This window comes from Lycium ferocissimum, chromosome 3 (genome assembly GCF_029784015.1).
Source record: "Lycium ferocissimum isolate CSIRO_LF1 chromosome 3, AGI_CSIRO_Lferr_CH_V1, whole genome shotgun sequence".
Taxonomy (NCBI): domain Eukaryota; kingdom Viridiplantae; phylum Streptophyta; class Magnoliopsida; order Solanales; family Solanaceae; genus Lycium; species Lycium ferocissimum.
Window position 1 is genome coordinate 23,193,410 of NC_081344.1, and position 135,983 is coordinate 23,329,392.

At 35.9% G+C, this 135,983-nt stretch overlaps 5 protein-coding genes, 1 long non-coding RNA gene and 1 other non-coding gene across 12 annotated transcripts; 5 read left to right on the forward strand and 2 right to left on the reverse strand.

Annotated features, from left to right (window-relative positions):
* The first annotated feature begins 17,803 nt into the window (after window positions 1-17,803).
* LOC132050058 (polyadenylate-binding protein 2-like) lies at window positions 17,804-24,166 on the forward strand. 2 transcript variants are annotated; one of them, XM_059441093.1, is made up of 6 exons: window positions 17,804-17,960; window positions 18,761-18,863; window positions 20,250-20,320; window positions 23,282-23,473; window positions 23,591-23,721; window positions 23,846-24,166. In XM_059441093.1, exons 1-6 carry the CDS (start codon window positions 17,919-17,921, stop codon window positions 23,892-23,894), a joined length of 588 nt encoding a protein of 195 aa, XP_059297076.1. In that variant the 5' UTR covers window positions 17,804-17,918; the 3' UTR covers window positions 23,895-24,166. The 2 variants fall into 2 exon arrangements, with proteins under 2 accessions (XP_059297076.1, XP_059297075.1); XM_059441092.1 differs by having other exon boundaries at window positions 17,809-17,966.
* Window positions 24,167-40,201: 16,035 nt separating this feature from the next.
* On the forward strand, window positions 40,202-40,286 carry TRNAM-CAU (transfer RNA methionine (anticodon CAU)). The gene is given in 2 exon segments: window positions 40,202-40,239; window positions 40,251-40,286. It is a non-coding gene; the product is annotated as a tRNA-Met (tRNA).
* A 16,318-nt stretch (window positions 40,287-56,604) lies between these two features.
* On the forward strand, window positions 56,605-69,296 carry LOC132050059 (potassium transporter 7-like). The gene is made up of 10 exons (XM_059441094.1): window positions 56,605-57,141; window positions 61,575-61,803; window positions 61,902-62,150; window positions 62,280-62,330; window positions 62,969-63,229; window positions 65,306-65,358; window positions 65,506-65,620; window positions 65,804-66,058; window positions 67,295-67,817; window positions 68,290-69,296. Exons 1-10 carry the CDS (start codon window positions 56,881-56,883, stop codon window positions 68,825-68,827), a joined length of 2,535 nt encoding a protein of 844 aa, XP_059297077.1. The 5' UTR covers window positions 56,605-56,880; the 3' UTR covers window positions 68,828-69,296.
* A 2,016-nt stretch (window positions 69,297-71,312) lies between these two features.
* Window positions 71,313-78,257, forward strand: LOC132050060 (probable protein phosphatase 2C 10). Of its 2 annotated transcripts, none has more exons than XM_059441095.1 (6): window positions 71,313-71,556; window positions 71,635-71,756; window positions 73,261-73,491; window positions 74,068-74,344; window positions 77,565-77,719; window positions 77,815-78,257. In XM_059441095.1, exons 2-6 carry the CDS (start codon window positions 71,718-71,720, stop codon window positions 77,953-77,955), a joined length of 843 nt encoding a protein of 280 aa, XP_059297078.1. In that variant the 5' UTR covers window positions 71,313-71,556; window positions 71,635-71,717; the 3' UTR covers window positions 77,956-78,257. The 2 variants fall into 2 exon arrangements, with proteins under 2 accessions (XP_059297078.1, XP_059297079.1); XM_059441096.1 differs by having other exon boundaries at window positions 71,313-71,548.
* Window positions 78,258-88,051: 9,794 nt separating this feature from the next.
* On the forward strand, window positions 88,052-101,996 carry LOC132050061 (outer envelope protein 64, mitochondrial). Its single transcript, XM_059441097.1, has 13 exons — window positions 88,052-88,370; window positions 90,125-90,277; window positions 90,972-91,096; window positions 91,765-91,890; window positions 95,524-95,706; window positions 95,842-95,986; window positions 97,120-97,288; window positions 98,221-98,355; window positions 98,475-98,675; window positions 99,638-99,762; window positions 99,917-99,968; window positions 100,628-100,697; window positions 101,371-101,996. Exons 1-13 carry the CDS (start codon window positions 88,132-88,134, stop codon window positions 101,451-101,453), a joined length of 1,806 nt encoding a protein of 601 aa, XP_059297080.1. The 5' UTR covers window positions 88,052-88,131; the 3' UTR covers window positions 101,454-101,996.
* A 3,206-nt stretch (window positions 101,997-105,202) lies between these two features.
* On the reverse strand, window positions 105,203-106,151 carry LOC132051047 (uncharacterized). Its single transcript, XR_009413549.1, has 2 exons — window positions 105,745-106,151; window positions 105,203-105,379 (listed from the first exon to the last, which is right to left on the reverse strand). It is a non-coding gene; the product is annotated as an uncharacterized LOC132051047 (long non-coding RNA).
* Window positions 106,152-108,868: 2,717 nt separating this feature from the next.
* On the reverse strand, window positions 108,869-120,106 carry LOC132050062 (3-hydroxyisobutyryl-CoA hydrolase-like protein 1, mitochondrial). Of its 4 annotated transcripts, XM_059441098.1 has the most exons (13): window positions 119,987-120,106; window positions 119,471-119,539; window positions 119,325-119,388; window positions 116,119-116,198; window positions 114,605-114,688; window positions 113,386-113,470; window positions 111,660-111,745; window positions 111,430-111,551; window positions 110,623-110,683; window positions 110,103-110,201; window positions 109,903-110,004; window positions 109,778-109,819; window positions 108,869-109,457 (listed from the first exon to the last, which is right to left on the reverse strand). In XM_059441098.1, exons 3-13 carry the CDS (start codon window positions 119,335-119,337, stop codon window positions 109,338-109,340), a joined length of 894 nt encoding a protein of 297 aa, XP_059297081.1. In that variant the 5' UTR covers window positions 119,338-119,388; window positions 119,471-119,539; window positions 119,987-120,106; the 3' UTR covers window positions 108,869-109,337. The 4 variants fall into 4 exon arrangements, with proteins under 4 accessions (XP_059297081.1, XP_059297082.1, XP_059297083.1 ...); XM_059441099.1 differs by lacking the exon at window positions 119,325-119,388; XM_059441100.1 differs by lacking the exon at window positions 116,119-116,198.
* Between the last annotated feature and the right edge of the window lie 15,877 nt (window positions 120,107-135,983).

Here is a 135,983-nt window from a genome sequence, read left to right on the forward strand (position 1 = left end):
TATCCAGAACTTTATGAAAAGTTGCTGGATCATGAACTTTTCATAAAGCATGAAGAAGCAAAGAAGCCACTATCAACACCAATTACTGCTGTTGTTGCACAGAAAACGAACACACAACCTCGCTAAGGAAACAACTCTAACAGGCGTCCAAGTGCAAATTCTCCCAACACCAACCAACCATGGCATGCCCAACCATGGCGCACTGGAAAATACAACCAACAGCAGCGCTATGACAACACTTTAAAGTGCCAGTTGTGTGACGGTCCTGGTCATTCTGCCAAAGTCTGCAGATCTCAATCACACAATTACCTACAAGCCCAGGCAAACTATGCTGCTCGCTTTTCAACTCAATAAGCTCCTTGGATCGTTGACAGTGGAGCCACTCATCATATGGCCTCAAATGCTATAAACTTTACTGATGTGCACGACTACCACGGTCTAGAGGAGATAGCAATGGGAAATGGTAACACCATCCCAATATCTCATACCGGTAACACTAATATAAATGCATCAAATCAGCAATTTAAGCTTCTCAATACCTTATGTTCTCATGCTATAAAAAATAATCTTATTTCTGTTTCCAAATTTTGCCGAGATAACCATGCCTCCATTGAATTTTTTCCTTTTTATTATTTTGTGAAGGATCTGACTACAGAGGCGCCTCTGCTTCGCGGGCAGAATAGAGATGGGCTATATGAGTGGCCGTCGGGCAGTGCACATCATTCACCTCAATGCAATGTTGTTGTTCCTCTAGACCTGTGGCATCGGCGTTTAGGACATCCTAATAGTCGTATTCTAAACATGATTTTGCATCAGTTTTCTATTCCAGTTTCACATTCTAGAACCACTTCCGTTTGTAATTCGTGTTATTCTAATAAAATGCACAGGTTACCTTTTTCTGAAAATTCATTACAAAGTCAATGACCATTGCAAATTATTTATAGTGATTTATGGGGACCCTCTCCTATTTTGTCAATTGATAACAAGAGATATTATGCCTTATTTGTTGACCAGTACTCGAAATACATGTGGTTGTTCACTTTAAAATCAAAAAAAGAAGTCCCGGATGTCTTTCAAGCTTTACATCCCTTACTTGAGCGACGGTTTCAAACAAAAATTTTGTCTCTCTACACTGACGGTGGTGGTGAGTTTCAAGGTTTATCCTCGTATCTCAAAACCCATGGCATTGAACACTTAGTGACACCACCATACACACCCCAAAGAGTGGCATTAGTTGACCGCCGACATAGGCATGTGATTGAGACTGCCAAAACCTTGTTGCACCAGGCCTCCTTGCCCTCACTTTTTTGGAGTTTTGCTTGTCACCAAGCAGTCTACCTTATAAACCGTCTTACCACTCCAAATTTACAAAATAAATGTCCCTATGAAACTTTATTTCAAGAGGATCCACAGTATGAATCCCTTAGAGTATTTGGTTGTTTATGTTACCCCTGGCTCAAACCATATGGCACAAATAAATTAGAGCCACGTTCCAGTCCCTGTGTATATTTAGGATTTTCTAATAAATTTTACTGCCACCAATGTTTTGATCCCGTCAAAAATAAAATGTATTTATCAAGGGATGTTCGGTTTTTGGAAGACACCTATCCTTTTCAGAATATTTTTTCCAATCTAAAAATCAAACAAAGCGATAATATTGCTTGGGAAATTTGTTCTGATGTTCAACCTGTAAATAATAAACCGTCCAGTTCCGATTCTTTTCATCAACTCCCAGATGCTTTGCTCGTGCACTCTCCATTGCCCAACTCAACGTCTAACACATCAGAAGGCGTCTCCGTTACATCAAGTAATTCTCAAAATTTATCTTCTCCTCAACTGCACCAACACACGGTAACACTCAGCCCCCACCGTCATCCAGACCACTAATCACCTATCAACACAGAAATCGACAACAACCAAGCACCTCATCGATGCCACTTCCTTCTGCTATGCCGCCCCCCAGCCTACCTTCTCACTCACCCAACGATAACCCTTCCCAGCCCACACTTGCTTCGACTCCATTTGTTCCTTCACCTACGGAAACCACTTCAACTCATCCTATGGTCACACGCTCCAAAACAAATAGCCTCAAACCTAAACAGTTTAGTGTTAGTGTCTAACTCTCCTCGTCCTTTGTTCCACGTACATACAAACAAGCGTATTCGCACCCTCACTAGAGAGAGGCCATGCAAGCTAAATATGATGCTCTTGTTAAGAATCGGACATGGGATTTGGTTCCAATTGCTCCTTCGATGAATGTGGTTGAGTGCAAGTGGTTGTTTCGTATTAAACATAAACCTGACGGTTCTATTGACAGGTATAAAGCTCGGCTTGTTGCAAAGGGATTTACCCAGTGTCCAGGCTTAGACTACCATTCCACCTTCAGCCCGGTAGTCAAACCAGTAGCTATTCGGTTGGTGCTTACAATTGCGACACAAAACAATTGGCCAATCCATCAGATTGATGTCAATAATGCCTTCTTACAAGGACGTCTTGAGGAAGAAGTTTACATGAGGCAACCACCAGGATTTGAAGATCGAAGTCTCTCCACCCATGTCTGTAAGTTGAACAAAGTGATCTATGGCTTGAAACAAGCACCCCGAGCTTGGTACACTGAGCTAAAAAATTATTTGCTAATTGTTGGGTTTGTCAAGTCTCAATCTGATTCCTCTTTATTTTTGTTTCATAACTTTGGGTTTACTGTTTATATTCTTATCTATGTGGATGATATAATCATCACTGGAAATCAGATTCTCGGGGTTCGTCATATAATAGATGGTCTTGCCAATCGTTTCTCCTTAAAAGACCTAGGACAGCTCCAATATTTTTTAGGAATTGAGGTTATCTCTTCTACTGATGATCTTGTTTTGTCCCAGCAAAAGTATATTATGGATCTTTTAGATGAGGTTGGCACAGGGCAAGAAAGTCCATTCCCACACCTATGACTTCAACTACCATTTTGGCAGCTTCGGTGAATGATCCTCCTGCTAATGGTACTCTTTATCGGCGGGTAATTGGAAAGTTGCACTACTTATCCTTTACACGTCCTGATATTGCCTTCACAGTTAGCAAGCTTTGTCAATTTATGCATAATCCACGTCAATCTCATTGGAAAGTAGTCAAGCGATTACTTCACTATCTTCGTCACACCTGTCAATATGGAATACGGATTGCCAAAGCTCCAGATTCTCGTCTGGTTGTTTATTCTGACTCGGATTGGGCTGGTGATCCCGATGATCGCACTTCTACCTCTGGCTATATTATTAGCCTAGGAAACACACCAATTTCCTGGTCCTCAAAGAAACAACGCTCAATATCTCGTTCCTCTACAGAAGACGAGTATAGAGCTGTGGCTGCTGCTATTTGCGTGCAAACGAACTGGCTCACAAATCTTCTTCGTGAACTTCGTCTTTCACTTAAGGGAATTCCGCAAGTTTTCTGCAACAACATAAGTACCACTTACATTTGTGCCAATCCGGTTTTCCATAGCAGGATGAAGCATGTAGCCATTGATTTCCACTTTGTTCGTGAACAAGTCCAGAACAAGAATATTGAAGTTCACCACCTTCACTCAGCTGATCAAGTGGCCGACATACTCACACAAACCACTTCCCAAAGCCTCTTTGTCCGTAATTTTCAAGTTGGGTGTTGTTGACACCACCAACTTGCGGAAGCGTAATAAAGGATAATATCTGATTCACGGTTTTAAATTATAGATTTAGTAGTTCCTACCAGTTAGGACTCTCTGTTAGACTTAGTAGTTCCTACCAGTTAGGACTCTCTGTTGTAACTTACTCCGGATATTTAGTTTATACTTAGATAAGTCTTATCCTTCTCTTAGTTTATATCCTTGCTGTAGAAGTTGTATAGGATCTATATATACTCAGTCTACAATCAATAAAATTCATCGCTCTTTTTATTCTACTGCCAATTTTACACTTCATAACCTTGACCTCCTCTGGTTTTTATTTCTTCCACTCTTTTTGTGCTGACCCAAAATTCTGGATAGAAGTCTATCAACAAGCTCATTGCATTCCTACATGCAGCATCCGTGTTATGATGCCAAAACCCACGAAGATCCCAAGGCAAAACTTATATATTTCCCATCAATTTCACTCATCATGTTCGTATCGGGTCACAGTAATTGTGATAATCCGCCGCTTTAAAAGTCGTTATGCTTTCTTTAACGAAAATCACATGACTTCGTGTCTTCAAATGAATCAACCGAGAACGTTCCGTTGGTTACCTTAATCCTATCGTAAAGCCGATTAAAAAAGGTTCAAGAAATAAAGGGATGGAGACTGCAAGCCTCGCTCCCATTCTCGCCACTTAATTGGTTAATCGAAAGATTCAAGGCTCCAAGCTGGAACCTGTACCTCCAAGGGCCTCTCGTATTCTTCCGTCAACGCATTACGCGGATAAGTCGAGAAGGTAAAGCTTTATCAGATCTCCTAACACTCTGCATCTCTTTCGAAAGTTGTTAAAGAGAAATTCATGCATGTAAAAGCTTCAAAAATATTCACAATCTCCATCACCCGACCTTTAAGAGTTAAAGTCACTCTATTTCAACAGTACATGCCATAGCCGTTGAATTCAACTTGCAACTACTGGGGCCGTGGATCTTGATTACTACTATTCATCATGCCTTCCCGTACCGAGAAGATCGTGGTAGCAAGCCCCCCGAAATTATTGTAAGCAATATCTACAATTTGAAGCCTCGACCATGTTTGATTAGCTATATGACACTGGACATCTCCATAGAACTTGTTCGACCTTAGGACTAGGACGTGCAAACTGGATAATTTTTTCAACATGCAAGGGAATGTATCTCTAATCTTGTTGCTTCTAATGTCCAAAACCTCTAGAAATGCGCATCTTTCCAGGGATCTTGGAAACTTTCCTTCTAAGGTATTGCTGCTGAGGTCTAGAGTTCTCAAACTCAGTCGACGAAAAATGTATCGGTTAATAATGCCACTTAGTCGTTTTCCTAGATTCAACACTAAGACAGTCGTTGAAATAGTTAGATACGGAGGTAGTTCGTTGTTTATGGCATTGTTTGACATATCAAGAAATTAAAGTCGATCCGATCATGTATGGAAATATATTGATCCCATAAATTTATTATTGGCAAATCAAAAGAAAGAGAAGTAGGTAGAATGGCACATCGCTTTTCATCCCAGTGGTAAGTCACCTCACCCTTCAATAATCAGATATGTAATAAAGGTTTCGCAGACTCTCAGGAAATTGCAAGAAAGATCTGTGATAACTGTCCCAATACCCAAATCCAAAGTACTTCTCCCCGTAGTATCATGAACTGCATGTATTCTGAAGCATCCACAACACCAGTTTTTAAGATCCCACAATCAAAATATGCCAACCTCAATTCGCTCAATCGGGGAAAGAAATACTGAACACACCCCCAGTACTAATTCTCAAATTGTTGTAAGAAAGGTCTAGGGTGGTTAGCATAGGAAGTCCCTTCATCACTTCAAGATTAATGGTTCCACTAGTAATTCAGCTGGAAAAAAAGTAGTACCTAAAGTTTTTCGAGTTCAAAGATAGACCTGGGACTAGTCCTATTTAAAGATGGTTACTGCTTAAATAAAGTTTATGCAAAAAAGAGGAGGATGCATTAGCAAATTCATAGACTTCTCCACTAAAGTTGATTATTTCCTAAGTCAAGTACCCCACGACGGAACTAAAAACAACTATTTCAGAAGGGCTCCAGACCGTAGAATTGTCTTCCAAGTTCGTATACCCGCGTCCGAAAGGCCTCCAAGTTGAGTAGAATAAATGGACCTATTAGGTTGTTATGAGAAAGGTCAATGTAATAGAACTTCTTCGCCTTGTGTAACAGTGGGATTGAGCCAGTAAAGCTATTGGATGAAAATTCTAGATACGATAACTCGGTTAGATTTTCTCAATGTCGATAATAAAATCACCAAATCATATGAACTTAAGTGTTGAATCTCGTTAAGGTTGTGAGGTTAGCAATTGAATCGTAAAGGAATCGATGAAATTGCAGCCCAAGACTAACTCCTTAACGAACCACTTCTTCCGTTTAAAAATCGGTAAAATCGCGAAATGGTAAGCTACTGTCATATAAATCAAGCCCTGCAGTTGGTATCCAAAAGATTTTACTAGGGAAACTCACCTCTCAAGTCGACTTTCATCGAGGACTCAAAGTTGTCAATTTTGTAAAATTTGCTAGAAATTCAGGAACTATAGTGGACAAGTTGTTGCCATCAAGAAGAATGACTGAAAGGAAACGAAGATTTAAGAGGACGGGATCAAAAGGGCCTGAAATTCCGCAATATGTAATGCTTAACACTCTCAACCGAGGAAGAGATGAAGATAAAGTTGAGCACCACTCAATCCCCTTCAATGAAATGTTCACACCATCAAGATGAAGTTCTCTAATATTTGCTAGGTTCTCGACCAGTGTCTTCAGATCTGTGATCTCAAGCTTTAACATGGTTCTAGAAAGATCAAGAAACATTAATTTTGTCAAATCTTGACTATTCCATTGGAATCTGCCCATCAAAACTAGCATATGATAAATTCAGGTACGTTAAGTTTGTAAGCTTATAAACTTCTGTTGGTATTTGAACAGAGTTTAAATAATTATAAGCCAACTTTAGCTTCTCAAGATACTGAAGATCAAATCGACTGGTTGGATTCTTAAGTCCACTGGAAATTGTTTCGTTGTCAAGTTCCAAAACAAGGACATGACCTTCCTGATCACAACTACACCTGGCCACTGGCAACAGTCGGTGTTTTGATCCCATCTGACCGCCTTTGGTTGACATAGAAGAATTGAATGTAAGGCCTCTCTTGAGTTTAAGCAACAAGGCCTTTTGATCGCCCAAACAATGGCCATACACTGGAGAAGTATTAGAACTAATCAGAAACACCACCAGCACGGTGATGAAAGAAAGCTGTAGCAAGAGTGATATTTTCATAGTGAGGATTGTTATAAAATGCAGTTATGAAATTGAATGATGTGTCACATTTATAGAAATAATATTCGCCGGCACTCGCAGAGAAATATGAAGCAAAGACAAGCAGGAATGAGCAACTAAAGTCAATAACTTTTGATTTTTGAAAGATTAAGATAGCATCACCATTTTGTCTAATGAGGTCTTACTTTAGAAGTTTTAAAGTACAAACGAAGTTGATGTTTCGCTTCTTTTCTTTATGCATGGGATGGAGGAGGCCGGCTATTCTTTTGTTTCTCTTCTTTAGTCTTTACTCTCCAACTATACAAATTCTAAATTGGTTTATTTTCTCTCTGTTGTTTTCTGTTGACTTGGGTTGTGCATATGCAAGTCAACCTGATGACTTCACATAATTTTCTGTGTCTTTATTTATGTGACTTCAGCTTGTTATTGACAATGACATATTTAGAACTTGTTACCAGAGGATATGTTAAATCTGATTTTCTGTCACTAAGCGAAAAGTAAGTGCAAGATACACCATTCCCTTTGATAGGATCTTCCATGATTTGATCCATTAAATAATCTGTTTTAATATTTCCATTCCTTTAGCTGTTATCATACCTTTTTGTCTCCCAAATTCTCAATCATTATTCAATGCAAAGGTTAGCGAGAACTTAAAGATGAGGATGTGAAAAATGATTTGATCAATTACATTACCTGAATTTAGCAGGTAGACATCTCCACAAAATGGTGAATATGTGGAGAGAAAAAACAGACCACAAATAGAAACTGCTTTGAGTATCATACATTTGCCTTAGACGAGGTGAAGAATACAACTTAGAAAAAAAAAAGGCATTTGAGTTTTTTCAGTCTTATATTATACTCATATTTAACCAACCCTTCTTTAAACCTGCATATTTAGTCGTGAGTACGCTATCGAAAGGATATACTTGTTCTGTAGATGATAGAATGAACCTAATAACTGTGTATATATTATGTCTCATGGGAATCAATATGTAGAATTTCATACAGTCCAATTCGCATATACATCAGTTTCAGCTAGCAAGAAACTGTGAAATTCAACATTTACCAATCATTGCCTAATCAACTTTGAAATGAATCTCCTGGTTAATAACATTAGGTAAAATCATTCGCCAATACAAAAAGATCCACTAAAGATCTACCCATAAAGGTAACAACTTAAACTAGGCTCGGCCTTTTTTATGCAGATGCCCAGCTAATCTATATATCTATTATAGTGAAGCTAAGCATTGACAATTAAGTGATGTGACACCCTCTAAGGCCAACAGTATTTATCTTTTTTCTCATTTTTTTTTGGGTTTTTTTGGGCTTTTGACCTTATTTTTCTGATTAAAAATGTAATATATACATGGGATTAGAATAATAGTAAATGAGATTACTGAAGAGTCATAGCAATTAGCAATAAATTTTCTTTTGGAGTGCAAGGATATCAAGTGATCTATCAATTACTATTGAACTTGCTTTTTTTTTTTTTTTCTTTTCCTCATCATGAACTTCTGAGTTCTGACTTCTTATATTTTATGGTGTTTTACTGCAGATCATGGCTACTCAAAGGTATACAAAAACAACATTATAGGTCCACTGAAGAAAGATATGATCAGGTATTCTGTCTTAAATTGGCTTCCTACAAAAACTTAACCATTTTCTCCAATTATTGACCATTTCATTCCTCATTGTAGAACAATTAGTGATCAGCATGGGTTAATCAAGACTTGTTTGCATATTTTTTTGGTTCATTGTCCAACTGAAATCTATATTGAACTCTATCGATGCTTAATGTTGAATACTCAAGGCACTTAATACTACTGCTTCTGATTGCTTTTACTAGCACTTTACGTCTTTTTTTCATTTCTTTGAATCCTATGTTCTTTTTGTTCCAACAAGCGTTGGAGCTAAATAATATTGTCATATTTACATCATCCTTTTAGAAGATGGCAGTGGCCATTCTCCGGTACAAGTGGCAATGATTTGAAAAAAGAAAAAAAAACAACGTTCGTTACAGATCGAACCGGGTCACCGTACATGAGCGGGAATACTTACCACTATACTACAACGACTTGTTGGTATTGGTGGCATTATTTCTATATAAAGTTTCACAAACGTCCCTTCGAAAAGTGCAAGTGTAAGCTAACATATAAAATAGTGTTTTAGCTTTGAATCTTTTACCTAATGTCTTTCTGAGAGATGAAGCATCTTACATTGTTTCTACCACAATCATGTCGGGGCAAATCTCAGCTAATAAAATCACTCATCAGAATGTGCTATTTGTGCCTTCCAAAATTATTTCTCACTCAATTTCTTATTAAATGTTGTTACTATTTTTGAATTTCTTCTATTTGTTCAGTGAGTCATAGAAATTACACTCCACTAATATACTCTATGTATTGCCTAACTAGAAAATAGCGATGACCTTTTCTGACAGTAGGAAATTGTGATGACTAAACATAAACTCATATACTAATATAAAGTTGACCCCACCCCGAAATACTTACACTTGTTACATACTTGCGGGGACCTGTTTCATGAACTCCTGATCACAAACCTGCATCATATCTACATCGAAAGAAAAGGAAAGGAAGATGTCTTGGCGTGCTATGGAAAACAATTAGCTCTTGTCCGACCAACCCCGTGGAAATGTGACTAGTGCCATCACACCCATACTGAGCCCGATTAACCATAATCGGCGTACGGACGTTGGACATATGCAAAAGTCGGTATCGGACCATAGGTATAATTTCGAGATCTTATACGTACAAAGAAGTGAACCGTCCCGAAATATGTCACAAATACATATATACATATCGTCTCGACAAACGCAAATGGTATCACGTATAAACGTGAGAGGCTATCAAAATACGGGCGTCCAAAACACAAATCACCACGATGACCCGGGCGGAAATGCTGACTACCCATACCCACACATGTATGTCTACGGACCTACAGAGTAATGACAAAATCATATGACGGGACGGGCCCCGCCGTGCCGTGAATAAACATACGCACGTATACGATAACGAGAATACGGATTTCAAAGTATAGGCCTCGGAACAAGGAGAGCGCTCCAAGACAAATTTAACAAAGAATCTTAAGTCGGTGGATCACCAAATAAGTATACGGCCTACCGCGCGGCCGGAAACTACGGCCGAAGAAGCGGGGTCAAGAGATGCGAATACGTATAGCAAGCATGGAATATAGTAAACGAGGATCATAATCAAAAGAGAGTCTGATAATATAAAAATGCTTACTCATAAAAACTCTGCGTCATTATGGGTCTTAGATATAGGTCGCTCGCCCGTCGTTGCGGCGCCATAACACAAAGATCACACCAAAAGGTTTTCATATCTCCGTAACTTCGACATATCCCCATAACACATGTCAAGACACCATAACGCCATAACACGGGATAACGCCAAATATAAAAGAACCCTAAGCCTCTAGCGAGGAGCTCGGTGAACCGTAACACAGCATCACACCGGAAAATAACACGGTGCGCACGATACATAACCGACCGGGACTCGGTGAAAGAGGTAACAACCATATGCACGGCAGTCGTGACAACTATACGCATTTAAAACATTTTCAAAGACTCGATAGAATAATCAAAGTGAACCATCATTTTAAAACCAAGTCGATAGTCAAATCAAGTTTCTTCCGAGTGTCGTCGAAATGTATCAAATAGGACATTAGGACTCATAGATACGCATCAACCATATGAAATAGCTTATGGAAACTAGGGGCATAATCGTCATTACAAACTCGATAGTAGAAGTAAGTGATCGACGCTCGCAGAGTTAAGACAATAGTCACACCGAATCCCGCCCCCAAGGTCGTTAGCATTACACAAAGGAAAGTCTCAGGGCCCACGGACGAGTATCAAACCGATCCGGGTCCATCTACGTAAGTTGGAGACCTTATTCCTTATAGAATCTCCCACGAACGTTTCGAAGCTATCCAAGCTCATCTATGAAAGTTACGGTCGTTCGTAGTTACAGAATCTTTTAAAAAACAACATTCTTTATACAACATTGGTAGTCCAATCATACGAAGACTTAAGAACCATAATTTGTCCATGTTAAAATTGCCAACATTAAGGAGTGAATAAGGATCGTAGTCAAGCGGATCTGATTTACGAATGTAGTTACCCGAGACTCATGTCATAGCCTATTTATAATTAGGACATGCCAAAAGAAAGAAAGGTTAGCTTTACATACCTTGTCCGCTTCCTAAGCTAATCCAAATTTAAGTCTTGGCTTCCCAAATCTACAACAACATCATTAGATACCAAACATTAGCCATAGGCACTCCTAATTCCATTCTAGGCTAGCACTTTATCTACAAATTTGGGCAGCATTTCCCCGTAAATTCAACAACCCCAGAATTCAACTCGGCCAAATCTTCAACAACAATCCCAACAACCATACCAACAACATCAACAATCAATTCATAATGCATTCTAACGTCAATAACTCTTTTCTACATAATTCGACAACATTCCATTTATATTCAAATTAACTACATATGATCAAGCCAACACCAATGCTTATACATTCAAATACTAATCCGAAACCTTCCAAACAATATTCATGAACACTTTAAACAATTCACACAAGCAATCCAACCAATGGGCAACATCACCCGAAACCTCTCAAATTCCATAAGAACAACGACAACACATTTCTTTTTTTTTCCAAATTCATATACTACACCAACAATCTACATGTTACCAACTTCATTTTCATAATTACAATAGACTGCATTAAAATCGCATTAACATCCAAATCAGCCCACATGGTTACCATTTCAACTTGGATCATTAAACATTCATTTTCATCATATAATCCACAACAATCATCAACTAAAACACTAAATAAAATTAGTTCATCTTGTCCCACCTTGACCCGTTACGGCCACACACATCATCCATATTTTCATGAACTTCATTCATTTCTACACACTACAACAACACACAAGCATGCTCACTACAATTAATTCATCATTCCTACACACCACTACATACACACGGCCAACACCTCAACATGCATGATTTCATGGATTTCATGGATTTCATCCATTTCCACACACCACAACACATATAAACCATCCACCACATATGAAAAGAGGATTAAAACTTACCTTCTTCACTTAATTCTTCAACATGGCTTGGGTTGAGAATTGCAAGAATAAATGGTTTGCTTTAACTCTAACAATTACTCCATGTTGTTTAAGACCTTCCAATGAGTGGAAAACCTAGAAGAAATAAATTTTTTGATGAAGATTTGTGATCTTCATTTTTCCTCCACCTTGGCCGAACGGCCCTTCTAGTTTTTCCTCCAAGTTTCTGAAATGTCAGGAGATGAAAATGATGAAGATGACTTAAGTTGTCATCTTTTAAGTCGACATAAAATTTGCACATGTGCCCTATGGCCCACACCTCTTGGCCGGCCACCTAGGCCCCCTCAAGAATTAATTTTTGTCATTTCTAGTCCCTACAATCAGAAAGTGATCACACGCACCCTTCATGCGCTTTGACTAGTCAAATTTGGCCAACCAAGGGTGGGACCCACACCACCTCCCACGGCCAACATGGCCATTTTCTTAAAAAAATTAATAACTTTCCATAATTCACTTTTAACCCCAAATTTTCCTTAATATTCTATTCCAATAAAATCACACGCAACCTATACCTTAAAATAAAATCGAAGGTCAAAAATCTCAACCTCACATCCCGGAGTAGTCTTGTCCTTCACTTTTCATGGTTAGCTTGAAATGTCCCGACGTACAAAAACGGGATATAACACTTACAATAAAGAAAATTCATGTAAAAGAGTTCATGAATTTTGGAATGATGTTATGGAAAATAACTGCTTTCTTTGGCTCTTTCACATGAATTATGGGATGATGTTTTTAGTACTAACAGTAATTGCATATCCCTAATTTACTTAAATAAGGTTCACAAATTAAAAGAAAACTTTAATCTTTAATGGAAGATCACTAGTTCCAAAAGATGGATTTGATACCACGTGTTAGGATTTTCATGATTAATACTCCTTCCGTCTCAAAATAAGTGTTGCTTTGACAATTTAAGACAAAAATGTATTTTTGGTATTCTTCTTAATAGTGTTCAATTCTCAAGAAATATCTAATAAAAAAAAGGGTAACTTAGTAAACTATATCTTATATTTATTATTTTTCTTAATGGCCGTGAAATGAGCTAAATTAACACTTATTTTGGGACGGAGGGAGTAATAAACTATAAAATGTAAATAATCTAACATGAAATCCTATCAATTATTCAAGATCATGAAACTGTATGATTTTCATATAAAACGCGTAAACACTAATACTAATTTTGATCAAGAAAACGTACCCGAATACATAGTGGTTCTCTTGACTTCTCAAGTAAAAGTGTTTTGATTTTGCTTCACTCCCCATTTTCTTTACTCTTTTGTTCAGAATAGAATAGATGAAAATACACTATTCTTCATTTAAGAAAGGCAGAGAGAGGAACAGTTTACTCATTAATACACTTTCCATCAAAGTGGGTAGCAAAGAGTTATAACTAAGATTAACTTCTGCTTCTTTATCCAATTAGAAATTAGCTTTTATTTTTAATAATTTATTAAACCAAATATGCCACATGGGCCATAACTTACCCCCCCCCCCCCCCCCAAAAAAAAAAACACACACACACACACAAAAGAGTGAATTATCAAAATCACTATTAGAACTGCTTCGTGAATCATACATTTGCTAGATATGAAGTGAAGAATACAAAAGTTAAGGCAATCAAATCTATTTAGTCATATCTTAAACTCATATTTAACCGGCCAACACTTCTTTAAATTTGTATGTGTATTCAATCATCAGTATGCAACTAAAAGGATAATACTTTTCTACTATTATAGAAGCATGGGTTTGAGAATCAGCTTCGTCGATCAAGGGTAGTATTGTAATTTCACAGCCAACATTAAAACATTTCCTTTGATTCTTTCATGGGCCCCAGTTCTCATTCAATCTCTTTCATTTGTATCTTCAATATATTTTGCTATGCTCATTTACATATGTACGGTACTACAAATGATGTCATTTCAAATAGCATGTAATAATTATCAGCTAACCACATGTCACTTTTTACACTTTTACTTTTCACTCTTTTCTTTATGCTCACATAATTTCACTTCTTCATTTCATCTATAAACTCTTTAATACTTCTATAGTCAATGGCATGAATATACACTTTTTATATTTAGTTGGGTATTTTATATACTCTTTTGGTTCAATTTATATGACACTTTTTTTTTAGTTAATTAAAAAAATTGGCATCTTTCTATATTTCGTAACAATTTAACTTCAAACGTTCCATTTCATCCTTAATGAAATGATTTACAACCACATAAATTTTTATAACTTATTCTAGATCACAAATTTTAAAAGGGAAAAGGGTTCAAAACACACTCAAACTATGGCCAAAGTTGCCATAACACACTGACGACTTTGCAGGAGGTCTGTTCCCCCCTGTACTTATTTTTTGTGTATTTTGTACGCTTTTATATGGTGACGTGTACAAGCGATTGTATCTACTCTCTTTGAGCGCGTAAGATTCCATATAAAAGTGTAAATAATACATAAAAAATAAGTCCAGGGGGGTCATAGGACCCCCGCAAAGTTCAGGTGTGTTATGGAAACTTTGGCAAAATCTGGTCAGCAAATTACTGTTCATCTTCTTCATAGAGAACTGAACTGAAATTTGATCCTAATGCACTTTAAATCTCAACCAAACATCACCAAATTTCATATTCGAATTCCTCTCGACGTTTCGGTTCTTTTGATATATCACCCACTCGAAATGAAGCTCATTTGCGGCAACCGAAAATTCGAGTTCGAAGCTTCAAGCTTTGTTCATGGCGTCTATGGAGTCGTTCGGTTCTTCTTCACGTTCCGTACGTCTTCTAAGCTTCGAGTTCGAACTTCAAACAATCGGCAACCAAGAATTTTATTCATCAAATCCGGAATTTGAAGACCCGGATCCGAAAGCTTCAAGTTGAAACTCGACGTCCCTAATGGAGTTTTTGTTTACATCGGTTCTACTATCTTAATCCACTATGATTAATCATGTTTTCAATGTCGACAATGTCACAAATCCTATATAATATCGAAAAAGACCCGTTTGATTTGGTCGTTACAATGGAGTTTTTTTGGGTTTGAAATTTTGGAAAAAATACCCAATTGAAGAATAATTAAATCTTTTAAACTCAACACAAAGGAAAGCAAAAAGGCACAAATTCTTGAACGGCCCACAAACTCAACACAAAAGGCACGAAGCAAAAGGCACGATAATTGAAAGAAAAATTAGCTCTAATAACTTGAAAAAAATTTGGTCACTATAAGTGCACTTATAACGACCGGATTTATCTCCCTTCGTTAAAAAGTGGTCGCTAAATATCAAATTTCGTAGTGGAGCGCGTGCATACACTCAAATGAGTTTGGGTGACTTTGTCCATTTGAAAGCATAGATAATACACAAAAAATAAGTCAGGGGGTCATAGGACCCCCGCAAAGTTTAGGTGTGTTATGGCAACTTTGGCCATAGTTTAAGTGTGTTTTGAACACTTTTCCCATTTTAAAAGTATTTCTTTATTTTTTAAAACTCCGTGTCCAGTCAAACACTACCATATAAATTGTGACGAAGGAAGTAATATATTGTGGCATATTTTCTTAAATATTCAAAAAAGCTTTATCATTTTAGTAATTAATTTCACTGGCTTTATTAACTAAATCGAACGTTCATATGTGCCTCTTTTATGAAATATTTTGATTATACAATTAAGAAGAAACTAATCTTACTTATAAAATACACACAATAGTAAAACAAAACATCAAAATATAATGCAATAACAAACGTTTGGGAATAAATTAATTTTGACGGAGGATGAAATTCAAATAAATGATGGAGGATGAAATTATTCAACTTTTTTTGACTTATAAAAACGTTCTTGAAGTACTTTCCAGAAGAGCTTAATCAAAAGTATTAACAAATAAGAAAACGTTAAAATGCGTTTCTTCTCATTGTTGTTGTCTGTTAATAGCAAATGATGTTATTAAAAAAGTTCAAGTCCAGCATTGTAATAATTTCATTCCATTCACAAAAAATATTAGAAAGTTGGAGAAAAATAATTTTTATTTTTATTCCCAAATTCTTTCAAAAAAATATATACTATATGAAACAATATTTTTCTTAATAAATAGAACTCTTTATCTCAAATCTATGTTTATTTGGGGAAAATATTCCTTAAATCTTTGATACCCAATAAACACCGAATATATTAGGATAGATATTATCAAAGTTGACTTCAAAGTATCAAACTTTAATTTCTTAGTAGTCTATGTTTTCCGAAATAGTATTTACTTTAACATTAACTAAAAAAAGTTATGGAAAGAATATCAATTTGCATACAAAATTTCTACTATATAGAAGAATCCAGAAGTAGCTCATGTGCAACATGTCTACTTCTTGGCAATTAATTTATTTTTAAGGGTATTTTCTACTTTTAGCATTTAGTGATTTTTTAAAATTGTTTTAAATTTAATTGTTATCAAATATAAAAATATATTATTATTTTTAAATAGATTAATCAAATTAAAACAAACAGTGTAACAAGGATTACGTTAATAAGCAAAAACAATGAATAGTTGGCACGGGCCAATTGCATCTAGTAATCTGTAGATGATATCTACTATATTAGAAGAGTGAGTTGGATCATCGTCCATCCACTCTTCTAATATAGTAAAAATAAAATAAAAAAATTTAAGGTGGGGCCCACTCTTCTACAATAGTAGAATTAAAAAAAAAAAATTAAGGTGGGATCCACGTGAATAATTAGGAGACAATTGAAAAAAAAAAGGACATTTAAATAATGATAATAAGTTCAGAAAATGGTAAAAGTACGCTTACAGAAAATTTAAAGAAGAGAAATTCATGAAAAAAGAAATAACAATTTAAATTGAACACAAAAACCGCTAAAGAAGTCATAAAACCAAAAGATTTAACACATACGTCTCACACAAATAATGAGGAATAACATCGAGAAGATGAAATATAAACGGTCAAGAAACGTATACACATATTTTCTTAAAATGATGAAGTTGGTCTATACTTAAAAATTTAAGACTACAACATATGCTAACACATGAAAGCGCTTTTCAGTGTTGTTGAGTAGAAATAGATGATGACATGAAACTCCATAGGAGAAGGTGTATTTCAAATCTTTTAATTGGAGAACCAAACTAGAAAAGTCATAAATAGGAGAAGCGGACTAAGTAAAATAATTTATTGATATTTTCAATTAATTGAATTATAATACTTTCTATAATAAAAATTCCATAATTATATTACTAAAAGGTACTCTCTCTATCCTAATTTATGTGACATAGTTTGACAGGGCACAAAGTTTAAAAAAGAAAGGAAAGATCTTTGAAACTTGTGGTTTAAAACAAGTCATAGATATTTGTGTGAATTTAAATCATTTTATTAAAAGTAACAGGAGAAGTTTTAAGTTAAATGATTTCTAAACATAAAAATATACTATCATTCCTTTTAAGATATACTAAAAAGAAAAGTGTGGTACTATTTTTTGTCAAAGACGGGCTTTCATATAGCATATGTGTTTGTTCCATTCGCCACTTTGCCGCATTATTTGTTTGTAAAGTACACATACTATATTATTATCTTAACTAATTATCTACGAAGGGTCTAATATGTACATCTTAAACTTGCATTAGGTACTTAATCCAAAAAAACCTTAGTTGGGGGTATCTAAATGAAAAATGATAACAACTTTAGGGGGTTGTAACGTATTTGGGCAAATAACAACAAACAAATTTCCAGTATACTCATTACGTAGCTGTGTTTTGGGTATTTTTTCTTTTTAGTGAGCAGCGATGGAGGACGACGTTGAGATGGCTCCGCCTGAAAACGGCGCCGTTGTGGTTCTTCTCTTTTTTTTATTTCTTCTTTTTTTTTCTTTTAATTAAATTGTTCAAGTTTATCTGTTTTTTTTTCCTTGTTTTATGAAACCCTAATTCATGATATTCACATTTATATGAATTGGGAAAATTACGCTCTAGGTTTACTGGGAAAGAAATATTTACCCGGTTTAGCCCAATTTTTCCTTAATTACCCCATTTCGCCCAGTGTTTCCTTAAAACACATTGTTTACCCTAAGTGTATAATGTTTGTATAATGTTGTATACCATGTGTATAAGCACTGTTGTGAAATTATGCAAATGTAAACTGAGAATATGGCTATAGGTGTAATATATTATGTTGGGTTGCAAAATAATATTTACCCGGTTTAGCCCAGTTTTTTTTTTTTTTTCTTAATTACCTGGTTTGGCACAGTTTTTCCTTGAACACATTGTATACCGTGTGTATAAGCACTGTTGCGAAAAAAAAGTTGGTCATGCGAATGTAAACTGAAAATATGGCTATGCAGGTGTAATATATTGTGTTGGGTTGTATATTTTTGTGAAAATGTCTCCCGGGAAAGAATATTTACCCAGTTTAGCCCAGTTTTTCCTTAAAATACATTGTTTACCCTAAGGGTATAATGTTTGAATAATGTTTGTGTAATTTTGTATACCGTGTGTATAAGCATTGTTGCGGAAAAAAAGCTGTTTATGTGAATCTAAACTGAAAATATGGCTATATAGGTGTAATATATTATGTTTTGTTGTATATTTTTGTAAAAATCCCTAATAATAATAATAATGTGTGTAAGCAGGAATTGGATGATATGAAGAAGAGGTTGAAAGATATGGAAGACGAAGCGGTTGCTTTACGTGAAATGCAGGCTAAGGTCGAGAAAGAAATGGGTTCCATTCAAGGTTGAGTAGTTTCCTTAAATTTGACTTGTTACGGAAATGTTTATTTCTTGATTCATAAAATAGATTACATGTGAGTATTTTCAGTTTTCCAGTAGAGAATTGTAAAATGGTTTTATGATTGTATGTACTACGTCTGTCCCACTTTATGTGGCACCGTTTGAAATTTGTGTTCTAAAATAAACTTTAGACATTTGTGTGGCTATAAGTCATTTCATTTAGGTTAAAAGGGGAATTTTAAGTTCAACTTGTTTCTAATTATTGAAAGGTGACATTCTTTTTGGGATAGACTAAAAAGGAAGGGTGCCACATAAATTGGGACGGCGGGAGTATGTATTTGTCGAGGTAGCTAATTTGATCTTATGACATGGTTCGTATTACCTTAGATCCTATTGGAAGGTGAGTAGAACATAAGTGAAAAGTACTGGAATGGGGTGTCCATTAAGGTCTCCCTCTGTGTGTGTGTGTGCAAACATTGGAATTATTACTGAAAAACTTTTTTGTATTCATAACATAGATGCGCCATGCGACTATTTTCATTCTTCAAGTAGACAATTCTTTATGTGTGTATGATGATTTTGGTTCATAAGTACTGGAAGAGGTAGCTAAATCGATCTTATTGCCTACTTCTTATTACCTTATGTCCTGTTGAGATTTATAATAAGTCAGGTGAAAAGTAATTTTAAAGCCTTTTTTTGACATAAAATGACGAGTTAGCTGTCTATGGCACTCAAAACTTTTGCATAAAGAGTGAATTACAAAATATAGCCTCTATCTAGCCCGACCAGCTCGTCACACAAAAGGCTTTTCAAAATGAGTCACAGTGTAGCAAAGAGTTGAGTAGTTATAAATTAAGTTGGTATGTCCTACTAGGGCCATAAGTCGCCAACTAGCTATTTTATATGTAAAGAATAAGAAGGTTCATCCTTAGGTTAGATGTGCTGATATAGGTGGTGTTCAGTTATCTTGTTTTTTTATTCTGTTTGCTGCATCAGGAAGGTTGTATACTAATAATATCCTTGGTTGGTGCAACGATATGACATCTGCTTCTCTCTCAAAAATATGTTGACCCTTATAACTTTGAATTGAACGTCTATAATAGCTACTCTTCCTTTACAGATTGAAGTTTTAACCTGCATTTTCAAAAAAAGATAGATCCTTTCTTTTTTCTTTTTCGTTAATATGTGGCTTACTGGCTTATAGTCTTCCAGAGTTAATTTGATTTGGATGGTCATGGGGATGTGCAGTGATTAGTTTCTAAATTCTTTTTACATTTGCTCGTAGTTGTGGGATGCTTATTTCTAGGGATGAAGAAAGCATAAAATACTCATGACCTCTGTTGCTCCATTTATTGCATTTTATTTATTTGTTCACCTCAATTGAAAGCAGACCCTGCTGCTGCTGCTGAAAACCAGGCAAACAAGGAAGAAGTGGATTCTCGGTCTATCTTTGTTGGAAATGTGAGACTTCTGCCTTCCTAAAAATAATGATTCTTTCATTAAGTATCATCTTATTAGCCTTTTCCACATAGGTGAGCTGTATTTATGTCTGCTTTTTGTGTTTTTCCCTGAAGCACAAAATTCAAATGCAAATGACAAATTATACTTTGGAGTTTATCCTCTAGCTTATTGACATCTTTGTGAACCTGTGTACAAGATTTGTTTCTCCCTTTTCCTTTCCTTTTCCCTTAATACGGATGCTTATCCAACTATATTTTATCTCGCCTAAATTAAGTGGTGTATGGAACCCTAGGAGAGCAGTTACGCAAAACTGGGTCCATTGCTCTCCCTTGTAATGATATCTTCATAGTTGGAAAAATGCCCTTTTTATACTACTTACCATTTAAAAAATAAGCCCTTTCAATCAATCTTCCAAAATTTGCCCATGTATTTTGTTTGCATAAGCTATTTACCTTTCTTGACTAATATTGCTTTGATCTGTGTAATTATGTATAGTTTATGCCTACTGAAGAATTTGAAGGGTATATTGGAGGTAAAAGATATCAAAAGTAGAATCACAAAAAGGAACAGTGTGAACATCTGATTTTTGATGCCTATGGGGATGCGTGAACCTCTATAGTCTTTAAGTATTTAGCATTGAAATGAAGCACCTACATTGACTCAATGATATCACAAGGAGCAGAATTCAAGAGGAAAATAGCTCACAGTTGAGGAGGCTCTTTAAATCTAAGGAATGCAAGACCTAAGTATAGAAAAGAAATGTGAATAGAAACAAGAGAAAAGGAGCGTGATAACATTTTGTTATAATGGAGAAATCCCCGAGGGCCAATGGTGCATGGTTCGGAACTCGGGGGGGGGGGGGGTGGTAATGGACCCGTCCCCGTCTATCCGTTCCGCTTAAATACCAGGCTTTTGTCCGGGGTTGATTCGAGCTCATGACATGCCCTAGCCCACTCATTACAAGCTACACTCTTACCCCTAGACCAAAGCCTTGGGGCATTAACTTGTTTTTAGGCAGACTTCTTTTCTCGTCTTTCCATATTGGTGAACTGATGTTTCTATTGGTATCACTAACTACCTTAACAAAAATAAAACTAATTTAGAGATCAGGAATTGGATGAACTGACATGTAAAGGTTAGAAGGACAGAAATTGGTTGATGTGTGGGAAAGTATTGCTGTAGGTGTATTTTGGTTTAGTTTGTAAAGATTGCAGTCGGCTATTGCGTTTTGAATAAACTATGTTCTTATTAAAAGGATGGTTGTGAAAAAAAATGAAACAACAAGAATGTTGAAATGTGTGACCATTTCATCTAAATGTATAAACTGTTAGGAGTGCACTTTTATACACAGTCAAACCTCACTATAATGGCAGCGTTTGTCCGAAAATTTCATGGCTGCTATAGTGAGGTGCTGTTATGTATGTATATTGGCATTTGATGTTGATATCTCATTTAGCTGTTATAAGCACAAATACTCAAACAATTAGTATTTTTTTTTTTTTTTTGTACTTTTTATGTTATAAACGAAAACAATATACTTGTTTATTTTAAAATCTCAATTGATTTTCATACCTCTTTAATTAAAAATTGAAAAGACTAATACATTACTAATAAATTCATAACTAGTTGTACCATACTGATAAAGAATATAAAATCTAAGGAACATATGCATTTAAAATTAATTGAGCATTTAATATTTCAAGTTTGACGTAAGAATTCTACAATTGTAGATTGTTTCATAAATTCGAGTCTCTTAGTGATAATATAATGCTTGAATTGAAGAAGGATTTTGTCTTAACTTTCAGCAAAGGGAATTCAAATAGCTTTCCCTCGAAGGATGTCTAAGAGCTTTAAAGTTGACTCTTCTATCTCACCCCAAGTAGGAGTAGGTTGAGGCTCTTCATGACATTAATGATGATTACCATAAATATTTTAATATTTTATTTTTATACATAATATATTTCTTACAAATATTATTACACAATATTTGAGTATGGCGGTTATAGAGGTAATTTTACAAAGAGTGTACCGCTATAATGAATGACACTGCTATTATAGGTAGAATGTTGTTATAGAGAAAGTAAAATATAACATGAAAAATCAGTTCCGGAGAAAATCAGGCCATTATAGTGAAATGTTGTTATAACGAATGACAATTATAGAGAGGTTTGACTGTACTTAATTATGTCTTCTACACGCCTCTTCAAATGCGAGTCTGATTCATGGGCCAAACATGTGGTAATTCTTTTTGATAATGGATGGCGGTGACAGTCGAACCCAGGACTTCTGCCTGCTCTGACACCATGTTGAAGTGCATGAACATAGTGTCTGAGCCATTTCTAACATGCTTTTGCAGATCATCTTTTTAGTTTTTAGAATGGTTCATTACAGTGTTATCTGACATGCTATAATTCAGCAGAATTTCAAAACATGCCTCCCAGCCAACGAATGAATGAAGACATCAACCCCACCAATAGCCATAACTAGGGGATCCTGGATGGTTTCCAATATTGTTATGCTGCTGATTAATATTATTGGGGGAAAGTATTGTAGACACCTCAACTATTTTACCGGGTAGTTACATCCTTCCACAGTCCCACTAGTATAGGATGGGAAGACATTACCAACCTTTTTGCTTACACTGAGATCCAGACCTTGGTTTCCATGGTCTGCATCCAACTTCATCAATTCCCATGTCCCTCTCTTGGAGGTGATAGTTGTTATCTGACTCATATTCAACAGCTTAAGTTAATGTCTGGTCAGGGATGCACATGTAATTATGTTGAAACTGCTCTTTGTAATATGGTTGCTATTTTCGTTGGTTTTATTTACTAAGCATGTCAGCCAGGTAGTTATTCCATTTGGATTTTTAACTGCTATCTTGACGTTTGGTCCAGTCTGAGACTATCTCTTGTGTGTTTATTTGGGGCAAACAGTTTGAGAGGCTAAACTGTTTTATAGGTGGATTATTCATGCACTCCGGAGGAAGTGCAGCAGCATTTTCAGGCATGTGGGACGGTAAATAGAGTTACAATCCGAACTAACAAGTTTGGGCAACCTAAAGGATATGCTTACGTTGAGTTTCTTGAAGTGGAAGCTGTCCAAGAAGCTCTTCTTCTGAATGAATCTGAACTTCACGGCCGCCAACTTAAGGTCAACCAGTTAGTCCCCTAAATCCAATTTGTTTACATGGTCGATACATCTGAACATAAATCTCTTTCATTTCTGTCTTCCTACCCTTTCTCATCTGTGATTACAATTGTTGTGTAGGTATCAGCAAAGAGGACTAATATTCCTGGTATGAAGCCGCACCGTGCTAGGCGTCCCAACCCGTATATGGGATTTCGAGGCCGAACACCATTCATGCCTGCTCCTTATTTTTTCCCTCCTTATGGATACGGGTAACGCTATTTGCTGTATACCATTTATAAACTATCATTACTTATAAAAAGATCTGCGTTTGCTACCCTCACTTTTCTGTTTTCAATTAAATTTGTGACATGACTTCATTAACTTATGCTGCAGAAAGGTTCCAAGGGCTAGGGCGCCGATGCGTTACAGCCCCTACTTCTGAGTCTCTGTTTTTCCCTAGACGTACATACCTCTGGATGGTGGGACATTTCATTAAAAGCAGTAGCTTCTTATCCCCTGTATGGCTAATTGTCTTTACAAATCTTATATATGCCGAAATCGGGTTTTCAAGTGAGCTTTGTGGCAAATGTTGTGATCATGAATCCTTTTGGTATTGTGTCTTTAGAGTTCTTGAAAACATATCCGTGTTTGGAATTTCTAATGTCATGTTGCGTTCCACTGTGGAAAAGAAGAAAGAAAGAAACGTTTGGGCCATTATTGCATGGTTGTTTAGAGCTTCTATTGGATTTTGTGTTGTGTAGGTTTTTGGTTGCAACCAAACGGGAGAAGGGAGGCTCTTTTTCTTTTCCCCTCCAAAAGGGAGGGTGTCTGATGAAGGATAGTACACTTGGTTTAATGGAGGTTAAGTGTGTTTGATTTGATATTATGACGGCAAATTAAAATTTTCAATAATTGAGTAAACTAAACTGAAAAAAGAAAGGAAACTACCAGCAAGTTCTTTTTCTTTTAAATTTGTGTGTTCTAATTGAATTTCAACTTATCTGTGCGGTTTATCCAGAATTATTCTAATATCACTGCTGGTTAATGCTGAGAGCCTAAGTTGGTACAAGTTGATGATACAATTGAAATGTAATTGCTGGTCCATTACCTATCGGGATTTGAGATTAGGAACTACGAGTATTTCAGTGATGAAAATTGCATTAGAAAAATATAATTGGTAGAATGGTGGTATTACGTCTGTATTGTTGTTCACGTTCTTATCATGAGCCATTTGCTTTACTGATACTGAACGAATAAATCACACCCCAACACTCGGGGTACTATGCAAAATACAGGTGTTTAACCCTAATAAGAGAAGATGAAGCGGTACTCTTAAAGGTGACTTATCGTAAATTAGACTTTCAGACTAACATATGAATTAAAACGTGAATGTGTATAGGTAATGAAAGAGAATAAAGGGCACCTTTTCTCCGTTTGATTACATGATTAGATCATTGTTGTCTGACATAAACAATAAATCATAGAAATAAAGTAACTTTTTTTATTTCCTCCACCATTGACAGACAACAAAAAATAAAAAAAGAAGGCACACATTACTCAGTTTAGCCCCGACAATCGAATAAGCTGAAGATTGATTCCTGTTTCTGTTTTTCCCTTTCTATTTGCTCAGCTATCCATCAAAATCCTAGGCGTAATGATTTGATGGTAACTAAAATGTGCTTGAATCATAAAGGAAAAATAATGATTTAATAGAAGTGGTCCACCTTAAAAAATAAAACGGAAAAAGGTAATTAATTCTTATCGAATCCTTTGCGGGAATAGTTTATCCATACCTTCGTTATATCTTATAAGTAATTATACCCTTACCGTTATACTATAGGGCTAATTATATCCTTATCTTAAACTGCCTGTCACTTGGCATCATTCTAGACGCCCAACCCATTTTCCCTCCCCCAAATAATTTTGGGTCTTTGACATATATATACATCTTAAGGAGAAATATTTACGAAACGTGACGATAGTTTTATATTTACAAAACATAACATTACAAATCCTATACAAAACATGCTTTATATTTAAAAAAAAAAAAATTAAATTAAATTATTTTTTATTTTTTAAAAATCATTTTTTAAAAAAATATTTTTTTTAAAATTATTTTTTATTTTTTTTAAAAATTAATATTTTTTTTTTTTTTGCTCAAAAACTTATGTATGAAAGTTGTATGAAATGTGTATATCTCGCTTTCGAAACTTAAAAAGTTTGCTCAAAAATTTAGTGTATGAAAAATGTATGAAATGTGTATATCTCGTTCAAGGCTTAAAAAAATCCGTTCAAAATTGTGTGTATGAAAACAATATGAAATTTGTATCTTGCTCATGTCTTAAAATTTCGCTCACATTTTCATGTATAAAGTTCATGTTAGATTTACCGTAAAATTAATACAACTACAACAACATTGTATATAACTTTGATACAACATTCAAGACTTAAAATAATCGCTCAAATTTTTGTGTATGAAATGTGTATATCTTGCTCAAGGCTTAAAAAGTTAACAAATTTTATGTATGAAGAACGTATGAAATGTGTATATCTTGATCAAGGCTTAAACATTATGCTTAAAATTTTATGCATGAGAATGGTATGAAATGTGTATATCTTCCTCAAGACTTAGAATTTCATTCACATTGTTTGTATATAAATTTCATATTAGGTTTACGGAAAATTAATATTCTGGCAACATTGTAACAATTTTTTCATACAATATTCAAGGCTTAAAGTTTTTTTCGCTCAAAATTTTGTATATGAAAATTATATTAAAAAATTTTGCTTACACATACACATTTCATACAACTTTCATACATAGAAATATGAGGTAATTTTTTAAGCCATTGAGCAAAAAAAAAAAAAAATTAATATTTAAAAAATATATATAAAAATTATTATTTTTTAAAATAAAATTTTTTTTTTTTAAAAATTTTTTTTTTTTTATAAAAAATATATATATTTTCTGGAAAAAAAAATAAAAAAACGAAAAATATATGAAAATCCGTCATGTTTTGTAATATATCGTTATGTTTTGTAAATAAGGAAAACTATCGTTACGTTTCGTAAATATTTCTCCTTAACATGTATATATACGTAGTTTTCCCAATAATTTTTTACCCACTAATTTAACTCAACCCGACCCGGATATAATTTTTTCGCCCAAAATTATGCGGACCCAACCCATTTTCTTTTCTCTTTGCACCTTGCCATCATTACCTTGACCCATGACACATGGCGAAAAAATCACAAATAACGAGAAGACATCAAAAATAGTTTCTTACACTTAACCATCTACCCGGAAGATTAATCGTCTCCACAAGTCTATAAATAGAGAACAAAACACCAGCTCCTTGAAGTAGGAAAAGAGGAATGAACAAAACGGGACTCGGGATGAGCCTAGCACTTGGTGGCGTCCCCTGTAATCAAAATGTGTTAGTAGCAAATGTGATGACAAAATGACAAAAATGGTCTCTTATGTACAACATAAGGGACCATTATATGTCTATTTTTCGATTTTGGATAGATAATCATAATCCTCCTACACGCCACCATTGTTTAAATGACTCCGTTTTTCGATCTTCTTCATTTTTCGGTCACCAAATCCGCGTCTAATCTACCTATAAAATAGATTTTATCATTTTTTTATTATGTGTAATATTAAACTCATCAAGCTATTTTCAAAGAAACAAAAAAACAAAAAAGAGAATGACATGGAGGAGTTGGGGTGAGGGATCGGAGATGGTGGACATGGAGGAGTTGGGTATGAAGGAAGAAGAAGAGAGTAAGAAAGAGAAAAGCAAAATGGGTTGGGTCCGCATAATTTTGGGTGAAAAAATTATATCCGGGTCGGGTTGGGTTAAGTTGGTGAGTAAAAAATTATTGGGGGGGGGGGGGGGATGGGTTGGGCTTCTAGGATCTTTGCCACGTGGTAGGCAGTTTAAGATAAGGGTATAATTGGCCCTATAGTATAACGATAAGGGTATAATTGGCCCTATAATATAACGAAGGGTATGGATGAACTATTTCTCAAAGTTCAGGGGTAATTTTGGCCCTTTTCCAAAAATAAAATGATTGATGTGGCTGGGGTCGTGAATAATCTTGAGCGTCAAGATTCACTTGTAAATTGTAATTAGTGTATTCAAGTACCCCATTTGTCCTAATTTATGTGGTTGTGTTTGAATGAACACGATTTGAGAAGAAAAAAAGACTTTAGAAAATTGTTGCCTAAAACAACCTAGATATTTGTTTGACTATAAATTAATTCTCTCATTAAAAGTAAAATGCGAAGTTCAAAGTTAATGATCTCTAAATAAGGAAGTAAGACGTTCTTTTTGAGACACAGTGAAAGCTACTCGACTGTAATGGTTGGAGAGGACCTACAACGAGTTGCCGTTGCTTCACAATAAGACCAATTGGCATAGGCCATGGACAGAGAGGATGAAAGAAAGACATAGGAATTTCCCCCTGAAGCTAAAGGGGCCAGCCAAGACTGATTAGCGAGAGTTGTCGCATATCCGCTCGAATTCTCACTCTTGATTAGCTATGAACACAGGGTGAAGAATCACTAAGACCAATCATTCCATAGTCTCTCCTATATCCTTCTGGAAAGTAGGTGCCACATAAAGGAGTACATTTTATAAGATTTTATAATGTGAAAACTATTTATATTAAGGAAGGATTAATAACTTGAATAAAAGAGAGACTAACGTATTAACATCGATCAAGTTACATCAAGTGTATAATAGCCTGTTTGGCCAAGCTTATTTTTGTCCAAAAGTATTCATTTTTTTAATAAGTGTTTATTAGAAAAATAAAAATAAAAATGAGATGTTGGCCAAGCTTTTGGGAGAAAATAAGTGTTTCTGGGGAGTAGCAGAAACAGTTTTTCATAAGCTAAAAAAAATAGCTTCCGCCCAAAAACACTTTTTTGAAAAGCACTTTTGAGAAAAATACACTTAGAAGCACTTTTTAAAAGCTTGGCCAAACACAAATTCTTTGCTCAAAAGTGGCTTTTAAATTAATTGGCCAAAAATAAACTGCTTTTCACCAAAAGTACTTTTTTAATAAGCACTTTTGAAAAAAACACATTTCAAAATAAGCTGATTTTAGAAGTTTGGCCAAACATCTTTGTAAGAATACATTACTTTACCGGTGACAACTTATTTTCCCAATACCCCAACAAGAAGAAAAAACCATAACCCTCTTGGCCTCATGCACGAAAACATGTAAATAGAAAGGATGGACTAAATTCATTCAAAACACTTTATGATCTCCTTTTGTTTGTTTGAATAAAAATACGGACAAAACTAAAATTATAGCGCATCAATATTGTACTTGATAGACTATGTAATAGTACACGTAAATATTGTAAATATTCTCTTCCTTATGTATTGTAATCAGGTCCTATAATTTAGCCTAGTATCATTCTGATAGGAGATACCTACTTTGTATATAATGACTTTCATACATCAATACAGGGCCAAACCCATCGCCAGCCTCTTGTGGTCGACGACTTCTTTCACTTGAACACCTCAAGTGACCTTTGTTCCATTTAGACACTTCAGGTGGACAACCAGTGTTTCATTTAGGCTCTTTTTGCACAATTTCAGAATTAACTGAAGTCGTGTTGCCAAGCGCCTCTTACGTGGAAAAATAAACAAATTCGTATGGGACACGTGGAAATTTTATTTTTTTTACAAAAAAAAAAAAAAAAAACTTTTATTTATTTTTCTTGAGAATTTCTATCCACCCCCCGCCCCGGCTCTTGTTGCCTTCTTCACGATTCCTTCTCCCCCCCCCCTCTGTTCCTCGTCTTCTTCTTCCACGGATCCACACCCCCCCCCCCCGCTCTTCCTGCGTCTTAACCGCAGATCCTTGACATTGCAATTTTTTTTTCTTCTTGTTTATCTCTCTTTCTCGACACTTCCTCCATCCCCCGTCCACCACGCGCATTGCCACCGCAACACCGCCACTAAATCGACCTTCTACTCATATTTTTTAACGACAAAGTTAAATCGATACCTGAAATTATGTATCGCAAAAAAAAAAAAAAGTAAAGAAAGGATATGGGTTTTTCAAAACTTAAACTCCATCTCAACCTCCTCTTTTCAAGAACTCAAATTTAAGTTTAGCAACTATGGCTGAACACAAAAGCATTAGTATTAATTCAAAAAGTCATAACAAGGTTGAGCAGTGACACCATCGACAATGTTAAGGCCAAAATTGATGGGTCATGATTTTGTCTTTGTTGTTTTTCATGAATTGGGGTTTTTGCGTTTTGTATATGTTTTCTTTGTGTTTTTATCGATCGAGAAGCAAATTTTCTGTTTGTGTATATAATGTGTGAGTGGAGATTGATACGTACGTCGGCTCGACATGTGTTGGTGATTCGTGTTTTGAATTATGTTCTTTTGGGATTTATATTACTGCAAATAGTTGAACAGCTCATAATCTAGTGAAGGAAATTGATGGCGTTGTAGTGGCAAGGTGGTGGTTATGGTATTTCTTAACAATTTAATAAGGTCCACCAACTTTTAGTTCCATATTTTTAAGAAATTTGGAGAAGGAGAAGTTTGGGGAAGAGGGCTGCCATTTTTCAGAAATTTGAAGAAGGAGAAGTGTGGGGAAGAGGGTGTGTGGGACCCCCATAACTAAATAAAGAAAAGAACCAAAAAGAAAATAGTTAAAAACTAAGAAAAATATGTTCCCAGACGTCAAAATAGCATTTTCACGCGCCTATTCAACGTGAAACTCACCCAAATTGCCATGTCAGCGAAAAGAGCCTAAATATAGGCTCTTTTGGTTGTCCACCTGAAGTGTCTAAATGGAACAAAGGTCACTTGAGGTGTTCAAGTGAAAGAAGTCGTCGACCACAAGAGGCTGGCGATGGGTTTGGCCTCAATATAGAACACGGATTGATTTCCTACATGGTATCAGACTAGGTTTCTCCCCAAGCCCTAGCATCAAACCACAGCCGTCCGCCTCTCTCTCAACCTTAGCCGTAGCGCCACCCCCTTCCTCCTCCTCTTCTCTCTTCAATGGTGACAACAAAAATTTCCATTTAAGCACACAACGAGTCACGAATGTGAAAATCTTTAATCCCAATCACTACTGAACATGAAAACCGGCCATTATCACGAATGGCGACACTATTCAAAGTTCTAGCCCGCGTCCCTCCGTACTTGAACACATCATACCACGAGTAACTGCCCCGAACTCACCGCGTACAACGCAACAAAGGCGACAACATACCCCTTGCGGGAAACGGCTAGATGCGGTGGTCCTTCAATGGATATACGCCACCGTCTCCCGTAAGTATTCTTACCTCTTATTCTCGTGGCGGATGATGTTGCGAGAGAAGGCTTGGAATCGAGTTGCTCAACTTTTCCAAGATAACAAGCACTCAAGACGGCGTACCTTGGCTTGAATTCACCACCGCCACAAAAATGGCCGACTTCGGCTCGGCTATCGCTTTATTATAATGAGCTCGAGTCTCTCGCGGATCGCTTGCCAACGTGGGGTCGCCGGTGTCCGACCAACGTACGGTCTTCGCCCCTCGCCGGAACTGCGGAGACATATGCACACTTTGTCACCACCGTCCCGACGAAGGATGTGTTGCCCTCTTTCTGCGAAGTGTGCTCCGGACTCAGCTCGAAGACACGGCGGCCAAGGAACGTGCCCGCGATTCTAATCCCCGCGGCTACCGCTTGTTGATAATGATACTCACTCCCCGCCACCTGGCGGCAACAATAATTCAACTAACCGTCGTGATAATAATCGTGGCAGGAATTCTAACAGGAACAAGGGAAAGGGTAACAATAACAACAACAACCGCGGGAAACTCGGCCGCGGCGGCGGCGGACAGACCAGCAACGGCCAGTGGCTGACGGGACAGCCACCGGCAGGGGGCTACTAGCGCTGCACAGCCGCCCCGGCGGTGGCCGATGCCCGCCCCGTATCCGACGAGACAGTGGCAGCAGCGTCCCACCACAGCGCGGCCCGGCAGCGGCATTCTTGGTGCGGGTCCACGACCTCAGCGGGCCTATTCCATCGTGTTCGACCAGTGCCTGGGTACAACTCCGACGGACGTGGGCGGCCATTGCACACTGTCCATGCATCGGCCGGATGATAATTGAGTACGTGGACACGGAGCGACTTCCGCATGACTGCCTCGGCTCGGTACTCTCACGTCTTATTTTAATTTTGAGCAATAATTACCGGAATCATTGTTGGTAATGGTATATTATTCAATTCGAGGCTATGGTCATACATCCCTTCACTAATCCTCGATTACGTCTCCGAAATGTCTTGCGTGCTCAAAACTCATCAAAAACCTTATTTCCATACGTAAATTCACTAAGGACAATAATGTTTCTGTTGAGTTTGATCTCTTGGGTTTTAAACGTGAAGGATTTACCGATGGGGAGCCACTAATGAGATGTGAAAGCAAGGGAATTGTATCTATCAATGCCACAGAATGGGCCACTCCTATCCACCTTCGTTGCCGCGTCACCCTACTTGTGGCATTCCCGGCCTCGGCCATTCGGGAAATCTTTATTCTTAGTTCTCTTCGTAGTAATGCCTTAATTGAATGTAATAGGGCCCGAACTTTTTTTTGCACCCTCTTGTCCTTTGGGGAAACATGTTAAATTGCCATTTTATGATTCATTGTCATTTACTACTATGCGTTTGACATCATTCATAGTGATTTATGGACGTCTCTTTGTTTCAAGTTCTAATGGGCACTTGCATTATTATGTTTTCTTTCTTGATGATTATAGTAATTTTCTTTGGACTTTTCCAATCTCTAACAAGTCCCAAGTCTATTCCACTTTTCTATCTTTTAAGGCATTAATACGGACTCGGTCGAAAGAGATATTAAAAATATTCAATGTGATAATGGGCGGGGAGTTCGCCGATGGGCATTTTCAATCTTTTGCGCCTCGAATGGTTTAAATTTCGAGATTTTCTTGCCCCTTGTACCTCTCCTCGAAAACGGCAAAGCGAAGAAAAATTAAATCCATTAACAACATAGTGCGCACTCTTCTTGTCCCTCCTCGTCCCCACTTTTTTTTGGCATCATCTTTCTCCAAATAGCCCGTACCTCGCTTAATGTACTTCCACCAAAGTCCTTGGGTATAAATCACCGACGCAAGTTCTCTATCAACGAACCCCCTCCTATTCTCATCTCCGGGTTTTTGGGTGTCTATGCTATCTACTTTTCCCATCTACAACTATTCATAAGTTACAAACAAGATTCGCCGTGTGTATTTTTGGGCTATCGTTGAATCATAGAGGATATAAATGTTATGATTTATCCACCAACAAAATCATCATCTCACGGCATGTCATCTTTGAAGAAACTCAATTTCCCTTCTCCAAATTGCACTCCCCAACCCCAACTTTTTATGATTTTTTGGACCATGGGATTTCTCCATATACCCTGCATTTTCTGTCACAGCCTACTCCATCCGTCGTTTCCTCGGTCCAGCTCCTCCCCTCCACTGCCCAGCAGCCCCTCCCCCCCCGCGCACCGCAGCCCGCGCCCGAGCCCGCTTCCTCCCGCCCCTCCCCCGTGAGCGCCCGGCCGCCCCTCCGCCCCCCTGGGGCGGTCCCCAACCGCGGTCGGTCGCGCCCCGGCCACCCCTCGGCTGCCCCACCGTGGCGCCGGCCCGCCCGCATGGTCACTAGAAGCCAACATGGGATTTTTAAGCCCGAACAAACCGTTCAACTTAAATACTTTCGATACTCTCTCCATCTCGCCTATCCCACGAAATCTGTCGATTGCTCTAAATGACCACGATTGGGAAATTTGCCCATGGTTGATGAATATAATGCTCTAATTAATAATAAGACGTGGGAGTTGGTTCCACGTCACGATGTGAATCTTATTCGTTCTATGTGGATTTTCGTCAAAAAAGAAATACGATGGTTCTTTTGAGAAGCCTGGCCCCGTCTTGTGCGCGTGATGGCGGGTCTCGACGAGGGTTGGAGTTGGTAACGATGAGACTTTCGGTCCGGTTGTCAAACCGACTACTATTATGTTGTCTTGAGCATTGCACTTGCACACTCTTGGCCCGTTCATCGGTTGGACGTCAAGAATGCTTTCTACACGGTAATCTTAATGGGGCTTGTTTATATCGTCGGCCTATTGGGTTTAAGGATCAAAAGCATCCCCGCGTCATGTGTCTCTTGAAGAAATCGTTGTACGGACTTAAGCAAGCTCCGTGCATGGTTCCAACTTTGCGGAGACTATGTCTCCACTATTGGTTTTTCACGCCGTACGATCACTCTCTCTTTATTTATTGTCGAGGTTCTGACATTGCTTACATTCTGCTATATGTTGATGATATTATTCTCACAGCTTCCTCGAGATGCTCTCAGAAAATCCATCATGTCTCTGCTTAGTCTTGAATTTGCTATGAAGGATTTGGGCCCTACTAAGCTATTTTACGGGTATCGACATGTGCCGGACTTCCACGTAGCATGTTTCTCTCTCAGAAAAATTGTACGGCGACGGTATTATAGAGCGTGCGGGCATGATTGCACGCAAGCCAAGTCGGTTTCCGGTCGACACTAAAGCCAAACTTGGTGCCACGGCCGGGCCTCCTTGCGATGATCCGCGATATCGTAAGTTGGCCGGCGTTGCGATACACTTCCATTCGCGAACCCGGACATCTCCTATGCGGTTCAACAAGTATGCCTTCACATGCATGATCCTAAGGTTGCACGGATGCGTGCTCTTCGCGTAGTCGATACATTCAGTGCTTGTGAGTTTGGTCTCCATCTGTACAAATCCTCCCATTGCCTCTCTTGTCTCTTATACGGATGTAGATTGGGGTGGTTGTCCGGACACTCGCCGATCCCGCGTCGGTTTTGTGTCTTCCTTGGCGATAACTCTCTCTCATGGTCATCCGAACGGCGACCTACTATGTCTAAGTCGAGTGCGGGGAGCCGAATACCGTGGCGTCGCTAATGTCGTCTACGAGTCTGTTGGCTTCGCAACCTTCCTTTGGAGCTCCCGTTGTCCCATCCCGGACGGTACATTGGTTTATTGTGATAATGTTAGTGCCATATACCTATCGAGGTAATCCGATTCGGCACCAACGCACTAAACATATTGAGATGGACATACATTTCGTACGTGAAAAAGTTGCCCGTGGAGAAGTTCATGTTCTTCACGTCCCGTCCCGTTACCAGATCGCAGATATCTTCACTAAAAGTCTTCCGCGCATGCTCTTTGATGATTTCAGGGACAGTCTAAGCGTACGACAACCTCCCGCTTCGACTGCGGGGGTGTGATAGACTATGTAATAGTACACGTAAATATTGTAAATATTCTATTTCCTTATGTATTGTAATCGGGTCCTATAATTTAGCCTAGTATCATTACGATAGGAGATACCTACTTTGTATATAATGACTTTCATACATCAATACAGAACACGGATTGATTTCCTACAGTACTCTACAAAACAAAAACTTGCATCTTCACTTATATACTATAGCACTAATTTCACAGTTTTCCATATTTTGTTCTTCAAACGAGTGTCGTGCATGTAGATGTCTTCGGATCCCACATTCACCCCATGTGCATTATAGCTCACACCGGTGCTCTTATATCCACAATAACTTGACCCTGATAACCCGGGTACACACCCTACTTGGATACCCCTGTGCAATCAAATCGAGACCAAGTCTTTCCAAGAGTTGACTCGTGACTTCCACACCTGCTCAAGCAAAACCCCTCGATGTAAACATCCTTAGCCGTTAATATCAATTTTACTGACCTGTACATATGACTTCACTCATGAAGCGATATTTTTCTGTCACATTGCTTTAAGCAAATAAATAGTCCCTCTGTTTCAATTTGTTTGAACCTATTTCCTTTTTAGTCCGTGTCAAAATGAATGACCTCTTTCCTAATTTGGAAATAAATTCACTTTATGAATGATTTACAGCCACACAAATTTTCAAGGCTTATTTTGAACCACAAGTTTTAAAAGTCTTCCCTCTTTCTTAAATGTCGTGCCCAGTCAAATGAGTTCATATAAATTGAAATAGAGGGAGTATTACTTTTCTATTATATATAAGTCAATAAGGGGTGTTCCAACAATGCACTACAAAGTTGTACAAATAGCATTGCAAATCTTACTATAACATTGAACCTAACTCGTTGATAATTAGACACGTGTAACACGTGTCCTTCTACATATATAGCTGACTACCTATGCCTTACTCCTCCCTTTCAGTTGTTTTCCTTGCTTCTTTTAGTTAGTGTTTCTCTCTCTCTCTGGTTTTCTTCTTTTTCTATTTTTCATTCTCCTCTTTCTCTCCCTTTTTGGTTTGTTTTCTAGTACTTCTCTGCATTAGTGAAGTACCACACAGTTAATTTCTTTTACTTTTCATTTTAACCCATATCCAATTAAATTGAGTTTCTAAAATTGATCTCCCGTCTCACAAATGGACTAAGCGATTAAAAGTTCTCAAAACGCAAATAAGATTTGTTGGAGTTCAAGGGGAACAACATGAGAGGACTGCAATGAAGTTGCTTGATAGTGTTGTATAAATGTTTGTAAAAAAGTTGTATGAATGTTTGTGATTACTTTTGCATTTCGTGGATGGTCATGATACTTCGTTAAATAAGGTGTCAATGTTGTTTTTAATTCTCCTCTTTCTCTCTAACATTATGGAATGGCATTGGATCAGTTTATCATTGCTTCTAGTTACTTACGATACCCGTTTAACGAAATTCCCCAGTGAAAGGTAGAGTCTCTTATTAATTACTTACCAAAAAAATAGGCATATATCATGTAGAGACATAGGCGTCAAGAGCGGTCCGTTATGAAAATATTACGGCTATGCTAAAGAAGTTAATTTGTTATTGTACCATCGTTGGTTATTTGTGTTTCCTGGAGTTATTTCATTGATGTTTCCTTTGAAATGGTATATCATTTGAGAGACTTAACTTCTTTGTCTTTGTTTGTTTATCTTTATAGTTAGTTATATTTGATTAACCCTCGTTCTATTTAATTTTATTGTAGTACAAAAAATGGCAACTCAAACAACTGTGCATTCTGCTGAAACTGTTGCACTTGCTTTTGTGGATCAATATTATCGCATTTTACATGAGCTTATCGAGCAATCACATAGGTGTTACAAGGATTCAAGTGTCCTCAGTTGACCTCAGCCAGATGATTAAATAAAATCTGTGACAACTGTTGAAGTAAGTAGTATGACAAAAATATATTAATGTAATTTACATGTTTCTCATAATTTACTTGCACTTCTGGCATATTTTGCATTTACATGTTTAAGCTTTATGATAAACACTGAGTTAGCCTTTTGGATCTTATAGTATTTCTATGTCTACATGCTTCTAACAAATTGGTAATCAAGATGATCTGTGTGCAACTAGGAAACTTAAGTGTTGTTATTTATTTTCTTAAATTGTCACGTATTTTATGTGTTTCATCATCTAGTTGAGATCAACTTAAGACACTTGAATCCTTATAACACTTATGTGACTGGTTGATAAGCTCATGTAAAATGCGATAATATTAATTTACAAAAGCAAGTGCAACTGTTTCAGCAGGGTGCTCAGTTGTTTGATTTGCCATTTTGCACTATAAAAAATTAAATAGAAAGAGGGTTAATCATATATAATTAACTATAAAGACTAAAAAAAAGAAAAAACTATGATGGAAAGTCAAGCCTCTGCCTCTCAAATGATATACCATTTCGAACGAAATACATCAATCAATAACTCCAGGAAACACAAATACCCAAAAATGGTACTATAACAAATTAACTTCTTTAGCATAGCCGTAATATTTTTAAAACAGACCGACTCTTGATGCCTATCTCTCCACATGATATATATCTTTTTTTGGATAAGTAATAAGAGACTCTACATGAAGTACACCTTTCATTGGGCAATTTCGTCAAACAAATCTTGTAAGTAAATAGTAGCAGTGATAAACCGATCCAATGTCATTCCATAATGTTAGAAAGAAAGAGAATTAAAAACAACATTGACACATTATTTAACGAAGTATCATGAGCATCCATGAAATGCAGAAGTAAGAATTTTTTTTGCTCGTTCAAAAAGTGAAAAGTTCATTCCTTACCTTGCATTATGAGTCTCCCACAACTTAATCAAGCAGCTTCATTAGGTCCTCTCATGTTATTCCCTTTGAACTCCAAAAAACCTTATGTGGATTTGGAGACTTTAAATCGCTTAGTCCATCTGTGAAACGTGAGATCAATTGAATTCTTAAAAACCCAATTTGGATATAGGTTAAAATAAAAAATAAAGTAAAAGAAATTAACTTTGTGCAGTACTTCACTAATGTAGAGAAGTACTAGAAAACAAACCAAAAAGGGAGAGAAAGAGGAAAATTAAAAATAGAAAAAGAAGAAAACCAGAGAGAGAGAGAGAGAGAGAGAGAGAGAAAACTAAATAAAAATAGAGAATACACTCAAATCCGGTCAGATCTGAGAAATACAAGAAATAAAATACAGCGACAAAGGTCACCAATGTTACGCCCTGAAATACAGTGACCACTCAGCTGGAGAAGCCGCCTGTCTAGTTGATGCCGGAGACGGTGGTGAAGGTGATGACGACGGCCAGATCTGGAACTGGAAATCATCGAAAAATTGATACAATTCATCACACGATCGCCAAAGAATACACTCAGATCTGAGAAAGAACACTCAAATCTGCTGAGGAGGAAGAGGCGTAGCCGGAAACGACCATTATCGCCGGGAAAGGAAGGTGAGAAGCAAAATGAACATACACTCAGATCTGCCCAGGAGAAAAATGGGTAGCCGGAAATAGCCATTATTGCCGAGAAAGGAAGGTGAGGAGAGAAATGGAAATACACTTAGATCTGTTGAGGAGGAAGAGGCGTAGCCGTACACGACCATTATAGCTGGAAAAGGAAGGTGAGGAGCGAAACAACCATTATCGCCGGAAAGGAACGTGAGGCGAAAAATGGAAATACACTCAGATCTGTCGAGGAGGAAGAGGCGTAGCCGTACACGGCCATTATCGCTGGGAAAGGAAGGTGAGAAGCGAAACAACCATTATCGCCAGGAAAGGAAGGTGAGGAGCAATTTCAGTAGGAATGGATAAAAGGAGAGTAATTTGTGGGAAGAGTTGTTGTGAATAGAGAAATGTTTAGATATAGGCTCTCATTTTGCTACGAAATACAAAGTATAGTTATGATAGGTAATTAATTTAAAGTATAGATGTACATAGTAAATGCCTAGTAGATGTTAGTTATACCATATAAATTTTTCATATATAAAGGATATGTAAAACTCTCATCATCTCTCATTTATTATTTGTAGCATAAGCATTTTGGTACTTTGAGCAAATTTAGCTTAGCTGTCAAAAATCTTCTTTTAAAATGTAATTTTAATCTCTCAAATGCATATCGACACCTTATGATTTTGGACTTTGTAATTTTTTGTTAAATTTATTCATGAACTCTATTTTGTGTTGTTTAGGTTTTTCAAGATATTATTATTATTCTAATAAATTTGCATATGCTATGGACCAACAATTGAAGATATATTTTATCTCTGATCCCAACGAGTTGAAGTTATTATTATATTTGCTTCTAACAATCAGAAGATACTTCAGAATAACAGGTTGAAGATTTTATTATCATGATTCTAACAAATTAAGGTTAAATATGTTTAGTCAAATAGTACAAGGATTAAAATTAAAATTAGTCAATAATATAAGGATAAAAATTACAATTATCTATTTTTTAAACTTCGGAATTAAGACCTCATTTGTTTTCATTAAGATTAAGACGTCTGAATCTGAATGCACATCTGAATGATTAAGATGTTGTCTCTAGATCTGAACACTGAATGGTTAAGACTGTTTGTTTTTCAACATCTGAATGTGCATAATGTATTTATTTAAACATAATAAATATACAATTCAAATAAAAAATAGCTAAATATTCGAAAATAAATACAAATTTAATAAAATAAAAATATTATTTGATAAAAAAAATGAAACATTTATGTTTGCTAGTAATGTTCGAGATGTTTATAGTGGTGGTGGGTTAGGTTTTTGGGGGTGGGATGGATGGTGGTGGGAGGGTTATGGGGGTGGTGGTGGGGTAGGTGGTGGTGGTGCAGTGGGTCTGGGGGTAGGGATGGTGGTGGTGGTGGTCGGGAGGTGGTGGTTGCGGGTAAGGTAGGTGGGTGGTGGGTAGGTGAGGTTGGGGTGGTGTTGGTGGTGGTGGTAAGTGGGGGGTAAGGTTGGGGCTGGGTAGTGAAGGGTTTGGGTGGTGGTGAGATGGGTAGGGCGGGGGTGGATTTTTAGCGTGGGTGGGTAGTGGTTGGGGTGATGTGTTGGGGGGTTTGGGGTGGGTGGTGGGAAGAGGGGGATGGGGGAGGGGTGGAGCTGGTGGTAAAAATTATCCATACAAAATACCTCTTAATGATATTAAGACTTTGTTCAAGATCTTAATGATTAAGACGTATTCAGACCAAATAAGTGCTTAGATCTTAATGTAAACAAATGCACTTAATGGCATAAGGTCTGAGCCATTCAGATTTAGACTTCTATTAAGTGCAAACAAATGAGGCCTAATTAGATATTATCACATAGAATGAAATCGACATAATAATAGGTCCAGGAAATATGAAAAAACACCATCCGTCTCTTTCTGTGTCCTTAACAGTTAAAATCATATTTGTCTTGACCACATAGCATCCGGGGTGGTGGCGCAGTTGGCTAGCGCGTAGGTCTCATAGCTTCTGAGTTATCCTGAGGTCGAGAGTTCGAGCCTCTCTCACCCCATTCCTTTTTGCTGCTTTTTAAAATTTCACAATTCATCCCCCATTTTTCCCTTAATACACTTTTTCAAAAAAAATGATAAATAGTATGCCCAAATTACTTCCTTAAGTATCATATCAGTTGTTGTCGTCTTTTTGGTCAAAAGAGAATATTTTAATCTCCGTCAGATTTTTATCAAGAAAGTGTAATTTTGTTTTTATCCATAGCCACCAATTTCGTCAAAGCTGCACCAAACAAGAAAAATAGATTAAAAAAAAAAAAACATAAATTGCACCTCAAAAATTTACACCAAACTCTAGAAATAAATCAAAATAGACATAAACTACAAAATTATACCTCAGAATGTGAGTTTTCATTAATATTTTCTATTTTCACTATTTCGGTTAATTTGAACAATCCAGAGTTTGATGCATATTTCTTGGAGACAAAAATGCTCAATTTTGATAAACTTAAAAGACAAACTGCTCAGGTGAGACCTAAGGGATTATTTTTATCATTTTCTCCTCTTTCAAGCACACACCAAAAATGAATTACAAAGTACGATTTAAACTACAGAATGTAGTAATGAACTCGATCTCTCCAAACAATAGAATTTGTTACGTTTTGGCATTTTCTTGGAAGTATATATATATATATATATATATATATATATATAAAATAAAGTTAGGCATAGACAAGGTAATGTGGCAACTCTCTATGGCCACCATTCCTATTTATTTTTTTCCTCATTTTTTTTGGATTTTCACTCATTCTTTTCATAGATTATTATTTTTACAAAATCAAAATCCATATTAATTAAGGGAAACAATCAGTTACATCCTAAAAGTAAATGTTAAAAGCTACAACTGTTACTGAAATGTTAATTGCAGAAGACTATCAATATCTCTGCCTTAAGGCCTAACTTTGCTATAAGCCTCTGCCTTGCGATCTATTTTTTTTTTTTTTTTTACTGAGGTGGGGTTCGAACCCAGAATCTCAGGGTATTAAGCGAAGGGCAAAAATTAAAGACCACCAATTTGAGGGGAAAAAATTAAAGACCAGTGCCTTTGACGGGCAATCCACATTAAAAAAATGAAGTTTGAGATGTGTTGGAAATAGTTATTGGGTCGGGTCCACCCATAAGGGGTGCTAATTAGCCAGTTAGTCCATTTGTTTGTCCTCCTCCTAAACCCTACCTCTAATGTATAAATACACCATTATGGGTGTTGGAAAATAGATGATTTTCCACATAAATACAACGGCTAGGGTTTACTAAGAAATAATCTATGCATCATATGTTAGAGGGATATCTAGGTTGTGGACAAAGAGAGTTCATCCGCTTTGTGTGGATTCTAACAATTGGTGAAAAGAGTCGTGGTTTCTGCAAATCCTCTTTCGCTATGGAGAATCCATAAGTCTCTTAACTAGTATTTGGCGATTCAACTACTACAAGATGAAAAGAGGGTGCAAATGCATTTAAAAACTATAAAAAAAAAATTATAAAAAAAAAAAAAAAAAAAAAACTAAAAGTTCAAGATTTAAAGGATAAATCTAAACCTTGACACTATTCATAATTTAATTTCCAAAATGTTTCTGAAGCAAAAACTCATCATTTTAAAATTATTACATTTTTTATTATTTTTTCAAGGTTCATCCTTATGATGGAGGAGTTAGGCATGACTCCAACCTGTATATTTATCAAAAATTATAATTATACGGAAGAACATGTCAACCTTAGCCTCCAATACATTGTGAAAGTTGAATATAGCCAACTTAATGTATTAGGCCCCGTTTGTCCATAGATACAAAAAAAAATTCACTTTTTTTTTGGAATTTTGGAGTTGGAGTTGTGTTTGGCCATAGTTTTTGAAATTGTAGTTTTTGGTGAAATGTAGTTGTAAAAAAGTGAAAAAAGTGAATATTTTTTGAAAAATAAGTCTTTTGAGTTTTTGGTATTCCGAAATACAACTTCAAGTTGTATTCGAAATTTTCATGGCCAAACACTGATTCCGGAAAAAAGTGAATAATTTTTATGGCCAAATGGCACCTAAAAATGTATGCAAAAAAATCCAGCTTTGTACAGGGATGTTAGTGCAGTAGTTAGAGAATGTAAAATCATCATGAGATGTTATGTATAAATTTGCAAACAACAGCCAAAAGTGGTTATCTACCATCATTGATAACATATTTGTTTTTCTTCGATTTGAATTTGAAGTTTGGGATTCCATTAGCTTCTAACTACATTGAGGCTCTAACCTTAGCAGAAAGAGAAACAACCTCTCTAAAGATAGATAAAATCTTTGATTCTTCTCCTAAGTTTGCAAGGATATCGGTTGTGTTATTACCCTCTCTGAATATGAGAGAATATGAAGTTGTCATTCTTGATAAGATACAAAATCTGCTAAATAATATGTTGCATTTGCCATGGAGGTTTCTTAATTAATTCTCTTGATCAAATTAAGGACAATCATTGTCCCAGCCTCATTGGTGAAACCATTGTTAAGACTCTGATGGACTCCGTTCAATATAGACTTAGCTCCTGCTATGTTACTGCTTCCCTCACCATAATATTATACATAGGCAATGATCAAGTGATCATTGTGATCTCTGATATCGCCTTCACCTCTTGAGGAATTTCCTTTCCTACAACCATCAACATTAAACTTAACCCATCCAGTATCAGGTTTCTGCCAAGTCCTTTGGTTGTGAATGGATTGCAGGCATGAGGTTTCCACGGTACTATACAACTCATGCCAAGCAATAGATAAATGGAGATCAAGAAATCGAAGACTGATAATCAAGTATATAAATTTGATTTCCTGTTGAATAATAAAGCAGGATGACATTTTAAATTATCAAACCTGGCTTAACATCTATTTTTCTAGACATGCCAACAGATGGCTATAGGTAAATATTGGAGAACAGACCTGTAGACATTACTTTTGCCTTTAATTAATCATCAAGGAAGTGTATCGATCTTTCAACGTGCTAGCCTTTGTAGAAAGATCTAGCTCTGATACCACTTATTAAGATCATGCTACTACCTACGCACTCAAAAAATCAGGTTCTTTGAGCAACTACGCAAGAAGTAAATTGCAAAAATTAAATCAACACAAGTATTTTAGCGTGAAAAAGCTCCTTGCTCAAAATTTTCCCAAAATTTTCACCCTTATAATACCTAAGGAATTGTTTCATACAGTCCCGCCTCTAGCCTCTTAACGCTCAACAGTTCCAAACTACTAGCTTGGCTTCAATGACTCTACCCAGTTAAGGAAGTTCCTTACAATTCAATAATACCTATTACACAATTCTAACAAAGGTAACAACTAGAACATAACTATTACAATAGCAAGAACTTAATGATAAATCTTGATAAGCTCAAATTTTTCGTCGATGTGTAATGGCTCTCTAAAGACTTGGGTGTTGACTCCCCTCGCTCTTGATGTCTCACATTGAATTGTGATTGTTGTTGTGGTTAAGCTCCAAAGCTTGTTTGTCTTTGTATTTATATAGAATTAATTATCACCTTGTCTTGTTCGAATCCAACCAAATATTGGTTTCACAATTGTACCCGAAACCAATCCTTGATTGGCTTGGATCTCCTTCTTTCTTTGTATGTGGATCGGCTTCTTAGTTTTCTACTTTAATGCTAATTTCATGTATTGAGTTTATGGTAATTTTTTCATAACTTGAATCCAACCTTTCATCGAATAGGAATGAGTCAATATTTCAATTCTCCCAGTTGACATGAAGTTGCTTTTTGACAGTCTCCAACGTACTCGATAAGGACTAGTTCCTCTCACGTTGTGACTACTTCACTGAATCCTTTGGAGATCTGTTTGGACTTCTGGTTCTTCAATCACGTCCTTATGTCTCCTTGTGCTTGATTGTCTTCTGGATACATTGTTTGTCAAATCATCAAAACTTTATTTTAAGCTCATCAATATCATTGAGTCAGCACTACTCAACAACATGCTTTCCCAAACACCAATCGATACAGAGACATGCCAATAGGAGTTGTATATGCAGTTTGATATGCCCACAATGCATCAGCTAACTTCCTCGCCTAGTCGGTCCAACACTGTAAATTCTTCAGAAACAAATAAAATAATGCACTGTCCAAATCTATTTTTTAATTCAAAACTCCCATGAGCACCTCGGTTTCCAATCTGAACATTACCAACAAGTCACAAATATCATATAAACCTATGAGAAGTCCCAAAATAGAAAACTGGGAGTAAATACTTATAGTGAGGGGTTGGGATGCTACATTTCATTCTACATATCTTGTCAAACTGTTCATAAGTACTCTTTGGATTGGAATGACTTTGTGCTTGTTTAATTATTCACGATATCCCATCAGATTGGCATGGCTTTGTTTTATATTCAATTTACTAATCTTGTTAAATTATTCACAAATTATATCGGATTAACATGATTTGTGCTAACTTCGTTCTACATATCCTGTTTAATTATTCACAAAGTCATACCGCATTGGCATAATTTTATCTTTGTTCATCCTATGTTGTTCAATTGTTTACTAATTCTTCCATATTGCCATGACTTTATGCTTGTCCAATTGATTATAGAAAGCATGATGGATGGAATTATGACAATCCGTCCCGCATGACTTTGTGTTATATTTATTCTACTTTCTTGTTATGTTACTAACACATTATGATAGATTGGCATGATATTCCTTTTTATTATTTCAAAGCCATAAAAGGAAAAATTGAATTTCAAATCTGGGGGCATTGTGGGCTCAAGAGAATTTTGAATTAAAAAATAGATTTGGATGGTGCATATTTTATTTGTTTCTGATGAATTTGCAATACTGGACCGACTAGTCGAGGAAGTTAGCTGATGCATTTCAAAGCCATAAAAGGAAAAAATGTATTTCAAAAATGGGGGCACTAATAATAGGACTTCATGTTATATTCAACCTACTTAACTTGTTATTATACTAGTCTTAGAGTACGCGCTTTGCGCATGACCCAAGCGTGTACCTCATTTGACATCAAACACTACAAAAAAAAAAAAAAAAAAATTAAACTTAGCTTCGAACTTCATTGTTAATCCATAGCTAAATTGCTTGTATACATGAGAGATAAAAAACTGAAACTGAAAGTGAGTTTTTTTGGTTAATAAATACATCAAAAAACACTACTCCTATAAAGAAGAGATAAGAAAAAACGACATGGAAGATTAATATTATGAGCATGAGGATATATATATATATATATATATATATATATATATATATATATATATATATATATATTTTAAATCACAAATACCGTGTTAATTAGAATTCTATTTCTATTAAAGAAGATCCAAATTTAAAGAAATTATTGTACAGTCAAACCCCTCTATAATAAAGATCGTTGGGTTCGAATTTTTTTTAGGCCGTTATAGAGAATGGTTGTTATACACCTATAAAAGCATTGAAATTTAAATAATATTTCACTGTTATAGGCAAAAAAGATGCATAAAATCTAATTTTCATTTTTAATTGCCAAATTCTAAGCTTAATCACACTTTGTATAATAAAGAAAAATCATTTAATGATGAATATATATATATATATAAAATGATCTCTTTACTATTACACTTTGTAATAGTGTATTAAATGATCAAATATTTTGTCAAAATCTCTTTACTTATTATTGGTAATCATAGATATTCTATTTTTTTAAAGATGGTTAATTATTATATTACCAAAAAAAGAAGGTAGTTGTTATATGGGGGGTAATTTTACAAAGAGTGTACTGTTATAAAGTTGGTTGTTGCTGTTATAGGTGAAATGATGTTATAGAGAAGTAAAATATAACATAAAAAATTGATTTCGAAAAAAGTTGGCTGTTATAGAGAGGTGTTGTTATATGCAGGTGCCGTTATAGAGAGGTCTGATTGTATATTCAAAATCGTACATAAGGTAAAGTTCTAAATATTTCAATTTTTTAATATAAAATTTGGAAGAACTATCTTTGAGATGGAAGCCTTATGATCTTACCGTACTCAATTTAAATACAAATGGGATTTGGTCCATCTCTAGCTAATATACATACATTCTACGTGGTCACAATTCTAAAGTTCTAAATATTAGTATATAATTAATATAAGGTAAATCTTATTTTTTTATTAATTTAATCGTAATTAATTTTAATATTCTAACTATTAGTACTTTCTACCAAGTCATATCAGAAAACATTTAATAACTAAATTTTAGTTGACTTCAAAGTCCTAAATATTAGCGAAATAATTGAATGAATATTTTACCTTTTTTAAAAACTAAAGTAAAAAATTAAAACAAATAATTAAGAAAATATTAAGTTAAGTGTAAACCTCTCACTTTTAATGGTAGTAACAATAACAATAGATAGAAACTTCACCTATTAATTATTAATTACGAGTGTCCTATACAAAAAAAAAGAAAAAGAAAAAAAAAAGTTAAATAGTCGGCAAATATAAGTAAGAGAAAATATAGTACTCCTATTTGTCCAACAATATCTATTTTTAAAGTCCTAAATATTTAAACTGCTGAGTGTGTAACTTAATGAATATGACAATAATGCATATCAATTTCACCAATCAAAATAGATAACTGAAGAGCTAAGATATTAAGACATTGAAGAGGCTGGGAGTTACGCTAATTAGTGCGCTTTGTGCCTTTTGCAGTTGAGGTGAAGGGTTAAACTCACATCAATGACGTGTGGCATATCCTTCCCATTTTTCTAACTACATTATTCATGGGTTTCTACTGCTCGTAATTTTCTTTTTCACTTCCTTTATGGCATATGGCTTGGTAATGTTGTGATTCTTCAACTTGAGCCTTCAGAACCAAAAGCATAATGAATAATGATTTATGTAAGTCTATTATCACCATCTTTGTAAGTCCGAGAATAAGTTTCCCAACATTCAAAAAAAATATTCATATAAGGAGCAATTCTATTCGGTTTAAAGTCTGAATATTAGAATTTCCTATATAAATAGGATAAGAAAAAATTTAATAACCAAAATTTTAGTTGATCACAAAATTCTAAATATTAGGAAAACTAAATAAATTACAACCCTGTCTGATATGAAATCTATTGCTAAAAGATAAAAAAGGCCAACCATTCGCTAAGAAAGTGATGGAATAAATGAGATCTCTTTATCCTTAACCAGAAGTCAAGTTCGAGCACTGAAAAATAATTTTTGCTACTACATAACAATAAATAGAAATAATCTTTAATAGACAATTCATGATGAAAGGAAGTTAAATTACCGTAGAAGAATGATATTTTGTGCGTGATGCAAGACTGTATAGAATTTATCTGTAAATATAACTGAAAAGGAATAAAAAAGAATAATAAAAAACTGCTCGAATCACCTATCGCCGATCCAAAAAGAAAAAATAAACTATTGATTCTATTTACTTTTGTCTCCATTATTTATGGCTGCAAAATAAAACAAATAGAATCAGAATTGAAAAACAAAATGGTGACAATTTAACAGAAAATAAATACCAAGAGAAATTTATTTGCAATGAAAGAAGCAATACGTGAGACAAACATATGAAATCGACAGGTACCATAAATCTTAATAAACCCACATAAAAACGAAGTAAAACAAAATTACATATTAAAGCGTCAAAGATTAGTAATACAATATAGACATATATGATTAACGCAAAGAAAAAAAAAAGTAATCGTGTAAAAACAAACAAGAGACTTCATAGTCAAATGACCTAGACACAGTTGTAGGAGTACAACTCAAATTTTGACTCAGTTGCTGTATACGTGAGACAAACATATGAAATCTAACAGGTACCACAGATCCTAATATTAGCGGCTAACTCATGTTATGTTCACAATAAGGGTTTTTATAGATGCCTTCTTCTAACCTAAGTAGGTTTTTATTTAGATTTAAAAATTAAATTTTTAATTAATTTTAAACTTTTAAATATTAAGAAAATAGTAAATGACTATTTAGTCTATTGTAGAGTCTTTTAATGAATGGCAAAAAATTCAATCAACATTTCTAAGGCTCTTCGTGCTTTTAATATAGTGTTAATCTCTAGGTTCGTGCATTGCACGAATATATCTTGCATCAAATACTATGAAATGCGTACTTAAAATAATAAGCATTCAGCTTATATATATTTTAAAAATAATTATCAAGTACTCCAATTTTATCCAACCTTTTCTCCGTGGATAGATACATAAAATTAATTATTCTTAAGATAAAATACATAAAAAAAAAAAACTAATGACCTCTAGAAAGACTTGTGTTCTTTGAGTGCGACAACGGGCGTTAAAGCCTATTATTAAAAAATTTAAATAGCATCATATCAAAACAGATAAATAATATTACTAACAAAACCCAACTTTTTTTTGGGATTGTTTTGGCGATATATCTTAGAAATAGATTAGATACCAGATAAGAAGCAAATTAGTTTTTAAAATAAAAATAAAAATACCTGTATCAATAGTTTTTTATTTACAAAGATATCATTTATTAATTTCATTATGGAAATCAACCCTTAAAATGATGGCCCTTATCTTCTTCACCGTTGCTTTTTCTCCTTTACCTCTCCAGGTCTAATTGTTTTTCAAATTTCACCAAATCTCAAATAAAAAACTAAACATTTTAATTAAACAAATTTGGAAAGTTTAATCAAAGCCTCTAATGATAAACACTTTTTTGATTTTAGAATTGAATTTGTGTACTTATTAATTATTATTGTATAAAGATTTATAGTCTACCAAAAACAATTCGGACAAAAATTAAAAAAATAAACCAAATCAGATCTAACCTTCATCTACAAAAGCTAATTAATGTTGTTGAAAGTAATAACAGTACCAGAGATTTTTTTAACTTAAAGAAACGAGGGTCCTTGGTAGCTAGCTATTTTATTATTTTCTTTGAATTAATCTCATTGTTAAATAATAATAGTAGGAGTTTCCCTAAACTATAATACTGACAATACTATGCATAAATATTGTATGAGTCCCGGTAGAAAATAACTTTAGTTGGATCATATGAATCCTAACAGGTATGTAATACGAATTCTGAATTTTACAATTTTATCCAACATGGAGTTGCCTCCTTAAAAAAAGTATTTTAGTTAAAGGATATTAAAGTCGTTCAATATTTGAAGGATATTTTGGTCAACCAACATTTATATTCATGCTTTTAAAATAATATAAATACATAGATTCATGCCACCAATTGCGATTCTTTATAATAAAATGAATTTTATTTATAGAATATGAGTTGCAATTTTTAGGTGTTAGGTAGGGGAAAGTGGTTTCAACTTTAATTCTTAATAGATCCCGTATGTTAAAAGATCTCAAATATTTACCAGTTAGTTTCATGTCTTTCAAGGCATCTATTTTTTGCTCTGTAATGCTATTTTTAAAATTCATTGCTCCCTTAATTATAGTATTGAAGGTAAATTGTTGAGTAAATTATTGTTTGAATATTTGTATAACTTCTTCTATTTTTTTTTCTTTCTCAACTATTTTAAACTGAAGTTATATATGTTAATCTATTGAGTTCTAATTGACAAAGACTGAAGACTGCTTAATCACTAAACATATGTTTCAGTATAAAATAACCATCACAACTCTTGCGAATTGAGATTTTTGAGAAGATATATGGTCGAGAACAGTGTTTTAAAAGGCGTTTTCGGGGCGAGCCCTAGGGCGGGGCGTACCAAAAATGCCCCGGGGCGATGGGTCGGGGCGAAAGTCCCCAAAGGCGTACGCCCAGCAATTCGGGGCGTACGCCGGCGTTTGGGGCGAGTTTTTTTTGTTGGGGCGTGTTGGGGCGTAAGCCCAGAAAACTTCTTCAAACAAAAACGAAATTTGTTAAATAAGTCCTTAATATAATGCCCAAATTCTCAAAAGTCAACATGTAATTACTCAAATGTTTTAAAAAGGAACTGAAGCATTAAATTTAAAAGTCAAGACCTTTTTTTATTGTTAGAATGCCTAATATATGTTCTTTTCCAATTATTTATCTTATCTTTTGCTATCTCAAAAAAATAACGAGCGATCCTTGTACTTGTAAGTAGCGTATAATAGATTGTTCTAATTAGTTTTTTTGTGAGGGTGGAGCATATATATATATATGCTCCACCCAAAAAAAAAAACTAATTAGAACAATCTATTATATATATATATATATATATATATATATCACTTATTTATAATTTTCTTCAAATTTTTACGTTATTTCACCTATTTAAAAGTATTTATTATAATTATATCATTTTATAAAATACTAAAAATTAAAACCCCATGGGGCTTACGCCCCGTGCCTCGGGGCTTACGCCTCACTGAGGCAGGCGTAAAACGCCCCGCCTTACGCCCTCGCCTTTTAAAACATTGGTCGAGAAAGATGAGGGATAAAATTGAAAACTTTGAAAGTTAATATCGATATGTACTCACCTATTTTGATGGATAGTGACTGGAGAAGAAAACAAAAAAGATGAGAGATAAAAACAAAAATTTGAAGATTCAAATTAATGTGCACTAAAGTTTTTTAGCGGGATATTAATCTTTGATAGTTCCAAGTGCATCCGTGTTTTGATGATTGTCAAACTATTTCAGAACGAGATATAGACCTGGTCTGTGATCTGCTCTCTGTAGTTCCAAGTGCATCCGTATTTTGATGATTGTCAAACTATTTCAGAACCAGATAGAGACCTGGTCTGTGATCTACTCTCTGTGCACTTTGCACGGTAAGCAGAGACAGCTGTAAAGTCGAGCTACTCACTGCACAAATACAGCAGTTGAGCTAGCCCATGCTTTAGGTCAAAATGAATAAGTGGTCTCTATCCATCCCACATGCTCCCACTATATATACAACATGATGACAACATATTGAGTAGACTTGAAAACCTAATCTAAAAGCGTGCAAAGCTGCCGACACAAGTTTTCAAGATCTCTCAAGAACAAAGTCACCTACAAGTTGAAGAACCTGATCCAGATACAAGATTTAGTCTATGTTCTTTAGGTTGTTGTAAATCTTTGTTCTTTTGTGCTTAAACTGTAAACCTACTCTTCCGGGAAAAGAAGCTGTTTGTAGGTGTCCAAAATTCTCAAGGTTGCTTCCACAAGCTCTTGAGTGGTACACTAGGCTAGAGTTAGCTTAGTTGTATTAGTGTGTGGCTAGAGTTAGTTACTGTGGTGAATTCTCAAAGGGTGCCTTTGAGTGGTACACTAGGCTGGGGTAAGTCTAGGTGTATTAATGTGCTTGGCTGGGGGTAGTCAAGGGTGAGGGTTGCATAAGCGTTATTGTAAAGATGAGGGATTATGGGAGTTAATTCCTAGCTTACGATAGAGTTGTAACTTGAGTTGCTCGGATAGTGAAGTTGAAAATCCTACTGGGGTAGGTCGTGGTTTTTAATTCCTTGAGAAAGGAGTTTTCCACAGTAAAATCTTGTGTTGACTCTCTTACTGCACTGCATAAGGAAACGAAAGTACACAACCAGGTCCCTCCATACACTATTTAGTGGACGCACGATCTGTATCAATCTTGAAACAAGATCTCACGTTTAAAGGAAGTAATCGTAGGACTTTAATATATTGTGAAAAAAAACTTATAATATCAGCTGAGAGGTTTAAAAATCATAGATATATCACAAAAAGTATACTTTAAAATTTGTCTAATCTGTAAATTTCTCGAATACAAAAAGTATACCTTAAAATCATGCGAGTTACAATTGGATGTGTTGGGATTGATAGAAGAAGAATTTTAAAACACCATGCACCGAGTTTTTTCATCTTTTTTTATTACTATTGAAATAAGCTTTTAAAACTATAATAATCATAACAAGAAATATTTTAAAAAAAATAAAAAAAAAATCGTACAATTCATATTGATAAATAATTGTTTTTTCTTAGTAGTAAATAAGCATAAAGCAAATATTCCAAGAGGTTAGTGTTATGAAAGAAAAACTGAATAATATTCTCTTAAATTATCCCATTATTAAAAAGAGAATAGTGAGTAAAGATATTAAGTCAAGTGATAAGCTCTTAATAAAAAGCGAGGTAACGATTTTTGACAATATTAATAGGCAATGCAGTAAAATTAAGTGAGGTTTGTTTTTGAATTGTAATTAAAAGATAATGTTTCAAAACTAAGTATGATTTGCTTGGAAATTTGAATTGAACAATTATATAAAATTCGAATTAAAAGATAAAATTATGTTCCCATGTCTTAACAGATTAAACATATAAATATAGAGGTCAACTAATTAGCAATTTTTTTTTTATTATCATAAACTTTTTTAAATATGTCAAAGGGATATGATAAGAATAATTTTTTCATATAATAACATCGAAAGTAATTGCAATCGTGATATGATATCAAGTGTCATCTTAAATCTTTAAAAAATTTAGTATAATTTTTTTTTTTAAGTATACATCATTGATGACGTTAAATTTAGTAGATTCATAGTTATATATGTTATTTCACAAATTTATTGATTTGAAATATGTCAATGTGATATGGATTTTTTTTATTATATCAAACAAATAAGTTAATATTTCTTTGCTATTAATTTCCTTTGAGATCCGCCGCGCATCGCGCGGATACGAATACTAGTAATCAGTGTTTTAAAAGGCGGAGCGTTTTACTTAGTGGGGGGCGAGGCGTAAGCCCCGAGGCACGGGAAGTAAGCCCCATGGATCTTTAAAATTTTAATTTATAATGTAGTAAAATAGTATAATAACACAAAAATTATAAAAAGTATATTAATTAAAAAAACTAAAAACATGATTAAGAAACTCAAAGAAAACAAAACTTAAAACATGATTTTACAAGTATAAATAATGCAATGATTTAAAAGTTGTTATGAGATCAAACCAATTCTAACCTCTTAACTTTCAAACAATAAAAGAATCACAATTTCTTAAAGCACAGTACTATCATATGTACTATGTAATTTACCTCCCTAAAAGAAAATAATCAATGAACTTTATCATATTATAATTAAAATATCACTCCTCAAGTATAAAATGAAATTACTTTCAAATAGCAAAATAATAAACTAAGATAATTTTGAGACATAGGACAAAAATGTGAAGATGTAAAATTAGGCTATGTATTTTTAAAAGAAATGTTAAGTGATATTCATCCTCACAGTGTTCTCAAATAGTAAATATGCAATATTATGGTGTCTTATTTGAGTTACTCTCAATCGTCTTATTTTCCTATAGATGAAGAAAACTATTAAGTATCATTCATTTAATAATGAATTATGAGGGTCAATAATGTTAACTGGGGAATTTGAAACGTAATTTGTCTAAGAACTCTTAGTTAGGGGTGTCAATGGTTTTAAAAAACCCGACTTAACCGACCGAACTGTATCATACCGAACCGATTTTTAGGTTTCTTTTCATATAACCGACTGTCTTTATATAAATTTATAACCGCACTGAATTATTAGGTTGGTTTTTAATTTTATAAAAATAAACCGAAAAAATACTGAACCGTACCGAATAAGTTATCTGTGTAAAGTATATTCTATATATTAAATTTAAATACCATAAAATAAATGACTTCGAGCTGCAACCAACTCTGAAACCTATTATACTACTTCTATTGAAATTAAATTAGTTCCAGCATCTCGAGTAGTAACTAGATTGTAAGCTACAATGTATTCCAACGATCTTGGATAGAAAGCTACAGAGTACAAATATCATTCCTCTCGTATGATTTTAAATTTCTCTTATTGGATACTTAATCTTAGTAGACTCAGTTCTTGAGTCCCATGTTGATTGATTTTTGCCCCTATGCGATCTTAATAATACTTTTTATCTTTGCTTATTACTGTTTTCTCTATCATAAAATAGTGAGATCAATCTTTATTCTTGTCGTCTTTCATGTTTTCGTGATTCATCACCTTTAAACAAGAAAATATCTAGAGAGTTTTTGCCAAAGTCCTAAAAAGTATGCATGATATCGTGTTTTTAACTTTTACTAGTGACTATAACAGGATGTTCTTTTTAAAAAAAAAAAAATACCGAAAATTAACCAAACCGTACCTATACCGAAGGGAAACCGAGATGATGGGAAGGTTTCGAAAAGTCTAATTTTGATTCTACAAAATAAAATAACCGAAAAATTGGTATGATATAAATTTTATAAAATAACTGCCCGAATCGTACCATTGACACCCCTACCCTCAGGCGAGCCCTGCGCGACGAGCGTTAGACATGTTTAGAGCGTACAGTCGGACGCTTAGGACATAAGCCTCACACAATTAAGCCCACACGTAAGCGCCAAAGTGTTTTACCAGTGCCCCGCCGTGGAGCTAGTCCCAAAACTGTCTTTTAAAACACTGCTAGTAATATTTAAAGGCGAGTCAAATGAAGGGACACTCCATGTAAAAATCCAACTTTTTTTTTTCAAAGCAAGCATTGACCTGGCCCGCTTGTAAGAGTGCCAAAATTACACAATCCTAGGTTCATTTTCACGGAGGAGGCTCCCCTCCAGTGCTAGATCTGTCTAGTTCCTCCAGCCCTACACTAAATGAATTACACTTGTCTCTCTAATATTTTGATGGACCAGATTTATTTCATTAACCAAATAACATTAACTATGGTTATCAACAGTTCTCTCTCCTCTCTCCTCTGTCTTCCCTTTCCCTGTCAGCAAAGAAACCTGTCTCTCGCTTAAAAAACTCTCTGGAAACAGAGCAAGTAGATTCAAAATCTAGTTCTATAAACCAAATAATTTTAAAAAAAAATCGACTCTGGAAACTTTACCATGTCTGAACAAATTTTCAGAAAAGAAAGACTGAAACGGAGTGAAAAGCCCCTATTGAAGATTACAGTTATAAATGCAATAAGAGAAAAAGGAACCCAAGAAATCAAATGGAGAATTTTATACGAAATAAATCGAATTCTACATCGAAGTGCAATCTCTAGGTCCTTTAGTTGACCTTTATATTTGTATAGAAACCCCAAGCTGAATTTCTTATCTTCTGAAGAAGACAACAAAGTTGTGTCAATCACCATTTCCCCAAAATCAGGCTTCAAAGTAGTCTCATTGTTCGGATTGTTAAAATTTTATAACCCAAGTGCATCCTTTGAGATCATCTAAATTTCTTGCTTTCTCACTTCCGCCATTCTCCGTTTTCATTGCAAATAACAACCCTCTTTATCCCGATCTGGAATTGACAGATCTCTAAATTAACCTCCCCATTTTCAGGGGCCGATCTACGTTTAAGTGAGGGTCTTTACCGACAAAAAATTATAGTGTATATATAGGGTAAATTTTCTGTATTTATGTGCATATATTAACTTTTGAACACCCTTAGCAAAAAATTACAGTGTATATTTAGCTTTTTTTTCTTTTTTCGAACACCGTGGATGAAAATCCTGAATCCGCCACTGCCCATTTTACCCGATTGGAATTGACGGAAATGGATACAAAGCTCAGGGAGACTTAGGTACTTGGCAGAAGGGAAAAGATGATGAATGTACTTAACTTTGGATTGTTATGAAATCCACCGTTTCTTCTTGTTATAGCTTTTGTTTTTGGTTAATAACTGGATTTGCTTTGCAAAAAAAAAAATTGTAGATGACATGGTGTTATGGTTCAACGAGTAAAATGGTGACTGTGGATCAAGGGAGAAAATGGCGAGAGTGATAAGAGAGAATGATTGACCATGATTAAAATCATTTAGTTAAATAAATTAATCTGGTCCATTGAAATCTTCAGGGGACAGATGTAAGCAATATAAGGACCAACTGGAGGAACTAGACAGATCTAGCACTGGAGGTGAGCCTCATCCCATTTTCACTATTCCCAAAATGCACAGCACTGAAGCAAATGTAAGATACGGTCATTTGCACTTTTGACCATATTTTCTGACGGTCTTTAATTTTTGTCCTTCAGACAAACAGCTGTTTAGCGTCCTGTTTGGCATAAGTTAGATTTTAAAGGGCAAAAATTAAATACCAGATCATTTGAAGGAAACAATTAAAGGGATAAAAGCACTTTTGGTCCCTTAGTTTTGATCCATGTAATATATGACTCAGCACATTTAACTTTCAATTAATTAAAACATGTAATTTTGGTCCCTTTACGTAGAAAATATCTATATTTGGACTATTTTAGAAGTATATTACCCTCAAATATGAAGCAACAGTACAACTTTAACATAATATGTGAGTAATTACATTTATAGTGATTTGTAACTATTCACAAGCTAAGGGATTAAAAGTGCGCATTTCAAGTAATTGAAAGTTATGTGACAGGGATTAAAATCAAAATTTTACTAATGAAGGGACAAAACAAAGTTACTGTTAACCCAAAAATTAAAACCAACCTATTTGAAAGGTTTTTTGTGTAATTTCCTCATGTAAAAAAGGTCGTTGCTATCCCACCCTCAACAAACTGCTCGATCCGTTGAAACATAGAAAAACAATATAGAGAGCAGTGCATACACCCAAATCTCTGTAAAATCTCATCCAAATCCTTCACAAATTTCTAGGGTTTCCATTTCATTTACATATGACGATGCATGGAAGAATGAATATTTACATGTGAATAGAAGATTTGGTGTATAATTATAGTAGTATCAAATCTACATGTAAATCAATTATAGGGAAGATCTATGGATAGAGAGATAACGTCTATGGATTCAATTGAATCACGTTGGGTATTTCAAGATGATGAGTATGATTCAGATATGGATGATGATCATCATGGTACTAGTGTTGATGGTTCTACACCGCGAAATGGGTTAGAATTATTGGACTCTGATGATGATGATGATAATGCAGTGGTGAAGAAATTGATACGTACTGGACCGAGGATTGATTCGTTTGATGTTGACGCTCTTGAAGTCCCTGGTGTTCAAAGGAACGACTATGATGTGAGTTTATGTAGTTTGTTATTATTATGCATTTGCCAAGAATATTTGCTTCTTTCAATGTACTGGAAGGCTTTTCCAAATTCCAACAAGTTGTATTTGGAATTTTCAAATCAAGTGAATAATTCTCAGGCCTAAACGGGTCCTTAATTGATATATATTTGATCGTGTTATATAGATGATCTTTTTTTCGTTTATAAAGTGATATTTCACATATAAGTGACTTTGATGTGACTTTCTGTAGTCATGTATTTGTTGAATTGTCTGAACTGCATTAAATGTTTGTTTACTTATGTATGTGTTTTTATTTGGGAAATTATTGTATTTACATTCTAGAACCTCTTCTCGTGTTATAAACTTCCCATATAGATGGCCTCTTTTTGTTGATAAAGTGATACTCCCGCCGTTTCAATTTGTTTGTCTAGTTTTGACTTGGCACGGAGTTTAAGAAAGTACAAAAGTCTTTTCAATCTTGTGGCATTAAATTAAAGATGTGTAGAATGTACCAAAATGCTCTTTAATCATGTGGTCTTAAATATGCCATGTGGAAAGTTGGAACTAGAGAGTTGCCAAAAAAGGGAAGAGGCATTCTTGTTTAGACGGACTAAAAAGGAAAGTAAGACAAACAAATTGTAAAAGAGGGGGTATTTCACATATAAATGACTTTGAGGTGAACAGTGTAATCAATGGTATTCATTTTATTTTTTGTATAGCCAACTTTAACTAATCCAGAACTGAGGCTTGTAAGTTAATGCCTTAGTTGGCTATACTCGAGCATTGATTTCACTTCCTTGTGTAATCAACATGCTATAAAATGTGTCTGCTGTTTTTTTTGAGAATGAAAATATGTCTGCTGTTAGATACTTAATATTTTCACTATAAGGAGAGAACTGTACTGCAGAGTGTGGTGAAGCTTATCTGACCCCCAAGAATGCTAGCACTGATGGGCAGAAAGGGGAAAAAACAAAGAGTATAGAGGGTAATGAACGTTAGATGAAAGGTACAAGAAAGTGAAGTATTTCTAAAGCAAAGAAGGAAGGAAGGAACAAACAAGTTGTTGAACTAGATCTAGGTGACAAATTAGTGTGATTTTAACTTTTCTGCAGGTCAAGGAAGCAAAATACTCAATCTGGTTATTATTATATATTGACAAGTAAAAGGTACGTTAAACTCACTAGAATAGCTACTATAGGGGACATAGATTATCTCTCATGCTCAGTTCTATTTAGGGCCACGTTCTCTACCAAGTTTGTAAGCTATTTTATTTCTGATCTGCTAAATTTCTGTTATCCTCCTAATAAGAGTTATTGCATCACTTTCTCATTTGATGTTTTAGGTGATCCTTGAATGCACATGCATCTCAAAGTATTGCTTATTACCTTATCTTCAATACTTATAACTTTAACCATCTTGGATAATGTGTTCAGTTTCTTGTTTTGTCTTCACATGGGGATATATATGGTTGTGGTACCAGGAATGAAGAATGAATTCTCTTCTAGTGTTTGCCTTAGCCAATAATTTAGTTTTTCATCTTCCTGATCAATAGCTAATAATTTAGTTTTAGCTAGCACTTACTGTACTAATAGGGAATTGCACTGATAAAATTTAAAATTGCAGAGAACTATAGCCAAATAGACTTCATCCCTACTAAAAAATTGATAGGTTCACGTGTAAAGACTGCAAGGTTATACAAGAGAGAAACATTAACCACTCAACATGGACTAGTAGTCCTAGATGTGAAGCAGACGGAGGAGCGAAATAAGAGAAGAGTATCATGCAATCAAGAATTCTAAGGTAGACACTAAGGGCATAAAAATACTCCCTCCGGATTAAAAAAAGAGTCCACTTAGGCTTTTTTTCTTGGATCAAAAAAAGAGTCCACGTAGCAAATCAAGAAAGAATTAATCTTGTTTTTCCATATTTGCCCCTATTAAGTGTTGTATGATCAAATCCCAATGCCTATTTAATTAGGGGTAGTTTAGTCAAATTACCTATTTTTGTCTAGGAGTTAGTATTTTCTTAAGGGGTGTGTAAATGGCTAAGTGGACTCTTTTTTTGATCCGGAGGGAGTAGCATTTAAGGACAATTTAATGAAGTAGGCTCCGTGATTTAGAAGCTAGAACAGATATCCAAGGGAAAGAAATGACAAGTTGCATTGAATGTAGGGAATGGGGCCAAAAATGCCCCTTAACTATGTGAAACAGAATAACCTTGCCCTCCGTTTGAATTTGATCCTAAATATGCCTTTATTGATGTGGAATGGCTCAGGATTGCCCCTCAACTATGGGAAATATTTCAATTTTTTCATTGTTTGAATTTGGTCCCAAATATACTCTTTTGTTTTATGGCCAAAGGTTTATTGTTGTTATCGCTGAAGAAGTTGCTCAATTTTGCCTCTCAAAACTAACGAAATTCACTTTTTTTAATCAACCCTTTTATTTTACGGTCAATGGTTTATTTGAGTTCTATTTTGTCAAACGTCGAGTGGAATAACAAAAAGAAGAATATAAAGGAAAAGAAAGAAGAATATGTGGAAATGTTTTTTCTTAAAAAATACACATCAAAACGACAAAAAATATTTCCCCAAACATTCTCTTTTGCTCAACGGATGACTAATAAGTCTTTTCTCTTTCAGTTTCGTGAAGATCAATACTTCTTTGTCTAAGTAAAATTGTGATCATATGCATAAATTTAGTTCAACAAAAATAAAATTGATATTTTATTGATTTTTTTCTTCTTGGCATATCGCACTTTCTTCAGCAAGATCAGATCTCTTTGTTAGTGAACATACTAACTCCTTCCAATTTATTCATTTAAGAATTTCAATTCGGCATTGGGTTCATGAAGATTATTTATTTTCCCACAAAAATGTTTGATTTTTTGGGGAAAAAATCTATTTAATTGTTGTTAAACTTCAAGAGAGTAAAGAGTTTTTAAGGGCGAAAAGACAGAAATATGATGAGAAATTAGATGTAACCCAACTCTTTTAACCACCTTGGATCTGTATAATTTCATTGATTAAATTCTTTTGCAAGAAAATTTTAGCGTTAAAACTATTGTCTTTCAAGGTGGCACTCCATTTTAATAAAAAAGGTAAAAATAAGATATTGAAGGTCTGTTAATTTTGATGGATAAATTGGGCATGTTCCTTAACGATAAGGGTATATTTGAGACCGAATCCAAACGGATGGTAAATTTGTTCTATTTCCCGTAGTTGAGGGGAAAACCTGAGCCATTCCACAATGATAAGGGCATATTTAGGACCAAATTCAAACGGAGGGCAAAATTGTTCTATTTCCCATAGTTGTGGGGCATTTTTGGCCCTTTTCCCTGGAATGTATCAAGTGAAGTTCTAGGCGTCTCTATGACCCAAGACCTCGATCACAAGTATTCTGTTGTTGGAATGGGGAGGCGCAAAAAGATGTTAAAACAAAAAAGAGTGGTATTTAATTTTTTTTTGAATAAGGTAACATTTGTATTCCATCCAAAAGTATCAGCATTTTTGTGCTGATGTGAAACTTTACAGGTAAAGCCACCAAAAACAGTGGCCAGGAGGTAGTGATGCTAGTTACAATTTACACATAGCCTAGAAAATCTACCAAATCACCTACTTCCCCCACTATATCTTGTTTAATCCAAAAACAAAAGAGACTTAGACACTTCATTTTAGCTATCTGGATGGAGTTAGCTTTATCTTCAAATTGTCTTGAGTTTCTTTCCTTCCAAATTGACCACCAAATACAAGCTGGAATGGACTGCCACCAATCTTCCTTTGCCTTTCTTCTTCCAATACCTTTCCAGTTGCATAGGAGTTCTAGAGTTGATCTTGGTAACATGCTCTTCAGCTTTAACTACTGCCTGTTGCTTCTTTTGCTTTATTTATTTTGCTATTTTGCTGTCGTTATTTTCTTTTCAAGTCTGCTTTGAGCCGAAGGTCTATCGAAAACAGCCTGTCCACCTCACAAAGGTTGGGGTAAGTCTGTGTACATCCTACCCTCCAGAGACCTCACATATGGGATTACACTGGGTATGTTGTCATTGTTGTTGTAGATCTTCTATTGATTATTGTTAAGAAGATTGATAAAAATTTATAGGAATAGGAAGAAGGGTCTCCACATGATATTCGTTAACCTAGAGTTTGCACGAATCTGCCTCAAGTCCATACTTGTTTACACAAGGCATGGTGTGCTTATCAAACCTATACCTAACTTGAGACTCTGACTATATTCTGGTTGTAGCTCTCTTACCGCCAACGTTCAATTATGGTTTCTCTTTTGGTTGAATTCATTCAGTGGAGGTCCTTTCCTTTCCTGAGGGAGAATACTGGATGAACCTGTGTACATAAGCTATCCTTAGACCTTTGTTTGATTTCTTCTAATAGGCATTCATTTGAGAATACAGAGTGAACTATTGACTAATTTCAAGTGTATTTGCAGGATGTTTCAACAGGTAGGAATATCCTATTGGCTTTTCAGACTCTTGGAGTTGTCTTTGGCGACGTGGGGACGAGTCCCTTATATACCTTCAGTGTGATGTTCAGCAAAGCCCCTGTCAATGGCAACGAAGATGTCCTCGGTGCATTATCCTTGGTTTTGTATACCTTAATCCTCATTCCTTTGGTTAAATATGTTCTTATTGTTCTTTGGGCCAATGATGACGGTGAAGGTGAGGTGACGTTTGAAATTTGGCAAGTTGTTTTACATCATTATGCTCCATGTTTTGTGTCTTCTGATTAAATCAATGTCTTTGGTTAATAACTGCAGGTGGTACATTTGCTTTGTACTCATTGCTTTGTAGGCATGCTAAGGTTAATCTTCTTCCAAACCAGCTTCCATCAGATGCTCGAATATCAGGCTTCAGGCTGAAGGTGCCATCTCCCGAACTTGAGAGGTCTTTAAAACTAAAAGAAAGACTTGAAGCTTCATTGACATTGAAAAAGCTTCTTCTGATGTTAGTTCTTGCTGGTACTGCTATGGTGATAGCTGATGGAGTCGTTACACCTGCTATGTCAGGTATCTGTAGCCTTTCTTTACTTGTTAAATAGGTACTGCCTTTTGGTCCTCAGAGGTCCTTTTCTTCTGAATGAATTTGCTATTTCTTCCTTTTTGAAGTTTAAGTTTCTTTCAACTTTGTTGATGCAGTAATGTCTGCTGTTGGTGGTTTAAGAGTTGGAGTTCCTGGGATTAAGCAAGGTAATGTAATATTGCTTATTGATCTGGAACCTTTACAGAATTGTTCACTCCTTGGAATATATGTCATCTGCAAGTATTTTGATCCCTTAATTCCCAATCAGTTCAACATGCTTTCTATAAACTTTAAACAGTGTTCTGGTAAATAGTTTGCCCGTAATTTCTATTATATCATTCCTTTGCGACATCCATTAAAAGTGGAATGACACAAGGAAGATTAGTTTTGGCACATTGATGGATGACATGCACAAACTGAGGGAATGGTTTGTGATTGTTCTTAAATGCAGTTTGGTTATGTGCACTTGAGGTATAAATCTCATTGACATTGCCTAGCTAAGTAATGAAAGGAATTTGTGGTTATATTACATTCTGTATCATTTTGGTCATTGGAGTTTGTACCATTTAATCATTCTGCTGCTCAAGTTTTCTAAAAAAGCACAGTTGTGTGAACCCTGATAATTTTGACCGACAAAACTGATACAAAGATGCTATCCCTTGTATCCTGAGGTGTTGGGTGTAACTTATGAGAATTAGATGATAGGATGGATATGATTTGCTCTTCCTACCTTATCTGATATCTAATGCACTCAAAGTCCTTTTAGTTGTTAGATTTCTTTTCTTATACTAAATGTCTTTTGCAGATCAAATTGTGATGATCTCGGTGGCATTTCTTGTAATTCTATTCAGTGTACAGAAATACGGGACAAGTAAAGTGGGGCTTTTCTTGGGTCCTGCTTTGTTTATATGGTTCTGTTCCCTGGGTGGAATTGGCATCTACAACCTCATTAAGTATGATTCTAGGGTTTGGAAGGCATTTAATCCAGTTTATATATACTATTACTTTAAGCGCAATTCAACAAAGGCGTGGTCCTCACTTGGGGGTTGTCTTCTTTGTGCAACAGGTAAACTCTTGACAATGGATGTTTTTGATAGCTGACACTGATTGTGATAGGAATCTCACCGAAAAAAATGCAATATAATATGTTTCCTTTTTTTATTTTGTTTGTTCTTAGGGTTACTTGAGTGAATACTGGTCTTTGTTTTTTCTTTAGGGAGAAGATTTTGGAAATTACTTTCCTTATGTTTGGACTTCTCTATTTTTTTGATGAAGTAATAAGTTGTCATTGAGGAAAGAAACGACAGAATTTTTAAAGGCAGAGAAAGTTCATTGCAGAAGATCCAATGGAAGGTCATTACTTCATTAAGTTTTTGGTGTAAAGAACAATATGTCGAAGAGGAAGTTCAGTTAGTGGACTTTTTAGGATTACTGTAAGTATTTCTCTTTCAGTAAAGTGTAAATTTTTGGAGGTGGCCAGCATACCCTTAATGCTGAGGAATACAAAGTTACCAGTTTCAAAAAAATAAGTTGTCATTGAGGCATCAAGAAGGTGCAAATCAAAAGTTATTACAGAATGAAAGAGTGTGAGTGCTCATGTACAACAAAAACAAACTAGGATGGAATTAGGGAGCAGACCCATTTGGTCACAACTGACTACAGGGACCTGATTAAACCAACAAATAAGGTTAAATAAACATTTAACTTTAAGAGCATGAATTGGAGTTGATATTCCATCAAAACATCTACTATTCATTTCCTTCCAGATGCCCAAAAAATAGAGGCACGAACCATAAGCCAAATTTTGTTGATGGATTTGCCAACTCTCCATGAACACCAGCTTCCATAAGCATCTTTAATACTGTTAGACATGACCTAGTTGGTCCACAAATGGAGATCATTCTCCATATATCTGCTGCAACCGTACAACGGAGAAAGAGATGCCTAACACTTTCTGCTTCAATCTGACACATATTCCTTTGTAAAAATAGCAATTTCATTTGTACTAAATAGTCCTTTTGAATCTTCACCCGTCCAGCCTTCCTGAGTTCTGGTCTAGAGCAATCAAGGCTTTTCAGGTCTAGAGCAATCAAGGCTTTTCACATCTAATCATTTTCTCCTTTATTGTCCAAACCCAAGTTTCAAGTGCTTTTTATTTGTCCTCTAACTTTTGGAAGGTTAATAGCTTGTTTGGCCAAGCTTCCAAAATCTGTTTATATCAAAAAGTGCTTTTTTTCAGAATTGTTTTCCATAGAAGTACTTTTGGAGAGTAGCAGTTTGTGTTTGGTTAATCAATTTAGAAAACATTGTTTCCAATATTAGAGCAGTGATTTGTACTTGGCCAAGGATCTAAAAGTGCTTCTCGGAAAAAGTATTCTTTTCGGCTTCTGAAGACAGCTTATGCTTCTACTCAAAAGCACTAATTTGTTTCCAGATTGACCAAATACCTCAACTCTTCAAAATAAGTACCTTAAAAAAAACAACTTTGGCTTCCCAAAAGCTTGGCCAAACAGGCTATAAATTCCAGTAAAAGCTTTGAGTAGTTTTGGTTCATTACATGTGCGACAAAAGGTGACTAAGCTTGTCTCGGAATCCGTGTGCTGTCTTGGCATAAACCACAATTGATTGCTACTCTCCATGTTCTTGCATTGACCATTAGTGATTGTGTCCTGGTAAAACTTGCTTATGTTTTGGGATTTTTCTGTTTCAAGAACTTAGTTTTAGGGATTGGTCTAACAAAGTGTTAGGTGCAGCTCTTCCATTTTCTTCACTAAAACATACACTTGAATTTTTAGGATAAGTAAACAGATGAAACACATGTCCGATAGATTTGACTCTTCACCTCTCCTTTGAGAGATAGATATCAATGGCTTAAACATTTCCACTGCGCATAGATATTAGCCTGTGGTAATTTCTTGATGCTCCTTTCCCACTTTGATGAAGACATCTTATCCTCACCTTTTATATCACTTTTTTTCTTAACTGTTGACATTTTCTTGGCCTTTCAAAGAAATATACTTCAGTGTCAGTAAGCATTTTTTTTTTTTTTTTTTGGGTGGGGGGTAAACATTGTTGGTCTATATTATCTTTATTTGTCTCTACTTTCTGTGATATAAAGCTGATCATCATTTCTAAAACTCAGGTTCCGAGGCAATGTTTGCAGATCTTTGCTATTTTTCTGTGAGATCAGTCCAGGTATGCAGCAGCAGATCTGGTGATAGGATTTGGGGTTGGGGTGGTGGGAGGTGTACAGATATAATTATACCTACCACTTTTAGATTCTTGATATTCTTTTCTCCGGTTTCATAGACGGTTATTGAGTATTAAGCTTCTTATTTACAGCTTACCTTTGTATTCCTTGTGCTGCCATGCCTTCTGTTGGGTTATCTTGGTCAAGCTGCTTATCTTATGGAGAACCATGCTGACACAACACAGGCTTTCTTCTCTTCTGTACCAAGTAAATTTCTGGTTCTGTTCTTATGATAACCCTTGTTTACTTAGTATGAAAAATAATGACAACGCAAATTTTCAATATAGTTGTAAGTGATCCATAATCTTTATGCTTCGGTGATAAAAGTCTATGAATCCAAAAAGAGCAACAAAACTAAGTTTTGAGTCTAAATTTCCAATCATGATGCAGGTGGAGCTTTCTGGCCTGTCTTCTTGATTGCCACTGTAGCTGCATTGATTGCCAGTAGGGCGATGACCACAGCAACTTTCTCTTGCATCAAACAATCCACAGCTCTAGGCTGCTTCCCTCGCCTTAAAATTATTCATACGTCTCGAAAGTTCATGGGTCAGATATATATCCCAGTGATGAACTGGTTTCTTCTCGCATTGTCCTTGGTGATGGTTTGTTCTATCTCAAACATATATGAGATTGGAAATGCCTATGGTAATGCCTGGTTCCTTGGTCATAAGAACTTATTTATGTCTTTGCTACTATTTTTTGGTTCTTTCCTCGTGGTCTTTTTTCCTATTACTACTTGGATGCATGCTCTCTTGTTCATATGTTGAAGGTCTTGATATTTATTTTCAGCAAGTGTTCAAGGTCGTCTGATACAAAATTTAAAGGCCTTGTCCATCTACAATCTTGTTTTGACTTTTGGATTTGACCAAACTAATGTGAAATATATCAAATCTCTGGGCAGACGTAAATCCCTTACTTTGTTCTTCTCAGAATAAGATTTGCTTAGTATCATTTGGATGGACTCAGATCGTTTCATGTAGGAGAGTTTATCCAGCGGCCTTCTTGCATGATTTGGGCTTGCTTATAAAACTTGTTTGACTTTTGATTTGCCAAACTTAAAAGTTATATTGTTGATCTGGTGTTTGAAAATATGAACCCTCCAAATTGCAGCATGTTTTCGAAATTATTCATGAAATGCTGCAGTTTTGATCCTTTAGTGGTTATATTTTTATGCTGTTCAGTTATTTGATCTTTGTCATCACAAATTAGTTAGGATATCAGTGTTATTTAACTAGAAGCTGGTATATAGACAAATCACTGAGGGGGAGCATTAGAAGTAACTAATTGAAAGATGAAGGTTAACCACACCTTTTGAGACATAGAATTTTGTAGGAGTGCATTTACCACGAAAGAAAGACAGATGAAAAAGGCGTCTATTAGAAAAAGAAAAACAACTTAACATCCAATTTCTTGTCCTTCACTTTTCTTGTAGTCTTAGTCTTGCAATTTTAAACTATGCACTTGATCTTGCTCAGTTTTTGATCCATGTTCAGTCAAATGTGTTATGTAAAATGGGATGGAGGAAGTAGTATTCAACTTGCAGGTCATGACTATATTTTGCAGTTGTTAACAGGGATCTAAATATATCAAAGTGTATCGTACCTATAGTTTCACAGGATATAGTACATGTAATGACAACTTATTTGTTCGTGATGAAACTGAAAGTACTTAAGGTATAGTGTTTTGTCCTGTTAGGCAAGATAGCAGAAGAATATATCATATGTTGCTTGGATAGTTGGATTTCAATTTATAGGTCCCGGTTGGTTTGACTGGTAAAGCAATGGGATCCTTTCAATTTGAGTTAATTGATTTCTAGACTGCATTATTTAGGTGAAGGTTTAGACTAGCTTGTTCTAATATGATACATATCCTGTCTGACAGGAATAGCCGAGCTTGGTGTGATGATGATGACAACAATACTAGTTACTATTGTTATGCTTCTGATATGGCAGATCAACATCATTATTGTGCTTAGTTTTGTTGTTATCTTCTTGGGATTGGAGTTGGTGTTTTTCTCATCAGTTTTATGTAGTGTGGGAGATGGAAGTTGGATTATTCTGGTTTTTGCTATAGTCTTGTTTTTTATTATGTACATATGGAATTATGGAAGCAAGCTGAAGTATGAAACTGAAGTCAAGCAAAAGATGTCTATGGATTTGCTACATGAACTGGGCCCCAACCTTGGAACAATCAGAGCTCCTGGAATTGGCTTGCTTTATAATGAACTGGCAAAGGGCATACCAGCTATATTTGGACATTTTCTCACCACTCTTCCTGCTGTGCATTCAATGATAATTTTTGTGTGTATAAAGTACGTTCCTGTTCCTACAGTACCTCAGAATGAAAGGTTCTTGTTTCGCCGAGTCTGCCCCAGAAGCTACCACATATTTCGTTGTATTGCCAGGTAAGCATGCTAATTTTTTTCGTTTCTGTTGGTTTGTGTAGACTATCTGGTCTGATATTTGTGGATAAGGAGAACCTAGTAAACGTTTTACTCTTACATAGCTTTTGAACGACCTGATAAAAACTGCTGCATGATAGGTGAACTTAAAAAGAAAAAAATAGACTGCTGCATGACAGTTGATATCTGTAAATAGTTGTGGCATTTTGACGGTTGCTTGTGAGAAACAGGAACCTGTTGTGCCTTCAAGTGAACACCCATGTTGTGATACCTATTCTTGTCTGCAAACCGGTTGCTAATTTGCCCTACTCTATGGGCAATTCTTCTGTCATGATTCTATTTGGACCCATGCTTTAGAAACGGATGAATTTTGACAGTTTCCTTTGTATAGATGCATTTTCTTTTCTGCATTTTTTGTGTGTTTTGTGTGGAACCTGGCTACTAATATTTTGGTCCTAACTCTTTGGAATGACAGATATGGTTACAAAGATGTTCGCAAAGAAAACCACCAGGCTTTCGAGCAGCTACTGATTGAAAGTCTCGAGAAGTTCATTCGTAGAGATGCTCAGGAGCGGTCACTTGAAAGTGATGGCAATGGTGGATCAGACTCTGAAGAAGAGCATGGCTTTACAAGGGTCCTTGTTGCTCCCAATGGGAGTGTTTACTCACTTGGTGTTCCTCTCTTAGCTGATTTTAAGGACACCGGGAAGGCAGTTATGGAAGAAAGCACTTCAGAAGAGCTGAAGCCTGGCCCTTCGTCCGAGTCGCTCTTGTCCGATGCTGAACAGTCCTTTGACAAGGAGCTTTCATTCTTACGCAAGGCCAAAGAATCCGGTGTGGTTTACCTCCTCGGTCATGGAAATATTAGGGCAAAGAAAAGTTCCTGGTTCATCAAGAAGCTTTTCATAAATTACTTCTATGCTTTCCTTCGAAAGAATTGCAGGAGGGAAATTGCCAGTTTGAGTGTACCCCACACACATTTAATGCAGGTTGGCATGACATATATGGTGTGAGAATTAGCTTCCTGGAAAAGGCCCATACTGATATTTTGGTGAAAGGCAGTTTTAGTGTCAAATTGCCGTTGTGTCCTCCATATCAAATTGATGAGTGCAGACAAGTGTCCATATGCCTTCCTTGCACGCACCACATCTGAATTGAAGTCCCTTGTCTTATAGCTTGGAAGTCTTTGCGCTGATCCAGTTATTGTAACTAATTTATCACCATCATCGTTTGGGATTCATTCTAACACTGTCTCGACCCCTTGACTTATTATGCTTTTCCATCAATTGAAGCTAGAGAAGCAGGAATAAGTGAAGAATGGAGACACACAATGAACGCCAAGATAGATGCAAACTCATAATATTGTAATACTTTTCAGTTGTTTTTGCCCTTATGGGTCACTTTCCTAAGTTTCTCGTTGAATGACCTTTTAAATGTTGCCGAAGTTTTCACCGCATTGACTAGTTCATTCATCTTGGAGAATTGTTGTCTTGCTCTTTCATGTCTTCTTTTGATTCTTGCTTTGTTTTCCATCTGTAGGGATGGAATGGTAGCCTTTGTGATCTTGCAATTTGTTCCTCTATATTGTCCTGGATGGACATGTTGGGACTGGATGTTGGATTTGAACGATCAGCCACAAATGGTTGAAATACTCTTGCCACAAAATCTATTTTGCATTTTCGTTGTGGGATTACACTGGGTCTGTTATTGTTGTTGCTTTACATCAATTCTTTTTGATACCCAAGCATTTCATAGATTTGCATCTTTCTTTGCCTGTGAGTAGTGGTGGACTTTTGAGGAGAATGTTGCTTGAGTGCAGATTTTAGCTACTAGGATATACATGCTTACCTTTCTTCATTTGGTAAACACCTATTTTCTTCCTTGATTAGAACTACCTCCTTTTTGTGTGTTAAGTGAGGGCATTCAGAGAGTTAAAACACTGTCATATATGGTTTCCTTTGCTGGACACCTTGTCTGCTTAATGTTTCTCTGTATTGCAAATTTGGCATGTCACACTGAAACAAATTCTTTACACTTGAGGATTAGTTCCCATCTTTTTTATTTGGGGTCTAACTTGCCTACCAAGTTAGGGTGGTTGTTACATATTTTTATTGTATCCTGTTGTTACTTTAAATACAACTTTAAATACAATGTTTGTTTTGATTGTTACTTAACTTTTTATTGTATCGTATCATCAGATCCTTCGTTATGTAACGATAGAAAATTTCCATTTTGTGTGGCATTATGTAACGATTGCGGAATGATACATTGGATCCATTGTATTCATCAAAACAATACAGTGTAGTAAAATACAATATAATGCAATATGATACGTCATGAATCGATATGTAACAACCTTTCAAACAAGTTGCAAGATTAAGGTATAGTGTTTTCCTAATATGATTAGTTCTTGTTGTGAAACTAATAGCTTTTTAGGGTTTATTAAATTCAGATGGCGCACTTAGGCTCACCAGTAGAAAGACAAAGTTCATCCTCTGCTAGTCACGAACCACAAGGTCGAGCCTTGTTCTCTATTTAGGAATAAGTGAAGTGTTAACTTAGTACTTTGTAGAAATATTACAGTTACATTTTGTAAAATGTTTTTCGACAATTAATTTATGTTTGAACAAGATTTGCACCTTTTTATTTAGAGTAATTATTGGTTTGATTCTGTTATTATTTATTAATGTTTATTTGTTTATGAATGTGTTGATGGATTAAAAGAATGTTATGTGCAACTTCAATCAGGTATAAACTAGACTTAGAAAAAGAGACAATCTTTTCCTTTTAGAAAATCGAAAATTATAGAAAAATCTATGGAGTCTGGAAGTATTCTTAAAATAGCAAAAATAAAAATATTTGTTGTAATAATTAGATTTTAGCAGTGGTTCGAAAATCGCACAACAAATATGAGGATTGTTTTTTTCCTGAAAAAATTGAATATTTTCGGTAGTCCATACTTGAAGATTATGTTGTTATTTAATGTTGACAATTACCCAACCGCCGTCTAATCACCGCAAAATAATTTTACAATTAATTGAGATATATTTTAGAAATATTGAATATATTTATCAAAGGTTGCCGTATTGACGCCATATCGCCGTAACATTTATCACGCTGGTTATTACCTATGATTAGTTGGAAGTATCGTTTGTATGACCTCTTTGTATTAAACAATCGCGAACCACTCATCTTCTTGTGACATGAAGAGTTGGATAGAATCCTCTAGCGTTGACTAGACGACTTCAAGTTCAGGCTTTGGAACGGAGAAATTTTTCTGTAAGGAACGTGTTTCACTTAAAAGAATCATACTTGACGAAATTAAATTAGTTGACATAGCGAGTTACGAAAATCAGATAATTAAATTATAAAAAAATAAGTATACGTATGAATTGAAACAATGAAGTATGTACGACCAATAAAAGAAGTGTATAAGACAAGTATTCTCTTCCTACTGGCTGTAATTATATTACACTACAACAAGAATAAATAAACAAACATACAAAGACAAAGTCAAATTTGGGAAATCCATACCCAAAACCAAAGCTTCTATCTTGCCTTTTGCCCCCACAGATAATAATCCAAAACCTTATAATCCCTTTAAAACTCTTATAATATATACTAGTATTTTTTTTTTTCCTTCTCTGTTTAATCATACACAAAAGTTGGTCAACACAAAAGTCAACTGGTTGGCATACCCATATTTATTGTGATATTGAGCTCTAGGATACTTGGTAATACTGTAAGTGGAATCTATTTTAATACCCTTGTCTTAATTTTTGATGATTTGATGATCAAGATTCTGTTTTTGATGTTGCAGGTTGTTAATTTCAAGAATTTGGGATTATCCAAATAATTGATGTTAATTACTAAGGGAAGCCTCTAAGGACAGACTTGCTTTTTATGGATAACTTATGTTGCTTCAGTTCTGGCAACTCTCAGGTCAGGCAGCTTCTTTCAGTTTTTATTTTTATTTTTTATGTGTACTTTTGAATAAGCTGATGATCCTGTTGTTTATTTAGATTGAGTTCTTTTTATGATGCTTGAACATAATTTGAGTACTAAATTTTGGGGCTTGTGCATTTTTAGGAATTTTTTTTATGGTTTTAGCTGAATTATGTGGGTTGATTGTTTTGTCTTTGAGGAATAAGAAGATTTATCAAGGACTATATTTGTGTATAGCTTCAATGAAGTGGGTTGAGAATCATGAGGTTTCAAGTTCAAATCCCAAAAGACTAGGTGATTTCTTTCCATCTCTCTTAGCCTTGGTGGACAGAGTTACCCGGTATCTGTTGCTAGTGGTAGGTGGCAGATATCTCGTGGAATTAGTCGGGGTGTGCGTAAGTTGGCCGGACACCGCGGTTATCAAAAAACAAAATTGTGTATACCTTAGGATGGGGAATAGTAGAAATGATGATTATTTGATGCAATCAATAATTATACGAGAAGAAAGCCACTGCTTTCCTTTGGTTTCTATAGTCTAGGATGATCTCCTGCTATATGATGTTCGCTATTATGTGTTACTTTGTTGTAATGATAAAGGAAAACGGGAATTATACGATAGAGTAATTTGGTTTAAGGCTGTTCTCTTTCAAGTTGTTTTCTACCTTTAGATGTTTGCTGTGGGAACAAAAGCTCTGTTAGGATCAAGTGGATGTTGCTTCCCCGACTTTTAACATATACTTCCTTTAAACCTTTAAATCTTAAGGCTTAAGCAGCTGGTTTTTCTTCTTCATTGCTTCCTAACCTCTAAAATTTCTAGATTTAACCCTGTTCGGCTCTTGCTTGCGTATATATTTTCTTAGCAACACTCATTCCATGAAATTGTGGACCAATATATAGTGTCCTGACATTTCTCGTGAAGAAGTGGCATCGTACTCACTGTTTCTAAATTTATAGGACACAATTAGCCTTTTTGAGTTCCTTATCAAAAAACAAAAAACAAAAAAAAAAAAACAAAAAAAAACAAAAAAAAAAATTGCCTGTTTGAGGTAACTTATATGCTATTAGTCATGCTGGTTTTTTTCTAATAAACAATTACTAAAATAACCATTATTATAATTGAAATCAATAATGTTGTCTTTAGTCCAAATCTATTTTCAAATATTGAGTTAAATCAGCAACTTTGACGTCATAAGGTCAAGTTATATCACACGAAATGGCGGAGGGAGGATGTCATTTTTATTCAAGATGGTAATGTTTATTACCCTTTACACCCCCTACTGCTGATTTTTTATACATATTGTATTTTGTATTAGATTCTGTCGATTATTTCTAGGAATGTGAATGCACGATTTTAAGAATTGCTATCTTCATATCAATAGGAGGTCTGTTTTTCTATAATTTTTATCTTTGTTTATTAGTTCGGTCTTAGTTGCTATTGTCTGGTGCTGACCACTTTGTATAGATATGGTCAACCTCAGTTGAAGTTTCTTTTTGGCATTAGCTTGCAGGATGGTCATCAGGTGGCAAAGGAAGAAGCCAACAAGGGCCTGCCAAGTATGGGTTCTTCCTGGTTAAGGGGAAAGCAAGTCATCCAATGGAGGATTATCACGTTGCTAAATTCATGCAGTTACGCAAAGGGGAACTAGGACTTTTTGCTATTTATGATGGACATTCGGGAGATAATGTGGCTGCCTATTTACAGAAGCATTTGTTCTCCAATATCTTAAAGGAGGTGATTTGTGGATTTCGAGAGCTTTCACAGCATATTTAACTGCTTATGGCAGATTCTTGGGTTTTACTGTTTTTCCATAGGGCCTTTATTTAATGACAGAAAATATTTAGCCGGTGTCCATCTTATTGAATCATATCTTTGAGCAAGATTTTCAGGCTCCTCCATCCTCCTCTTTCTAAACCTGGCATGTGTTGATTTGGTCATACAATGCTACTGGTGCTTTAGCCGAGCACTAGGTCAGACTTGTCAATCTGAATGGGTATTTTGTTGGTCTCTAAAAAGAGAAGTTCAAATCCTTTTTAGAGATCTACAGATTGTAATAGTAGAGATGTTGATTGAATCAGATATGAGGGTATAATGCCCATAGGCAGCTTCGGACTTTGAAGGAAATAACGATTGCCTTGGACTAACAAATCCTAATGCATATACATTAACATTAAATCTTGGAAAGTCCATTTAATGCATGATGTACCTAATCTTGGACAATATTATTCCTTTTTCATCTCCATGTGGTTATTTTGGGTGGGGATGGTGTTACTTTTTGTTACTCTTACCATATAGATTTGAAATTTCCAGGAGGATTTTTGGACCGACCCTCATAGCTCAATCTTACAAGCTTATGAGAGAACAGATCAGGCTATTCTTTCACATAATCCTGATCTTGGACAAGGAGGGTCAACTGCAGTGACTGCAATACTTATAAATGGGCGAAAGCTATGGGTAGCAAATGTTGGAGATTCCAGAGCAGTGCTTTCGAGGAGGGGGCAGGCGATACAGATGAGTATTGATCATGAACCACATACCGAGCGGGGAAGCATTGAGAACAAAGGTGGCTTTGTCACAAAAATGCCAGGTGCTTATTGACATGCAATGACTTATTACTATTAATGTAGTAGTTCTGTTAGTTTCTTCTCTGTTTAGTTCATCTGGTAACCAAATTGAGAACTAAAGACATCAATAATTTCGAGTTAATTACTTAAATGGTCATCCAAGTTACGTAAATAATGTAGTAAAGTCACTTTTGAACCAATTTTATTTCACGCCTTTGTTCCTCAAATTAGTGTGTCCTTTACTTAGCTAAAAAATTTCTTTATCGAGTAAATATTATTGAGTAAGTTTTAATGGGAATAACTTTTCTGATGTAAATAATAGAAATATTATTTGGTGAAAGAAAATATTTATGGAGTAGATATTATTGATTTGGCACGGAATATACTTAAGAATTAAAGGAAGACTTTGATAAAATTCGTAAGTTGGATGACCATTTGAACTATTTGAAAGTTTAGTGGGTAACATGGCATGTCACGTCATCTTTCCGTGTCTAAAATGACAGTCTGGGAAGGTTGGGTTAAGTTGGATGACTTCATTGTTACAAAAATGTCAAACTTTATTGCGCCATAATTTGGATGACTATTAACTTAATAATTTCTTCAAGGACTACGTTTGGTTCATTCTCATCTTACATCATATTCCCTTCTTCAATTATTATTAACAACGTAAAAGGCACTATTTAATTGGCTGTTGATAACAATGTTGTCAAAGGCGCGCTTCAAGCGCGCTTAAGCCCTGAAGCGAGGCTCAAAACATGTTGAGCGCTTCGCCTCTCTTTTTGTGCGCTTCAGTGTCATCATCAAGGCTCTAAGACATACTTTTCCTCGCCAATGAGCCTCTCTTGAAGAGGTGACACTAGATAATTGATATTTCACTTTATCGTAATGTTTTTACAATTTCTTTGTCCGTATATTTGTTATTCATGCTTATTCTTATTAGTCTTGGACTAAACATAGATATATTTGTATTTTTGCACCATTGCGCCTTTTTTCATTAAAGCCCGTACTTTATTTGCGTTTTGCGCTTAAAGCCCCAGCTGACCTTAGAGCTTTTTTGCGCTTTTCGCTTTTGATAACACTGGTTGATAAGTTACCCTTTAATAGGTATTATGTTTTTTCTTACCATTTGAACTATTCGAAAGTTTAGTGGGTAACATGGCATGCCACATCATCTTTCCGGGTCTGAAATGACAGTCTGGGAAGGTTTGGTTAAGTTGGATGACTTTATTGTTACAAAAATTTCAAACTTTATTGTGTTGTTTCCATAATTTGGATGACCAGTTTAAAAATTAACTTAATAGTTTCTTCAGGTACTGTGTTTGGTTCATTCCATCATTTTCTCATCTTACATCGTATTCCCTTCTTCAAATATTATTAACAATGTAAAAGGCACTATTTAATTGTCCGTCGATAAGTAACCCTTTATTAGGTAAATTATGTTTTTTCTTACTCTAATCAGATCTTGTGAGATTTAGTTTAACTTCTCTCACCCGACTAAATGATGTGATGATTTGTCCCACATTTGTAGGGGGCAGGGGACAAAGATTCTAATGTGTCTTTATTGTTGTATTTCCTTAGTGAAGTTGTATCTTATGGAAAAGAAAAATGTTTAACTTTCTAGAACGTGTAAAGATTTTTAGTTGGGGTTATGCGTTAGTCATTTACTTATTTTGGTCCTATATATTTAGGAGTCCTTTAGTCCTGCCAGACATTTATATGTTAGTAGAAAATGTAGAGAATAATTATGATGTACTTTTTATTTTGTATAATGTTGGTCTGAGATGAGTTTAAATGAAGCCACATGACCGTGAGGATTCATATATCCAACTCGTATTTGTTTGGAATTGACATATAGTTATTTTTGTTTTAAGTAGAATTTTTTCTGATCCCAAATAGTGGACAAGCTTATTTTTGGGATGAAGTAATGAAATTTTATTAATGAAGGGCAAAAAAACATCTGTATACAAGTGGTATACCAAAATGTAGAAAGCCTTACAAAAAGATGTGGCTTTTTATGAACAACACCCTATCTTATGTACATATAGGAACCTCATGAGTGCACCAAAAAGAAATAAAGGATAAGAGGCTATTCCTCAATCGTGTAGTCCTTCTCTACCCCATCAAAAGCTCTTCTATTTTTCTCTTTCCACATGGTCCACATTAGTGCTAATGGAGCAACATCCTATGCCCTGCATTTCTCTTTCTTCTTCTATGGGTCCACAATCCAGACACTATCTCACAGTGTAAAAGGAGATTATTACGTCTTTCCCCCAACCTTTTGTCACATGAAACACATACATATGTAATCTTCATCTTGCTCAAGTTCTCAACCGTCTAGATCACCCCCTCGCAGCTAGCCAAGTATAAAAATACACATTTCTCGGTGCCCTAGGGATCAACATTTCTGTTTGAAAAGCTAGGATCCATGTGCTGTTACCATCTGTTTGATCAACGGTGAGATTGATTTTGGGCTTAAAAGTTTTGGAGTTCTATTTATAACTAGCTTGGTTCGCTTACGACTGATACTACAGTTTATGAGCGCATTAATGAAATATCTAGTTAGGTCAAGTTATCTTGTTGGAAGGACTCCACTTGCGTTGACTTGAAGAAGTCTCAGAAGTAGGAAGTAGTAGCTATTGGGGAATTTGTAGAACTGTTTTGTTAATTATTGATGTGATTGTTTGATGAGTTTAACCAGGTTAAAATGAATTTTATGCGTCAAATCCTCACAAGCACAAGTTTTCATGTCATTTTTTAATGTAAGAAGAGTTACAGCCTTATTCACACCATGCTGCGAAGATGTGCTTGTCATGATATTTTGATTAACCTCTGAGCTAATTAGACACACCCTCTTTAGATATTTGTGACTGGCGGTCCGACATTTTATATATAAGGTGTCTGTGTTAGATCTGTTGTTGTCTATTAGTACCTCGCCATGGAATCAACCTTCATTTAGTTCGACAAGAATTTAAATTTGGTGGGGACAGAGTTATATAGTTGAAATCTTTTTCCATGCAAGAACTTAGAGTGTCTTCTTGCAAATTTTACTTCCAGAAACAGTGAACTATTTTCATTCCATATAAACCTATTCTTATCTATATTTAGAATTTTACTTCATCAAAAAAATCAAGATTGAGAATTTACACACCTGTCCTCGGAGGGCTAGACTATTCAGATGTGAGCTAGACGTGGAGTGTCTCTTGATGTTACTGCATTCGCGTATTAAAATGCTTATTATCTCAGGAGATTGTTCTAGAGTGAATGGTCAACTGGCTGTATCTCGTGCTTTCGGAGACAAGAACCTGAAATCTCACCTGCGCTCTGATCCTGATGTAAGAACCGTCGATGTTGATGGAGATACAGATCTTCTCATCCTTGCAAGTGATGGTCTATGGAAGGTGCTCTTTGCTCCAACGTTCAGTTGGTCCCTTTTCCTTCTTGCACTCTCCACAGTGCACTTGCTCTTTTCTTTCTTTAATTGATGATTCTCCAGGTAATGTCTAATCAAGAGGCAGTTGACATCGCAAAGAAGGTTAAGGACCCACAGAAGGCAGCCAAGCAATTAGCCATCGAAGCGTTAAACAGAGAAAGTAAAGATGATATCTCATGCATCGTTGTCCGATTTAAGGTGTAAGTCCATGACAAGTATATCCCAGTGTGCAGAAGTGAAAACTCTATAGTTAATAGACGGATATTTGTAAGATGAGATGCAACTCCTAGATTCATAGTATTTATAAATGCACCATCCTCCGCCCCTTATTTGTAATTTTCAAGTTCTTCATTCGGGTTGTGTGGTAATTATCTGTTGATTTTTTCTACTCGTAGATTCTGAGGGTTGAATTTTCTGTGTAATTTGCATAAATACTTGCTTTTGTTAGCAAAATATTTCTTGGTGTAATCATGAAAATGGTCAATGGCAAACCATATATATGCTGATGACTGTTGTTTGCAGCTACTTTAGCAGAAGATGTTTATTTGCACTTGGTGTCTGAACGAAACTTAACAATTTATCTTGGCATATTACATAGATAGACACCTTTAATTTGGTATCTAACTGGCAATTAAACATTCCAACTTTGAGAATGCATTTTTAGACACCTCAACTCATCCCCACTGTGTCTCGTGGATACTCGGTCTTTGAAGTGGCACATAACTTTGGAGGTGTGTAATGATCATTTTGTAAGTTGGAGTGTTCAACTGATAGTAGTGACTAAGTTTAAGTGTCTATCTATGTGTTGTGCCATTTATCTTAAAGAGTTACAAACATTTCCAGAACACCTATCTTTATTTATTGATTTGATGAAAATACCGGACGAGGGTGAATATCTTTCACCGCATGAATGACACATACTTAGATGTTGAACTTCAACACAAAACTATTTATCTAAAAGGTAAGGAAAGAAAATCTTCCGTGCAATATTGTTTTTCAGCATGGAAAATTGACATTCCCATTCAAGAAAAGATTTTTTTTGGTTTCTCACCCAGTGTTCGGTACCCGCATTGGAGCTCGACTATATTCGGATTCGCGACGCGTAGGGCTCCATTTGGGGGGGGGGATGGCTCCTTACCAAGGATTTTTCCAACCTGCGCTTCGAACCCGCATCTCTACTTAAGGAGGAAGCCCCATCCATCCGCACCTTCGCATCCTTTGGTGGTCATTCAAAAGAAAGATGGTAAAGGTAAAATACGCGTCTAAGAGTTTTACAGTTATATACATTTTCTCTACTTTTCATTAAAAGCGTGTTAAACAAAAAGAAAAATTTAGCGAAATATAGCAAAAAGAGACGAGATCACAAAGACATACTCTAGTGATATCAGTAAAAGTTTTTTATACAATACGTATGAGTTCGATTTCCCTTTTTTCATTTTCTTTCTTGCTCCCGTGTAATAGAAAAAAATGAATGAAAAAAAAAAAAAAAAAAGAGAGACAGAATGGAAGTAATGGACACAACAGTTTTTTGGGTGGTGAGATGAAGTGCTAGAAATCATTGTCGGGGTTTTAGCTTTATTTTTCTTAAAAGTAAACCATTTTTATAATATTGTTTCGTAAGGAAAGGTGGAGCTGGTTGACTTACTGTATTATTTGACAATTCAAAGTTATTTCATCAATTATACATATAATTTTGCAATCTAGGTATACTTATACGATTTTAAAATTATTTTTATCCAAAATCATGTTCTGCAACTCGTGCCATTTTGTTGTCCTAAAAGCATAAAAGATTGCAACTCGTGCCATTTTGTTGTCCTAAAAGCATAAAAGATTGCAACTAGTCGTATTTATAGTTGAACCTTGAATTTATATAGTGAATTAAGAAGGTATGGTTGAAGATTTATTTTATAGAGCTAATTATGACTAAAGGAAAAAAATTACTTGCACTTGATTGATGCGTCAGACCAATGAATAAAATAAATGAATGTGCTACTTGTTAATATAATTTTTCTTATAACTTATCGTTCAGTTAAATATAATTATAATGATTTAACTATAATTCACTATAAAAGAAAACAAGTAAAAATAAAACAAAACTCATAAAATTAAGTTTTAATTTATTTCATACTTCCCACAAATAGTACGACTTTTGACTTTACAAGTGAGATTTTGTCGGACCAAAATAAAAATGTTAGATTTTTATATAATCATAATAACTATTCTCACTCATCACACCACAATCAATAAACGACTCATATTTCTTTGTCGAAATTCTGAAAAGGTTTGTGGCTTCTTTTCTTGTTTCTTGTGAAAAAAGGAAAATATGCGCATGAGGAAAACTCATAAATTAACTTTTAAATTGCTCATACTTACAACTTTTTTTTTTTTTCAAAGGGGAAATGCGGGAGGGGATTACAACGTGGGGATTCGAACCCTCACCAACAAGGTGAAAGTTCAGGTAGCCAGCCAACTGAGCTACTAGATCCCTACCATACTTACAACTTTCAACTTTACAATAAAAGATTTTTATTTATATACTTTCTCTATTTTAAAATAAGTGGTGTTTTTATCTTTTTATTTTGTTTTAAAATATGTGGTGTTTCTTAAAATTAAAAAGAGTGTACTTCTTTTTCAAGGCATTACTTTTTTACTTTACAAGAGTAAGTAATTTGTTTAAGGGATGTGTCCAAGCTAAAAATACCACATAATATGAAACGAAAGAAATAATAAATTATTTATCAGATGTTTTTTGAGAATTGAGTAATATTAAAGAAGACTACTTCTTTAATGGGTGAAAATGATTTTCACCCCCTAACTTTGCTTTAAAAATCAAACTCCCCCCTAGACTTTGAACAATAGACATTCTCCCTAATATGATCCCAAAGAGCTCAAGGCCTTTCACTCGTAGTCAAGCAAGGGAGCTCCAAGAGCTATAAGCATTGTTCATGAAGAGAGGAGTGTTGGAAGAGCTTGAAGAGAAGATCTCACGAGTGTACAACATTTGGGAGATAACGAAGAGATTGAAGACCAATTGATGGAAGCCACAAAAATTGGCTAGAAGTGCAAAGGTGGCTAGGAGTGCAATTCATGGCTAAGGAGTGCAATTCGTGGCTAGGAATACAATTCATGGCTAGGAGTGCAAATTCGAGGCCAGGAAAACTTGATGTTGCCTTACCTTCTATTATTTTAGTAAAGGGCGAATGGGGGGCGTGTGCAATTGGTTTTCTCGTCTGATCCTAAATTATTCAACAACCTGAGTGTCACGACCCAACTAGAGGGCCATGACGGGTACCCGGAGCTAGCCTACCGAGCACCACTTGTCATGCTTCTCCCAATCTATCTCGGCGGACCATATCTCTGTTTCCTAATTAACACAACCAGAATATATGTAATTCTCAAAATAAAACTCATTATGAAACAATCTTCGATTCCACCTCAAAACATATGTATGAACAAGCCCACGAGGCTACAAAATGATATACAAAATATATACTAATAAGGTCACGAAACATCTACTATCCACATATGTCTACGAACCTCTAACTGAAATGCTGAAAATCATAAGGACGGGACAGGACCCCGCCATGCCCCAAATATGCACACAAAAGAATATACCAATAATCTGCAACTCCGGAGTAGTGGAGTGCTCCTGTAAATATCTTTGATAAAGCTCCTAGGGATCTGGATCGTCTCCCTATCTACCTGCGGGCATGAACGCAGCGTCCGCAAAAGAAAGGACGTCAGTACGAATATTGTACTGAGTATGTAAGGCATGAATAAGAACATAATAAAGAAATAAAGAAACATGAGATAAAGAGATAACCTGTAACTGACTGCCTCTTAAGGCGGAACCATGCATGCTAACTTATACTTTTAAAAACAACATCATATCATACATACATACATACATACATACATACATATATATATATATATATAAACTGTCCGACCATATAGGTACAGTGTAATCATCATTAGCCCGCGTCCGGGGTAACCATCTCACGCCGCCCACCAGTGGTGTCTGCCCGGCCGACTAGGCACGGTGTTATTATCTTTATCCATAAGCCGCCCACTACGCCCACCGTAGCGGTGTCTACCCGGCCAATTAGGCCCGGTGTAATCATACATAAAAAAATAAGCATGCATGAGAGCCCAATTAAAAGCTACAACTCTATCGGAGTGATGTAAGGTCGGTGACCTTCGATTTACATTATGGAACAATCATCATCACTACATCTCACCTCGAAAGAACAAGTAACATAAGGTGAGATCATAACAATGAGTGAAATCAAGAAAAATCATAGAATAAGCTCAACTATCTCATAATAGCTTTGCAACCGTAAGCTTTGGAATTTCTAGCATTAAAATCATCATCATCATGTTCATCATAGAAAACATCTCATCTTTGGTATCATAAGAAGCTTTTAAGAATCATGAACTTCTAACTTTTAGGCATAAGGAAGTTATGGAAGCTATGGTTAGAATCGAGAATCATAACATAGGAATCATGCCTTTAAAAGAAAAGGGCTAGCCTTAACATACCTTCACGTCTCCTTAACGACTAAACGTTCTCCTCTCAAGCTCGCGACTCTACATTCAAGAGAATTCGTACTAAGGTTAGGTCACTGAAAGCATGATTAAGTTTAAACTAAAGCAACTAAGGGCTACTGAAAATTGGGCAGCATTTCCTTTATTTCATCAACTTTCTCCATATAATAAACAACTCCCAAACATCAATAGCAACATCCATAATATCATAATCAAGAGGCTTCTTTCAAGTTCAGCATTGTCCAATCCTCAAAACTCCTTTTTAAGGTCATTCATAACCATAGCTACAACACAACACCATATTCACTTACATACAATACTTCCTCAACATCATTAGTACCACCCACAACAAGATTATACTCATAGCATACTAAGAATCATGACTCAAGTTAATTTACTACTCAAAATATCATTAAATCCATATTTGAGCTTCATCTCCTACTTTCTTCTCTCATACAAGTTATTCAACAATCAAACACCCTCAATAACATGAAATGGATGTAAAACTCACCTTTTATCGTTTAAGGAGGAACTTTGGGTCAATGTATTTCACTTGAATGAAACCCCAACTTCAATACCAAGGGAAATCTTGAATTCTACAAACCCTAGTGAGTCTCCCTACACTTGATTCTCTTGATTCTTGCTATTTAATCTTTGATTTCTCTTGGGTTTGGGTTAATATGATAGGGGGAAGGCTCTAGAGATTTCAAGACTTGGGGAAAATGTGGGAAATGAAAAATTAAACAAGGGTCATCTATATATAAAAAAGAAAAAAAAAAAAGACCCGACCCGATTATACGGCCACTTATATGGTCCGTATAAATGGACGTATAATCCCACCATAGGATAACCCGTCTCTGGAATGGTTATACGGACCATTATACGGTCCGTATAAGTTATACAGACCGTATGAGTGGTCGTACAACCCATTTTTTCAAAACTTGCTCTCGTCGATTTGTTTGACTTCCAATCCTTATGGAACCTTCTTGGCACTTATATAGCACTTCATTAACCATATAAGGAACCCTATATCTCCTACTCAAGACATTTCTAAATAAACATTAACTCATTTATTGCGAAAACCTTTCCAAACACGACTTACATTTCACTTCCTTCGACGAATTTAGTTACACCGATTCATGTGACTTCAAAATCTTGTAATACGCACTTTAAAGCTATCAAATACTCTCTTTAACTTCATAAGGACTTCATGTTTACCTTAAGCTTGCGTTAATCTATTCACGCGTGCCGCAACAACTCGAAATTCCCGAGATGTAACACTGAGTGTTGTAGCACTCTTGTTCTTGGCTGCTACACGAGGAGCTGGGTAGAGAGATAATAGATCCTCACCCAAGGATGGGCTTCCACTATTTCAAGAGTTTTCTTAGCTGCTTGTGGATCAATGTCACTACCGTACCCTTTTCCGCATCATTTACTGAAACAATGATCTAATTATTGCCTATTCTAGCAAAACTGCAATTCGTGGCCACTTTTAGGCCTCTGTTGTAATGATAATTAGTATAAATAGACCCCTTAGTCTTTCATTTGCACTGAGCTTGAATATTGATGAAAACTTATATGTTTTGAGAGTTTGTTTAGTAGACATTAATGATAGTTGATTTGGTTGACTAAGTGTGATTTCTTAGTTGCTAATTGAATCCTTTTCCATTGAGTTCATATTGAGTTGCTCATTTTGGAATTTCATTTGGGTAATTCCTTGAATTCAAATAGTATAGGTTCTAGGGTTAATTTCATATACCGAAGTTTATCCGTAGAATCATTACTCATAGGGTCTTGCTTCTATCTTCTTTCTTTCTCATCTCCAATTCTTCTAGTTTGATTTCCACATTTTAGTTTGGGTTTGATTTCTAGAGTTTTGATTTTAGGAATCTCATCACTTCCCCCTTTATCTAATACAATGATTATTTCACCCTTATTTTTTTCAATCCTCCATTTATGTAATACATATTTATATTATTTATGATTTTTTTTTTTTGTAATCTTAGGTATTTGTAGATACTTATTTAAGTTCATTAACATTTAAGTAACATAATACTTTTATGAATTTGTGACAAAATCTAATGCTATTTCTTATGATTGTTATTTCAATATTATATGTAGTAAGTATGTATATATGTATGTACATGCATGTGTGTATATTTAAGTTTCAGTTCTCTTTTATTCTCTGTTGTTTATATAAATAAACAAGTTTTGGTTGTCACAAATGGAATATTTCTTAAATTATAATAAAATTCATTTACAATATAAATAAATAATTTTTAAAAATTTGCCTCTATTTTTAATTGTTTTTGCATTACCTGCATAGAAATATATTTATAAAGTTATTATGACCTGTTATATTTCACTTGTATAAGCAAATATTAAAGTTTTGATTATTTTTAATAAAATTAATTTTTTGTTTATTTTGCTAATTTATTTTATTATAGAACATCATTAACTTATATACTCAATTAGTATTTCTTACTTTTTTCTTCATCTAGGAGATAATATATTTTTTTATAAGAAATTTTTGCATAAATTAAAAAATTGAAAAATATCATGATTTTAAAGAAGTAAAAAAAAAGATGACAAAAGTTGATAATGTAAGGGTAAAATAGGCATTTGAAAAAGTCAATTAGGATAAAAGGGGGAGAATGACTATTGTTTAAAATTGAGGGGTAGTTTGATTTTCAAAGCGTATTTGCTAGTTGGGGGGTGTAAATGATTTTCACCCTTTCTTTAATGGTAAGGACATAGTTGAAAATACTTGCTAATTTTTGTCTTGAATTCCTAAAATGACACTTATTTTGGGATAAATTCTTTTTTTTTCTTTTCTAAAATGACACTTTGGGACCGACGAATATAGGCCTATTCAAACACCATTCCACAATCAATAAATCACTCAAGGGTCGTTTGGTAGCTGACAGAGTAAGATATTCATGTATTAAAGTCCTGCATTAGTAGTACTGTATTTGATAGCTAGTATGAGGTGAGTAATCTATATATAATATAAAGCTAGACATAGACAATCCTATGTGGCACCTCTCTATGACCTCTATTGGCATTTATCTTTTTTCTCCTTTTTTTGGCCTTTTCTCTATTTTTTTCTAAATACATTGCTCAATTAATGTGGAAGACATCTAAGAAAATAAGTTAACAAGACCATTGTTCTTTTCCTTAACTTCTAACTTTTCATTTTCACCTGTACTAAATGAAGAAGGAAAGAACGTGATGTAGCAAACTAAAACAGCCAGCATTTCCTTTCAAATTAATATCATTAATTCCTTTCGTTATTCCTTTACCTAAAAGGCTATAACGTATAAGTGGGTTGTATATATACTAATTTGAAGTTTTTGAACTCAAAAATCAGATCTTTATTTTGGTCTTTGTAAATGGGTGTTGACAATACTCATTGTTGACGGACTGTGTTTCTAGGGAATGCCGCGAGCGAACACTAGATCTCAAATCCAAAATGGAGGTGTCGTATACAGTGTAAACATGTATGGCATGCGTGGTTGTTATTTTTTTAATCATTTATATTCGAACATTAGGAATTTCGATTTTCAATAATTATATATCGAATAATTTCTCCATATATGATTGGAAAATTCTTAATGTCTTATTTGGGTTTCGTTAAAAGCGTTTGTAGGGGAAAGTTGAGCATTCGAACTTCCATTGGCTGACTTCTTAAACAATATTAGAAAAGAAGTTTATTGTCCTTGAGAAATACTCGAAGGTGCTGATTCTTCATCTTTTGATTGGTGTTTTATTTCATGTAATTATGTATTGAATCTTCTCTTTTTTTTTTACATGGAATTTGGCAGAGTATGAAGCATGAAAACTCTAATCAAAATTTTTCTTGAATATCATCTCTTGAAGAGAAACAATAATGGAATTGGTTAACAGTGAGACGATAGAGGTATAGAAACAAAGCCAATTATATTTTTCTGCAAATTTTTCATAGCAAAATCTTTCAGCAAATTTTTTAGTCATCTCACCATCATGAAATGACCCATATTTTTATTTATTTTTCTCCTTGAACTTCGCTTTGTACATGATTTTATTCTCATTTTTGTGTTTTTTCCCTTACTTTGTTCTCTTAACTCATTTAGTATGAGTTTTCTTAATTGATCAATATACCAGTTAATTTCTTTAAAGTTTAGGATGTTGCTTTCTCATTTCAGGATTAGACGGGAACCATCAAATTAGGTTGAAGCAATTTAATTTCAAATGTTCCGAATATGCATTTACAACAAAACAAAGGCACTTGAACGTTTCTCAGTGTATTACTACTTTTTGGTCTTTGTTGGGTTAGATTTTGAGCTATTAAAAATTATTGTGTTGGTTTAGTTGGGAGTTGAACTGAAATCAGTTAAAGAAAATGATCAAAAGCATATAGAGAGAATGTATATGAAATTTGATGTGCAAAAACATTTTCCACTTTACCTGTTATAACTATTGTAATAGTTTTATAGTAAATAATGAAGAAATATTTGATCAAATCATTTTCTTTTACACGACAAAAAATATCTAGTTATACTTTATTTTTCGAATAAATATATATGTTTTCAATAATTCTCTATTAATTAAAAGAAAAGGCAAAAAAAAGAGAAAAAAGATAAATCACTCTTGAGCCAAAGAGAGGTGCAGAAAAAGTGAAGTGGCACCTCTCTTTGGCTCAAGAAAGTGGTTTGTCTTTTTTCTTTTAGCATCCCTTTTCATTTTTTCTGTTAAATAGATGTTAATCATTTCTTCCTTTCGCAACAATCATAATGGTGCAATTAAAAAGTAATAAATAATCTCTATAAATCTACAATATGAATATAGAATGTAAAGGCTAATGGATTATTCAAGTGCAACTGTCTAGTCATCCACAGTTGTTTTGCAATTAATATATTTAATTTGCTTCAGCCATAAATCGTGAGAGGTCAAGGAATTATTCATATCCCTTTTGTTCGTACTAATTTTCTCAGAGAGACAATTGGTAGCAGGCAAATGCAGTACTGTACTCAGAGAGAGAAATAGAGTTCTTTTTAATAAATTTATCGCTTTTATATTTGTTAGCATGTTATTTTTCTTGGTTGAAACAAATGTTTTAAACTAAATGCAGGCATAAAGTATATATCTTTAATTACTTATTTATGATAAATTTTTTATATTCAATTTTTACAATTTTAAGAGAAACTATATTTCACAACTGCGCGAAGCGCGAACCTTTTTACTAGTTCATGTATAATATTAGTATAGTGTTTGGTTTGCTATTTAGAAAACTGCATAACTAATATATGTTTAAGTTATGAGGGAATATATGAATTATTTTATGCAGGGCAATAGGTAAAATAATTAGTACATGAATAAATAAACTCTGCATAATTAATACTTGCATAAAATAATACATAAATTTTCTCATAACTAATCCGTGTATTAATAATACCTATATAACTCTAACTAGCTGCCAAACGACCCCTCACTCTTTTCTTTTTTTGTACTTCCTGTTATGAGATACACTTTTCTTTTTAGTCTGTTAAAAAAAAATGATGCATTTCCATATTTGGAATTAATTTAACTGAAAATTTCTCTTTTACCAATGATGTACAATCACACAAATATCCATGATTTATTTTAGATCATAACTTCCAAGTGTGACATATTTTCTTGTTTCTTGTGAAAAAAGGAAGATCCGAGCGTGAGCAAAACGCGCAGAGGCACGTGGAAAGTTCTACATACTTGCCTCTCTTAAACCCCATTTCTGTGTCCTCTTCCCTCAAACCCAACCTACTACCATTTTCCTCTGTTCCTTAAACCCTTTCCAAAACCTCAAAATCAACCTTAATGACAAAACTATCAAAACTCAATGTCTCTAATCCCAAACTCTGTGTCATGATCGGTGTTGGAGTTGCTGGAATATTGATCTTAGCTGAAGTTCAACGGCGACGATTGAAATCAAGAAAGTCAATAAAAGAAGATTATGGCGCCTTTATTGAACGCGTTGAGTTGCTTCCGTTTCCTCAACCACCTCCTCCAGCTGCTCCACTTTCCCTTTCTGGTCTCACATTTGCCATTAAAGACAAGTGAGTCGCAGGCCTCTTATTTAAATTTGGCTTTTGAATTAATAAAACTGTTTTTGTTTTTGTTTTGCGCTTATGTTGTGCTTGATTTGTGAGTGTTTTGGTTTTGGAAGGATTAAGGGTGTGTTTGGTATGATGTGAAATGTCAAATGTTTTCCATGGAAAAATTTTTCTTTGAAGATTTCTAATGTTCCTTAAAAATTTGGTGTTTGAATAAAAAAAAAAACCAGTTTTTTTTTCTTATGTTGTGCTTGCTTTGTGAGAGTTTTGGTTTTTGGAAGGATTAAGGGTGTGTTTGGTATGAAGGAAATTGTTTTCCCAGAAAATGTTTTCCTGGACAATAAGTGATTCCTTGCTTTTTTCTAAGTGTTCCTTACAAATTTGGTGTTTGAATTTAAAAGCATTTTTTTAATGTTTTGTTCTAATGTTGTGCTTGTTTTGTGAGAGTTTTGGTTTTGGAAGGATTAAGGGTGTGTTTGGTAGAGGTAAGGTCTGTGTACACTCTACCGTCCCAGACCCCAGTTGGTGGGATTTCACTGGGTATGTTGTTGTTGTTCTTATGTTGTGCTTGTATTGTGAGTGTTTTGGTTTTGGAAGGATTAAGTAGGCGTTTGGCCATGAAAACCAAATATTATTTTACTTTACTTGGAATTTTGGAGTTGGAGTTGAAGATGGAGTTGTGTTTGGTTATAGTTTTTGCAAAAAATATTTGATTGTTTGAATGTATTGAAAGTGAAAAAAATGAAAAAAAAAGTGAAAACAAGGTTTTAGTTGTTTTCCAAATACAAATACAACTTCAAGTTGTATTTGAAATTTTCATGGCCAAACGCTGGTTTCCAAATAAAGTGAAATAATTTCCCGGAAAAAAATGAAAAATTCTCATGGCCAAACGGGCCCTAAGGGTGTGTGTGGTATGATGGAAGTTATTTTCCATGGAAAATGTTTTCCAAGAAAACAATTGATTTTCTTACTTACTCCCTTTGGTCCATCTTAATTGTCGTCCTCACTAAAAATAGATGGTCCAAAATAGTTGTCATTTTAAAGAATCAAGGTATAATTAGTTGTTTGTTCCACCGTTACCCTTACTCATAAATATGGAGCGATAGTAATATGGTGAAAAGGAGAGTAGTATTAAATTGAGAGGAGTAATAAAAAAGGACAATTTTGTCAAATTATCCTCTATTTAATGTTTTTCTTAAGGGGTGTGGAAAAAAAAACATGACAAGAAAAATGGACCGGAGGGAGTATTTTCTAGTGTTCGGTCAGTAAGCAAGAAATATTATCCCTAGAAAATTTATATGCAATCTAGAAAAATACCAAATATCAGGGTGGGGAATGGGGTTTTGGTGGCGGGGGGTGGGATGGTCAACGTCAGGGTTTGGGGGTGTTGGGTGGGTGGGGAGAAGACAATGGACTTGGAATATCACTTATGACTTATGGAACTTGTTTTTCCCTATTTCCATTAGAGAAGTAATTTTTCTTATTTCTAAGGAACTTGTTTTTCTAGAGAAATGTTTTCTAAAACATTTTGACCAACTAAACATGGGAAATTGGAAAACATCGTTCAGAAAATATTTTCCTCCATACCAAACACACCCCAGACTTCATATTATTGGACATTTAACAGACTAACCGTGTAAGAAAAGTAAAACATTTTGTTCTATTGGACTAACATTTTTTGCTTTAATAGTGCATTTCTGGACGTGGAATTGATTCTAATTTCTTTTTGTTGTTCTTTTGTACTTGCACTGTTGTAGTATTGATGTCAAGGAATATGTGACGGGTTTTGGTAGTCCAGAGTGGAAACGGACGCATGAGGTGGCTACAAAGACAGCCATGGTTGTGACTGCTCTTCTGAAGAATGGTGCTACTTGTGTTGGGAAGACCATCATGGACGAATTTGGACTTGGGTATCTTTCGCTTTGTTTCTATGTATTCTTTGGCAGCAAATTCCTATGTCACATTTTATATGACAATATTTGATTGTACACGGAGCTTTAAAAGTTAATTTTAATTATATACCTAATATCTACTGGAATAAACACTAAGGCAATCTTGAAAAATAGTTCTATAGAGAGAATATAGCATCAAGTTTCAAATATTGAATAGTTAATGAATTTGAATTCTTAAAAGTTGTGAAAGCTGTGGCGTCGGGGCGTTGGGCTAGTGGTAAGAGTACAACAAGTAATGCGTGAGTTAGGCACACATCATAGTTTCGAACCCTGATGCAACAAAAGCTTGGTAGTGGAGAAGGGTAGAGGGGCAAGCCTATCATCCACTGAATTTCTAATTTTGCGCCAGTAGCTCTCATGATTTATCGATTATGAAAAGAAAGATTGTGAAGTTGTATAGAAACGGAATGGTGCCACACATTCTAGAATTTCTCTTTCCATGGAATGGTCACATTCTAGAATTTCTCGAAATGGAAAGAGTGGCAAAAGAATTGGGATAGAAGTAGTACGATTTCAGCTATATGCATGGCTATAATTTGTTGCTACACTCTCTTTCTTCCCTCTGTGTTTCTTTTGGCTGAGGAAGACAATTTGTGTTTGAAGCAATGTGAGTTCGGTGAAGAGAATTGATGTCTCTGCTGGAATGTTTCAGGGTTACTGGAGAGAATGTGCACTACGGTACTCCAAGCAATCCAAAATTGCCATCTCATATTCCAGGTGGCTCATCCAGTGGTTCAGCTGTTGTTGTTGCAGCTGAAGTTGTTGATTTTGCTTTAGGTATGGAGTTTCACAATTTAAATGCCAGTTATTGAAAATCGCTGATTCAAAGTTTCCTCTTCTGTTTCTTGTGTCTGTTTGTTTTTGCTAAAATGGTTTAAAGTATGATTATGAAGTTACTGTATTCACGAATATGTTGGAGGTGAAGATATTTTCATGTTGTAGTCATCAAGGGTGTTTGCGTGTGCCCAGTGGTTAGTGAAGTGAGAGAAGAACCATGAGGTTTCAGGTTCAAATCCAGGCAAAAAATACTCAGTGACTCTTCCCTTCTGCTATGCCTTGGTGGCAAAGTTACCGGGTACTTGGTGGGAGGTAGCAGGTACCCGGTGGAATAGTCGAGTTGCGTGCAAGCTGGTTTGGAACCATTGTCTTAAAAAAAGAAATATTCCTGCTATAGTCTAGGCCTCCTCTTTGTTGCCTCCCTTTTTCTCTTCTCTTTCCTTTTTATCTTCCACTTTTGGATAAATTTAACATGGAATTCTGTTTTCCTCATCTTAGATATCTGCGAAGTATGAACATGATGGAATTAGAGATTTGAGTTTTAAGTGGTTGGCAGGCTTCCGTTTAACTAAACTGGAGTGGTATTAATTTGTAAAAGAAAATAGTGTAAAAGAAAATAGACTTCAGATTCAGAATGTTAGATGGTTACAAAGGCTGATATATGGCAGGTACCGATACAGCTGGGTGCATTAGAGTACCAGCAGCATTTTGCGGTGTCCTTGGGTTTAGGCCGTCGCATGGAGCCGTATCAACTATTGGTGTTCTGCCTGTATCACAAAGTTTGGACAGTATTGGTATGTATGATTTTCTTTTCTCTAGACGATTACCATAGTATTTGCTTTGTGACTAATGCAAAAAATGTCTGGAGAGGCTAAATTCTATATCTGAAGTTGTTAAGTAAACATTTAATCAAGAGGTAGAAAAAGTCTCCTAGGAGAAGGCCTTAATTTTTTGTTGCAAAATACGTTAGTGGAACCAGGATAATAGAAAGTTCTTCACTTTTTTCATATTAGAACAGCACCAGAAAATGTTGAAACAAAATTTGGAAGCTTTTTAATGCTGAATGGGATAAAAAGGAACTTCTGCCTATTTCCTTCATTACCATTCAAGGCCCGATCCAACTCCAATTTTTGATACTTTTCATGGCCACAAAATTAATTGGCACGACAACCTACAATTCCAATTTCTGATACTTTGCACGAACACAACTAGCTGACACGACAACCTATTGTCTTGATTAAGTAGGTTATATTTGAAGTATAAGGGAACTACAACACCACCACCAACAACAACATGCCCAGTAGAATCCCACAATGTGGGGTCTGGGGAGGGTAAAGTGTACGCAGACCTTACCCCCACCTTGAAAGGTAGGGAGGCTGTTTCCGAAAGACCCTCAGCTCAAGAGAGAAAACAAGACAAAAAGTCAGATAGGGACAAGCATATCAAAAACAATATGAAAACGAGGAATAACAAAAGCGAGAAAGTCATGATAGAACGTCCGGAAAGAAAGGAGCATTAGCTACCATAGATAAATAAGATAATCAAAGTACAAGGCCCAACAAATATAAGCAGAAATCAAATGGCAATAAACTAATGAGCAAAACTACAACTACTAGGATGAAAGGATAAGCAGCCTAGCCTTTTATCCTAATCTGAGTCCTCCACAACCTCCTATCTAAGGTCATATCCTCGGTAAGCTGAAACTGCGCCATGTCCTGTCTAATTACCTCTTTCCAATACTTCTTCGGCCTCCCTTTACCTCTCCTGAAACTGTCCATAGCCAACCTCTCACACCTCCACACTAGAGCATCTGTGTCTCTCCTCTTCACATGCCCAAACCATCTCAGCCTCGCTTCCCGCATCTTGTTCTCCACCGATGCCACTCCCACCTTGTCCCGAATATCTTCATTCCTGATTCTATCCCTCCTAGTGTGCCCACACATCCATCGCAGCATTCGCATTTTCGCGACTTTCATCTTCTGAACGTGGGAGTTCTTGACTGGCAAACACTCCGCCCCGTACAATAAAGTCGGTCTAACCACTACTTTGTATAACTTGCCTTTAAGTTTTGGTGGCACTTTCTTATCACACACAAAGACTCGGAAGCCGAGCCTCCATTTCATCCACCCCCGCACCAATACGATGTGAAACATCATCGTCGATATCCCCATCTCCCCGTATAATAGACCCAAGATACTTGAAACTTCCTTTCTTTTGGATGGTTCGGGTACCAAGCCTCACTCGTCACCTCTTACGCGGTACGCCACCGAACCTCGCACTCCAAGTATTCGTCTTGGTCCTACTCAATTTAAATCCTTTAGACTCCAACGTCCGTCTCCCGACCCCCAAATTAGCGTTAACTCCGCCGCGAGTCTCGTTAATCAAGACTATGTCATCCGCAAACAACATACACCAAGGCAACTCACCTTGTATTTGTCGCGTCAATTCATCCATCACCAAGGCGAATAGAAACGGCTTAGAGGCCGATCCCCGACGCAACCCCATCGAATCGAGAAGTGCTCCGAGTCTCCTCCTACCGTCCTTACTCTGGTCTTAGCTCCATCATACATGTCCTTTATCGCTCTAATATACACCACAGGTACACCTTTAGCCTCCAAGCATCTCCATAGGACCTCTCTTGGTACTTTGTCGTAAGCCTTTTATAGGTCAATGAATACCATGTGCAAGTCCCTCTTCCGCTCCCTATACTGCTCCACCAATCTCCTTACAATATGAATGGCTTCTGTAGTCGAGCGCCCCGACATGAATCCAAACTGATTCTCTGAAATAGACACACCTCTCCTCACCCTCATCTCCACCACCCTTTCCCACACTTTCATAGTGTGACTTAGCAGCTTGATACCTCTATAAGGGAACTACCAACTGCTTAATTAGTATTAAGGCAAGTGTTTAACTGGTGCAATCTAAAATTAGGTAGCTTCCTGAGGAATATAGAAATATTATGAATTAAAGGAAATGAGATTCTTTTTATAAGGACTTGGAAACATTTCTATCGCAAGAGCATTAAGATCTTAAGTTTTGTCTCTAAGGTTTTCTTTCTGAACAGGTAAATATAATTGTCTCTAAATTTTTTACTTATCTGGCATAAAAAGGTTTGATCAAATCTTCTTCCTAAACATGGAACTCCATCCTCCCAGCTGTATGGTGGGTGCTTTGGAAGGAAAGATATGCCCAAGTTTTTCGAAGACAAGAAGGACATTGTAGTTAAGCTTAAATTCAACTGTATATCCCTGCTTAGTTTTTGGTGAAACATGGGCACGCCAAATTTCTTAGAGCCAGACGGCATGACTGGATTTCTTAGTTCTCTCCATTTTTGTGAAGTCCTTTCTTTCACTTGGATGTACCTGAAACATAAAGACCGCAGGTTTCTGGATATTTGGGACACTATTCGAGGGATGAAATGAGAATTTGTCTTTGAGAAACCGAGCCATGCTAACCTCAGTTTGATGGAAGAATTATATGTGAGTTGGGACAAGTTTGAGAGGTAAGACAGTTTTTTAGGCATGCAAATTACCGCAGAGGGTGAGGGGAAATTTCCATCACTTGTACCTCATAATTGGTCCATTTCGCACCTCGACTATCCCTTTCCTCCAACTTTCGGCCAAGTGTGCATTGCAAGTGCTTAAAGAAGCAGGGTGTGCAAAAGATAGTGATTCAAACAAATAGGTCAGGGCTAGGGCAAGATTAGCGGAATGAAACAAATATGCAGAAGAACACTGAGGGTTGGTGGGACTCATACTTCCTGGTGCCCTGAGAGATATTGCAAGTTTGCAATTATGTGCCGTTTCTGACTTTCTGTACTAGACATGTTAGCAGCAAACATATTTAAAATAAAGGCATGAACAGAAGAGGGTTGGGGGACTATTGCAGTAAGAAGCAGATTATATCAGAGTCTACAGGTCAGTCAAGCTTGTATACGGCTATTGTATATTAGTTACAGTTCTATGATTTAAAGTACCTTTCATATTTGATCCCTTTGAATTCCATTATCGAAGTTGCGATCAGATCATTCATTAAAAAGAACTAAGAATGGACAATTTATTATGTACTAAACTACAGGTATTTCATTGGTTAATAAGAAAAAACACCAAACTAATCAAAGATACTGAGAACAAAGATATGTTCCACAACTTGTTGATACAAGAAGGAATTTCTGTAAAAGCAACGGGTGGAGTTGCTCAGTTACCCGTGAGTGAGGCCTATTTGGGTCGTGTCATAACTTATACATGCCCTGGCTAAATGTATTGATGGTAGAGGTGAAATTTTTTGCTTCTGTACTTCGATTAATTGAAAATTTAAGATGGTCAGTATTGTAAAATATACATAACATCTCTTTGGGCTTTTCGGTATTCCTGCTAGGCATTAAATCAGTTATCGATTCTTTTTGGTGGCAATCCCTTTTTCAGGATGGTTAGCGCGTGATCCATCTGTGCTGCATCGAGTTGGACATGTGTTACTTCAGATACCATCAGTTGAACCTAAAAGGGCAAGATGCTTTGTTATAGCTGATGATCTTTTTCAGCTGTGTAAGGTACCGAAGCAGAAGACAGTGTATGTTGTCACCAAAGTAATAGAAAAATTATCTGGATGTAAGTTGCAGTTTACTCTCTTTTTTTTTTTTTTTTCCTAATTTATATCATAATTCTTCGATGCACTCATTTGGGAGCCAGATGCTGGTACCCTAATTTTTTGTATCGCTTCTCATTTTTCTTGTATTTGCACAGACCAGACACCCAAACATCTGAACCTTGGGCAGTATATTGCATCAAATGTGCCCAGCTTGAAAGGTTTCATTGAACAATCAATCATCCATCAGAATGGGATGTCTGCTCTGCGAGCTCTCTCCTCTGTGATGGTTCTTCTTCAAAGGTCATGCACATGCCATTCTTTGAATATTGGACTAGGCTGATTTTTTTTTTTTTACTAAAAAGTGATATGACCTTTTAAGCTACTTTTATTTGCTTTCCACTTTCATGTTTCTTGTCTGACAATGTGTCCTGCTATGTGTAGTATCTTAGTGTTTTATAATTTAGTATGCACCAGAATTGGTTAAAAATGAATTGGTCTATGCCAGAGAAGACAATAGACTCTTAGAGCGTTTGGAGTGGAGTAGTTGATGGTGTCAACCAAAAGAAATGGTGACAGACCATCGCAGCATGTATTTAATGGACGGTCTAGAAGGAAAGAAATTCCAAGTGTTTTGAGAATGAGAATAAAATTGAATTGTATATTGCCTTTTCTATTTTTGGAGTAAAGGATGTCCTGTAAATGATAGTGAATCCATACTCGATGTCATATAATCCCTGTAAGTTTTTGTTGATTAGGGGGATTTTTGTATTTTGTTTCATCTGAAGATTGTATTCTCTCTTTCTTTTATCAGCACAAACTTTGCGCTGATGTTTTTTAATGAAATGTACCATCATCAAAACAAAAAAAAGGGATTGGTTTCAGAGACTTTGAGTGTCATATCTACTGGATTCTCAAAAATCTCCCTGCAGTGAAATATCCAATCACTTTCTGCAAGCTCTTCCGACCCTCAGTGTTTCATTTGGCCTCCTGCATTGGGTTGCACCATCATGAGTGAAACTGGTGTTTGTTTATGTGATAGTTAAAAAAAAAAAAAATTGGTAGTTTCACAGCTGTATTTTGCCCTTTTAGTAGTAGAGCAGCCATGTGCAAGCTGCTGCTGATTGTGGATGATAGCAGGTAGCGGTGGGAGAATATTTAACTGGATTTATTTTTGAATAAAAAGGGGCATTTAATCTACTCTTTACTTTGTTGCTTTTCCTGATAAAGATGCTTTATATGGTTCGCTGTGGATGCTTTTTTAGTGTATTATATCCCATGATTTTCTAAACTTGATTTATAGACTCGCTCAATAACTACATATGTGCTATCTCTGGTTTTCTCATCTTCATCCTATCTTGTCTTGTTCAAAATTCTGATTTAGTCGAGGCAATGATTTCCCTGTGACAGTATCTCTGATGCTTAATTTTTCTCAGGTATGAGTTTAAGACGAATTATGAAGAATGGATGAAGGCTGTGAAACCGAGGTTAGGTTCTCAAGTCTCCAATCACATTGCTGGAGAAGTTACCTCGGCTCCCGAGAACATCAAAGTTCTTTACAAAGTTAGGACTGAGATGCGAGTTGCCATGCAGAATCTTTTGAAGGTACCTTTCGACAGCCTTAAATAAAAAAATGAAGTTATCCCTTTTCTGTTATGATTCCTTCCCCTATTGTTGTCTTCTCCTACCTTCCGTTTTGTTTTTTGTTTGGGGTTGGGGGTTAGGATTACCATTCCATTGGTGGCAGCTACCGTTAGCTTCGTCTCATCTTCGTCAATACCACTTAAATTTTCACACAACTTCGGTACAAATGTCAAGAGAACAGTTTTGAAAAGTTTACCATGTCTACTTCAAAAATGTCTGATGCAATATATACCTAGTCTTGCATCCCCTTTTTATGTAACATGTTTGTTTTTTGGATTGTCCTAAAATGTTTGGCGCACACATAATGCAAAACAATTTAGGATGCATTTGGTTGGCAATAAAAGTCATATTGCATATAGTATTGGTAGTGGGTCTTTGGTTGTTACCTAGGAAAAAAGGGTACATAAAACTCATGTTTTGTCGTATCCCTCAAATTGAGGATAAGTATTGCACGAATGGTGGTATCAGTAACCCTGCCTTGTTAGTTATTTCCTTTTTAATCCCCAATTATATGGTACCTTGTATAACAATTCAAATGTATTATTGTCCATCCTTCATCCCCGCGTTATTCTATCTGTATATCAAATGGCATGTAAAACAGATTTTATAAATTAGTGAGATGGCATGTTAAAGTTATACAATGATTTATTGTTTTACCTCTCTAAGAAACTTCTACGCAAATTCTAATAATGAGTTATATGTTATATTCAACTGCTTGACTACATCACATAAAATAATTTGTTTCTAGAAGTTGAATGTAAAATTACAATCTCTTCAGTTTGAAATTTATTAAGGAGAACATACTCAGTCAGAAAATCTTTACATTGTTATCAATGTTTGTGGTATCCTTTCATGGAATTTATATCTCAAGGACTGACTTCATTTGTTTGAAGAACAATGGCATATTGGTTCTGCCGACGATTGCAGATCCTCCGTTAAAATTAAAGTCAAGGAAAGGTCTAGCTGCTGAAGTTCATGATAGAGCATTTGCTTTATTGGGCATTGCCAGTATGTCAGGATGTTGTCAGGTAATTCGATGTTCCAGTATTCAGGCATCATTTAGTACTTAGTTTTCCCATACTTCCGTTTTCTTTCCATATTTTAGTGAATTCACAGTGGACGTTCTGTTCCTTGTCTTGAATGCCAGGCTGCTATTCCTTTTGGAGAACATGATAACTACCCTATCTCCCTGTCATTTATTGCATCTCATGGGACTGATAAGTTTCTACTTGACACTGTCTTGGATATGTATTCATCTCTTCAAGAGGAAGTAAGCATACAATCAAGCGCATCTCCATTACCAGATACCAATGGTAGCATTGATGCATCTGAACTTCTGAAAGAAAAGGTTTTATTCTTCACTTTGTTTTAATATTCTAATATAAATTGCTTAGTTTTATTTGACATGATTATTTTTGCAGATCTTTAAGTTGGTTTATTAGGTCTCTTGTGGCATCACTCTATTCTGTATACTAATCTGAAAGGCTGCAAAGACCTGATAGCTGAATTCCCATCTCCTTATTACACCCTTATAGCTGCAAGCACCGAAAATTCAATATTATCTCTGATGAGGAGCTATATTGGCACTTGAAAGTATAATATAGATGGCTGATTAAACATTTGAAATTTTCTTCCTTTTTTTTTTTTTTTTGGCATTGTAATTATCCTTGCTTCTTGTTATCTTGTCTTCTTTGGTAAGGTCGAGAAGCAGAATGCTCCCTCATTATTTTTTTCATGTCTTCACTGAGTTTTTGCACTTCCACCACATCTCCCATGCTTGGTCTTTCCTCCAAAAGAAGAAGAGTTCGCTAATAAGACGTACCAGTCACAACCAGCTGGGTGCAAACAATTTCTGAGGGCCATCGGACTGGGGAAACCCTGAATTACCCGTGGTGCACTTGCGGGAAACTCCTTGCCGAGGGCCTGTGCACCCCTGGGATTAGTCGGGTCTCAAAGAGACTCGGACACCCGGTGCTTAATCAAAAAAAAAAAAAAATAAGACGTACCAGTCACATTCAGTTTCTACTCAAAATGCTACTGGCACGTGGTTACCATAATTGTAGCAAATTTTGCAAGCATGCTTACTACTCTCTATTACCGATTTTAAGTTCAGTCTTGAGTAACAGTATATGCAATCCTTTTATCTTTTTGATACTGTGTTAGGCTTCTTGAAACTTAACCAATGGGAAATGAAAGAATGTCGCGCCGGATAGTCATTCGTCTTTAATTTACCATCTTCTGAAAGTTATGGGCTCTGTCAATTAGGATGCTTCTCTAATTTATCATGGTGTTTTGATGAGTTATATGTAGGGAAATGCTGCATTTAAGGGCAAGCAGTTTAACAAGGCTGTGAGCTACTACACAGAAGCAATAAAATTGAACGACAACGGCACATACTATTGCAACCGCGCAGCTGCTTACCTAGAATTGGGATGGTATGATTAAAAATTATGATACTAGTTTTTTTTTTTTTTGAAACTGAGTAAATTTTTTTTTAAAAAAAATAAAAAATAAAAAATTGTGATACTAGTGCAACTTCTTCAATATTTTCTGTTCAAATTTGTCTTTACCGAATGATTTAACTTGCAGCTTCCAGCAAGCTGAAGAGGACTGTACTAAAGCAATTTCACTTGATAAAAAGGTATGAGGAGACGTCTCGTTTGTGGAATTTTGCAACTAATATTAATGAACTGCTTTAACTTTTTTGTCTGAATTGCACTCCAATATAATACTGTTTTGAAATATTATTTCAGGATAATAGTACTCAGACACTTATGGGCAAACATGTATATTGGCATATTGATGAAGGGCTTTTCACCCTTTGGGCTACAGGGCTTTTAAGGGAAAAACTCTTTAAAAATTAACCTTAAAGGAGTGTTAGTTTGGAAGAAAGCTCTTTATTCCCTCTGTTCTTATTTGCTGTCTGGCGGTTTGTCCTGTGGGTATTATGTTGTAATCTAAGCATAACATAATCTGTACCAAAAGTTTATCAGAGAACAAATGAATTTTCAAGTACCTTTACAATTGAGTGGTGGTAGAAACTCACTGAAGGAAATTTGTTTGGGTTGTGTAAGATTAAGATATATGAATGTTGCACCATTTCTCTTATTTTGTTCAATGGTAACACATTGTACAATTTCTCATGTAGCGTAGACTCATTATTCTACCTTTTCCCTCTTGTAGCTTAGGTCCACTATTTGATGCATGAGAATGCAGATGCCCGTCCCCAATGCATTCAATTTTCATTTTTATGGTCCAAGTATATTCTCACTGGGTGGAATGTTTTATTCTCGTGTGCAGATTGTAAAAGCTTATATGAGACGAGGAGCTGCCAGGGAATCACTTCTCTTCTATAAAGAGGCTCTTCAAGGTGAGGTTATGGTGTTATATGTCAGTCTGTCTGTTGCACATCTTTCCTGTTCGTTTGCATTCTTTCTGCGGTGCAATTTTATGTTCAGACTTCATCAGATTATGATTTCATTTTGCATAGGAAGAAAAAAATTACTTGCACAGAATTGATATCTCCCTGTCACTAAGAGCTTTCCAAAAACTAATTACATATAATTTACCGAATTTAATTTAGTCAACTCATGTAAGTTTTAATAGTTGGCAGCTTAATATAGATTTGTACCATGCCGCTTGAGGGGGAAGGGGGTCTGGTTTTCTGGTTCGGCTGCTATTTCATTATCCAATGCCTTGTCTATCACGGAGCAGATCTAAGTAGCAGTAGGTGCAATCGCACCAAATGCTTTTGACTCATGCTCATACATACATATCGATATGCGTGGAAAAAAAAAAACTATATTTGTGTAACCACTTTCTAATATTTTTTTGGGGACTATTACGTTGACTCTGAATTTGCGTCACTTGCTTTCCATTTTATCTTTTCATGTTAAACGTGAACTATGTTTCTTAAAGACACATGTGAAATTGGTCTACAGATTTCAATTTTAGGTTGGATGGTGCGCCCTCGCCAGAGATGGGCATCTAGTTTCCTTTTAGTTTGTTCATTTATCGATTTACTGTGTATTTGTATATTCCAGATATCAAACATGCACTCGTTCTGGAACCACAGAATAAGTTCGCCAGTGTGGCTGAAAAGAGACTCAGAAAGCTAATTAGTTGATCATTTAATGTCAAAATGGTATAAGATGATGAGATTGTAAAACCAAAATAGGAAAATCAGCGGAGTGTTCTATACGTTCTTTCTTATAGCTCAAGGCAGAGGAATTTTTTTGACACGCAAACGAACCTTCCTGGGCAAAACTTGGATTTGAAGGCTGAGCTTCTAACTAGAACTGTATGATTCCTTGTATTTGCTCGTGGATATCTGTTCTTTTTCTTTTCTGGTCCAAGTCTCCACATGTAATTAATTCATCAATTGGAGAAAAATGCTGCTACGATGGGCCAAAAAATTAATCTTCTTGCTTTCCCTCCTCCCCATTTGCTATCTACACACCTTTAAGTCCCTATTGAGCTGGGCGTACATTTTGCATGCAAAGATATGCCAAGCAAATAACCATGTTTTCCTCTTTTATAGCAACCCAAGTGCTTAAATTTAGTTGGTCCTGGAACCCATTTTGGGCAGCATCCCTCTTTCTTATCTCTGATGAGAGAAGTGTGTGAACTCTAATCATAAGCTACTAAAACTTTTGGATTACAAGGTCTATACTTTCTGCAACTTCTGCTTTGAGGCTTGTAAATTATGTTCTCTTGGTTTGACAGTTTTTCAAGCAGGACCATAAATTCAGTGTAGTACTTCAAATTTATGAGATTGGTGAGATATGTTCTATTTTCCAGCGTGGGAAATGGGGACAGCATATCTGAATAAAACAAATGGATTAATGAGTATGTCTAATCTCAGTATCTCAATGTATTCAGTTTAATCCATTTTTTGTTTTCTTCCATACAATGTCTAATCTCAGTATCTCAATGTATTCAGTTTAATCCTTTTTTTATGTTCTTCCTTCCAACTCTAGATGGTTCCTCCTTTGTGTTGGGTCATTTGCACAAATAGGATATTTGGTGCCGGTACGTATTTAAATTTTATCCCCTCTTCAGGAAGGAACTTGAGCGCAAATGACCTTTTCAAGTTTAAGAAGAATCTTTTCAGGGGAAAATTACGCTGTCTATTTTTAGAAAATTATGTACGCCACATAGATAAACACCCGATTTATCCCGTATTTGTGTATAAACACCTTTTATACATTATTATACACTCTATACAAGGTTGATATATTATGTATAATGATTTCCCTCAGGTATAAAGTTGTATGATATTGTATATTGGGGTACGTGGTGTAAATATTTTCAAAAGCTATATGAAATACCTCTTTTAGATTACCTAATATCTAGTCTTCTTCGAGAGTAACCTACCTCTGCATCGACCGTGAGACCAAGAACCCTCGCATATAAATTCATGTCCTAGAAGAATACAACTACAAAATATTGAAGATGTAAGAATTGTAGCAAGAGGTTTCAAGAATGTGTCATGACTTAGTGCTTTCATGTTTGGTCAATTTAATTGAATATGGATAATATAGCTAAACTAACATGCTTGGTATTTTCTCATAAAACATTCAAATTTAGGAATCTGCTTATTCAGGCGTAACTCTGAAAATGTTATGATTACGACGTTAGTTATTTACAGTTTGGAAAAGGGCCAAAATTACCCCTGAACTTTGGGAAATGGTTCATTCATACCCTTCGTTATACTATAGGGTCAATTATATCCTTACCGTTATACTATAGGGCTAATTATATCCTTACCATTATACTATAATTCAGATATACCCTTATGTTAAACGGTCTGCCACGTGGCATCATCCTAGATGCTCAGTCTATTTTCACCCCCAAATAATTTTTTACCCACCAACTTAACCCAACTTGACTCGGATATAATTTTTTCACCCAACTCATTTTCTTTTCTCTTTCTTACTCCCTTCTTCTTCCTCCATGCCCAACTCCTCCATGTCCACCATATCCGATCCCTCACCCCAGCTCCTCCATGTCATTTTTTTTTTTTTTTTTTTAAGTTAACCCTATCCAAATTACCAAACACGTACCACTAGATTAAGGGTCAAAATTAATGGGCTTTAAGTTCTTCCCCTTGGATTATACAACTCTATTTCAGTTTCTTAAAATAGACTTTCAAACCAGTAGCAACTTGCGTGTGTAGCTCAAAATTGTCTCAACTTACAATGATGAAGATAATGGTAGCCATAAAACGTGTTGTTGATTATGCCGTCAAAATCCATGTTAAACCCGACAAGGTACATCTTTACAATCTTAACTTTTTGGTAATAATTATGTTAAATTCCATCTATTAAGTTTCACAAATTTGAAAACTATATTGATTGGAAGTATGATAAGTATAGATGATTCATTTATACTACGGACCCAGTTTGATTGAGATTAAAGGGTGTGTTTGGTATGAAGGAAAATGTTTTCTTGCAAAATGTTTTCCAGGACCGTTTGGCCATGAAGTATTTGAGAAAAGTAGTTTTTGTTTTCAAAGTGAAAAATGGTACTATTTGGAAATTGGAGGAGCTGGGTTGAGGGATCGGAGATTGTGGACATGGAGGAGTTGGGCATGGAGGAAGAAGAAGAGAGTAAGAAAGAGAAAAGAAAATGGGTTGGGCGAAAAAATAATAGCTGGGTCGGGTTGGGTTAAATTGGTGGGTAAAAAATTATTTGGGCGTGAAAATGGGCTGAGCGTCTAGGATGATGCCGCATGGCAGACCGTTTAACATAAGGGTGTATCTGGACTATAGTATAACAATAAGGGTATAATTGACCCTATAGTATAATGAAGGGTATGGATGAACTATTTCCCAAAGTTCAGGGGTAATTTTGGCCCTTTTCCGTTTACAGTTTCACGGAAGACATCTTATTAATTAAAATTTCAATCAACGATATCAAATGCAAAGTTATGGTAGACACTAGATAGGTATGATTTGGTATTATTTTCATTCCATTTGTTTTATTAGCTTATTTAAAAGTCATGGCGGATTGTTATGACTTGGTGCTATCTTATTCTATACTAGTGAAATGGGCCGCGTTTCGCGTGGTTGTAAACGTCATTCTAATTGGTATACGCATGTGATAATTAATTTTTATATATTTAAGAAAATCATATATATATTTACTAGAAGTTAAACTTGGATGAAACACATTTCTCATTAGCATATCGTCTACCTACGAAATACAGTAATAAAACAAAGAAAGAATGTTTATGTGTATGAGCATAACTTTAGTACATAAATCTCTCTTAATGTACTTGTTATTAAATATCAGTTTTTAAGTATTTTGATATATTTATTCATTAGATAATCTTTTAATGTCAAAAACAAATACATAAAGTAGGGCATGCATAAAAATAAAAAAGAATATGTATTAGGAAAAATGCATATATATGAAAAGAAAATTAAATCTGGATTAAAGCATCATTTTTTTAGTTATACAGTAATAGAGTCCTCGGGCAGTAAATATATGTAAGTGATCTAGCCTACTATTTTTATGTAAATATTTTCGTAATTAATATTAAAAAATTTGAAGCTTACTTGCATTATGCTCAACAAACTTCTTAAAGGCAAATAGTGACAAGTTTTTTTTATTAGAGAATTATAATCAATGCACATTAAGACGCATCCCTTGAAATATATTATGATTCTCGAGAATTATTTTTCAATCAATAAACATAGCATAAGTGATTGGATCTAATGAATATGATATCGTAAGCGGAGTCTTGAAATGTCTATTGAAGTGTCGAATAAAAACTCTTTTGTTCAGAAAAGAGTGGAATACTTTGATTTATCTTAAATTTGTTCACCTTTACTTTTATTATATCTTCTTGTTCAATAGAGGAACCGCTAATATTTTTCTTCTTTATCTATAATTTCACCACCACGTATTGAAAAACAGAGTGATGGGTGAGCATTTCTAATTCAACCCGTATTTTGGCTGATGGAGCATATTAGTGCTACTTTTTTTAATTCTCTTCTTCTTACATTGAACATCTCTTTGTATGATGTTCCCTAATCCTCCGCATCCCTGCAATCCAATATCGAAATTTTTAGAATGAACTTCCCATCTGTAAGAAACTAATTGTGTTAGCATTAGTTGGATGTTGTGTTGGATAGACTTAAAAACGTGAAGGGGCAAAATAAGTGCAAGTTTGTAAATTTTCTCATAAAATACCACACCCCATGATCCAACTATCGTATTCATTGTTATATATCAAAAAATAAATATTATATATAATTTGTGTCTTGAATCTGGACTAAAAATTCACGGTGGTTATCGTTAAAAGAGCAATTCGGAGATAGAATGCTAGGATTTTTGTCCCCCTATTCAACATCTTTCTTTTTAGCAAAATTTCACCAAAAACAAAGAACGAAAAAACTCTCTTCATTTACCTTACTCTCTGTCCACACCAGTCAAATCCGCAGTTTTCTTCCTCCAATCTCTCTTGCAAAAATCTCATTCTTCTGCAAAATTACAAAATAAAAAACACTTTCTTTTCCTTGATTAGCTTCTTTTAACATTTCTATAAATCCAAACCAAAGAATTAAAAAAGAAAATACTGTAGTAGCACCACACATGCACACCAAAGGCAATTCAAAAAACCCAAAAATCACACTCAAAGACGGAAGACGGAGAAATGTTCAAAATAAAATAAAAACATAAATTCATAATTAATACACAACTAAAGAGCAAGAATCTACATATAGAAATCTCAGGAATGGCAAATAAAATGGCAGCGTAAAGGTTATTGCAAACAATCTAGGTAATAACCTTTGGAAGTTATACAGATCTCCAATGTAAATTCCAAACGTTGGTTGGTTGCTTATGTTCATTTTTTTGTGCGGATTGCCCTTCAAAAGCACTGGTCTTTAATTTTTGCCCTGGGTTCGAACCCCTGCTCAATAAAGAAATAAAAAAAAAATTTACAAGGCATAAGTTAGGATTGCAAGACAGAGTTTTACATGTCTTCGGCAAAATTTTGAATGCAAACTCTACTTGCAGACATACAAAACTCTACCTGTAGGCAGAGGTTGCAAAACTCTACCTACAAGCATACAAAACTCTACCTGCAGGTAGAGTTTGAAACTCTGCCTAAGGTAGAGTTTTGCATGCAAAACTTTGTCTGAGGCCTAACTTTGCTATGCCTCAGGCAGAATTTTGAACGCAAACTCGCAACTTGCAGGCTGCAGGCAGAGTTTCAGAGTTTTGCAAACTCAACCTGCAGCCATACAATACTCTACCTGCAGGCAGAGTTTGCAAAACTCGGCCTTGCGATTTTTTTTTTAACTGAGCCGGAATTCGAACTCCAAACCTCATGGTATTAAGCGAAGGGCAAATATTAAAGACTAATAAGTTAATGGACAAAAATTAAAGACCACCCCAAAAGGACATTCCTGCAAATTGCCAGCTTATGTTTCCACATACTTTTGGGCTTTTAAGTACCAGTGATGTGACTTTGGGGATTAGTAACGGTTATTACGTGTTATAGTGGTGCATTATGTAGAAAATCAATGAGGTGTTTTTTGAGTTAAAATATCATATAAATTAAAATAAAAGAGATAAAATGCAAAAAAATGAGAAAAAAGATAAATAAGAAAGTTGGCCATAGAGAAGTGTCACATTACTTTGTCTATGCCTAACTTTATATTATATATAGATATAGATAGATATCTTGTTAATTTTCAAATGACATGCAAATCATGACAAATTAGTGTAATTTCATGCTATTTAATAGTCTTTATTATCAATGTTTGCCGATGAGTTATCGTAACTCATCCTTTTCCGGATGAGTTACTGTAACTCATCCTTTTCCCAAAGATAGGATGTGTGGGGTGGAAGTCAAGTTTTTGGACTTACCTTGGCTTCCGTATTTTCCGCCATTGGTTCAGAGGCCATATCTGACACAGCAGCTGGGCCTAGTCGTGACCAACTTCCCATAACTGGTGGGGTACTTAAATAAAACTTGGGCGCTCCCATCACAGGCGGATTCAGAATTTTGACGAAGAGGCCCACCAATGACCACTGCCTTAATATAAATATGTCACTTATTATTTGAAAGTTTGGCGTGCAACTCTTTGAAAACTTAATAATTATGCTAAGTTATTCAAAGTAGTAGTATAAAAGTATAAACTTCAAAATTGAAAAAACAAAAATAGGTTTAGAACTAAAACAAAACAAACTCAACAAAAAATAGAAATAAAGGTGTTAAAGCAAGACTAGAACCCAGGTGTCTTATATAAGGGGCACAACAACCAAATGCACCAAAGCAATGAATATCTCTCAGAGGTCCTTTTAAATACATATTCATTCTTTAAGGTATATACATTATATATGTACAGGACATTCCCGAGATTAGGGGGGACACGTGACCCCCCTCCTAATAGGAGTATGGTCCGCTTCAGCTCTCACCCAACCAATGGCTTTTGGGGTGTGAGTTAAATGCAATGTGCTTTTTTCTAGCCATTAAGTTTTAAGATTGTTATATTTTTCACCACGTTTGGGTCCCCAGTTGTTGTTCCGCTCCATAGCTTGATGATCGTTGGTTTGCTCTTTTGTAGGAGATGGTCTCCTTCTTTTGGGGTAGGTGACTGTTCGCCACTGCCCCTCGCCATCAATTTTAGTTTTGTCTGGTTTATGCGTATCCACTGTTTGGGCATTTGTTTGGTTTTCCACAGGGGGGTAATTTGGTAAGTGCACGTCCCTCTGGTATAGCCTAACCTTCCACAAATTTTACAAAGTATATCTTCACCCTCATAGGTTAAAGTTTGTTTGACCTATGGTTATGGTTGTTCTGCCTGGAGTGTTTAGTGGTTATGGGGGGTAGCAGCAGTGCAGGTGTCGATTTTCAACAGTTGCCCTATTTTCCTGCCTACCATTTGTAGGATTTCGCGGTCGTAGAGTTCAGTGGATAACTCTAGTAATCTCACCCATATTGTTGTTGTCATGATATTAGCACTTGAAGCTGCGAAATTAGGTTCCCATTTGAATAGAAAGAAAATGGCTATTGATGAACCAAGGTCCCTCAGGTAGGGCCTTATGCTTGTTTTCCTCATTAAATTTGACTAGGCAGAGATTATAGCCTAAGTCAAGTAGGGTTGGACTCTCAGTAGGTTTACATAGGTCTATGATTTTGGTCTTTAGGTAGAGTGTGGTGTTCTTTGCCCAACAGTTTGATAATAAAAGAGAAACACCATGACTGGTAAAGACGTTTATCTTGGTCAGTTAGAGATATTGCATCAAAGCATTCCTCTAGACATTTGTCACTTTCTACCTTACTAGTTCCAGTGTAGTAAGTGCTTACATAACCCTGACTTTTGGTTAGAATTTGGCTGAAGGAGGGCTCGTTGTTGATAGCCGTCTCATTTCCATCTAGAGGATCAGGAGGTGGGGGGAAGGATGTTTTCTTAACAGGTTGAACTGGTGAGGCCATAGCTTAGGGTTGCACAAAGTGGTACATAGGGATTAGAAAGTGTTCTCTCACTAAATATCTCAGACATCCTTCTTTCATTTACACAATTGGCAGGAAAAAAATTATACGTTGATATAAACATTTCCAACAAAGCTTAAATGAAATGAAGACCCCAGAAATACAATTTATCCACGACAAAGGACCCCCCAAAAATTCTATCCATATACTCGATGATTCTTCTCCACCATGGCTGCTGAATTGGCCATAAACGACCATGCAAATCAGCGGATTTTGAAAAGAAACTCTTACCTTCCACAACTGAATTTATTCCGAAAAACGAAAACCTTGGCCCAAAAAACCATAATAGCTATAAGCCGTCAATCATCAACCAAAAATAAGTACTATGAAATCCTAGTAAATTTCAAATTTTGACCCTCTTTATTCCCAACAATCATATACCACCACCAACACTTCCCTCACATATGCATTTCTCTGTGTATGTTCATGAATATCTGTGTAGATTCCTCCCATTCACTATTCAAATACCCACCACTTAATGGTGAAACTAGTGGTGTCCTATGCAAATGCTTCCCGTTGCTGTATTGGTAGCTCCAAATCAGGTTCAAATGATGTCAGGGGAGAAAAATACTCATCTACCATGTCATTTGTCACATGTTCCAAGCTTGGAGGATCCCACTGCATGTTTTACCAACAGTTTAGGTAATTCTAACACTGACCATTAGCATTTTCTAAGAACTGAACTATGAATAGTTGAAACAAATCTCCAGAAAATGGTATCAGACATACAACTTGCTCCACAAGAATATATTATTCACTTTCGACTATTTGTGACTATAATAAAAGATTCCAGTTATGCATCACCCACTACTTAATACTACCATCACATGCCACTAACCTTTATCTTTAATCAATGATTTCGAGAAAATGATTCTCCACATAATTTGTTTCTATGAACATACATCATACCAACTGAAGTGCCAAAAAAGATGGTTTACCTTGGGGGAAAGATCTTTATCCAACATCCGTGCTCGAACCCCCTGTAAGAAGACATAGATGCAGTTATAGTTGGAAAGAGTCACAGCTTCTACTGATTGAACCAGATTCAAGAAACATGCTGTACCTCACAGTAGTCACGAGTAATATGTCCAAAGAATGCTTGTAGTGTCATCCGATATTCACGAATAATGCACTGGTCAAGAGTTTGAAATCTACCTTCACGTATCTGGTCAAAAAGAAAGCACACTATGTGGAGTGTCATCCTACAATAGAAGGAGGGGGGGGGGGGAATGTTGCAGAATTAGATGTTCGAAAGTAACTTACTGATCGCAAGGAAACCTTCAAGCTCAATGGCGAGACCTCTCTTAGTCTCTTCAGTGTTGAAATGCACCAGGCATCTGCTGTTTTGGCTGCCTCACTTTCCTAAAATTCTTTAGGAATTAATGATCAGAGGTCTGCTAAAAAAAAATTTAGAGAAAAGTGAAGAAATTTACACCGTGCGTGTACTGCCAGGAAATAGAACTACTGTCCTGCAGAGACTATTTTGAATAGTTGTGCTAGCTTGGACGGCTGTGGTATTAAATCCAAAAATACCTATGAATTGTATGTATATGCTTAGTTGTCCAGACAAAGGTGAGATGTAGATATCTATTATGTACACTGACAGAGCCTCCGTTTTTGGAATTCTGCTAGTTAAGTTCTCATCCTTTAAAATTTTGTTTGATTGAACATAAAAATGATGATATTATTGATCAGAAACAGTTTCATATCTTTTCAAGAGCAAGCATTGCACAATAGGATGACATTTTTTTACAGAAACAAAATGTAAAGGTTACATGCTTACCAGAGAATCAATGATTTCCTCCACCGTCTCATGGCTGAAACATCTATCAAGTGTTTCAATCCTACACAAGACAGATACGACGAATTAATAAAAACATCAGTCATAGGCTGGTATTCAGCAGAAACCACACAGAAGGACAACAGGTATATAAACAAAATGTTCTGAAAACTAAAGGAAAACCACAATTATGGGTGAAAGCATTGAAGCTTAATCCAAAACCATCAGCCTGTAGAATTCATACTACGCAAATAGCATAATTTTTACGAATCGGGACTTAAGGCAAGCAAGGTGTTAAGTTGGACAGCAGGTGAACCTGGGTGATGGAGCACTTCAATTGCCATAGATGCAGAAGAATGATAACATAGAGAGCTCAAGTCGCTCTGAAGAGTTCTAAAGAAGTAATTAGTAATCCAAAACAATTTAATTTTGAACAGTATTTCTTTTGTAAAGATTGCATAGGGCAGACTCTCCAATAAGCATGTTTACGTATAACTAAAAATATGCAGCCATACGTAGTGAATCCCACATATTGAAATCTTATTGAAATTTATTATAAAAAGAAGCTAAAATTATATCTAGAAGGCAGAGAACAACTCAAAATAGGTTAGTGCACAAAGCATTAAGAGAACTAGAAGCATGAAAAGTTCAGGGTCCATTGACTGGTGCAAGTTAAATGGTTTCTACAACAAGAGGGAGGACGGGATCGATTTTCTAAAGAAGGTTTACAAAACCCAGCCCTCTCCCCAGCATGGAAGCTCAAACGGTATGGATCTCTAATTTGAAAGTGCTGCACAAGATAAGCACTACCTCTGAAGTACACTCATTTGATCTGGATGGACAACATCTCCAAATTTCGCAAGGGAACTTCCAATGACAGAAGGGTCGTCCGTCATAAGCTTTCCGAGTTGTTCCTCGATTAAGGGAAGCCTCTGAGAGGATTGGAAAGGAGAAAGGCGATATTCTCAGAGACAGCTATCAGGTAATCTTAATAATTTTACAGAAACTAGAGAACTTAAGATTCAATTGAAAGAACTGACTTCGGTGAGAGAGTAGTGTGTAGCAAGACCACAGGACATCATTTCCAATCCACTGAGCTTGTCTCCTGTTAGGGCCAGGTACTCTCCTGCAAATGCAGTACATAATCAGCTCCTTAGCAACTACTATTACCCGTTGCGACAAATCCTGAAAGAGGGGGAGCCACGTACACACAGCAATACGATGACATTGCATAGTATCATGTATATGAATTGCTTAGGAGCCATTTGGACATGATTTGAAATCATGAGATGAAATCATGTTTGGACATGCAATTTGGATTTCTTAAGTTGTATTTTTTCTTATAGACATAAAAACCCCACAAGTTGTGAAAACTATCAAAACTTTCCCAATTCTTATATAATCTTACCAAATGAGTAAGTCATAGTTCATAACAAAATTAATAAGCTACTAGAAGGCCTTTCTCAAAAAATACAACATCAATTGATCAAATGTTAGTTCAATAAAAAGGAACACATGAATAGTAATGTAACTACTCTTTAATATAATCCTCCCATATGGTACAAAGTTAATGAGGTTAGTAAATGGTTGGTGGGAGTAATTGTTAAAAATATCTACCAACTTATGGGTCTTTTTTAACAAAATATAAACTTATGGGTCAAGTTTTACATTTAAAAATTTTGAAATCATGATTTGAAATCCCAAATCATGCCTTTTTGGATGATTTGGGATTTCATCTCATGAGATGAAATCGCATGTCCAAACGCTCACGTCTATTTAGTATAGAAATAGTACTCATTATGCTATGGAGTATGTATCTCAATACGTTAAGCAGCGTTAGTAAATCTAAAGAAGAATTGCTAGCTGCAGTTCATTGTTTTAGAATTCCTTTCCTTCTTTTTCTTTAAAAGAGCCACCAACCGAAAGAGTTTCCTGCGTCAAGAGACTGGGGGATAACAGATAACAAAAAAAAAAAAAATTGGAGGGAAATAATAAATTCATGGACATCTCACACAAAGGTGGAGCAGTTACGTGAGATAACAAGAGACATCTTAAAACCTGAATGATAGACCACTTAAAGAAACCCAATCGCATCCAAGCTCTCCTCGCTTCCTTTTCCCATCTTCTATCCAGATGACCACCACCGCACCCCCTTCCATTACATCCTCCTCCTCCTCTTCTTTGTTCCAATGAGCATAGCATCACTAGAATGCCATCCTCTTCAACTTTCACTCCTTTCAACGTCAGCAACCCAGTTTTTACTTCACTCCAATATTTTCAACATTTCGTGTCCAAAAATGTGACTCAGATGAGGACACAAGTACACAGAAATGTCGAGGGACCAACCTTTTTTCTTTAAAGAGATGGACATAAGAATCAATAATGTTGGGAACATGTCCGGAACATGTGACTTAGGCATATGTAAGACAAGTCTGACAGCTTTCTCTACATGCTTGTGGTTAGCAGGGAAAGGCTTCATCAGAACAACTGACAACAACATGAAACCATGCAGTTCCCTGATTTAGGGTAATCACACCTCTCCTACAGAAAACTCCAATGAGGATTTGACACTGTGTGGTGTATTTTGCTACTTAGATCACCAGAAAATGTCCAAAGAAGATGGTTTTTTAGCATTAGCTTTTCAGTCTGGGAACTGAGTTGATTCCTGATAACTAGCTGCTAACAAATTTAACACTATTTGAATCCACATAACATCAAAAATATGACTGCTCTTGCCCACTAAATTGGAATTTGCCACAGCATTACCTAAATAACCAGGTAGGTGTGAGAGGTAAAAGGATGCACCAGCATCTGGATGGAAACCAATCAACGTTTCAGGATTGGCAAAAACCTGCAGTTATCAAAGCACTATTTTAATTAACCAGAAGCCCATAAAGGAAGCTATATAAGGATCCTCTCTACATGCTTTTCGCAAGGATTAAGTCAATACATTCACTTTAACTATCACCTATCCAACAGTCCAAATTTAGTAGACCTCTTTTGACTTGTGGATCAAGCAAATATCATGTTTATGCAAAATTCTCACAAAAGAATATCAATATGGAAAATCATAAGTTAGATCAATAACCCGAGCACTCTGGTTCAAAGGTCAATCACGGAAAATTTGTTTTAAAGCCTATCATGAACATAACTTTACTACATGCATGAAAAATGATGAGTGAATAGGAGTGGTTAATAAAAGTGAATCCATAATTAGATAACTGAGGAGACAGAGTGAAGTGGCTATAAAAAGGGGGCGAAGGAAATTGTCATAGTTACAACCAACAGCTGTTATGGCATAAGATTTGGGGCTTTGTCTACAGATAAGAACAGAAAATAGTTGAGCATACAGCAACGCAAGACATAAGGTACCTCAATTCGTTATATATCAGATGACATTTTATAGATAGGAATAAGAGGCAAAGTGAACAACTGAAGCGGACTTCAATGGAACATGTCTTCTTTTGATCCTAAGAAGAAAAGATACATTAGAAATTTCTGTTTCCTTTGTCAAGGTTTATCCTTGTTAGGGAATCCAAATCTCTTTATGTCGAGTGAAAACTCTGAGGGACGATTTTGTTCAAATATTTAGGAAAATTAAGAAACGATTGAGATTGTTCAACAACATGAAAATGGCAATCTGGAGTTAAACTAGTCAGGCACCTATCAACTAGTCACATAGGCACTCCCAGTAGGTAGCATCCGACACAGTCAACAGCTACTTAAACTTAATGTATTAAAATGTGGTCAATTAAATGGTAGAGATAACAAAGAACAGCAGAAGTTATTCGTTTATGGTACGTGTTAAGTATGGATATGCATAAGTATTCAACACAGGTACATCACACTTTGTGCTAGTTTGCAGAGTATTTTGAAGAATCTGCACAAAGTATTCACACCAGGATTGCACCCGTTTGACAGGGGTACATCAAAGAAAATTAAAGATACTTAAAGAAACAAAATTGCACAAGGACAGATATATTACAGTTTTTTCAGTCGCAACACGGAATGTTCCGGGGATTGAAATTGCAGCTCCACCACCCATTGTGATCCCATTTAGAAGAGCTACCTGCATGAGAATCAACTGAGTCCTTTAATTGCAAGAAACTCTTGTCCTATTCAACATGGTATTGGAGCAGTTCGAGTCTCACTGCCACCCATTACTAAAAAAGAATTTCACGTGCTTAGCCCATGAAAAAGAATCAGGCTCACGTGCGGCGGCGTGTTGAAGACATAATTAAGTACATAAAGGTTTACTCTCTCTAATAGCTTAAACTTTTAGATGAGATGGTCACATACTTCAACATGACTCATTATCCTCCTCCTGTTTCCCAACATGTTACTGAACATAGTATTAATCCGTGTTTGATGTTTAAACAGGTAAACATATGAATCTTTGCATGATCCTATTAGATTCGGAGAGAGCACAGACAGAGTACAATGGCCAGGATAACTAGAGTTAAGCACTTGGAGTTAAGCCGAATAATTTAGATTTCTAATAAAGTCTGTCTTCCACTCACTAATGCCTTCTTAGTCAAAAGGAACTGAAAGTGTAATGAGTACCAAACTGCTAAATTTTTCACTTTTCCAGTCTATGCGACAGTGGGAAGGAGAAGCCAATGAGAGGAACCAAGAGACCGTGGTTAATTCCGTCATAGGCATATTTCTTAAGAACTATTCCCTCTATCCCAATTTATGTGATACACTTTCCTTTTTAGTCTATCCCAAAAATAATGATACATTTATATAGTTAGAAATAATTTAACTTAAAACTTTCCCTTTTACACTTACTGAAATGATTTAGAGTAACACAAATATCTATGGCTTGTTTTAGACCACAAGTTTCAAAGTCTCCATTTATTACTTAAACTCCGTGCCTAGTCAAACTATATCACATCAATTGGGACAGAGGGAGTATATAGTTTCAGCACTTCCAGATGTTTCACTGCAGTAACCCATGAAAGCTAATTGAAGTGGTTAAAACCTACGCTCAGCAATCATTTAGGTTCTTTAAAGACTAGCACACTAACCATTATACTGGCAGTTAAAAAGGAAAATAACTATCCACTTGTTCTTGTAGAGACTGCTGCCTTTCAGAAGCAGTATCTTCCAGACTTGGACCTTGGACGCAGAAGACTATTTACCTGCACCTTCATAGAATCTCAGAGTTTCTAAGCTCTTCCCATTATTGAGAAAAGGTAACAAACAAGGAGAAATTGGTATAAGAAGCGGTCGATAGACCTACTAAAACTTCTTCTTTAGTTGTCAGCAACCTGTTTTAAGTTCCAGGACATAAAAGGCATCAATGCTATGGTTGCTCAACTAGATCATAATGGTGGCTGAAGATGTGTGACATACAGGTTATAGGGATTTGTTCTATTGGAGACCAGTATCTCACCTGGAAATTGGGACCTAGGGTACGACAGGAGGGACGTCTAAACATTGCAGAAATTTCTGATATCTATTATTTGGAGAAAGAAAAATAAAAAAGAAACTCACCTGTGGTTTCAAGTATGCGCCAATAACATATGCAAGACTATATATTTTCTGATAAAGTTCTTTACATTCATCAATGTTGCCTACATAATACAATCAAAAGAGAAAGATCTATCAGGGAAAGAAGAGCTACTGCAATTTAGTAACAATACTGTAGAAGGTTCCCTGCAGCATCCGGGCAACAATTAAGCAAAAATCTGATATATAATGATTCATGATATACGCATATATTATGGTTACAACTAAACAGACGGCTTCTAACTAAAAGCTGAAGTACCAAAGTGAAGCAGCGAAAAAATCAACATTCTTCAAACAGTCAAAAGAAGAAGATGCATGAATGGTTACTTGTGAAGAGCACAAGACAGGAAATACATCTCCTGTACACGTTAAACTGAATAAAATTTGCATTTTTATACTATATTAGAAGCATGAGTTTGGAGGTGGTTTCGTTGTCCACCTCCAACTCATGTAAAAAAATAAATAAATAAATAAATAAATAAATAAATAAAAGAGAGGACCCCATATTAAAAAATCAAGCAATATCCATGTAATTCCCAAAGTATCCCCATTAAGTCAATAATGGTGGATTCATTCAGTTGGATTTCTATACCACGCGCTGCATTTGCAACATTTTTGAATGACTGTCCAAAAAAAGTGGCCCCCATTAAACTTTAATGTGGCAGTCTCTTACTCATCTCTCCCTCCAATCTCCATAGCTTTTTTTGTACTCTTGTAGTACTAATATTCAATAGACAGAGAAAGTACAGGTAAGGATTAATTTTTCAAAAGTAGTTCTGAATATATTATTATCAAGCTTCATTTTTTAAAAGTTACTATTACAACCGATTACATTTTGTAGTTCATGGGTGATATCTTACCTCGTAATTCTATAATCAAATTAATTGAATATTGTTACAACTGATAAAATAAATTACTCGGATGTTTATCAGAAAACATGCTTAATATCTAAAAGAAACTAAGATGGTATTACATTCTCAAAAGACATTTTCCAATGTCTTAAGTTTCTAATTATATACGGAGCACCATAATAGCCAGAATAATTTAATAGTACATACTTATGATAGTTTAAGTAAAAAAAAAAAGGATAGAAATCTTATACCGCATCTATGCCCATGTTATATGAGATAATATACATAATCACCATATGTATAAAAAGTTTCACGTTTTAGCCTAGGGGAATGGTAGTTCAAATGACGTTTCCGTATTTAGAAATAGTTAAAAATTCAATAAGTTTTGTAATTTGGTTCAAATTTGATTAATGCGTAGTTTAAAAGTTGTCTATTAGCCTTTTTCTTAAATAAAGTCATATAAAACCTAAAACAAAGAAATAACATCATGGAACAAATTATTAAAAGTGCGTCGCTCCCAAAATTTCTATCTTTACATACGGACTTTCAAGAAATGTTGTAGAATATATCAATTCTTTTTATAATTGCATAAAAAATAAAATTATAAATATATGTTGAGCCCGTGCTAGCACAGGCTCTGGTATCTAGTTGAATTTAGATTTTTGGCATCCAAGCCGTACAATGGGAAGTGTTAGGAGATGTCGAAATTTGCCAGTTCTTATACTATGTTATGTCTCTTCTTTGCTTTCTAAATTAACCACGACCTGCAGACTAGCTTGCACACACTACTTACTCATTTCTCGAGTAACCTACGCCTCTCCGCATAAGTTCAGGATAATTATGTCCACCAAGGCTTATACCATATTAAGTTCAATATGTATCGAATACAACAACAGCAACAACAACAACAACATACCCAATGTATTGCCACAGGTGGGGTATGGGGAGGGTTGAGTGTACGCAGACCTTACCACTATCTCATGGAGATAGAGAGGTTGTTTTTGAAAGACCATCGGGTCAAGTAACACATAACAAGGCAGTTTGAAAAAGGTAATAAAGAAGTAAAAAAGGCATAGCAAATAAGACTTGCAAATAATAGGGACATATTGAATATATAATTCAAATATAAGAAATCAGTTCATAATTGATTTCCAGGACAATAAACAGAAAATCATTTTGAGACCTTTAATGTTATGGAGTGGCTTGGTGGTTAGAGGAGATGGATTCAAATACCATTTTTTCAGAGGGCAGCAACAACTAATAGGAGGAGAAACTTCATAGAGTCTATGTTAGTAGCTGAGGGGATATACGAGGGAAAAGAGGAGGTAAGGGGGTGATAGTTAAATTTTGTGAACGCTTATACAGAGAGCAAGTGAATTGGAGATCGAAGTTGGGAGGGCCAGTGTTCGGCAAATAGGTTATAAGATGGAGCAGTTGCAAAGGGCGATTGACGAAGAGAGGTGAGGGAGGCGGTGGAGAGCTGTGCAATTGATAAGGTCCTGGAAACGGATGTTCACCATGGCTTTCTTCCAATAATGCATAATACAGACGACGGTTTAGTTTTCTGTGATGCTGACATTAATCAGCTGGATTATTTTAGATGTGTTCTTGTACGGTTCCAGATGGTGTTTTGCATTCTTAGGTACATCAAAGGTTCACCTAGACATATGTTATATGAGGATAGGGGACATGCAAATACTATTGGATATGTTGACTCAAAATGGCAGGATTTCCTTTGGACAGACGATCCACCTAGGGTACTATGTTTTGACTGGAGGAAATATAATTTGGAAAAGAAAAAAGCAAGATGTAGTAGCTAGATGAAGCACAAAGGCACAAAGGCAGAATACCAAGCAATGGGTTTGGCTACATGTGAGCTAATATGGCTAAAACAACTTAATGTGCCCCTGCAATTGATCCATGACAATCACGCTGAATATACAGTGCTTCGAACCCAGTGTTTCATGAGAGAATAAAATATATACAAGTAGACTTGTCATTTTAATGAACAAAAGATTTGAGTCGGGATGCATTGCTACAAATTTTGTCAACTCGAACTATCAGTTAGCAGATATTCTTACAAATTCGTGCAGTAGCTCCAAATTTGAGTATATTTGTGGTGTTACGAGCAAACAATATGTATGCTCTAACTTGAGTAAGAAAGTTAAAGAATTAGGAAATTCTTAATATGGCAAGAGCTCATTCCTTGTAAACATGGTAATCAAGTAATTTCATACCCAACTTCTTCTCTTCTCTCATTATTTAAAAACATTATGAAGTTTGACCTAAGAAGGTCTGGATTGTGTCACACAAAGTGGTGAGAGGGAACAGCAGTTTTACCTTTCTTTATCATATCATAAGTATTTATAACATCACCACCAGCACAAAATGCACGGCCCTTCCCCTTTCAAAAGTTGAAAAAAAAAAAAAATGATCACTCGACGGCAAGATGAATGCATACACGGAGATAAATTTCAACTAATTACCTTCAATACCACGAACCCCACATCAGGATCTTCTTCGCATCTTCTGTATAGCTGCAACAACCTAGAAACCTGTATACAAGAATAACAATTGAGTCATTCACTGAGATGAAAAACAACAGTTCTCTCATTAATAAGTCCAAAAACGTTGAGTCTTTTTTGAGAAGCGATAATGGTCAAAAACCCACCTGAACTATAACTTTTTTCGGGTTTCACCCCAAATATCAGTTATTCCCTTTTTCCCTACCTGAACTATAACCATCTATCTATGTATTAAAACACACCTAGTTGAATAGACGGTGAGAATTCAGGTAGGAAAAAAGAAATGCTTATAGTCGGCTGTTTTAATACATAGATGGTGATAATTCAGGTGAAAAGAGGGAACAACCTATAGTTGCAGCGAAAAAGTGATAGTTCAGGTGTGTTTTTGACCATTAACTCTCTTGAGAACGAATAGAGCATATGAATAAATTGAAAAGAACAGAATATAGATGCACAATTTGAAGGTAAGAAACTAACAGTGGAATAATTGAGAGAATTAAGCACAGAGGGCCTGTTGAGAATAACAGTCCTATTACAACCTTTCCCTTCAACTAATACCTGAAACAGTAAAAATCAAGAACATCACTGCATAAAGAGTTAAAATGGGTAGTGTTAAAGTAATTGAAGGTGCTTACTGGGTCTACGTTGGATAGAGTACAAAGGCTTCTGCTTCTGTAAACTAACGGACGTAATTGGAATAATGATTTCAATCTCTGCATTTCTCTCTATGTTTCAAAGGAGGCAGAGACAAACTTCCCAAGTTTAGTATATTCTGCCCTTTTTAAAATCTACTCACTCCGTCGTATAATAAGTATCACCTTAGCCAAAAACACGTATTAAGAAAGTAATAATCCAATTTGAAATTTATTAAATTATCCTTATATAATAAAAATAAATTACTTTTATCTTTTGATTAGAGCATGCACAAGAAGTAAATCTTTTGACATTGAGAATCCAACAATACCAAGTTACTATGTGACTTTTTCAATCATGTTACTTTATTATCTAAGGGTAGAATTGAAAAAAACTAATCAATTTATGTCTTGGTTTCTTAAGTTGACACTTACTATGAGATAATTTTTTTTTTCTAAGGTGACACTTATTATGAAACGGAGGGAGTAACTTGGAAAAATAAACTAAAGGTGACTTCGAAGTTCACTAATTAGAAATGGTGAAGGTCAAAATTGTCTTAAAAATGTGATTAAGTTAAAATGGGACTGGATTATAATTTTTAAAACTTATTAATCTTTTACAACATACACAAAAGCCCACATTATACAAAACCACCCCCACGACCCCACTTCATTATTTCAAACCTGCCAAAATAAAAAAACAGACCAGTGTTCATAGGCGGCAAACCAGACAATTCCATTCAACTGCTTCACTACTGCTGCCTCTTTCTCGTCGCTGCTACTGCTGTTCATTTCTCTCTCTCGTTTTTCCTCGTCGTTGTTGCTGCTGCTTCTCTATACATTGTCTGGTAAATTTTTTCTTTCAGTTGGTTCAAAAGTTAGGGTTTTGAAATCAAAGTGTGAAAATGATGATTTTGGTTAGAGAAGATGAAGAAGAACACGAGTTTGTCTTAAATGTTGTCTCTTTTGTTGTTTTGTGTTTAGAAGTTGTAGTTTGGGGTATTTGTTGCACTTGTTGGGGTTTGTGAGTGTGTAAATAGTGGTTGTGGTTGTGGTTGTGAAATTATGATCTTTGGTGCTGTTTTTGTTCTTGTTCTCCTTAGTGTTTCGGGAAAAAAAAAGGCTTTCAATTTTGTTGATGTTTTCCAACAATCGACGTTACTCAAGTTGCGACAAATTCAGCACTTGTTTGACAGTTGCAAACATCTGCTGAGGTTGCATGGTTAAAAATCCCTTATTTGGTGTATTTTGTTTAAGTTGTGAGTGAGATTTGTGATGGTTATGCGTTTGTAGTGATATATAGATGTTTTGTTGTTAAAATTAGATGTTTTTGCTGCTGTTGTTGCTGTCATGGTATGGTTTAGGAAAAGTTTTGATTTTATCCAATAGCTATTGGATGAAATCAAAACAATTGCTGAGGTTTTTGCAAGAAGACCAGTTGTTGCGGCAGAAGATATTAACAAGTCAGTTGTAAAAAATAAAAACGTTGCTCATCGTTTTTTTATTTCCTACAGCTTAAGAATTCGCTGCAACAAGTAATAAGTTATTGCAACAACTTCAGATTTTGTTGCAACAGATTAAGAATCTGTTGCAACAACTAATTACTTGTTGCAATAGATTCCTTTTCCCTTTTTACTTTGAATGTTGCACTAATCAATTAAAACTGTTTTTTTTATCTCCTGTGTATAGATAACATGGCTCCAGTTAAAAGATAAGGAGAGAAACCAACTGAGGGAGAAAGTAAAAGAGTCAAGGTGCAAACACCATTAGATGAACTTGTGAGTGCTATTTGTCAATCAACAAATCTAGAGGAAAGAGTTAGTGCAACTAGGGCTTTAGAAAGAGAGAAAACCCACGAAACCTCTCAAGTAGAAGTTTCTGTTGGGCATGAAGAAGAAAGAGATAAAAATGAATAAAGTGAAGAACAACAAGTAGATAAAGAAAATGAAGTAGATGAAGGAGATGATGAAGTAGACTGAAGAAACTGAAAAAGATAATGAAAAATCTGCTGAAGGAGATGAAGAAAATGATGAAGGAGATCAAGGAGGTGAAGAAGATGAAGAAACTGAAAAGGGTAATGAAGAAGAAGAAGAAGAAGAATCTACAGATCACATGTTGATGACCTTGGCCGAGTTAAGAAAAAAGAGTAAACATAATGTGGATGCCAATATTCTTGAGTCTTCTAGTATTGCCACGGTATCCCATAGACCTTCCATGACGAGGTCATCAAGAGTTTCGGCATTGAAAAGTACGGGCGAGGATGCATTCGAATGAAAATAATGATTTGTCCGGTGATATTGTGGTCAAATCAAGCATGGGCAAAGGCTTTGACAAATTTAGGGGCATTCTTCGGCAACAGGGGTTGGAGAATTTCTTTAAGGCTAGCTGCTTTGGTCTCTATTTAGATTTGCCTGAAGAAACCGGTGTGCGGTTTCAAATGACAATGTTGTCTGGGCTCTTGAAGTGTAGGATTATTTGTGATAGAAAGGATGAGGTTTGAGTTAATTACTGTGGCATGCCGGTTTACTTTGGCATGAAGGAGTTTGCCATAGTTACCGGATTGAGATGTCATCCTTGTGAGCCTCTTCTTACTGTTGTATTAACCAAACCAGCCCGGACTCCTAAGGCAGCCAAGGCAGCCAAGAAAGTCAAAGGTTCCAAAGCTAAGAATGATATCTCTTTGGTAGACTTAGTAGGAAAGAGCTACAAAGAGAAGAAATTGTTGGAAGATTTGGAGTCCAAAACTTTCTCGAAAAAGCACAAGGAGGCACTGTGCTTAGTTTGGTTTGTGCACAGTATTCTTTGGGCAAGAGACATAAACAACAACATACCGCTTGGATTGATTAAACTTGCGGAGGACTATGATGCCTTCAACAACTATTCCTGGGGTCTTGAAAGCTTTAGGTTGACTATTGAATATTTGTTGAGGGAATTGAAGCCAACGGGGAAGATGGTCAACCTATATGGCTTCCCTTGGGCTTTCATGGTAAACTTTCTTCAATGTTTTATCTTTCTTTCTTTTTTTTTCTTTTCTTTTCAATCACTATTTTGATTTTTGATGGCATCTTTTTTCCTAGGCTTGTGCATTTGAAGCCATTCCTCGCCTGCGGCATCAAATCAAGGAGTACTCCGAAGAAGCTACCTTTCCAAGAATTCTTAGATGGCTGACTGCCAGGAACAACACAAAATTGAGTGTTGACCTTTTCAACTCCCCTAAGGAAGCTGTAAGCATTAGGACACATTCATATAGAATAAACTTAACTTCTATAAGCTTAAACTGCAGCTAGCAAGGCCTTGAAGAAAATGGACGGTCAAGTAAGCGTATAAATGCTACCTATATTCTTATATTTGTCTTGCAGTTTTGGTTATTATGCTTCTTAGTTATTGGATGGCAGAAATATTCGCATCAATTATGCCCACAAAGAATGATATTGCGGGTTTCAACTCTCATCTTTCCTCGTAAGTTTTTTCACTCATTGTCATATTTGTTTCTTGCATATCCTGATCTTTGATGTACGCGTGCATGTCTTCATCGTAAGTTGAATTCCCTCAGCAATGTTCATTAGCAGTCCGTTTAAATCGAGTACAAGCAGGGGTGGCACGATAAATATTGTGATCTAAAGCAAAATTTTAATGAGAGGCTTTAATTTGTTTATAAAAAAATTATGTGTATATATATACTCACACACAATCATTTTTTAAACCAATTTTGAAATTTTTGATATGTAAAGTTAGTTACAAGTCATGGCATTATGTTAGAGTTTCAATTCGTCTCTTTTTCTGAGTTTTAAATAACAGACTTCATATTTTTTAATTGACATATTTTTCTAAAAAAAAATTGACATATTTAAATTCTAATAAATAATTTAAAACTAATATGTAGCTATGAAGTAAAAAATATCAAAATTAACAAATTCTGGATGCAAAATAATAGAAAGATAGAATACTGAAACGTGATTCAACAAGTTGATAATTTGATATTACTTTTTATTGCTTCAAAATGCTTTAATGCACTACTTGAAAATTTGAGGAAAAAACAAAAACAAAAACAAAAACAAAAACAAAATAGAGTTAGGCAATTTACTTAGGACTCTCTTTTTTGGTCAACATTATTTTGAGACTTGGAGAAGGCCAAGAGAATAAAAAAGGTTAAAAGAGCAATACATATTAATTAAAGAGAGGTTAAAAAGAATAAAAGTAATGTGGGCCGTCGATGGCGTTGGATGAATCAACAAATGAGGTAAGAAAATATTATTTACATGTATGGTGTAGGAGTAATTCCCAAAAAGAATATAGTTAGACCTCTCTATAAAAGTCACTCATTATAGCAACATTCCACTATAACAATCAAACTGTCTTTAACACCTTAAATTTTATGTTATATTGTACCTCTTTATAATATACGGAAAAGGGCCTAAAATAACCTCGTACTATTAAAATTGATGCAAAAATATCCTCCGTCCACCTTTGAGCTCCCAAACACCCCTGCCGTCCACCTATGGGGTCTAATATACCCTTATTTCTAACGGTCCCATTACATTTATGACATGACATCATTTAATTGGTTACCCCATGTAATAACTAATCTAATTAATTTTAAACTATGTTGACCGAATCCCAACCCACCTACCCGACAAACCCGCCCCTCCCCAAATTATATCACCCATTTAATTGATTTAGATTAGGACCCTCCAACCCATTTCATTAAAAATCAGTCCACCGCTCACTGTCGGGTGGATTCCCGGAAATCTGACAGTTCATTAATTCTAACAAACTTATGCACACAAATATAATACCTTTACGTCTATCTTGTATATTATTGTATATTGTTGGTATATCACAATTAAACAAGACTCAAACAAACCATAAGTTATTAAACCAAAGATTTTTAGCCACTAGGATTCAAGAACAAATTGACAGTACTATGAGAAAATTGCAAAAACAATAAAGGGTCAATCTCCAGGAGGACTACCTGTAGGAGCAAACCAGAAAGATATCATTCGAGGGGCAATCTTGAAAAATGTGAAAATTGAGCAATTTTGGCAGCAGAGAGAGTGGTAGTTGTGATGGTTCTAACAGCCCATCTCATTTAAAATGGGTTGGAGATTCTAATCTAAATCGATTAAATGGGTGATATAATTTGGGATGGGTCGGGTTTGTCAGGTAGGTGGGTTGGGATCCGGTCAACATAGTTTAAAATTAATTAGATTAGTTAATTATATGGGGTATCCAATTAAATGCTGTCACGTCATAAATGAGATGGAGCTGTTAGAAATAAGGGTATATTAGACTCCATAGGTGGACGAGAGGGGTATTTGGGGTTTCAAAAGTGGATGGGGAGGTATTTTTGCACCAATTCTAATAGTTCGAGAGTATTTTAGGCCCTTTTCCGTATAATATATGCTTGCCGGTAACAACATCTACCAATATAACTGTACACACTTTTTAAAATTACCCTTTTATAATAGCTCACTCAAATATTAATCGATTTTACTATTACCCACTTTCGTTGCTAGTTATTATTTTTCATAATAAAGAAAAAGGCGCTAGTACTGCTTTATTGTCATAAAGCCACATACAGAAATAGAATCTTTTAAACTACAAGTTTATTATTTTGATAAGATATTTTGAAGCTTTAATACACCACTTTTAATAAGGATATAACATCAATACATACTTGGATAACTAAAAAAAATTGCATTGAAAAATTTGCAGATTAAAAAAATTTGAGGCCCCTTAATTAGGCAACTGTTTTAGCAGCTTGACCTTCAGCCGCTCCTATTTATTGATTCACTTTTAAAGAATCCATGAAGAGGATTCATGCTGGTGTTACAGTTCATTTTTACGCGAGACATAAAAACTACTTCGAGGTTGTAGACTCTATTGAATTTTTATATTTTTTAGAGTTGCCACCTAATTTATAAGGGAAATTAGGAAAACCAATTTAAAGGGGTTATTCAACAAGAGAAAAATCCTTTGAAAATCAGAGTTTGAGGTACGGGTTCTGGTGATTACTCAGGGAAGGCGTTAAGACACACCGATATTAAGAATCCGTAGAATACAGTTGACCTTTGAGCTTCAATGTGTGATTATTGTAATTATTTGCTTAAACTAGTTTAATTTCTTATATAACTTGTCACGGCATATCATAAAACATTTTGGTAAAAAATTCCTTTATTTGAAAGATAGAAAGAGTTGGATTCCTTTGGAAAATGTATATAAGGTCTAAGTCATTTCATTTTCGGACCAAAATACACTTAAGATTTCTCTTAAGTAGAGTTCAACTTAAACTTGGTCCAATGTTATGCACTTTTGTCCTTATAAATTTTATTGAAAGTAAACTTTGAGTACATTTCCTTTATAAAAATGCCATGGGTTTATACTCTACATAAAACCCTTTCTTCAAACTAAAGTTCAACTGTATTTCCCTTGTTTATTTAACTTAAGGTTGGGCTTGACCCAAAAAGATTTAAAAATACTTAAGTTATTTTGAAGTCTATTTCCAACACTTTATGATATTTTGAAATCAGTTTTCTGCTTTTGTAGCCTTCAAGTTTAAAGAAATAACGTTGCAGATTTTTGTCTCAAAATCGTCAAAAACAAACTATTTCTAACTTATTTTCTAGTTTAAAAACATCAACTTGTTTAAAAATGATACATCTATATATACTAACATGTTCCTGTTTCCAGCTTTTTGTGAAAAATGAAGGAGGATTTGTAAAATTATTTCTTTGTTTCAACTCTTGAAGATATGATGTAACGACCAGTTTGGTCGTTATAGCATTTTAACCTTTTTATCCCCGTTGACCCTTCCTCCAGCCCTATGAGTACGATTTGGAGCTGCGGGGGTGGGTGGTACGGTTCCCGAGATGATCAGGTGAGGTTTGTGATGACTTGTGCGAATTAGAGCTTTAAAGTGAAAAACGTTTGACCAATAGTTAACTTTTGGGTAAACGGACCTTTTTGGAAATTCGTCAATTCCGAGAGGTCCGGATGGTTGATTGTGACTTGGTAGGATGTTCAGTTCGCTTATCCAGGCACTTGGGAGCGTTTTGGGTTATTTGGTGGGAAAGGTAGTATTTGGCCATTGGGTGTTGACCCGGTCAAATAGACCTCCGTTGGGAATTTCGAGACCACGAATGAGTCCGTAACATGTTTTTATGTGTGAATGCATGTCTGGTTTGTATCTGGGTGGTCTCGGGTGATTGTCGAATTTTGGGGTTGGATTGGTGAAAAACCAGAAATTCTGGTGCTTGGTGTCCGCTGTAGAGGTAATAGATCCGCCATAGCGGACCCGCTATAGCGAGGTCTTGGTCCGCTTTAGCGGGATGATGGGTTACTATTGGAGCGCCACAACGGCCACGAATCCGCTATGGCGGATGCGCAGTAGTTAGCCCGCTGTAGCGGACTTGATACTGCTGCAGCGAGGTAGCGTGTTTCCAGAATCATTAAATGCTAGGATAAAACCCTTAACTCTCTATCACTTCATTCATTACTTACTTAGCATATTTGGGGAAAATTGAAGAGTTCTTGGCTGATTCTTCTTGGTGGTAAGTCTCCTAAACTAGCATTCGTTATTTTAACCTTCCTAAGCTTGAATCCATTAGAATCTAAGAGGAAAAAAATAGGTTTTGATAATAACTTCTTGAAATGAATTCTAATATTTGTAAATGGGTTTGATTAATCTAATCATAGAATTTGATGATTTCATAGCTAATAGGCTTGAATCTTCCATTTATGTTGATGAATTTGAATGTTGGAAAATTAGGATTCATACCCAAATTGGGGGTTTTCACTTGAATCTCGAAATTGACTCATTCGTGAGTTATTTTAGCAATTCATTAGTAGGATTGGACTCCTAGAACGTTGAATTGCATATTTCACTTTCAAAATGACCGTTTGACCCTTGTGGGCCCGTTTCCCCCTTTCTCCATAGTTGAATTTGATTCGAAAGATAAGTACAGCAATATGGGTGTTGTTCTTCATGATTTCTAATATAGAATTCGAATATGATTAGACTTTGAGGATTTTGGAGGCTCTACGAAAGGGCAAAGCAAAGGTGTGAGTGTTCGTGGCTCCTGCTCGGCTACCAGATAGCTTACGGTTTACCTGATAGTTAGATTTCTGTTAGCGACGCATATGTGTAAGTTAGTGATTGTTGGAGAAAGTATGTTAGGCCTTCGGGTATGAAGTTGGGATGGATGACTTAGGTTGGTACTGTTATTGATTGTGGCTTGTTGCCTTTTTGTGATCTATTGGCTTATCACACATGTATGATACTAGGCTTGATGATTAGTCGTTTATTCATGATTGTGAAACCGTATGTCCTATTTGTTGAGTATTATGTTATTGTGAGATGTGTCAATGTGTGGCACGATTTGGCATTGATATACTCTTGTTGATATTGATATCATACATGCATTCATACTTATATATTGGGATCACAAGTACATGGACTTCGTGAGTCCCCCATAGGTCATGACTATCGAGGCGTGGAGGTATTCCCCCCGGAGCGTGTGTGTATCATTGCATTGCATTTCATTCATATTTATATATTCGAACTGCTAGATTTGGACTTGATACTTGTACTTGCGGTGATATTCGGACTTGGTGATCTGTACTTGTGGAGGTATTTGGACTTGGTATTCTATACTTGTGGTGACATTCGGACTTGTTATTTTGTGATTGTGATTTCGATCTTAGACAGTGTTGGCTATACTTGTTTGTGAGCATGTCTATCTTTTCGTCTCTTACTTATATATATGTTAGCTAATTGTTGTCGGCCTATGATGCCTACTCAGTGCGAGTTGTTGTACTGATTCTACCTTGCTGCATTCTTTTATGAGTGCAGAGTACGTGGCTGGATTGACTTATTCTCCTTGAGACTGACTCTCGAGGCATCGCTGGCGAGCATCTAGGGTGAGCACATGGCCAAATCCGCAGCTCGGATGACTCCTCTCAGTTTACTTGTCTTATTCGCTAGTTCTGATATAGTATTTCATTTTGAGACTATGTATTCAGACTTTTAGATATGTAGTGGCTCTTGTACGACCTAGACCAGATTTTGGGATTATGTATTACTTTCATACTCTTTTTACTTATTTATGTCAGACCTGTTAGACATTTATGTTGGTTGGGTTACTTTATTATTATTCGAATATTGGTTTAGGGACGGGTTCACCTACCAGGTAGGGAAAAGGTAGGTGCCCGCACGTTCCTCGATTTGGGACGTGAAAAGTTGGTATTAGAGCCCTGGGTTACCCGGTCTATAAGTACAAGAGCATGTCTAGTAGAGTCTCGTGGATCGGTACGATGAGTTCCGTACTTATCTGCGAGAGGCTATAGGACATTTAGGAAACTTCACATTCTTTCATTCTTTCGTGCTACTTTATTCAAAATTGGTATCTGAAATTTTCAAAGTGGTATCTGATTCACTTCTATTCCCTTACAGATGGTGAGGACACACGCCCCTATTGCGAGGGACGAGGTACTCGAGCCCGCTAATGGGGCAGGCACTAGAGGACGAGGACAGGAGAGAGGCCACGATCGAGCGAGATGCCGTAGAGCTGCACCGGCCATGGGTGAGGCCCCTGTGGCTGGACAGAGATGAGCACGATCCGTTTCTTCGGAGCCTTTGCCAGCACAACAGCCGGAGCACCGTGCCCCGAGAGAGCACAGACAGTCAGGTGAGGTGTGGGGCCAACCAAGACCTACCTCGAGGTCATGTCAGACGCAGCCTTCCAGAATACCATGGCCAGGATACTTCTTCATCTCAATGGGCAGCATGCCATAGGCAGTTCCGTTTGAGGCCTTGTATGGTAGGAGATGTCGATCTCCCATTGGATGGTTTGACTCCTTTGAGGTAAGGCCTTCGGGTACAGACTTGCTCGTGTAGATTCGTTGGATAAAGTGAAGATTATTCAGGAGAGGCTTCTCACCGCTCAGAGTCGGTAAAAGAGTTACGTGGACCGGAGAGTTTTCGTGACTTAGTGTTTATAGTGGTTGATCGGGTTTTACTTAAAGTTTTACCCATGAAGGGTGTGATGCGGTTCGGAAAGAAAGGAAAGTTGAGTCCTCGTTACATTGGCCCTTTTGAGATTATTCAGAGAGTTGGAGATGTTGCGTATGAGTTAGCACTACCTCGCGGTTTGTCAAGTGTTCATCCAATGTTCCATGTTTCTATGCTAAAAAAGTATGTTTCGCATGGTTCTCATGTGATTAGATGGGATTCGATGATGATGTCACGACCCAACTGGAGGGCTATGACGGGCACCCGGATCTAACCTACCGAGCACCACAAGACATACCTGCATTGCCTCATCACACCTGAAAGTGGGCCATGATACTAACTGATCAATGCTATAAGCTGTAAGGGACATAAGCCCAAAAGATGTATATAAATGCATAGCCATACTGGACCCACATATATAAGCCGACAAGGCTATCAAAATAATGATATAGCAGAATATGCACCGAAAAGGTCATAAGATATCTAACTGTGTATATCTGTCTACGAGCCTCTATGAGAGTGCATAACATAATAAGGATGGGATAGGACCCTGCCATGCCCCTATGTACACAAAAGAATTATACCAAGATAAACTGCAAGCCCGGGACAAATGGAGTGCTCCTGTACAAGCGTTGAGAAGGAAGCTAAGGGTCTGAACCGTCTCCCTGTCTATCTGCGGGCATGAACGCAACGTCACAAACAAAAAGGGTGTCAGTATGAATAATGTATTGAATATGTAAAGCATGAATAACTATATAATAAAGATATGGAAGTAATATGAGATAAGAGAAATAACCTGTACATCTGAATGCCTCTTAAGGTGGATATCATGCATGCTTTCCTTTTCAAGAAAACCTTTTCATACATACATAGAATATATATATATAAAGCATGCATGAGAGCTCAAAGAAACGTTACAACTCTATCGGAGTGACGTAAGGTCAGTTTATATCTGATTACCATTATCGAGCTATCATCATGAACATATCTTACTTTGAAGGAACAATAACCATAAGATGAGATCAACATCAATAAATAAGATCAATAACTATAAGCAAAGATCAATAATATCATAAGAACATCAAGAATCATAAGCTTCTAGTATTTCTAGGAATAGGGACATTATGGATATCATTTGTGTGGGCTTTGCATCAATAAGATAATGCCATAAGAAAGAAAGAGACAGCCTTAACACACCTCGTCATCTACTCTTTTAAGGTTAAACTAAATTAATTGGTAAGCTAACGAAACTTGGGCAGCATTTTTCCCATATCATCTACTTCCACCATCTCCAAAACAACTCCCAAAACAACAATAAAACATCAACAATAGCATAGCCAAAAGATTACATTCAAATTATACTCAATTCACTCCCAAAACGTCTTTTCATAATCAAACCCTAACAACAACTTCAATTTAACACCTTATAAATTTTCTCCATAACTATATTCCCTTTAAGACTTGCTAACCCTTCCAATCAACTTAACACAAGAAGTAGAGTGAAAAGCATACCTTATAACTTGAAGAAATTCCCCTCACACAACTTATTCCAAAGCTCATTCATCACAACTTCAACTAGAGCAAGAACAATCTCCTTCCATGAACTAGCTTAGGGTTTTAAGGTTTGATCTTCTCTTGAAATGAGGTGGAATGTTGATGGATGATTTGGAATGGTAGAGAGAGCTTAGAGGGTCACTAGGGATCTGATTTGATGAAATAATGAGCCCCAAGTTATGGGTTTTAATTTATAACAAAAGGGAAAAATTCCACCGACGTCGGTTATACGGACCGTATATACTGGCCATATAAAATTATACGGACCGTATAGTTGGTCCGTATAATTCTCCTCAAAATTTTTGGTCTCTGTAAATTTTTAAGATCCTTAAATACGGTCCATATCTCATAATACGGACCATATCTCAATTATACGGCCCACATCCTATTTTTCTTAGAACAACCTTTTGACCAACCTTTCCGCTTCTATTCACTTATTCTCTAATCCTTCCGTAACTTACCAAACATGAACTTAAACACTTATAAATATAAGTTAAGCCTGTCTAACCTCGTATATCCTCAGAAACTCTCCCGAGGTCCGAAACTAACAACCACCATACAACGAATCTAAATGCATAAAACTACAAGGTGTAACATTTCTCTCCCCTTAGAAACATTCATCCTCGAATGTTAACTTCCAGAAATTCTATAAAAATTTTGGCAAAGTCTCTCCTTTAACTGTACCACTACCAACCTGCCACAACAACCCAAAATATACAATGCCACACAGGGCTAAAGTATACAATGCCACATAGGGCCATAATAAGCAATAACAATAATGGCCTCACATGACCAATAATCATAAGAAATAAAACATTACACACCTGAAGGTAATGGTGTCTCTGTCTGGGCCTCCTCTGGGAGTGGAAACAAATGTGCATACCTGGATCTCATGTCTTCCTCAGCTTCCCAAGTCATCTCCTTGACATTCCTGTTAATCCAAAGGACTTTTAACCGAAGCTACATCCTTAGTCCTCAATCTTCGAACATGTCTATCTAGAATGGCAATGGGAACCTCTTTATATGATAATTGCTCGGTAACCTGAACATCATCAACTGGCATAACTCTTGAAGGATCTCCAATACACTTATAAAGCATCGACACATGGAAGACTGGATGGACTAGTTCTAAATCTAAAGGTAGATCTAACTCACAGGCCACCTGGCCCACTCTACGCACAATCCTGTAAGTTCCTATGTACCAAGGGCTAAGCTTACCCTTCTTACGAAACATCATAACGCCTTTCATAGGTGATACCTTCAAGAATACCCAATCATTAACCTGAAACTCTAAGTCTCATCGGTGATTCTCCGTATAAGATTTTTGATGACTCTAAGCTGCCAATAATCGATCCTGAATATGCTTGACCTTCTCCACCTCTTCTTGAATCAAATTTTGCCCTACCAACTTAGTTTCCCCTACTTTGAACCATCCGATAGGTGACCTACACTTTCACCCATATAAAGCCTCATATGCGGCCATCTGGATACTTGAATGATAGCTATTATTATACGCGAACTCGATAAGCAGAAAATGATCATCCCAGCTACCTTGGAAGCCTATCACACATGCCCATAGCATATCTTTAAGCGTTTGAATGGTACGCTCAGCCTGCCCATCTATCTGGGGGTGAAATGCAGTGCTAAGACTCACTTGAGCCCCCAAACCCTTCTAAAAGGACTTCCAGAAGCTAACTGTAAACTGTGTACCTCTGTCGAAGATGATGGAGACCGGAACATCATGAAGTCGGACTATCTCCTTGATAAAAAGCTTCGCATAATCCTTGGCGGAGTAAGTAGTCCTGACAGGCAGAAAATAGGCTGATTTTGTAAGTCTATCAACAATTACCCATATGGAATCAAACTTATGCTGATTTTGTAAGTCTATCAACACCTCAAAAGGTTTAATCGACTCGGGTTTCACTCCTAACTGACCAGCAATAAAAGGAGTAATATATGACAACTTAGAACCTGAATCTATCAACGCATATACATCATAAGAAGATACTGATAGTATACCTGTAACCACATCAGGTGAAGACTCGAGATCCTATCTACTAGCCAATGCATAAATGCGATTTTGAGAATCGCTCGAGCTGGATGCTCCCCCTCTGCCTCTACCGCGGCCTGCTGATGACAGAGAGCCTTACCCGGGAGGGCGTACCGATGATTACGAACTAACCGCTGATCCTGTGGGCTGAACTATACCTCTACAATCTCTCGATGGACACTCATGTATAATATGGCAGGACTGACCGCTAATATAACAAACATCTGAACCTAAGTGGCACTGCCCAGCATTTAACTTACCACACTGAGCATATCGTGGTAAAGGTGGACGCAACAGAGGCGGATCCACGATTTTTAATTTGTGGGCTCCCAGCAAAGATATTTTAGAATACAAAAATGAACTTAATAAGTAAAAAAAGGCAAAAGAGGTGCTCGATCCTGCATCTCTAGCACGGATGCGCTCCGCCTAGTTACGTTTTCACTGAGCCAAGCATCCATATTTTTACTGAGTTCCCTTCTAATTATTATTATACCTTGAATATATTTTTCAATTCAATTACAAGGTGCCGGAAAAAGTTATGGGTTCTCCGGAACCCCTACTAACCACTGTGGATCCGCCTCTGGGCCTCAACTGGCCTGCCTCACCTCTGCATTAAGAACCTGAGACTCTGGAACCCTGACCTGGTCCTGAATAAGAAGATCGATCAAATCTCTGGCCAGCAAACTGCGGAGGTGCACTGGCCGTTGAATGGCCTGAATGTCTAGAATACTGCTGCTTCTGACCATCTCTGAACTCACTGACAGCACTGAAGATCTGGCCCTCTTACTATGGCCCCTATCATGCTCATGCTCGACCCTCCACTTCTGCTTACCCTCTTCAAGATTCTGAGCTTGAGCCTAAAGGGGGGAAATATCAATACCTGTCTGAAGGGAAGCCGTCATGCAATCATCAATCAAATGTGGTCTTAAGCCACTCACAAACTGGTAGACCCGATCATCCATCTCAGCTACCATTACTGGAGCATATCTAGACAATGATTTAAAATGAAGACTATACTCCCGAGCACTCATGCTCTCGTCTCAGTGTTTAAACATATCGGCTCCGCTCAAATTTCCGGGCAAAGAAATAGTATCGGAGAAAGGCATCTGTGAACTCCTGCCACACGGGTGGGGGTGGATTAATCCCTTTAGATGACACCTAAGTCTCATATGCTAAGAACATGGAAAGCCTGTAATGAAATTCATATTAATTACTTCCCATTTCCAAGTCAGAATCTAGATAGTCTGCAATAACTCACCGGGCTATTAATGCTCAATCTTCACCTATTGACAATTAAGACATTGAGCTACAAACTTTTCAATGTCTTTCTTCATTCCTTAATATCATGATACATCTTCGTTGTCCCTGAATTAATAGAATAGCGAGAATAATAAGCTTGTCCCATAATTTGACAACGTAATCCTGCAACATTAGGAACACACAGTCTGCCTTGATATCTGAGAACTCCATCTGTAGAAATTTCAAATGGTGTCTTTTTCTTCTGAGGACCGGTATCTCTGTAATGAACTAACATAGGATCCCCGTACTGGCGCTCCGTAACCTCAATTACTAAGGATGAGACCGCTGAATCCCGAATAGTAACCCAGTTTCTCTTGAATCCAATAATCGAACTCCTAGGCTTGTTAACTGCTGAAGCTCACCAAAAAGCTCCCTTTGCTGAACACATGATAGGAAACCCATGGATCTGTGGCTTAGGGCATCAGCCACTATATTTGTCACGACCCAAACCCATGGACCGTGACGAGTGCCCGATCACCGCTGACCAAGCACCCCTAAACTCGTACTTGCCATATGTTGAATAACCTGGTGGCCCATTTCTAACTCATATATGAGTGATAGCATCTTCTGTAAAATTTATGCAATAAACTCTGTCTCGAAAAACTCATAATTTATACACGTGGATATGTATATATAGCCATACGTGCAACGGATGACAACACAGTCTGACATGGCCACTACATGTGTTGTATGGAAAATAGGAGACCACAAAGCTACATGATATTCCCACTATATACAACTGTCTACAGACCTCTATAGAGTTTAGCTGTAGAAAGACAGACAAGGCCCCCCGTCATACCCACATCCGTACACATCCTAAATAGCATACGCACTAAAAATCGCAGCCTCCGATCGTTCGGGAGCGCACCGACTACGGGCCGTAAGGGGAGAGAGATCCTACTGTCCGGCTCATCCGAATGACTACCTAAA

Coding starts and splice junctions, on each gene's coding strand:
- LOC132050060 (XM_059441095.1), top strand. CDS start 71,718: ATGGATAACTTATGTTGCTTCAGTTCTGGCAACTCTCAG. Junction 73,492..74,067: donor TCTCCAATATCTTAAAGGAG/GTGATTTGTGGA, acceptor TGAAATTTCCAG/GAGGATTTTTGGACCGACCC. Junction 74,345..77,564: donor CTTTGTCACAAAAATGCCAG/GTGCTTATTGAC, acceptor TTATTATCTCAG/GAGATTGTTCTAGAGTGAAT.
- LOC132050059 (XM_059441094.1), top strand. CDS start 56,881: ATGGATAGAGAGATAACGTCTATGGATTCAATTGAATCACGTTGGGTA. Junction 61,804..61,901: donor GGCCAATGATGACGGTGAAG/GTGAGGTGACGT, acceptor TAATAACTGCAG/GTGGTACATTTGCTTTGTAC. Junction 62,331..62,968: donor AGTTCCTGGGATTAAGCAAG/GTAATGTAATAT, acceptor TGTCTTTTGCAG/ATCAAATTGTGATGATCTCG.
- LOC132050061 (XM_059441097.1), top strand. CDS start 88,132: ATGACAAAACTATCAAAACTCAATGTCTCTAATCCCAAACTCTGTGTC. Junction 95,707..95,841: donor AATAGAAAAATTATCTGGAT/GTAAGTTGCAGT, acceptor GTATTTGCACAG/ACCAGACACCCAAACATCTG. Junction 97,289..98,220: donor CCATGCAGAATCTTTTGAAG/GTACCTTTCGAC, acceptor ATTTGTTTGAAG/AACAATGGCATATTGGTTCT.
- LOC132050062 (XM_059441098.1), bottom strand. Junction 111,552..111,659: donor CACACTACTCTCTCACCGAA/GTCAGTTCTTTC, acceptor CAATCCTCTCAG/AGGCTTCCCTTAATCGAGGA. Junction 109,458..109,777: donor ATAAAGATCTTTCCCCCAAG/GTAAACCATCTT, acceptor TAAAACATGCAG/TGGGATCCTCCAAGCTTGGA.
- LOC132050058 (XM_059441092.1), top strand. CDS start 17,919: ATGGAGGACGACGTTGAGATGGCTCCGCCTGAAAACGGCGCCGTTGTG. Junction 17,967..18,760: donor CTGAAAACGGCGCCGTTGTG/GTTCTTCTCTTT, acceptor GTGTGTAAGCAG/GAATTGGATGATATGAAGAA. Junction 23,474..23,590: donor TTCACGGCCGCCAACTTAAG/GTCAACCAGTTA, acceptor ATTGTTGTGTAG/GTATCAGCAAAGAGGACTAA.